Source organism: Phaethon aethereus, assembly GCF_964289735.1.
Source record: "Phaethon aethereus genome assembly, chromosome: 10".
Lineage (NCBI taxonomy): Eukaryota > Metazoa > Chordata > Aves > Phaethontiformes > Phaethontidae > Phaethon > Phaethon aethereus.
In genome coordinates, this window is record NC_138586.1 from 3,136,852 (window position 1) to 3,274,429 (window position 137,578).

Below are 137,578 nucleotides of genomic sequence, written 5' to 3' on the forward strand. Positions count from 1 at the left end.
GAATATTTAAATTCCAATGTTACTGGTATGGTTCGTATTAGGATGTCATGTATCAATGCATTCCTAAATTTTGCATGCAGCAGTCAGAAAGCAATAACTTCTTACAGAAATAGGCAGCCTGAGCGATTGTGGGGAGCTACAGAACTGGTGAGGGATACAGAGCTAGACGGGGATTTCAGGGTAGCAGTTTGAAGCTGCCTTAAATCAAGGAGCGTCTGGGGAAATACTTAGAAATCCGGGATGGTGGTTTGGTGGATCCAGCCCACGCGGCTGGAAGGTGCTCCCTGATGCCATGAGCAGATCATTAATGGGCTCCGTGGATGGCTGCGACACGGCTGCAGAGGCACGTATCCAGCTGCAGATGGGATGTAGGGTGGAACTGGGCTTCGCATCCCTCGCTCGTAACGCTGGAAGGGGTTCAGGAAAAGACGGACGGTATCTGCACCCTCCCATGCGCAGCCATCCCAAAAGTTACCAGATGTACAAGACATCCAGGTCTTCCAGAGAAGAAAATAAAGAGCCAAAGCCCTGGTGATGCAGAACAGAGTACCCAGGCCTTAACGGTGAGGGTTTAAAGGGAGGGGTTCTTCTGCACCACAGCATTCAGGGGATGTGCCCACAGGACCCAGGGGAGGTAGCAGCATCGTCCCACGCTGCCTGAGCCATTGCCTCTCATCTGTCGAGGACTGGAGCGTTCCTAAATAACACCTGTCATCTGGAATGTGATATTTTATACTTGTAAAAATACAGATTCATGCAAGTACAATGGGGTGCAGCTTGTTTTTCCTAGAGGAGGCTTAACGCAAAATTTGGTGAAGCCCTCCAGGATCGTTGGATGAAAGCTCGTTCCCACACTAGAGAAGTGCCCAGATTTGCTCTCTGAACTGGCAGCTCCCCCTAAGTCATCCCAGAAAGAATAAAGTGTTTTCAAAAAAACTGTATCTGTTCTCACTGCAGCTGCTAAGAACCTTCCCGTACAAAGAAATAAAGGACGGTCAAAATCTGGTGGGGGTTCGGACTGACATTAGTGCCCCTGTGAGAATCCTTCTGAGAACGAAACAGCGACAAATTTGCCAGGAAAATCCCTGCCAGGAGGAATTGCTCCTTTTCTGCCTCGTGTCTGTTTTACAGCAGCGTCAAACAAGCGACACCAACGCTGCTACTCAACTGCAAGCGAGGAGAGGAAAAGGCCTTGAGTTTGTACTGCAGGCAAGGCAGCGAACGAAGCTCTTCTCGGGCACGAACCCGCTGATGGGTGTAACAGAGTCTCCTAGAGAAGCTGGTAAAACCTCCAGAGGAAGCTTTGCTGTAGATTTTGCCATTCAGACCGTAGCGCACCTGTTGCTGAACAGTTGTTGAGGTTTTTAGCCGAAGCTTTAGGTTTGTAGCCATTAATACAACATCTGATGTTTCTGTAGCCCCGCTCCTGAATATGGTCACGTAAGAAGAGACAGGTGCGAGGAGCCGAAGTGTGCTTTGAGGGATGGTTTGTAGTAAGGCGAGAGTGCACGGGGCTGGCCGCGGCAAAGCTCGGGAGATTATTCGGTGTAAATGAATCCAGTCGGAGTCTTAATGAAATCTCTCCCTATATTATCTAGAAAGACTCAAGGAACAAACAAAATGAATAATCAAGAAAAAAAGCGGCAAGTCCTGGGGGAATGAGAAAAGAAAAAGGAACAAGGAAAAAAAAGGAAAAAAAAAAAAAAGTATGTTCTACCACAAAAACACACCGCTACAATTGGAAAGAAAATTCTTGAGCTGGCCCCAGTGGCCGCTCCCTGTGCTGCTGGAGATCAGATGTACGAAGCTGCAATTTTGTCTAGCAATTGGAGTGAGTTAAGGACAGGATGGATATCCGCCCACATTTTTTCAGCTCTCACTCTGTCTCCTGACTTTTGTGGGTTTCAGTTACGTTCTTAATGCTATTTCAACATCATCATCTTCCGTGCGCGTCTCTAAGTGCCACTCAAAGATCAGAAAAGGGGAATATTGCAAGGGACGCTGTCGGAAGAGATTGTCACGGGCACACCTTGAGGAAATTTCGGTTGCAAAACCAGCAAGTATTCACCCAATCTGCACCAGATGTGGGGGATGTCACCCACCCACTCAGGGAGGGAAGACGCTAATGCTGCTCCTGGGGTGCTCCTTACCAGGTCTTTGGAGACCTGGGTTCACGTGCCACATACGGAGCGTGCTTGTGGGTATACTCAAGAGAAGCTCTTGGTTTCCTTGCCTCAGACGTCCCTCGGTTTCTAAATGGGACCAGCAGCATTTTCCTGCTTCCCAGGGCTAACAGAAAACAAACTAAAAAAAAAAAAAAAGCTGGTGCTTAGGACTGTGTTTGTACCTATAGGAAGGTCGATCTACTGCTCTCCAGTTATCAGACATTTTTCACTCGGACATCCACTTGTCTCCAGCCTGGGAAAGACTCCCCCCCTTTCTGGGTATCCCGTTACTCCTTTCCCCCTGTATTACTTTTTACGCTCTCTCTAGTTGTTGTCAATCTTCCTTCACTCCCTCCTTTTCAGTCAGTGGCTGCTGTCGTTTCTGTCCTGCGGATGGGAAAAGGGAAGCACGCAGCAGTTCAGGAGCTCCCTCCACGTGTCAGAACCGGTGGGTGGCGGAGGCAGAAGACCACCCCTCATCCTGCGCCTCCTCCCTCCCCGTTCGTGCTTCTTTTCAGATGAGAAACCACAAGAACTACCAAGGAGCGAGCAGAGCCGAGCCACGGTCCCCGTTTGCCTGCCTGGCTTGGGAAGGCTGCCTTCCCTGCCCGCGCTGCCTGCTCCTGGCATTTCTGAAGGCAATATGTATCCCCAGGCCGGGGCGTGTAGCTGGCCATATTTCGGACTGGAAGATGTCTGCGCTGGTCCGTAGAGCGCGTTTTCTGTCGTTTGCTTCCCTATTTCTCTCAAGGAATTGCTGCTCCCAAGTCCGTATTTCTTCTCCTCCCGCCCCCAGCACCCGCTGGCTGCCGGGAGGGCTGGATTCCACGCACAAGCCCCAGAGCAGGCAGGGCAAAAGGAGGACAAAATGTCTGATATAAGGTAGGAAGACTAATTCTTGCACCCAGCGTAGCTGCCAGCACCTGAGCGGTGAGTCTGCGTTGAGCGACGGGGGACGGAGGTGTCCGTCGCCGTCTGGGCTCTCCTATATTTAGGCGGCGATGCAGCTACCCCCTGAGAGGTATCGCACCCACGCCTGGCCGAGCAGAAGACACGTGCCCCAAGCCGAGGGGTGGCCGGGAGCTGCGACTGCCGCTGGAGTCGGTCGGCTCAGGTGGCCGCTCGTCACGCCGTGATTTTAGACTCGAGGCTTACTTTTCAGAGGAGCTCCGGCAGGTAACCTGATCGCAGCGGCAGCCGCTCGGGGCTGGACGTTTTGGGAGCTATATTAAGAAACCTGGAGCCATGCTAAAGGTTAGAGCAACTCTGTCCTCCTGTCAATGGAGACGCCTCGTCCAGTCATTAGACGGGATGGTGAAAACCCTCTTCCTTCCTCTGCTGCTACCTCCCAGCTAATTAATTCGGCACTGGACGCGGGCAAAGATCGCCCGTGGCCTCTAGCTCGGGAACGCGTGGCGTCCGGCGTCTGACACGGCCCCGCTAACACCTTCAGGGGGTTTTCCTGCGCGGCTTGAAGGTCTCCACCACTCGTGACGTTGGCTTCGTTCAAACCGGCTAAAAACGCAGCTACTGGGGGCTGTTTGTTTTTAAGAAGTGCTTCACCAAGGGTTCTCCTGTTACAAGTCTTTCCCCCCTCAAAACAGCTGCCGGCAGCGAGGGTGCGGCGTGGCAGACCCCGCTGGTTTCCTTGCCGGAAGGAACGGACGCGCCCCGTGCGGTTTAAAGCGTCCGACGCCTTCGTTGCAGGCCGGAGCCTGCGGGCTGCTCTGGCGGGGCCGGGGGTGGCCCAGAGGCTGCTGGCCCAGAGGCTGCTGGCCCAGAGGCTGCTGGCCCGGGCGCGGGCAGGCACGAGGCGGGGGCAGGCAGCAGGGCGTACGGGGCAGGAGCAGGGTTCCGGCAGGAATGGCGGCAGCGGGTGACGGGGGAGGGACCGGCAGCTCCCGGGCGCCGAAGGCCGCGGAGGAAGATGCGTTTCTACTTGCGGGTATTTGGATTTTATCCCTCCGGCTTGTATATGCATTTGGGGGTGGCAAGTACCCCACTGGAGAGCCAGGACGAAGACGGGCCTCACAGAGGTCTCTTCTAGTGCTTTTTACTTATTTTTATTGAACCCATCACTTTAAAACATGTGGGACTGACTTACCAACTCAAACCAGCAGCCCCACAGAGGCAGAAATCGCTCTCCTCTAGGTGAAGAATACAACCCAGCATGGTAACAGCCTTCTGAAATTTCTAGTGGGCCTGGCACAAGTTTGGAAAAAAAAAAAACAACCCCCCAAAACCCAAACGAACAAAACCGAGCAAACCTTTTCTCCTTAGCACAGGGAATTCCCTCGGGCAAGTCAAATTCGCAATGCTGGGGAAAAAGCTGGAGTGGAAATTGGAAGATCGCACGCTGATCGGGCTACAGATTTAAGAACTGTGTCGTTATAAATGAGGAAAACGGGGTCCGTGGGAGGTTGGGAAAGGGTGGTTCGCGTTGGTCACCGCAGCCTGGTGCCGGTTTTATTCTCCGTGTGATTTGGACTTCTTTTCTGTTTTAGGGATTTTGGAGTTTATTAGCCTGGCGGTGGGGCTGGTGAGCATCCGTGGGGTGGACTCAGGACTCTACCTCGGCATGAATGAGAGAGGCGAGCTGTATGGGTCGGTAAGTTTAAGGTTTTGTGCCGAATACAACGCTATATGGCGTACACAGCATGACATACATCCTGGGGCCTCACCGGTGTCACGAGCTGTGTCTGTCGCAGGCCTCCAAAGCCCTCGGGGTGCCACGTACCTCCACCCTTCCCGCGATGCCGCTGGTGTTATAACATAAATGATACGTATGAAATAGCTGAAGTTGTGGTCTGAGTGTTATTGTATCATAACATTCTCTACAACTCCTTGTAGCAGTTTAGGGGGGTTGCTCATAATTTTCTAGAAGAGCCCTTTTCAGACTAAAATTTTCCATGTTTTGCCAAAACCCAACTGTAAACATCTCGTTAGCTTTTTGCTCCACACAAACTCCCCAATACCTAAGCTCTTCCTAAGAGTTAATACCTAAACCCTTCCCTAAACCCTTCCTAACACCACCTATGGCAAATCCTGCCTCATCCTGTGCTGCTGTAAGGCAGAGAAAGCAGAATTCTCCTCGTTTCTAGTCCAGGCTCAGGTTTCTGGTGGCAGCTTGTGAGTTTGGCGTTTGCTGCCTCGGTTTGGGCCACGTCTTTAGAGCCGTGGCTGGCGGGTCGCGCTGCCGCAGCCGGGACCGGCTGGGGTCCACCTCGCTGGTTTTCTGCCCAGCGTTACTGAACCTGCTCCACCCTGTAAACCACGGTGAGCCAGCCCCAAAAAGAGAGCGTGCGTTGAGGTTTTGCAGGATGAAACACCCGCACGCGGAGCAAACGCCTCTGCAAAGCTCAGCCGGAACCACGGGGAAGGGGTGCTGTGGGGAGCTTTGCCATCGTGGGTAAAGCCTCCATCAGCCTGAAGAGAGCCAAGGGCTCTTCTGCTTCTTTCTGGCTAATTAAGTGTTAAGACTTGCCGTCAAATGTCAGGTTTTAACAACCGGGCAGAGGTGCTTCCAACAGGTGAATTTAACTCAATCCCTAATTATTTAATCCACTCAATATAAAATAGTTCTTTCTAGTTAGCTAGAAGAATCTCTTCTCTTCTGAAACATTAATTGCATTCTAGAGAGCCATTTTTAAGCTTCCTTTTCTGTAGCTGCTGCACTTCATTGGTGCTTTTTCTTTAGGTGCCTCATTGCCTTTAATTCAACCCATCACCTGTGTGTGATTTTTTTTAAATGCCTCTTTCTAGATCACAGCGCTACCCTATGTGAGGATACTGATTTTTAAGGATAAATTAAAATGAAATAAAATGAACCAGTTTTTAAAATGAACCAGTTTTAAATCAAAGCAGAAGGCTCATAACTCCTTTAAGCAAATCAGATCAATCTCATAGTGTAGGAATTTAACCTCGTGTACTCCGCGCATAGAGAAGCCTTCAGAAAACCTGCGCTTAGTAAATAGTAACAATAAACCATGAGTTTCCGTCATCTTCTCCCGTTCCCATCTGAGACTGCCACAGACCCTTTCACTATTTAAGATGCAGTTACTGATGTTTGCATGAGATAATCAAATACTAGCATGCTCCGATAACTGTTCCTTTCCCACTTCGTCTCCATAACCTCTACCCTAAACAGAAGTTAAATGCGGAGAGAGCGGTTAAATTACAACTGTGCCGCAAGATAGATAAAAAGTAAAATCACCGGGATTCCATAAAACACAAAAATTCATAAAACAGGTTTCGGAGAGCGGGGCTGGAGCCTACACCCGCGCGGCAGCACCTCTCCCGTCAGCCCCGCGGCCGCGCAGCGGCTCCTGGAGTCGCAGCTTTTCCTCGTGCCTGCTGAAAAGGAGGACGCCAGCCTGCAATATTCCCTCCCGCGCTTGCAAACCCTGCAGCGCTGATTATGAATCAACAGTTTCATGATGGGTTAATTAAATTCTGTGTTCACGTTACCACACAGAAACAAAAATCGGGTAACGTTTTACAGCACTGCATCTGGAAACGGGATTGACCTGAAGACGTAATGACGGGGTTTTTCTCTCTGTTGCTGCATCTCGCACGCCAGGCAACGCGCTGACTGGACGCTGCAGGGCCACAGTCAAACCGCTGATCCACACCGTGCAGAAGTCACGAGCCAGGTCCCCAAGTAACCCTGGAGTTTTAAAATCTGGGATACGTGGGTTGGACAAGGATGGCTTTTCGAAATCGAAAGCCGCTCCACTATTCTTAATTCAAGGTCCATAAAACAGCGCCTAACAGCAGCATTAGCATCACAGCGGTATTTTAGGAGATTACAGCGCAGTGGTATTTTTAAATTTTCAGCAAGTTTATTATTTCCCTTTGTACCAATTTTGCCTGCTCCGTGTGTTGACACAGCCCGAGCCAGCCGTCCCCGCCGCGACACGCGGAGGCCCCTCGGGACAGACAGTTTTTCTGCCCATCCCTTGCGCCAACGTTTCCGTTAAGCTTCCCTCCGATTTCAGAAATGCGGCTAATACTGAGAGCGGCAAAAGTCGCCGGCAGCACCTTGCGCGCTGCCCGCACAGCGTCGGGCTCGGTGGGGACGTCCCGGGGCTTGGAAAGGAATAAATCATGCCTTGCAGAGCCCCCCCAGACCTCGCCAAACGTTTTACACCAACACAGTACCTCCAAACAGCCCAGTGAAGAGCGGGTACTCTGGGGCAAAGCGGCAGCGCACGAGTTCAGCCGGTCAGCAATTTCCGACATATTCTGAGTAGATGGCATCCTGGGGGAAAAAAAACCCAAAAGGACTGTATTTATTGACGGATCTGGGAAGAGAAACCCAGGGTTCCCAGTTCCCCAGGTCAAGGGACATGGCGTAGGCTTTCGGAGGGCTCACGGCTCGCCCCGGGGTTTATTTAATTAGCAGCAAACTGTTCAGAACAGGTTCTGAGCACAGGCGAGCTCCGGGATCGCATTACAAAACATCTACTGCAGGCAAAAGCGCTTACGCCGCGCTCCGTCCGCCATGGGCGAGACACGTTCCCTACCCGGAGAGTTCACGGTGTGGGTACGGTGTTGGTAACACTACGGCACCCTACGTTTGCCAGCCGCCTTTCAGCCGGAGGGACTCCCGCATCCCCCCATCAGTGCCCCCGCGGGACGGGACGGCGGGTCCCACGGCAGCGCTGGCACAGCCACCCGCGTCCTCACGGGGCCGGAGGCCAGCCCCGCTCCTCGCTGCGGCCGCCGAGGGGGAGACGGGAGGGAGAGGGAAGGAGCGACGGGCAGCAACGGACAAGCCGTCGCCCAACGGCCGCTGCCGCCAGCCCCTGGCGCCCAGGGTTGGAGGGAAGGGCTGGTCGTGGCCGCGGTGACACTGGCGCAGGCCGTCCCAGCGCGGGACGCGCCGGCCGTGGGCTGGCACGCGCCCACCACGTCACCTCTCGCCGCCGTAAATCTTGCCCAGGATCAGACATCCCCGGAGCGCGGCTCCCCAGCCAGAGCTCCCCGGCTCTCCGTACGGCCTCGTGTCGCAGCTGTCCGGCGCGTCAGCAGCTGGAAGGCCTGGGGAATGCTTTCATTCCCGGTGCAGCGTATGCCGCCGGGTGCCTTGAACTTTCAAAGCGCCGCCCGCTTCTCCTCCCGGGGCCACCGCTCACCCGAGAGCGTGTTTTGGGCGCGCGGGTGGTGCCCGTGGCCGGGGGCGGGCAGCCCTCCATGCGGGACGCGGCCCTGCCGGGCGACACGGCCGCGCCGGCGAGCCCAAAGCTCACAGCCCGATCGCAGAGACCTGGCTGTCGGGTCTGCAGTCCTGCTAATGGCCCCGTTTTATTTCTGGATGGGGCACCTTTGCGAAACGCACGCCCACCTTCTCCTCCTCTAACCTCGGAGACCTTCGGGTCCCGGCTTGCGCGGCTCGCGCCCGTTGCCAGCTCTCCCCAGGGGACATCCTCAGGGGAGCCAGCCGAAGGTGGCTGGGAAAATTACAGGAAAACAAAATGAAGGAAGGCGGAAAAGATTCTATTTATTTTAAATTTTTGACACAAATGTCTTTTTCTTCCCCTCCTGCCCCAACGCAGAAGAAGCTGACACGGGAGTGCGTTTTCCGAGAGCAGTTTGAAGAGAACTGGTACAACACGTACGCCTCCACTCTCTACAAGCATCCCGACTCGGAGAGGCACTACTACGTGGCTCTGAACAAGGACGGCTCCCCCCGGGAGGGGTACAGGACTAAGAGACATCAGAAATTCACTCATTTTTTACCCAGGCCTGTGGACCCTGCCAAAATACCCGCGATGTACAGAGACCTCTTCCACTACAGGTGATGTTTCCTGCCGCGGCCCCGCCGGTGTACATACTCGGGCTCCCAAGCTTTTTCCCAGAGCGCTCTGTTAATAGTCATTCCATCGTTCCGGTAAGCGTAGATGACGTAGGAAAGCACTTACATTGAATTCAGACACTGCTGTTCCTCCTTGTTTCAAGCATATATCGAACCTGGGTTATTTATGGGGGTGGGGGTAGGGGACGGGAGGGAACCCTACATATAATCTTTCGTTTTCATTCACTGTCTTTACCCGGTGGCTACGAGAGAGGCCGAATATTCAATGTTATGGTTGCTTGAAGGAACAAGCGAGCGAGCAAACCTGATCGCAAACCTAAAAATGAAGAGAAGGAAGGAAAAGAAAAGACCGCAGAACTGCTGCGGGTGCTGCTGCTAAGCTCGGGATGGTTACCTGCTCGGAAAAAGCCTTTCGAATGGTACCCTGCTTAAGCAGCCTGGGAGTTTGCTACATGGATGATGCTACATGGACTGGTCCTGATGCGTGGGTTTTTTTCCTGCTGTTGGGGTGGGAATGGGGCGAGGAACATTATTCAGATGTAAGCATGGATACTGTGCATAAGGACAAAAACTATTTATAAAATGTATATGATATTTATTTTATATATTTATTTATTTCAAAATAATTTTATTTTTAATGAGAGATGCTATGACCGGATTTTCATCAGGAAGAATAAGGTCCTACTGAAACAGGGAAAAAAAAAAAAGAAAAAAAAAAAGAGAAGAGTTTTAAGAGCTTATCGGCAATAAAATTGTCTTTATATTGTAGATTTCTTGCTAGCCCTTTTTTTTGGCGCTCTGTAACAAATTAACCCTGTATTTCCCCATCAATATGAATATTAAGACCACCGCTAAAAAGGCTTGGTACGGTAAAGGTAAATCACCTAACCCCCAAACTCTTGTACAAGGATGACATCAAATTATACCCGGAGCGGCCCTTGGAAGCGTGACCCTACTGCGACGACTGGCCGGGCGCCTAACGCACGGTAATTGCCGAGAGCCACAAATCCAGCCCTCTCCCTCACCCTGATGCAGGGAAAACAGGCGCTGGGGCCACGCCAAGCACCGGGCACAGCTCGGCTTGTGTAGCCGTCGGACGGGATTGTCCCGGACCGCGCGTCACCAGCACCGCGAGGGGAGGAACCTTGCGGGCACGGCCGGCGTCCTCGGGCTCTCCCTTGCCCCGGCAGTGCCGGCGCGGCTCTCGGCGTGAGTCGTCGGCAGCTGAGGCGCTCCGGCACGGGACGCAGCCGCTGTGGATTAATTAACCGTCCTGTCGAGAATCGAGTGGGGAAACATTGGGAGCATCTGCTGGGTGTTTGGATGGGAACCATCATTCCCGCAATAAAACCACCAGGTCTCACATGAGACTTACCTGCAGCATTATGGACAATCAGTGAAGAAAAAGGAGAAAGCAACAAAAACAATTTTAAAAAAGCCTCATTTTTAAGCCATTACCGCGGATGAAGATCACCCCCGCAGCGCTTGGATGTTCATGGCTGCGTGGCGTTTTCCTCTGTAGCTCACCCCAGCAGCCAGCACGGGCCCTTGGGGACGCTTGTGCCACACGCCTGCCCTCGCTGCCGGCTCGGGATGCCGCAAAACTGCAGGGGAAGCTTCCAGGCACGGTCCCGGTTTGGTTTTTGTCCTGTGACCAGCAGAGAGGGTTTTTAGCGCACGGTGGGAGCAGGAGCGCGTAGTTGCTACGGGCACTTCGCGGCATGGAGAGGTTGGTGTGAAACCTGGTTCTCCGGAGCATGCAAAAATACATACAAATACAGATGCAGCGGCTTTGAGTTGGGGTTTTCCTCATCACAGCTGCATTTCTCACGCGCTTGCTTCTCGGCCTCCCCTTTGCAAAGCAGTTGAGGTAAAATCTCAGCTCCTTCAGCTTCGGGCCATGAATTCCCAGGACGATTTCGCTGACCCAGGGATGAGGCACAGCAGCTCCTTCGCGAGCGGTGCCCCTCACAGAGCGGCAGCCCTGGTGCCCAGCTCTGCTCCCGGCCGTCCCTCCTGCCACCTCCCTTCCCTGTCCCAACCGCTCCCGCGCCGGGCACGGCAGGTCCGGCGGCCACCAGACAAACGGCTGCGGATCCCAACGAGGAGATTACGGGAGCTTTACCTTGAATGATCCAGACACGAAGGAATTTAATCCTGTGTTTGAAATAAGAAGTGTTTATTTACCTTCTTCCTCTGAGTCACTGCTGGAACATCTCATCGTCGGCTGCCACGTCGGGAGCACGATCGCTCCCGAAAAGCATCCTGAAGTGTACTTCTGACCTTCCCCTCAGACCTCGAGCTTCGCTCTGCCCCCCGGGATGACCCTGCCTCCCTCTAGCCAGGGCTTTCTGTCGCGCTTGAAGATAAATCTGGCCATTAAGATCCTGCTCCTCTGCTTCAGAATGAAGGTCAAAGCCCCATCTCAGCAACGCCGAGCGCGTTTTTCACCAACTCGACCAACTCGAGGGACTCCTTCACCCCGTACCTGAACTGAAGAGCTGCCTCGGCAGAGCCTCTGCTGCGAAGGGACGCGCGGGTGTGAGGGATGGCGTAAAACACCTTTTCAGGATCTGGGTTCAAAAAAATGACACCTGCCAACAACAAAATCCACAGAGAATTTACTGGAAACCCCTTTGTAAAGGTTGGTGTCATCTCCCGTGTGGGACGTGCTCTAAAGGGGGAATTCAGCATCGCTAAATCCCACCCGAACAGTTGCTGTCAGCAGGAATTTACTGGGTTTGGTTCTGGTTCAACAAAAAACTTAAAGACACGAGTCATCGGACTGACCTGGGAGCTTAATAGCAGCAGAATTAACAACCGCAGACTTTGGCCGCATTTTGCGCGGCACGGGCAGCAGCCAGCCGCGCGCAGCGGGTGTTTGAAGGTGGACGCACTCGCCTCCCCGGCGCAGTGCCGCGGCAGAGCGGGCTGTCGCCTCGTCCAGCCATTACCCCACCGGCTGCCGCTCTGCCCGGCGAAAGCCAACCGGAGACGCCGACTGCTCCTTCGGCTCGGGCGCTTCCATACGGCTGGCAGCCGGAGCCGGCAGCCGGAGCAGCGTATGGGGCCTCGGCCGAGGCGTCCGCTCCAGCGGCGGCGGCCGGGCCCCGGGGTCTCCCCTGCTCCTGGCTAGGAAAGCGTTGGAGGAAAAGACATTTGCAATGCTTCAACCTGAGAGACTTTCTCCTAACGTAGCAAAAGGAAACGTCGATGGATGTTCGGGAACTCAGCTCGCCTTGTTTCTGTGCGCTTCACACTTACGACGGCCCCCGAAAAACCTCTTCCCAAGGGAAGGCAAAGGCGGCTGGCGCAAGGGGCGGCCGCGATCCCGCGGAAACCCCGCAGAGCCCTTCGCCCCCTCCGCGCTGCCTTACACGCGCAGAGCCGTGGGGCTGAAAGCACCACAGCGAGGAGGACAAAAGGCATCGCTTTCAACCCTCCTCCTCCTACCCGAGAGGGCTGAGCACATCGCAAGCGAAACTTTATCCCGGGAACAGCTGTGCAAAGCAGGAGGGAGGAGGTTGGCAGCGAAGAGGTGGGCAGTTCCGCAGGTCTCGCTACGGAGGGGTGCGGAAGCGGAGGGAAACCCTCTGTTAGCGTGGGGCTAACGCGGTGCCAAGCACGGCACAGCACAAACTCGGCGAGAGCGCCTGTTTCCCCCGCTTTGGCGCATGATGGAGGCACGGGGACGGTCTCAGAGGGGGTGGAGGAGACAGACCTACGAGCTCTCCCGGGTGGGACAGGCGGCTCAGGGCTCCTTTCTCCATAGGGGTAGGGAGCGGAGGCCCCAGAGACTTACCTCCCCTGGAGAACGTGGTGGAGAGCCCAAAAGTGCAGAGGGAGAGTCCAGAAACTGGGCGCCGAAAGGCAGGGAAGGTGCCCTTCTCGTTGGGTGCCGCCCCACCTGGCAGCACGTCCGGAGAAACGCGTCGCCGTTGCCAGACTGCGGCTGAGATGTTCCCAAAAGGGCACCCAGGGATGGAGCATCCCTGAAGGAGTAGGGCTGAAATTCTTCTTGATGGCGAGACAAAGACATCTGCGCCCCTCGGGGTAGCGCTGGTGGTAGATGACGACCCCGGGTACCGCATCCGAAGTCACCTTGTACTCGGGGCTTTGGCTGGCACAGCAAGGATCCCGGCGGCGGGACGGTCTGCGAGGCAAGATCCGGCTCCAGCTCGGTCCAGGAAGCCTTCGAACGACAAAGGTGCTGCAAGGAAACGAAGCGAGGTTACTGAGCGCTCCCCCAGCCACGGGGCACCCAGTACGCCGAGGGCGATAGCCGCGTTACCCGACATCTCAGTGTTATTCGTTCACCGGCAGACGCAGGTAAATGACTTCTCTGCTTTCTGGAGAACAAAAGAGCACCGAGGCCTTGCCGGAAAACCGCTTGGATGGGAGACGCCACCCGCGGGGACCCGCGCTGAAAGCGACTAACGGGCAAACGCGCAACGGAGGTGCGATGTGCGGCTCCTCCGGGGGCCGTAGGCAGCCGGGGCAGCCCGCAGAGACGGGGACGCGGTCAGAGATGCGGGCACAGAGCTCCGCTCCCGGGACGGAGGCGGGACGCAGCAGGCCCCGCCGCGGGAGAGGCGCTTCCTGTGGCTGAAGCTGCGCAAACGGGGCCCCTGATCCTGCTGTTAAGGTAAAGACAAAACGCGGCTGCGGCCAGGAGGGGAGAACGAGCCGCAGAATCCAGCACCAGGGCCTGTGAGCTCTGGACAAGACCTGCAAAGCCAACTCCACCGAGGAGCCTCGGGCTCTTCCCTCCCCGTCCCAGAAAGTACTCGGCGCCGCGATGCCCGTGACCGAGCGTGGCACATCGCCGCGTTAACGGGCATCCGCAAGGATCCACGGGAACGAGAGGCGCGCTTTGTGCGGCTCCACGGCATCAATTACCGCTCCGCATCCAGCGTCTCAAACCGCTTTCGCGCGCACCCGTCACCGAACGCAACGCCAAGGTGACGTTCGAGCTCAGACCCGAGGGGGGCCGCGCGTCACCGGCGGGGGTTAAACCGCAACACCCCGCCTCCCCCCTGCCCCTCTCCGGGGCAGCGTCCCCGTTTCAGGCCTTGGCCCTTTCCCTACGCCCTCCTTCGCCCACCTCCTCCCGGGCACAGCCGGGGCAGGAGCTGCGAGCAGATGAAAAGCGGTTTTCCGCGTCGCGGCTGCATGCCCGGAGGCGGCCCAGGGTCACGCAGGGAAGGACGAACCACTCATCCCGCCTGCACGCGGCGGACCGGGAGCTCCTCCAGACCCTTGGGTGCACGCCTCCGAGACCCAAACCATGTCCGAGGCCACAGCTCTCCCCAAGACGCGCTTGGGTGGAGGGAACCGTGCTGGGACGCGTGGCCGGGGTGTATTCTGCGGCACGGAGGGCGGACGTGGGGTTATTGCGACACCCGAGGGCGTTTGGCAAGTTCAGACGCTACGTGCTTACGTGGCCGATGCTGCGACACCAGCATTTTTCCAAACACCTCCAGCTGGGAATGCTTAGGACATTTGTCTTTCCATAAGCGTTGAAAATTTATCCAACTCCAAAACTTCTTTTTGCTTGAACTGATGAATTTACTTTTAGGTACCCTGCTCAGAGTGGTCCTGCTTTTAAGGTAAAGACAAAAAAACCCCACAGGGTGAGCATTTAGCACCTGACACATCACGCGGCCTCTGCGCAGCGCTGGAGCACCTCGCAGGACGGGGGGACCCCAGCCCCGGACGCTCCCCGGCCCCGCACGGACAGCCGCCATCCAGCCTCCGCCGCAGACACGGGCCTCCCGCCACCCTCTATCAAAGCTTCCGAGCAAGTTCAAATTACAAGGATATTGAAAAACACGTCGCCCACGCTGCCCCTTACGGCACAGTTTGATTACTTTCCCACCAGACACGATTTCCACAGCATCTGCCCTTTCTCGGCTACCGGCAAGACCAGCCGTACCCCCCGAGCGGACCCAGGCGGGGCAGTAACCTCCCAAGCACCCGGAACGAGCCGAGGGGCAGATTTAAAACACCACTGGCACGCCATTTTTTCGTACAGGAAAGTTTTTGCGGGTTTTTTTTTTGCCCAACAGGGGATTTAGTAACTAAGAAAGAGAGAAGTACAATTCCGAGGTTAAAACATGCAAGTAGGTTATTCTGATTTGACCAAGTAGAACTTCACCTCACTCTCCAACAATTCATCATTGCTGGGTGATAACTCATTCTTCATTTTTAACAGACAGATTGGCTGCAGAAGCTACTATTAACTCATATAATCTCAAAACCTGGACCACAGCTATTTTCCATAAATTAAATTAACGGCTACATCCAGTAACGGGTGCAGAAAAATTAAACTCACAGCGCAGCGCAGTTCTCAAAAGACACGTTCTCAGCCGGTATCCCTGCGGAGTTAACGCCGTACTGCGAATGTAGCACAAGGCACGTTGATGTATTTTGGTCACTTTATTAAATGAGATATGAAATAGTTTAAGTTTCAACTACTAAACAGCACTTTGAATGGTGAAAACACAGATAGTATATCGTCATACTTGAATGCTTCTTCTCTTTAAAAACACATTTCCAGTCCTTATATATATTACAAAACAGCCTTATAGGAAGAGGTGACACCTTTTCTATAGTACTTAAGATATTTAATACAGAACTGAAAAGCCATCTAATAGAAACAAAGGCAAGTCTTCACAGCTGTATGATTTCAGCAGCCAAAGCTCGTTGATGGACTGAAACATTACTATACAACTGGGACAAAACATATACAATATCACAATACTAAGCAAAAACGCTTTACATCCAAAGGAATAAACAGGTTACAAAATGTGGAGAATTTAGCAGGCAAAACTGTATTACAAGCAACATTTTTATTCGTCATCTTAAGCCATTTCATCTAGTTAAAACATCTAAAACAAATATAAAAATGAGCCTTTTATTATCTTATTGATGTACGTTCTGTCTTTAAATACTTGTTAAAGCTTGATGTTATACTCAAAGCACATTGTTATGCAGCTAAAATGTCAAGTGAGAAACATGTATGCAAAGTGGTCCAAGTTTTATTTCAACGCGTATCTGTGATTTCTTCTTATGCGTTAGTCTTCTGTTATCATAGATTTGTCCAGAATGAAAAAAAATGTGCCTTTAAATGTTGCCTAAAACTTCCACATTTTAAGTCTTTGAGTTACTGTAAAACTCCATTGAACATTCCCAGGTTTGGTAGAAAGTCCTTCTCTTATTCACGACACATAGGAATATCGGGAAGAGTTGCCCAGAGTACATTTGCCTTCAAATGTTTGTCTCAGAAGTCTCACATTTTGCTGCTTCTAGTGTGAATACATCTCTTTTTGCTCTCCTCCCCCCAAATGAAATTTAATTGTAGAGCTGGCAAAGCACTAGAACATACTGAGGTTCTTCTGTGGCATCTTGTAAGAAAAGAGTCCAAGACAGCAACTTGTGAGCTGGTTTTGCAACAGATCAAAGAAACTCTGTTCAGATCATAAACCAAGTCTCAATCACAAAATGAAATACCGCGTAAGGTTTGCGTATTTAGATGCAAACCCCACTTGTCCATTCAGGGCAAGAACTCAAAACTCCTGCAAGAAACTTTCCAGAAACCAAAACAGTTTTAGTTCACGTCAGCAAGTCAGAAGAGTCCGGCAGTATCTGGAGCAAACGCCTCCATCCGCTCGTTCCTCCAGAGCTCTCTGTAGTCGATACGCCATTGCCTCAAGTGTTCCTGTCGCTTACTTTTACCCCCAGGTTATAAACTTTTTTTGGGGGGGAGGGAGGGGGGAGAATCAACCAAACTATATTCAAAGAAAAGCCCTATTTGTGTTTAATTAGATCTTCACAAGCACAAAAAGTGTGGGTAAAGAGAGTACTAATGATATATAATAAACCAGAAATTCATCTCTGGTCTACGTAAAAAAAAAAAAAAAAAAAAACAACCAAAAAAACCCCCCAAAACAACAGAACAGAACGGGGGGGGGGGAAATCAAGCTCTTTGTGTACTAAATCATGTTTTCACACAAACAAAGGGGAAGGGGGAGGAGTGCATAACCAAAACTCTTATCTAATAGAGGAAAAGTTATTACACTATTCTGGGAGCGCTGGAAGTTGCTACAGCACTTTCTTTGTATCGATTTTAAATCGGCAATGGTTCTGCCATTTTAAAGTTGTTTATGTAACAGGTTTGACCCTGGCCACCATCGCTATTTTAACCCCCAAAATACCAGGAATTTAATTTTCTTGGCCCATCTCCCATTGCCGGCAATGGGAAAAGACAGTAGCACCAGCATTAAGGAGTTAACAGAAATGTGCTTTGTATCGGACTCCGCACAGAGTAAATTAGCATGTGAAGGAAAAACATCTCCACCTCTAAGATCACCATTTGTTATTCCATCACATAAAACTGAAAATAAAAAATGGCAGAAGACTAGGGAAGAGCAATCACCTTCCCCAAGTCACTATTTAAGGCTGTATACACAGTTTCTATATAACTGCATGACTCAAACGTTTCAGAGCAGTAGTATTTAAGAATATTGCACTCAATTCTGTTTCAAAGAGTATTTTCAGTTCCTGTTTCATTCAGCACGGGTGATATAGTACGAGTCCAGACCTCAGTCAAAAGGAAACTTGACTATTTTTGTTATAATATTCCCACTAATAAAGAAACGGGTAAGCAGAAAAGTATTCCATAATTTGAGGAATCAACTCTAATCAAGAACTCAGCTGTTTACAACTCACGTATGGTATACTGAAACACAGACCTGCAGTCCTTCCTAAGCTTCTCGCATCTGGTGACGGCTTCGCAGCTACTAAAAGCAAGCATAGGAGTTTAGACAGGAAACCTGTGGAGATGCTACTGTTACGGGAGGACTTGTTTTCACTGAAAACAATTTGTTATCTCCTGTACTCAACATATGTAAGAAGATTCTAGGCAACATCACTGACAACAGGGAAAACATTATGTCCTTTTTAAACAAAGCTGAAACACTAATATGGAACATGGCATTTAAGGGGACCAACCGAACTTTTTTTCTTTTTTTTCTTTTTTCTTTTTTTTTTTTACAGTTGAGTTCTGTTAAGCCATTGATTCCTAAAAAAATAAAAAGTTCTTTCTCTGATTTTAACAATCCTTTAGGCTTTTAGTGCAAAATCACATTGATTTCCCTTGGGAAGGCCCTGGATTTTTGCCTCTCATTGGGGGTGGTGCTCGTTGTAATGGCGGTGGCTGCATACCACCAGACACTGACTGATACATTCCTCTCAGATCTATCTGTTGGTAGTTGGAAGGATTCATGATTAAATTTGGAGGCTTTGGCATCATGAGATGACTCATTGCTGCTTGCTGGTAAGACATCTGCTGCTGTTGCTGCTGGCTGTACTGCTGCTGTAGTCTTCTGTTCATGAGTATCCTCTGAACACAACTGATGAGCTGTGGAGGGAAAGCAGAGCTGGTGTGAGCGCACCGCCCCTCCCAACGCTGCGCTATCAAGTTCAGAGTTAAAATCAATTCGTCAGGGATAGCGTGGCTGGAGGAAGAAAGCACCATTGTTATCGCCATCACTAACGTGGCGGTATTCACGGGCTGATTACTGCAGAAACCATTTAGGAACACCATTTAGGGCTAAGTTCTCCTAATGACTTGCCTATTGTGTTGCATGCAGCATTCAGGCAAGTTGCTACGGCAACACGCACTCTACTGTGAAATTATTCCCAGGTATAAGTTACAGCATCGTTTGTCAGGTACCATTTATCTTCCCTTTGAAAGTCCTGCATGCGGACTGTCACTAAATGTTTGTTTGCCCAAGAGAAAACTCTCCCCTTCGACATAATCTGGGGAACTTTCAGATTTTGCAAAATAATTCTAAGCTAAAAAACCGTTACCGATACTTTCTAAGATGCGTGCTTTGTGAGTCGCCTTCTGAGCTCTGGGAATCAGATTTCTCTTTAAGCCTCATGACCTTCAAGCAAACTATTCCAACAGAAAAATCTGGCCAATATTTTTTTTTTTTTTCAAATGAACTTCTCATGGAGTCTCCTTCGATGAGGCTGAGCAACGCAAGCCAGCACGCTGCAGAAGTCGCTGTCTCCTGACGTTACGTCACAAACACCGTTACGCAATGCTAGCAAACACTCAACCCACCGAAACACACATTCTGTAAGCACGTAAAGTTTACGTACCTAAATGTATACTTCGATTTTACAAACACACACATGCAAAGTCCATACTCAACATCCCAGTTCAAACATGGACAGTTGATCAAAGAAGTATTAGATATTTTACCATCTGTTGTTTAGTAAGGACATCGTTATAGATGGCTTCTCGGCGCTTGACATCAAGCTCCTGGCTTGCCTGCCTGCTTAGTGCCAGGGCCTGTACTTGGCTCTCTGTGAGCGTTACGTTTTCTTTCCACTGAAAAGGGAAAAAAACCAAAACCTTCTTGGCACTAGTCATTTTAACAAAAGCGTAATGGTAACTGAGGTCTTGCCTTATGTTCAGAGTTGCATCAAGAATTAAAACACAGCCCAATTTCCAGTAAATGCAAAATCATACTTCGCCAGACTCGGAACTACAAGTTGTTAGTTCTTCTAACTGCTAATTAAGGTAATACACCTCTAGATTATTAGGAGCAAGGAAGAAATGTGGCAACCCAAAATAGATAGGTAAGGACAAGATAAAAGAAATACATCTTATTTGTGTATAATTATTATTCTTATTTGTAGAATATCAGCATTTTTGGAGCATGGCAAATAATTATGGATCTAAACGGCTAGTCTTCTAAGGCTCTGTGTCATCTAGATACCGTTACGGGTTACTGCAAGCTGCCCGGATAAAGGTCAATACAAACTGGAAATTATATTCATTAATAATGCAACTAATTAGCTGAATGACGGCATACAGTAGTAGTTTCTTTGCCTGGTAATGTTTAATGTTTTCCCATCGCCTGATCTAAACCTACAGTTACCCATTCCACTCACTATGGTTGAAATGATGTCTTCAAGGGGCTGAATTCTTGCTGCAGTTACACTGTTGGTTGCTTCCACAACTTTCTCTCTTCCTTGATTAATAAGGTCCTGCGAAAACACCAGAAAATTAATTATAAAGCACAGACAGAAGGAACACATTTCTTTGCTAACCTTTTGTAAGTTTTCTTGACCTTCGCCTTGTGTACCTAGACTTCAATTATTTTTCTTCTCTCACTTTGCACAAGTCAATGAGTCTAAGCTTCCACACAACTGAATTTCAGCACAGAGTAACTGAACAGCACGTGTAAATCTGCCAATCTGTACAGTGGACAGCATTTATAAAAACCTGGTTTTGTACCCAAAGGTTTTCAGATCATCACAGGACTGCTACATTTCCAGCCAGGCAAATTTTCTGTGATACTGCCTTCGATGACGTTACGGTCTCAACTCATTCTACGCGCTCAAAATATTATCTATTCTGCTAAATTATCTATTTTAGCATAATACTGGCAATATTGTGTATTATTCCTCTGGTATATTCAACGCGGGTCCCCCTGATTTGCACACTTTGCTAGAGGTTTTCAGTTCTTTAGCACAGACTCCTCACCAGACACTAGCAGGTACCACAAGACCGCTGTGCTTCAACTCCTGTGGTTTACAGCCTGGCATCGTATTAGGAAGAAATGCCCTCAGCTAAGATGGCAAACCAAGACCTGAGATAACTGAGGAACAGAGCACGCATTCCTCTCTCCCGTTCCTTCTCTGATGGAAGACAGATGGAGGTGGAAAGCTGGATGTGGTAATTAATGTCCGCAAAGAACGCAGTTAATTTTCCATAATCCAGAGATATTACACAGGTATAGCTTTACGCGCCTACAAGTTAGACTTCGACAAAGCTACAAACACCCACAAAAACCTGTTAAAATGGGAGACCATTACATAAATATCAAGATATTTAAGAATGACATTAACCAGTATTTGTGACAGAAAAATACATGCACGCTTACAGCAACACAGACCTGTTACACTACTTGGATTGCCACTCACCTCCAGCTGTTGATTACTCATTGCTGACAGAGCACCCAAATTGAAAGGAATATACGGTGTTTGGGAGTTGAAGTTCGTGGGAAGCATATTGGTCCCAGTCGGCATGTTGAAACGCATAGTCAAGCCCTTAAAAACACAAAATGCGCTGAGTAACTCCGATAATAACCCAGGAAATACCGTACGCAGATGACTACAAGCACTGTACGTTGCGCACGAAGGCTGACCTGTCTCAGTAAACCGAAGAGCCTTTCCAAACCTCAAATTAAAAGGACATTTTAATCACAGAGGAACCTAAGTTCTAGTCTTGAGTAATACGGGAGTTAACCTTAATTGTAATTATTTGGTGTACTAAGAAAAAAGTGACCAAGGCTTATTAGTATATCTTCAGTTGTTTAAGATACATTTTTTTATATTGCAAACCTACTACTTAACGTTGAGTTTGACCTGACTGTAATAAAATTTCGAAGAAGTGAAATGCGTAATTTATTAGCAGGAATGTAAAACTCATCTCCCGTACGGATTTCTCATAGGGAAATTTCAGTGCTTACGGTATTATATATTCCTATTTCTTCTCCCTCACAAAACCTTCTCCCAATACTCCGTTTCATTTGTCATTTCTTCACTCAAGATGGTCAGTGGCGATTTATACATCCACTTTTTGTACTTTCAGATTACTGATCAGATCTGAATACCAAACTTTGCCTTTCCAGGAATTTTCTGCTATTAGACTCCAGTTACACCAAGTTATCATATTCCTTTTACAGTCAAAAAATCCCAGTCCTGGAGCCAATTTACAATTTTCTTCATTCTACCACCTGCTTAAATATCAAATAAACAAGACGTAGGGAATAACAGGAAAAAAAGCAGGCTTTTAGGCCCTTTATGGCAGATGCTTCTATGTTCGTGGGATCGTGGCAAAAAATTCTGAAATCAAGTGTATACCTTTAATGGAGCTAGAAATTTCCCTCAAATGGTAAAAGAGAGGTATTACACAGGACACCGGTTGAGTTTTATTATGAAATGGAAAAAAATATGCACATGAAAGGAAAAAGTAACTTTCACATGAAAATAATGAAGAAAACATGCACAAAAGACCAGCATCAAAAGAGCAAACAAGACACGGTATCTCCATTTTTCGTATCTCAAAATTTGCTTTACATATCCATTTTTTGGCTTCTAAGAAAATTAATTTCCCCAAAACAAACTGAAAAGGTAAGCGGTACTTAAATCTGGAAAGTCTATTTTCATATATGTAAACCTAATACAGACAACTTTACCTTCTTTTCTGCTTCATATTCTGCCCACGCTGCCTTCCTTTCTTCTTCAGTGAGTTCCTCTTCCTCCTTATGGTCCAGGAGTGAATCATGTTCGTGATATCCAACTATATATTCCTTATTGATCTGAAGCAATTCTGCCAGAATTGTATCCTGTTCAAATGAAGAGACGATAAATGAGAAGTCACTCATAGCTCTACTGTATATACCCTTTCTGCCTAACTTACTGCTTTGACCCAATTTCTCAGACAGCAGCTCAGAGCACTTCACAGCGAAACAAAATTAAAAAATAATTTAAAAGTACGACTTTCCTCCGAGGGAGGGTAATGGATTAACAATCTGTTACAGAGATGACAGTCCAATCGCTTAATGAACCGCAGGAATGCACTCAGATTCCACAACAATAAAAGCAGTTTAAGAACCTAAAAAGAATGGAATGTGCTCAATGATTTTTCCTTTGCTTAGGCTGGATACCTGAGAGGACCTATCAATAATCTGCATCTATAATATATAAAAGGCACCTCTACTGGATTTAAAAGTAGTACTTTGGTCCATCAACTGTCCATCAGCATTCAACCGAAAAAGCTGCTTTCTTCAAACAGTTCAGATACTTGTCGAGATAAATAGTCTTTCATCCATCTGGACTTAGAAAGGTCAGATCACTGCTATGAACTGGATTTGATCAGCAGGTTGCAATTTAGACCTCTATATTCCACAATACCGCTAATGCTTAATTGCTTTTAAGGTTAACCGAAATATTTACAATGCCTTTTATAACAGCAAACTATGGTGAAGGCTTTGTTCACATGCATACTAACATTTTACATACATATATCTGCATTTTCATATATATAAATATATATATATATATATGGAAGCTCCAATATAGCTCAGCATTCAGTCTAACATTTCTAATACCAACATATATATATATATTTTATATATATATATAAATCCTATATATGTATATAAATCCTATTAGTGTTTTTTGAAATGCAGTTACCAGCATGTTGAGTATTTCCTAGATAAAGCAAAACCAAACTAGCTGCTAACCAAAATATTAAGTTGCTACTGCCCTGGCCTGGCCTGCAGATGCCACATTATGATAATCATTATCTCAGATAAAAAGCGATAGAAAAACAGACTGAGAAAATGAATGTGAGAAGCTGCTATTTCAAGGTAGGTAGCAATGGTTTTCCAGTCCTCATTCTCACCGAGTCGGCATTCCAGTCGCCAAAGTTTTTCAAAGATGACGCTTCTTTGTGTTAAAATAAAGGTAACGCCGCAAAGCACGAAGGAGAACATGCTCTACAAAACCCATTAAAACCTGCTCCTGCGCACCGCAGGAGTCCCCTTTTGGAGATTATCATCGAACACGGGGTTTTTGATGCTCTTGTATCACTGACGAGCTTGCCGAATTAAGAACACTCCAGAGTGTGGGGAGGTTTAGATTGGATATTAGGAAAAATTTCTTCACCGAGAGAGTGGTCAGGCATTGGAACAGGCTGCCCAGGGAGGTGGTGGAGTCGCCATCTCTGGAAGTGTTCAAAAAACGTGTGGATGTGGCGTTTCAGGACATGGTTTAGGGAACATGGTGGCGTTGGGTTAATGGTTGGACTTGATGATCTTGAAGGTCCTTTCCAACCTTAGTGATTCTGTGATTCTGTGATATACCTCAGCATTCAGCCTAAGATTCCGAATACAAAACGATTCTCTCACTGATAATGGACTTCTGGACCCCTCCCGGAACGAATTACAGCGAATACACCCAGTATCATTTTTGCGGTAGAATTCTGCGAACAGCTACAGACCCACTCCACACCATACCCTTACTCTGCTAGGCGTCTGCACAAACAGGAATATAATCTGTCCTACCCTGGCATTTTATAATCCAGATCGAACAATGATTGGGAAGAATGGCTCGTACCCACAAGCAAACAGGTTTTTGCAACACTGGGAACTGCATGCGGAGGTCCCGACCAGTGGTTTCGTCACAACAGCTACAGAAAGTTGTTTGTTTCTGTGGGTGTTTAAAACTCAATTATGTTCAGCAATTATTTAAGCTAGACTTTGTTTCATCCTCCTGCTCTCTGGTCTCCCTAAATTTGAATCAATGCTGTCATCGCCAGCTCCTCAACAAAATATTCAACGTAATATCCGCATGACTAAGGGGCAGAAGGAACAAATAATGGTATTTTTGGGGTGGTGGGAGAGGAGGCGGAGAGAGAAAAGGGACACAACAATAGGATATGACGAAAACACCTGGAGGAAGTGGGTGAAGAAGACGTTACAGAAGTAAGCTAACACCCTTACAGCGCTCTCGGCATACCGTAGCTGTACATCAGTGTGTGGAGGGTTCCTGGACATGCATATGCATTCATTTCCACGGTAACGCTATTATTGAAAACAATACTGGAATATAATCCACACTCGCTTAGCCAACACAGTCTTCAAAATGTGGTTTAAATTACATCCAACTGTGTGTTTGCTTTTCTTTGTCTAAACTTTATTTTGCATTAACTTCAATGGTGGAGCTCGAGCACTGGGATATGGAAGGTACTGCCATCTAGTCTGTGTAATTTTACAATGAAAAAAATAATAAATTCACCTTACAAACAAAAAATTATCAGAATAAGTATTCTTTTTTCATTTGTTTAGCTTGTTGATAGAACAATGACGATCGATTGGTTTATAAGCTTAAAGATTAAATCCCAGTGACAAATATAAAAATGAAGAGATACTGAAAAAAGGTTTGAATTTTAAAAAAAGGTTTGTCTTTTTAAAATCCTAATGGAAATTAAATGCTATAGAGAGGTAAGTGTATTAGAAAGGAAATCTTCCATGAAGGAATGCGAGTTATGTAGTAATTCATAAACAAGTTTTTCTCAACCAATTGAACAACTAATACCATGGTTAAAAATAAAAATACATTTAAATAAGCAGCAAATTCTTCTGATTCCGAGATCAACAGCCTTCCAAAATTCACAAAATTGTCCCCTAGTACAGAACTAGAGTAAAACACACGCCCTGACTATGTCCTGAGGTAGTATAAAATAATGATATATTATATCCAACTGAATCTGAACTATTATTTCAATCTGCTTTTCCAATCTGCATTACATGACCTCAACTGAGCCAAGTTTTCATTTCACAGAAAAATGTGACCACGGCCGTACTCCACGGCGCGCACTGATCCGGGGAAGAATAAGCAAGGACCGGAGGGCACGACAGTGCCAGCTCCAAGGGACACGCGATGCCCCCCCATTTTTTGTCCAGCTCCTACCTCATCTATACGGCTGTGAAATCGGCACCGCACCGGCCGAGGTAAGCCACAAGCACGGTACCGCTCACTGAGTCCGGCTACCAGTACTTGCGGCGAAAACACTTGTTCCTCTTAACTACGTATCAGCCAAGCCTACGCAACTACACAACCCTTCGGGAGCCGAGCGTTGAGAGCCCGTGAGAACCTACTTTAAAAAACCCCAAAACAGCGGCCCAGTTGTAAATCACACTGATTTGAAAGAGTCCAGATCCACTGTTCAATTCAATGTAAAAATAACACGCGAAATACAGTCGCAATACTTTAAACAGGTTTTTCTCACTTTACACCATCTTTTCTTTTTGAGTTGCTACTCTACAGAAATAGTACCAAAACCTGCTCATGCTTTTAGTCTGTGTTAGACAACGAGTCGCTATATTTGCATAAAGCTCATGGCCTATATACAGTAATTATTTCTATACTTAAATACAGCAAATTCGACTGAGTGATTACTCAGTCTTAAGACATCCGCTGCACCTTTTCTGGACTGAATTTCTGAAGTAGTCCTTTTCAACTCTGCAGCGATAGCAGACGAATGAAATCAAGCAGCGGAAGATAAGACTAATTTAATAATTCACGTGAACAACAATCGTAATAAAAATATTCCGTTAAAACCAAGTATTTACATTGTTCAAGACGGAGAAGCTGTTTCAGAGGGGTAAGGGCAGAGAAAGGTAGTGCAAGAGGCATTTGCCCCCGAGAACCACACCGGCTGGCACCTCAGCACTCCTCGGCAACCCGAAGGTCTTGTTCGGACTGCAAAGGGCAGAAAACTGCTGCGAAAATTAAAACTTGACATGAATCTTTGAGAAGCTTGCAGAAAAACTACCTACTGCGCATCTGCCGTGTGACTTTTTATATAAAATAGCAACATTCAACATCTTCCTCCCGCCCCAACGCTTTCTAAGAAAACTGGTCTTTGACTGAACCTTGGATTATCGCAAAAACAAAATTCTCAAGGGTGTATTTTAAAAATCAAGCAGTATTTGTTTCTTCACTCACGTAACGGCTTTAGTTCTGACTTTTAAAACAATATAGAATGAATTCTCCTAACCCATTAAGAGCAAAAGAATTAAAAAACTTTTCTTCCTTACATCAAAGGAGTTGAACAGTGTGTTAGAGCTAGGAGTTACAAGAACCCTAACGCTCAGCTCCGAATCACTCCTCCTCAACGTTCGCGATTCAAGAACTTCCCTACTGTTGGGTGCCACTGAAGTCAAGCAGTTCTCTGACTCAGCAGACATCCAGCAGAAAACCCGTTCTCTCTCCAGGTTTTTCCACATTCATGCTTAGACAGCTGGAGGAAAGATGGAAAACATTTCACCTAATTCCTATTTGTAATTCCCTCTAAAAAGCATGCTCGGGAGGGGCCAATTCTAAAATGCGTATTTTCAAACATCTTTGTACCCATGTTCCGAGGAATCTGTTCTTTCAGAGCCCAGCTGTATCTCCGCTCGACACTTTTAGTATATTTAGGTGTTTTTGCCGTGCATTTCGCACCAATGCGAAGGATTACGAAGGTAATCCCTCACCTTACTGTCTGCACAACAGTAAAATCACACAGGGTTATCACTGCTCAACAGACTATGCTTTGAAGATGTAAAACGGGCTTGAAGACAAAGAGAGACAATTATACACAGGACCCATAAAAGGCAGAGCTAAAGCCGCCTTTTAGCCTAAACACCTATTTTGCTTTGCTGGTAATTATAAAGGAACAGCTCAGTCTTTGTAAGCAAAGGGTAGACAGCTCAATGATGGAAGAGTAATACAGGTAGAGTTTTAGCGGCCTTTGTTTCCAGCCAAGAGCTGCAGAGATCAGGTTGGGTGTGCTGAACTTACCACGAACGACGCGTCGGAATATCATGCAACGTGATCCTAAAGAAAATGTTAATCTCCAAATTCTGTGTAATTAATCCATGTTACAATAAAATGTTTTCGTAAGCGTATCGGTAGTCTTTTTAACCAATTTTTTCAAAAAATGCCGTGAGTGTTTTTTTAAATTCCTTTAATTGTTAAAAAAATTTATAAAGGTAAACCATGCATCTCCTAAAATTACACTGTAATAAGGAATAGTTAACTTTCTGAATGCATAACCTTGCACAATTTAGAGAATAACATCCACTGCAATATTTCCTACAGCTGACACTTCCTTTCGATTGTTTACGTAGGATTTTAGAGAATTGGATAGACCAAAAAAAGAATAAGAAATAAAAGATAAAAGTTGAACTTACGATGTTATAAATAGGGCATGAGCCATCAATTAAACAGATCACAGGAATCAAGAAGGGAATCCTCAGTTTTGTGTGCAAAGCAAGAACCTAACTGCGGATAAAATAAAACTAAAATATCCCAAACAGCTGAGCTTCGCAGGGAAGACAAACGTAGCGAAACATAATTTTAAAATAGCGGGACCATGAAAATAGTAAATATAAGTACCAGACGAAACAGGGTTCTCCGATATACGTTCCCTGTGACTGTTTACTACCTTGGTGCTACGCACGATTCATCCAGGCAAGGCAGGTCAGCGCCAAATCAGCAGAGGAGTCACCCTAAACCTAACTATTTGCCGGGCATTTTTCTTCGGCCAAACTATCCAGGACTCGAGCACGGGAACTCGCCGCTCGGGCGTTATTTGATGGCCTTACAGGACAGGCTTCACCCCAGCCCGCAGGCTCCCTGCCCAAAGCCCAAATCACAAGCAGTACTTTACACGATAACAGCTACTGATTTTTATTAACGTTCGCACGCCGCCGGCCGCTCCACCTACCAGCCGCAACGCGCGTCGAGTTGCGTACTTCCCACCGCCCTCCACACCTGCAGCTCTCAACTCCCACCTTCTGCGGGAGCTGAGGGGACTCAGCAGCCAGCCTTACAGCCTTTGCAACCAACAAATTAAAAAAAGGGATTAGAGATTTGCGCCCAGCATGCGCTACGATGCGCATCTTTAAAGGGATGAAATTCCATTCAATACCGTTTGCTAAACCCATGAAAAAACCAGAGAACTCCAACACACAGATTTTCTCTATTTACAGCCAGGGACTTGGTAAAAACCTTGTACTCAGCTTAACTTACACGAACCTTACCTTGATGGTTGGAAGGGAATTAATATGGAACTTAATATTTAAACCTGAATGGTAAGTTTGGAGTTTATAAACTTTCTCTTTTACTTTACACTTCATTCATTAACTGATTTATTATTGTAAAAGAAGACAAGTAGCTTTCAAAATATACTTAATGCATTGGATTGATCAATGCTTTGAGTAAACATACTCAGTTGCTTAATAGGTTTTTGACCTATTTTTATTTTCTGGTGATGCATTAGCTGTGAGTTTGCGGAAGCATCAGTGTATATGGCACAAAATAACTAAGAATGTAAAAAAGATAACACACGTACTGTTAATTACAACCTAAAGGAAGATGTTTTAGAAGGTAAAAAAAAAAAGGGATTTGCCAAAATAAAAATGTACAACATAGTAAAAAGGTAGAATAAAATTTTCAGTTGTCTACAATTTACTGCTTACAGTGAGAAACTTCGTAATAAAAGGAGCTTAGATACAGTCATTAAAAGTTTGGTTTCAAAGGTTTTAAAATGCATGTGTAACAGTGACTAACACTTAGAGGGCTAACACTTCCCAAATCCTCCCGGCAGCTGCACCGACACTGTAGGTGGTCTAACAGACCGTTTCAGAGAATGGCTTAACCATTAAGAATGCCAGTGTGATGCCTGAACCGCAATTTATTATATTATAGTGGTCGACAAATAGTCTAGAATGGAAAACATGCCATTTTTCCTTGGAAATTAATAGCTTTACAAACTGGAAAACCTCCCTCCCCACACCCAGACACTGTGTAACGACCTAAACACAGTAGGAACTCAGAAATCTACCCAGTAAACTAACTACGGGCCACACATTTACGTGTTACTGTTTACTAGCTATTCACCTGGTAAGAAGCAAAGATAACTGCACAACAGCTTAACGATGAATTAAGTCTTTAACAGACCACATGCATAAATAATATAAATTAGACAAAGTACAAAACCTTAGCCAAATCTTAAATACAAAACAACCTGGGGAAAAAAGGAATTAAAATAACTGAACCAGTTATTCTTTCCCCTGAAGCTTACTCCTGCCTGACTGCAAAAGTTACAGTTTTTATTTTTAAATTCAGTTAAATTTTTCAGGTCCCACAGTATCACACAGGATAGCGAACCACTGCTATGTAGAGCAGTGACAATGGGCCACTATGACACACGCCACATCCGTTACAAATCGAGTTAGGCAGACCTCACTGAAAACAAACCCTTGGGATCCTAAAAGTTCATTTAGCATGAAGTGGGAAAAAGGTCTGACATCGCCACTTCCCGTTATCTCAGAGTACGGAATACCAGCATTCTCACCAAGCTGCGTAAACGATTCTCTACAAAAACATCACTGGTCTCTGCTAGTACTGGCAACATTAAAAATATATTTCAAAATCTTAGCTTGTCCAATTTTCCTCACTTAAACAGTAAATAAGTGCAACTTTTTCCCTGTCTCTACCGTATCTCTCTTAATGGTCCCTACAAGAAGAGTTAAACCAGGAACTAAAAATCAAAAAGGCTTGGCAAAGGAGGGCATGGATTAATTTGGTTCTTACAAAGTCTTACCTATGTAGATAAAAACCAGATCTTGAAGTGCAGTAACACCTCACAGGTTTTTTACCACAATTTGAGGTCACGCTAAGTATCGCCAGCACCCGCTTAGATGTTAATTTGAATCTTGGCTTCTGCAGCTTCCTGCAGTAAAACTTTTATTCACTCAAATTGTATGAAAAAGTATTTTTGTTTGTTCCTATTTAAAATTTTTGTCTTTTAACTGCAGATTTTTTTCTTATACTGTCAGTTACATTGAAGGGAAACTCGTTATCTAGCTTAGTATACTGTCTGTTATATTTATTATGTATTTCATTGTGTTACACCAGTAATTTTATTGTGTTATTCTCCTCCATTCGAATTGAAAAATATTGCTCTGAAGTGGAAACGCAGCACTGGTCTCGTTCCAATATCAAATACTCTATGTCCTTAAACAGGTGTAAGGTTTTTTTACGGCACGTAATTCCTAGTGCTGTGCATCAACTTACTTTTGGCAACATCGGTGTATCTCTCTTCTTTTTCTTTTCTGAATTCGGATCATCCAGCAAATCTGGCTCAAAAGTGTACAGCTCTGTAAGTTCATTCATAGTAAAATGACGTTCAACTTGCTGTTGGTCGACAACTCGGAAAGACAGCGACTGCTTTGTTACCTGACGATCATAGATCTTATCTTCCATCGTTCCCTAAAAAACGAAGACGCTCACTTTCATACAAATACTGGACCTTCTTGTCACACAGGGGAAAAAAAAAAAAGATTTCTATAAAAGAGCTAGAATAACATCGTAAAAGTGCTCTATCTTCCTCATTTCTTTGACCCGGTATCTACAAAGCTACCCGAAAACACTGTTTGCTGAGGAAAAAACAGAAAAAACCCCTCCTGGAAGCGAAGTAAACGCGAAGTAGTATGGATTGTGTACGTGACAGATGTCATCTAGCTAGTGACTGGAGTAAGAAATGTATTTTTTCAGTAGTGTTTTGAAGAGGTCTGGTTTTGCTTCAATTCCCCAAAGTAGGATATGACAAAAAATGGCGATTTCCACAGCATGTACCTTATTTTGCTGCTTTGAGCAGCCTGTAAAAAGGAAAACAGATACCATGTCACTGGGGTGGGGAGGAGAGGGGAAAGGAAGCAGTCAAGTCTAATTCATCACAGCTGTGTATGAAAAAAAATTAGGTCCTTGATGAAAAAGAGGAAAATTACTTTTTTTTTTTAAAAAAAGATGGCTATGAAAAGTATGAGAACAGCACAGCCTGTTCTGAACATCGTAATTTAAAAAGGATATCAACAGTTCAAAAGTGCACACAGAAAACTACAAAAATAGACTAAAGCCTGAAGAAAAAACCTGATGTCTGACAGTAACACATTACAAAAAGTAATCTATTTAAGTTGGCAAGTAAACAGTGACTTGATCAAGAGTTAACTGCTGTTCCTGGGAAAAGGTCTTCGGTCTACACTATAACACCTGAAGACCTAGACGATGAAGCAAGATAGTCCCTATCAGAAATAGTGGTGGTATACTTGAAAAAAAAAGTACATCAGCGACCATCAGAATCAGTACACATCTTTAATATCTGCAGGGTGTGATAAAAGTTTTCAAATGACTGGATGCTTTTTTATAAAAAATGCTTTAGGTCCCTGTTTTCATTCCAGTTGGACCATCGGGGCCCACTGACCAGGGGTCTGTAGAAGACAGCTACGCTGAGCAAGCCCATTGCCTAAGGACAACCATCCTCTACCCAGTCTATTCAATTAAGAATTTTTAGTGGTGTGCAAATTAAAAAAGTTGAGAACACTAGTCTGAGTCTGGATGTGTGAATCACTGCTAGAATTCCAGAATCTGTGTTACACAAAGCGTCAGATGAGGTGGGCTTAACAGGAACTAATTTCAGCTGTTACTTGTTTTACCAACCTTTCCTTCAAGAGCTTTTCCAGTGGCCGAATACTGCTATCAGAGTGGGGCTGGAAGATGACTGCATCAGCGGGGACCACTACAGACTTCAACGTCCACATAGTTACAGTTTACAAATCTGATTGCAGGACCAGAATATCACAAAAATATCAGACGCAAACCTACCTGCGCCAAAAACCTGTACACAAACACAGGTTTGTTCTGCCCAAAGCGGTAAACCCTGAAAATACTCTGGATGTCATATGATGGGTTCCAAGAAGCATCAAAGATGATTACTCTATTAGCAGCCACAAGATTAATTCCGAGGGAACCTGCTTTAGTGGATATAATAAACAAGCGGCCTCTGGAACAGAGAGAAGTTGCAAAATTTTAATATGTTGGAAAACTATTGTTCCCATGTTGCTGTGTTACTGTGGAGCTGTTCATACACGGAAATAACTCAAAAATGTCATTAAAATACTGTATTAAGCATAAAACAGATGCGGATTTTACAAGGACAACACTTTTAGCAAAACATACACTCCCAAAATACAGATCAGGGCCTTTTGTAGATCAACTGTTAACAAAAACTGGTGCGTAAGAAAGAATTTTTGGGTTTGCGTTTTCAAACTCTAATAGAATTAGTTATATCAAATTAAACCATAATTTTAAACAGGCATATCCCATGCTATTGAAACTGTTTCCTGGCCAGCAAACTTTCAGGATAACTCTGACACCGTCTCTTTGATGTATCTGCGCTTGTTTGAATATCATCTCACTCAGGTTCAACCTAAAACGAGCCCCGACACCTGACAGAATAAATCATTTAAGAGTATTAACACTGAATTAGTTTATTTTGTTCCATTTAACTTTTTTTTTTACATTAGCTGTACGTTATAGATGACTGACACTTAACTACTTTTTTTTTTTTTTTTTTTTTTTTTAAAGAAATCTAGGAAGGCAAAGCTCCTTGACTTCATTAAACTTGTACAAGTTTGTATCCATCTACCTATCCAACTCAGACTTGAAATTCCCAGCTTGCACGAAGAGCGGGTGGCTGGCAGACAGTTCTGGAGATAGCCAAGAGAGCTCTATGCTTCTGACTGGCCAAGTGACCACTGTCTCCTGGCCAGACCCCGCACGGCTCTCATCCTCCTAGGTCCTTAGAGCCTTTAAGTAATTGTAATAAAAAGACTGTCTCTGATCCAAATTGCTTACAATTTAAACAAGAACGAAAACAGCAAGAAAACACTGAACAAGTATTGATCAGTATGAGTGGAAGTAATCTCAGGAAACCAGAAGCCTATTGTTGCGCATTTTTTGTGCAAGTTCTGTACTGACAACATTGTGGTATTTATTTGCCTAGCCTTAAGAGGTCATTAAGCTAATACGAGCAACAAAGAAATGGGGAACAAAAGAAAGAGAAGGGGAAAAATAAAGCATATATATCAGAAGAGATCTCACCTCACATTAGTTTCATCATTAAATTCTTCAGCCCATTTCTTTCTTGACTGAGCTGTAGTTGAACCATCTAAGCGATAGTAATCGATGTTTCTGAACCATTTTCCTTCACCTATAAATATAATAGTCAAATTATTAAAATGCTGATTGCATAAGTAACCAGACTGATAATGCTGGATATACACAACTCTCTAAATAGTAAAAGAACAAATACAAAATGTAAGATACATTTATATATATTAGAAGGTAACTATTCTCTGACATTTTAAAACCATGTGAGAAGACTGTAAGTTATTCAAGATAGAGAACAGATAGATAACAATGATCACCCACAAGTCTGCAACAGCTCCTACAAACGCCAAACCCATTTTGTCTAAAATGATTCAAAAATAGAATAAATGTTGTCAACACAATTTTACCTTACAAAAAGTGTCCAGCATGTATCACTATCCATTTCTTTGTAAGATTTTTTTTATTTTTTTACAAAAAGATCAACTGATATTAAATGAAACACCTCAAAGCAGTTTTATACAGATTGCAAGATATGAATTTATAATCAAATTATGTTCCAAGGTTAAATTGAAGTATTTGAAAAGACCTGACCTTTTTGGGGGCAGTTCCTCTTATTTTTCACTATTTCTAGTTGTATATACACATTTGTAGAGATATGCCTTGGCTTGGAGACAAAGTTCATTTTAAAAAGTAACTTTAGGCATTATAATACTAAATGTACTTTTCTAATTGATCTGTGTGGTTTCATGTTACACAATTAGTGTAAGTCTCTCCCATACCAATAGCATCCGTAAGTAAATGCTTAAAAGGAGATTTCAAAAGTCAAGGTCTAATTATTTTGGAACTGAAATTCAGAAAAAAATCTCTTTGTTTTATTTCCCTGTGAGTTATTGCTACTTCTTGCCAGATGGGGAAAAACCCCCATAATTACAGCTGATGGAAGATTTTCTTCTCTCCCCAATTCACAAGTAACCTTCCATTTGCTTTGGCCATCAAGGCGTAGGTACACAAATGAACGCCACTACGCCACCAATTATAAAGAAAATAGCGTTTTTAGGAGACAGCGCTACTCAGTACAATCAATTATGAGAAAGGGATTGTTGAGTTATTTCAGGAAGATCTCTGTATGGTCACTCTTGCTATGATACATAGTCCAATTGCTTACCAGAAGAACTACCACAAATGAAAAAAACCCCCCACCTTAACACTATCGCAGACTAAAGGCACAAACTCCATAAAATAAAGAGCTTGTAACGTCTGAAGATGACAAATGTTCAGAAGCTAAGGGAGCAACAGCCAGAAACAATAAATCTATGAGAGAGATATACTGGAGATTTTCATCGAACTATGGTGTTGGTCTCACTAAGCCACATTTCTCTCAGGCAACTGTTCAACATGCTTACACTTAGAAATAAGGTATTTGAAAGGAATAGTAGATTCAGCGGAATTTTCAATCCACACGTACTGGGAACTGAAACTTCACATGAAGAGGAACTGCGTCATCGGGGGCTCTGGGAGGATCTCACAGAGTAAACAGAAGAAACATCCTACAGAGGACATCTCTGGCTACTGAGAAATTCCTCGTCACTGGAGCACAACTAGGCTAATAATTAATTCAATACTTCGCTCCCTTATGAAATCCATACAGCAATCTCCTGCAGTACATATAAAGCCTAAATTCACATTTTGCATGTTCTACACACTGTTTTAAAGTAGTCTGATTTTCTTTTGTTATCTCTCTCCCAGTAGGAATGATCGGAATTCACCACGCATCAGCATATAACATCACTTTCGTACAGAACTTAACAAAACGCCTTCTCTCCTTTCAGACGATGAACATTTAATCTGCTTCGGCTATATCAAGCACGGATGATACAGAATGAAATCCAAAGCAAGAGTCCATAATGGGATAGCAGAGACCACCTGCAGAGGAGACCAATAACCCTGCCAACTTCAGGAATAGCACAGAGCATACAATACTTACAACGAGAACAATTATTACAAATCCATTCCCTTCGGATTGAATAGAGACTTGTAAAAAAGTTATTAGCGTTGCAATTGTTCAAGGTGACACTCGCCTTTATAAATAGGAGGCTTCTCTTTGTCAGTTTTCTCCCTGTTGGCCAGCTCCAGAAAATCTTCTATCAAATCCAGAGATATTAGGGACTGGCTAAACACTAGGCTGAAAACAGAAACAGGGAAACACAAAATCCACCTCTGAAGTCATTTTAATTATTGTATTCCTTTATTTTTCTTCCCTCCTCACTCTGATACTACCTTTGAAACAAAGAGCCTTTCTAGACACGGAGAAAGACTCTGGTGGAGTACATGCACGTAGGGGAGAGCTCACTGATAAAAATGAATGTAGCATGCACGTTTGCTTCAGAAAACGGAGCTACAGCATTATGAAGACTGAATGAAGAACACTGTCAGGCTAACATAATTGTAAAGTCATTAAAAATATTCCTAGATCTGACTTACACTTTGTCTCCAAGCTCCTCTGCCATTCGAAGAATTTCAAAGAGAAGCACCATTTTCCCAGAATGTTCCAACACTTCAGCATCTGCATCAGTGACAAAATCTTTGTACCAATCTGGCGCTGGGCTACCAGGGTTGGAAGAGGATGTAGCTTTGCCTATAAAAAAAGTTAAAAAAAAAAAAAAATTAAAAGATAAAGGCATCAAATCATTCAAATGATTTTGAATTTTAAATGCTTTTAAATGTCTGAACTACAGAATTGTTTCCTCATTATTAGGCTTAACTGGTATAAAAAGAGTTAAATAGGCAAAGAAAAAATAGTGTTTGCACTATTAGCAATTACCAGACTAGCAGTTACCAACCGCACAAGTGATCAGTAAGAGTCATAAATCCCCTTTTTGTGTTGCAGGGTATTTGGACAAATAGTTTTACCATCTCCATCTTTTCCCCAAGAGTATTTATCAACAGCTTTGTTTTGAAGAAGTACACATCTTCAAAACCCCATCTGTAAATGTTACAGCCACCGAAAAGAAGCTTTCCATAAGGAAAACTGTTCTGAAATCTCAAACAAACATCTGAAGTGTCGGAAAAGGAAAGAGAGAGTGGTCTTTTGGGTTACCTAGTTCACCCATCGAGATGAACTCTCTGGAAGAAAGTTTCCAAATGTCACAATAGTACAGGTGTTTAAGACAAAACCCATAAACCATCTCCTCTTACTTCTGGTAGGCTCAGATTTAGGATCTTTTTTCCCTAAGCTAATTCAGAAGACAATATTAGCATATAGAAAAAAAAAAAAAGAAAAAACCAAACTCCTCCCCACCTTTTATATTAATTTGCAACAGAGGAAAAAGCCCAAACAAATTCCACCATCATGTTCTGCCTTTTTGCAAAGTTCTTTAAGGAAGTTTACTGTCTGCTTATCTGCTAACACACTATCACACTAACAAAATTTGTAATATACATACATGAGAACAATCCTATTTTTAACATGTTACTATCATAACTTAATTTTTTTAATTTGACTTCACTCCTTAAAAATATAGAAGTACTAGAACGAAATACAAAACTCAGTTTGTCATTGTGAAAATAACTATGCACCTAGCTAAAAAAGTCTGTTGGGATCTGACCCACTCAAAAGCATCAGATGCCGCCGGTGCCGATCTTTAACGATACTCCCATTATGTTTATTCTGACTTCACCCAGGAGTAAGCAGGTATTCAGCACGAGAATCAGAACCAGAAAGGCAGACAAGAGCCATGAATTATCTTGATTTACATCACTTTATATTTATATGATCTTCAATTTAACCTCCTTTGCATTAGAGTGATAAAAATTGATTAATTAGATTTATAAACACTAACCTTTTTCACATAAAAACTTTGATCAACTGACATATTTACTTACATAGTAGGAGAAGTGTTCCACCTCATGAAAAATTCAACACATTTACATTTCGGACTATGCCCTGCCAATCAGTCGTGACACATGCAGTAAATTTCAAGATAGAATCGATCTTGACTGAACTCACGTTTGAGCCTTCCTTCATACGAGCTTTTAAGGAATGTATGGTTCAATACCAGAACAAAGAATGAGCAAGTTAACCAAATAAGAGACTTAGATGTGCTGTGGGACAATCCTATACACACCACCTCTCTTTCTATCATCACCCCTAAACTTGGCAGAAGGGCCTCCAAGAGCTGCAATGAGATAAAAAGTCTGCCCGCAAACCTCGGCCGCTGCAGCATCCAATGTTTGGTTAGAAATTCTGTACCTGCATTAAATTGAACAAGGCTGCATGAGAGAGGTAAACATGTAGGTGATCCAGAGACAGAAACTCATCCTGCCTATAATGCAAGTAATTACTTTAATACGTTTAATCTGTATGTGTACGTATTTTTCACGCAGACACACACTCTTTCCGTTACAGGTTTACAGTACATTTGTCATTGGGATGGGGACCAAAAAAAAAAATTCTCACCTTAACTGTGCCCAAAAAATCACTTATTTAGGGAAAGTGTTAGACCAAGTATAAATGATACAGCCAGAAAACTAGCTCTAAAATACGATACAAGACAAAAGCTAGATTATTAAAGGAAAATCAAAAAATGAAATGCACAGATCTATGTAGTTCAAATAACAATCTTTAAGATCACGTATTCCTGCTGTATTGTATCTTCTTGCTCGATATCCATCTCAAATTCCAGGTGCAACCATGAATGACATGCATATGTCTTAATCTTTCCATCAATCTTTCACCAATATGTTTAGAGGTTAAAAGCAGCATAGTTCCTCTGTTAACTTTGTCTCATTTTGTACTTAGGAGTTTAAAAAATTAACCATGCAGCTTCCCTGCCACAAGAACCCTCAGTTCTAAGTTGGTGCCCCTCCTTTTCCCGGGACGAGTATATTATTAGAAATAGCAGGAGCTGTAAGCATAGCAGCAGTTCACAGAAATAAGGAAGTGGCCCATTTGCAGCAAAGCAGAATTCCTGACAGCCCTCTCAAATCACCTTTTGCGAAATGAAGCTGCCTTGTATCTGACTGACTTGTATACTGTACTCACCTTCATCTGATTTTGTAACAGACGGAGGGTTGTTCACGAGTTCTTCTGCATTTCCTTCTCCACCTCCACGAGATCTTGAATTCCAGACTTTAATGACTTCAACATCATTATCACTGCCGCTTCCGCTTGAGCTACACTCCTTCTTCACTTTTTTCCCCTTGGATTTTTTTTTCCTAGAAAGGTAACATTGTACACCCCATTATTTTTCAAAAATTCTAGTGCTACAGAACATATTCTAACAGATCTATAAAATTAAAAATAAACATTCACTTTTTTATAGAAATCACTTAAGTTCTATTAGGGAAATAAATCCAAGAAACAACAACAAATAAAAGCTCAATTACTTTGCATAATCATCAGAACTTAAGCTCATTGAAGTTTCATCGGAATCTGATGCTATGAACTCATCCAGACTGTCTTCATCAAAATAGCCCTCAAAAGAGAAAAAACAGAAATTTTATTAAGTACGATCATCCAGAAGCTTTTATTAAACCCTTAGCCATCTGCTTATTCTTCATTTAAACAATGGTAAGTTCTACAAAGGGTTGGCCTTAAATGCTTTAAGAATCACAACATACCCAGAAACAAAAATATGACAAAAACAGCAACAAAATCACCCCACAGCAACAAAGATTTCCATTAATTTGACGAAACTTTACCTAGCATTTGGCAAAGCTTATTTGGAAAGTTCTCAATAGAGAGTATTTTGATATATCTAATTTACCTTATTTTCTTTGCTAATATAGTCCAGCTGCAAACACCAAGGGTGAGTCCAGATTCTGCTCAACATCTGGAAATCCTGGAATAGTTTAGCTCCAGCTTTGCCTCTTCCACCTTCATTGCCACTACCTACACCTGACAATAAAGTTCAGGTTTTAGAACGAAACCTTGAAGTAAGTTTGCCACATACTGTTCCTCCTTTGAACAATCCATTAGTGCAGTACTGAGTGTTCTTTCCAGATGCACATCATACTGTAACGTCTCTTGTAAAAGAGGTCAAATTACTGAGTCACAGGCATTTTTTTCCTAGTTAAAGTTGTCAGAATTAGATTTTCCCCTTTTTCTTGATAATGAGAAACATGATTACATTTTTACATAAAAGCGCATTTCTCCCCAGTATAGGAAAGAATCCAAATCCTCTTAAAAGGACAGTCATGTCTATTTAGGTTTTGTAAAAGCAGCCCAAGGTAGAAAACACAAATAAAATTTCCACTTAGGTTTCAATGAATTTGGCTTACTATTTTGAGCTACCTTTATTTAATGACTTGGAATGCTGCAGTATTCTGTAACAATAAAGAATCTAAAAAAAGCCTAGCCTATTTTTTCATTGTCCAAGCACAGATTAGTGCAAAGTACCACAGTGTACAGACAGCTAAACTTCTTTTTTGTAGTCTCAACTTCTCATTAAGCAGCATATTAACTTTAGGTTCTTGAAATGTATTGTTTTCCATATTTATTCTATGCATCATTTAAGGCCTATGTACCTGCAAGAAAACAGTATTTATTGCATCATGATCATCAAACGTCTACGGCAAAACAGGCACAAAGCTTATTCAGTGCATCTGCTCAATACAAAAGACAATCTCAGGATAAATATTTTGACAAGGCAAGTTCTTGTTACGTTTTAATCACACAGCTTCGAGTATCTTCACATTTGTGCTCCCCTATGACTTTGGGAAATGGAATTGTATGGACAACAGAAATTCTTAGATTCAACCTCCCTAAACCTGAGCTAACATCACAGAGAAACTCGCTCTTAACAAGTTTCAAGTTAACAAGTCCTATAGACTTTTTAATTTTCTGTATTACAGAAGTGAAAGAAAACATGTATAATTTTCATTAAATGAAGGAAAAGCTTGGTAAAATTGCATCTAAAATGTGCATTTTAGTTTACGCCTGTTACAGTGCACAGAAAAACATTAATTTTAAAAATCTGAAGACGATAAGAGGCAATTCCCCTTCTGTATTTATCTTCAGTAGCAAGACTCCCTCTTTTATTTAATGAAAATCAGAGAGCACGAGGTCTTCTTTGGAAATACAAAAGTAATGCAAAGAATGAATGTGGGCATCAGCAACCAGCACAGAGATTTGCTCTGAAGACTTGAGCCATGGTTAGCCTCGCCAGCTTTCTCCCTTCCAAAGAGGCCGCTTGTCCTTCCTTCCTCCCGTTTCCCCTCTTCTTTCTCATCTTGTCTCTGGCACGGACTGAGCCGACCCAACTGGCAGGACACTAGCCCAAGATGAAGACAGTTTAAGGGCTGCTAAGTCAAGACACACAATCCCCTTTAACAAATGCAGACTTAGCCAGACTTAAATAACTTTGTTGAGCGCTTAAAGTCTGGGCAGATTAATTAAACTACCTGTTAGGCAGTACATTTTCTTATCGTTAATTCACATACAACCTGTTAATAAATTAATGGCACCAACACTGTAGCAAATTTGAAGGTCACTGTAATAGGCTTTTGGCCAGAGCAAACTTTTCCCTTAACACACTGGACTAGGGGCTACCTCCTCTCCTCTGCTGCCTGCTTCATTAAAAAGGGAAGTACTGAAAGCCATTGTATGTAAAGACTTCCATAAAGAGTAAAAGCAAAACAGCTGTAAACATACAGCGCTAGCTCTTACGCTCATCGACGATCTGTAAAAGATTTCCATTGCCACCTAAAAGCATGGCAGACCAACAAAGCCCGTGCCGAGAGCGTGAAATCACAAACACAGCCGCGCTTTGTACTGGAAATAGGCCAAAGATAACCTACCGTAACTGTTGGGATTAAAAAGTTCCTATGAAGAGCTACAAAGATTTAACCTAAATCATTTAGATGCATGCCTGTAAAGTAAATAGCTGATGCTTATCATTTTGAAGCTACTCGCTTTTGGAAGGCATTTAGCATGATGCAGAATTAAACGGAACACAAACAAGCTGCTTTTCAGAACACATCTAAAGAAGAGCCAACACAGAACAGACTGCAGTACAGCACATTCTTGACTATGGAATTACACCCATGACCATTAAAGTCAATTATTATAAATAATATTTTTTAAAAAGTCAGAATAGCTCCAGAAAGCAAAAGCTGCTGCTGAGGAATCTGGGTGCATGGAGCACGGCAGTACGGAAAACCTCACTTAAGAGTTCCTTGAGATTACCGTTCTGAGTCTATGTGGTACATACGTGTAAATCATTTAGAAGTGCTGGTATTCCAATACCTCGATATACTAAAATAACAAGCTGCAGTGGCTTATCTCTAATAGAAGTGGACAGCACACCAGCCCCCAGTGACATATTTTGTTTCGGTTTTTTTCCTTATACACTTTTTCAATTAAACAAATTTACATTTTTGGGGGAAGACGCCAGTCCCCAACACAGACCAGTCAAGACCCCATTGAAAGCTGATGAAAAGCATGGTCATTGTGAAAACCAGGCTTGTGGGTTTTGAGAACAAAAGAAGAGACAGTTCCACAAAAGAGCCAATATTTGACAAATAACAGCTTCAGCTAGCATAATGACAAAAGGAAACTGCAAGGCTTGGCAGCATGCTTACACCAGTACATCCCAATTTTGCATTCTCTCCCCTCGGTCTTACAGTCAGTATCTTGTTTCTTGGAAGAATAAGACATTAAATCAATTACGTTTTTGTTTAGAAAAGGAAGAAGAGAGAGACAAACCAAAACCTGAAGGTGGACTACTCTGAAGAGATGCAAATATTATTATTCCTCAAAAAAATATTTTTATGTGCAACCACATGTTCTGCTATAATTCAAGTTTCAGAACTAAGGTAAATCTTACAGGAAGCAGAAAAATACATCCATAGAGCCAATAATACATATTAAACCCCCCCCAACCTACCAACTGTGGCAAAAAGCCCCTTATTAAATGACCATCAATCTTGTTACCCGAGGGAATTGTAGGCACATACCTGTCAAATGATCCAAGTAGTATTGGTAGAGTTTGCACTGAATAGGTGTCATTCGAACTTCTAGAACATACTCGTATTTTGGTGGGAGGAACTTTGTTAATGCCGTGTAATCTTTCCTCTGTAATTTTACAAACACTACTTCAGTCACATAAACATGAAAATGACTACTGAGAGCTTAAGAACTTCTGACACCTTAAACGACAAAGCACCATGCATAAACTGCAATGATTCAGATGCTTTCCAACCACAAAGAGAAAAAAATAGCCCACTAAATACAATCTAATTACAGGCACTGTCTGCAGAAGCCCATCTTATCTAGTAAATGCGGTTGTGTAGTCAAAAGTATATGACCTGTTAACCCCACGTCCCAGTTCCAAGTCTTTGCAAAAAGTTGACTGCGACTTCAGTAGCTGCTCTCGTAACTACTTGCCCGGGGTTTTTAAAAATATCTTTTTTTGTGAAAGCATGGGTAAGTCAAGCTAATCTAAATCTCACTCTAAATCAAGCTGATAATCAATGTTTGCATCACAGACGAACTCACTCGTGCTCAGGTTAACCGTTTTCTGTTTTAAGAGTACATAGTTTCTGAATACTTGCTTGGGGCAATCCAAAATTTACTTATTTTCATTTTTTCTCCTCTTACGCTCTACTACTTCTCTCCACCCACCCCTACTCATCCAAACGGCGAACGGTGTATCGATCCCGACCGAGACTGTCACAGGTTTAGGAGTTAAGTGAGCTTCACCAGAGCTAACCTGCCCGCGCTGCGCTGCAGAAGCTCCTCGGCTGCAGGATAACCTCAGCCAGCTCCCTGCAACAGAGGAGCCCGCGGGCAGCTCCCACCCGGTACCGGCGATTACGCCGCCTGCGTGGCCTTGCCGTGATCTAGAGGTGCAGCAAGAAGCTCGCGTGAGAACATCCTTTACGAACAGAGCTGGTTTCTTCTAAGGAAATACACAGTAGCTCGAATGACCCCACGGGACAGCTGCTCTCTACGGACAGGATCCGCTGTGCGCAGCGCGCCGGGAGAGAATCCAGCTGGGCTCCGTCCGATGCTGCACAAACACGGGAGGCCCAGCATCTGAAGGCATGTAAGATTTACTTGCTATTCACGTTCCTCCTTTCGGTTTGTGTTCCCGTGCTGCTGCACAGATGTGTAGAATGATGTACGCTATCCTCTCACTACTCTTTGTATTTCCAAGCTCACAATTTTAAGATAGGAGGTACTCTACCAGCCTTACACACTGTCGTAAACCTTTTTATTTCTTTACGTGGAGAAAGAAATATCTGCTTGTGGGATTATCCCACGGGGACCATTTCACCCAGCTCATGCCCACTTGGACTATCTGATCAACCACCGACAACCGCGCAGCCAGGGAGAGGCCGTTAGCGCCCGCAGAGCGTCACACCTTCGGTCAGGCTGCCGCCGCAGTAACGTCATGCCGACAGCACACGAGGTGCAATTCCACAGCAGGTTAACTGAAGAGCAAGGAAGCCAGCCCACATGCTGGAAATCTAGGCAGTTTTGTTTTGTTTTTTCATCTAAGGTCTTTAAGGTGAAAAGTTTTGCACCCTTTTGGACCCGATTCCCGTTCCTCTTCCCCATTGTTCTGATTCTCACAAATCAGAAAAAACAGCAATTCAGAACCAAGCGACAAACTATGGAGCACCAGCTTTCTGTGCAGTTTTTAAGGCAGTATTTACATGTGTATTCTTTAAATGTGTATATGGCATTAAAAGAGGATATTTCAAAGCAACTGATGTCCTACTCTACCATTTGATTTTTTAGTCTCCTAGCGGCAAAACAGCTGTATTCTTTAATATGCGTATAGTTCCTGCTTAAGATACAAAAATTTCATAGCTTTTATCCAAATGTCAGTGTAAGTTTTTCTAGTCACAATAAATAATGCAGAGGTCTAGTAATTAGTGAAAATATTTAAGTCAAAAGTAATAGCTGGATTCAACGGAGCTCTCACATTGTAAGTTTACAGTGTTTGAGTGCTTTTTTCAGAACAAGATGAAATAGCTCCTCCCCTCCCTGCAGCTAATTCAAGTAATTAGTTTTAGCAAAACTGTTCTTACCTGAACACATCCAGCTAACATCTCATAGAGAATATGTGCACGCTTCTTCATTACTCTGACATCTACCAGAGTAGAGTCTGCACACTGACCATTCTGAATTGGATTTATAAATCGATTTCGGAATTCCTTAATTGAACCGAGCAAATTCTCCTTAATAAAGTTAACCATGCAGTGATCTAGGACACAAAGATCAGGCTCGAGTTGTTCAATATGGAAAGTACAGTACTGGGATTAATTCTAACAGAAATAAAGGTGTCATATCTAAAACTAAGAACTTTCTGTTAAGCTCAAAAACCCAAACAACCCCAACATTTTCCCAGAAGGGCATCTTAAATTGGCACGCACTGTAGGCACAGAGGTAACTTCTAAACTTCATGTCAGATTTTAAACTATCTCATCGTGTTTGTTACGCAAAGTTTGAAAGCTGCTGTACACCGAAGCAATTGTATAACAAAATCATATTTGCAAAGATTTTAAAATAGATTCAAAAGCGTATTAATGAATAGGAAAAAGGATTACAGCATATTAACAAACAGGAGCAAACGTTACAAGCTAGTTTAGAATGAAATTCCCAAGACAGTAACATAAATCCCTGTTTAGTAAGTTCACTAAGAACAGTGCTCTGCAATGGTTTCAACCAATTTAAATTGATGCTGCTGCAAGACCTGGTCCACCCATTTCCCCTCTCAACATTCTCTCCCTTCCCCTTTTGACATGCTGAGACTCATCTGATCCTTTGGTTAGCCGGATCAAGGAACTAAACTGTCAGAAAGCTATTCACTTCTGCAGCGTTCATTTTTGGATACTCCTCATACAGGCTCCCTGAGGGATCAGGTGTACGTAAGGCCATGCCAAGGGAAAGGATGGAGGACCGGCCAGATTCCCAACAGCTGCATTTTAATTTGGCTTAAACCGTCGTGGAGCCACACCTTGAGACAATGATTTAAAATGCAAAACGCAAAACCAGATTGTTGGGGCTTTTTTAGATAGAGAAACCTAACCAACAGGTTCACCGTATCAAATTACTTTCTTCTAATCAAACTAAATCTATCTATATATTGCTGAAAGGCAAAAGAATATTCAAGGAAATAAACATTTCTTAAACCAGAGAACTACTTACATTCTATAAGATTATTTTGCAGTGGTGTTCCTGTAAGAATGATTCTTCTCCTAGATCGAATAGAATTCATTGCCTTAGAAACAGCAGATGCCTCGTTTTTTAGTATGTGTCCTTCATCACAAACAACAAAGTCGGGGCCTAGAAAGCAAGAACATTAGACATCTTCCATCTTTTATAACCACAAAGAAACTGGTAGCCTAAAGAACCCAAAATTTGTTCTACTAATGGTATTAAGGTTTGTTTGGTTTGGGTTTTTTTTTTTTTTTAAACTTCTGCATGTATGTTTTCTGGTGGGTTTTTTTTTAGCACCGTTAAGGTTCTCACTAGCGTTCACAGTAGCCATTCTGCTAAACTACAGGCTGTTGCTTGTAAAGTCTTCATGGGAAGGATTAAATACAGCTTTGCAATATATTCCTATAAAAATTATCCGTCCATGCAGCTCGTGTGTGCATGGCTACAATTCCATTCACCCTGTCAAAACTTCTTAAACTGTTCCTTAAGTCCAGCTTAGGCTGCCATCTACTGGTGCCTGACCAATTCTGAAGAAAACCAAAAATCAGGTAATCAGTAATTTTTCATTAAGGCAACAGGTCAGTATCAACAGCGGTAAACAGTGCAATCAAAAGTCTTCGATAAGAAACAATCAAATCTGATCTGAGTTTCAGACAAGTGAATTGCCACCTTGTAGCTGAATGTCAGCAGACAGACGTCCTCAGCTTTCTTCCAAAAGATAAACCAAAGGATTCTAGACTGCTTTTTTTAGGTGAGTTGCACGAGCAATGTCAAGAGCGCAACCACAATACATTTCCACAGTAGGCAAAGCAACTCTAGTATAACTAAGGGTTACAATTTGGGGTTTAAGATAAATATCACCAAACTTGGCAGAACAGACCTACACACCCTAATGGTTTTCAGATTTGGGGCAATTTCTGGAAGCTCTTTACTTGAAAGGAGAACTAAAAGATATTCTAGGATCCAACTAGTAACTTAGAATGAATGTTTCACCAGATCTAAACCTGACCTCAATTCCAGTACTATCAACCACGAAGTCAGCTAAAGTCATGTTTATGCACCTTTGAAAAATGCTACCCAAAGCCATCAGCTGGGTTCATCTATTCAGCTCTAAAAAGGCTGATACTTGAGATGGCAAGGAGTATTTATCAACAAGGACAATCTAATCTTTCGTAATTTACTACGAGTTGTCCTCAGACTAACTTTCAACTGCCTTGTAAAGAAGCAAATTAACTCTAGGACAGTGATCAACAACAGAGAATCAATTACACCTTTGACCACTTGCATGATTTAATGCCAGTCATCTTAATTGTGCCATTTGAAGTGTCAAAAAATGATTTGAATCTTACATGCTATCAGAAAAGGAATCCAAGCAGAAAAAAAATTGTCTTTTTAACAAAGGCTGGAAAACACCTATGAAAATCCACATACGAATTCTAAACACACTTAGACTTGTCTAAGCCTACTTATTTCTGAATTTTCACACCTGCCACGGAAACATTTCCCCATATTATTTCATGACTTCTGTACCTTCCCTAGTTTTGACAGCATGCAAATCACTGAGTGACTACACACAAAGCCTTCCTTCAATTTTAGGCAAACGTCTCAGTAGTGACAGATCCTTTCCCTAGTCCTCATTCCTGTATTTTATGAAGAATAAGAATCTTGCAACCAAGCTGTTCATGCAGTGTACAGGACTGCTGAGACGGTTGGGAGCCGTTTTCTAGAACTAAGGCATTTGAAACATCTCCCCACCAGATGTGACAGCTTGCATATTGATACATCATTCTCAGAAATAGATTTGGTCTAGTACGTTATGTTTACAATCAGAATCAAACTATATTAGAGAAGGATAATGAAGTCTTAATGACAGATTGAAATCAAAATCGGGCAAAACTCCCAGAAATCAGTTTCAGTAAAGACTGTGATTCATGAACATGAAGTGGTTAGTTAAAAAACAAACAAACAAAAACCCTCCTCAAAAACTGGTTTTTAGAGTAAATGAATGATAGCAAAAATATGAAAAAACGTATCTCAGTCAAATCATTTGTGGTTTGTTTGGCAGGCGTGTAGCATTGATATCTTGAACTAACATCTTGGCTACAGTTCAGTGGCAGGGATTTTCATAAATTTGTGGGTTTCTTCCTTGTTCTTAAGCATGCATGCGATGCATTACGGACAGAACATTTCTCAAAATATTATAAAGGAATGTAAAACTGAAAGGGCCCTTAAGGGATCATTTAGTCCATTTTGTTCATCTGATATTATAATTCTGAGAAAGGGACACATCCTCCCTAACAGAAGTAGGAAACTCCATGACCTCTCTCTTTTGCTAAAACACTGTGCAACAATACCTAACTTAAATGATCTCTGCTGCAAATCAGAATAAATTCTGCATTTTCCTTTCTCCAACCGATGTAAAAAAGCCAACTAGTAACAGTCCTTTCAGTACCCAGCTCTTACATGGTGGAAAATTTGTCAGTTTAGTTGTCTTTTTTCTAGACTAAAAAGCCTTACTCCTTCAGTCATTCCTCAAAGATCATAGTCTTCATCCTCTTATCCTTCTTGCTGTAGTTTTATGTGTATCAGTATAGTAACACGTACAACATACTCACTGATAGATACGTAGATATACACACAGTTCTTTTCCTCTGATGTCTACAAGAACTTCCATCTGCTTCATACAACTGCCAATCAAAGAACTCTTTCCAAATTAAACAGTAATGGAATTTTTACTAGTAGTAACAAGTAAAGTTACCACAAAGTTACTGAAACGCTGCAAGCAAAGCGCAACAGCTATCAATAAACCCAACAGCATTTCATCAGTTGCACAAAGCATTATGGGAAACCATTTGGTGCTCTGCATGCATATACAATCTTGCTATTATTTCACATAGCAGAGCTAGTTAATTAATGAAATCACTTCTCACACTACTTCTCCACCCATAAACTTTGGCTCAACCCTCCATCTCTGGTCCCCTCTTCTGTAGGATACAGCACAGTACAAGCTTCTACTATAGAGTACGTCTACCCTAGCAATATTCATTTTAACCAGACACGTATCATTAAGTTATCACTCCAATACCAAATTTGCAACTTTTTAAATTAAAAATGCTCCCAGAGGCAAAGGTTTTCCTATTTACAGTCACAGCAGTGAGCCAGCACATAGCTTCCTAACTCTTTTACTAGCAGCCTGCTATATTGTCAATGTTGTGATTCACAAAGATAGCAAGAAACAAATAATGGTCGTTGCAAGACACTTCTCGTCGATTTAGGCAACCCAAATGTCGCCAAAAACTAATGGATAACAACGGATGAACACTTATGTCTTTTTGTAATTAGTTAAAATAGAGAAAGATTTGAAGCAACATAAAAATAATTGTGGAGATACTTCAAGGTTAGTTTTCCTAACAGTCTGATTCCATCCTACCAACCAACCAGTCCCGAAGAAAATAAAAGAGGGTTCCACGTTCATATGAAATTATTCAAAACCTACAAGGTTCAATGTGCTGCAGTTTCTGAACTCGATTAAATCTACACGAGTCAATAACCTAACCACAAACACTGCTCTACCAGGTTGTCCTAAGCTGTCTAAAGAGGTTTGAAAGCAGAACTGAACCCCACCTATAAGCAGGACGTAAAAACCAAGAGATTCACAAGAGTTGGGACAGGGAGGTTACACAAGTCACAGTGTCTCCTCCATAAAATTGCATGCCCAACATGCCACCTCACTCCACAGTCCAATATTTCGGAAGTTAAATACAAAATAAATACATAAATAAAAATCCATGAAGGAAGGGACAATACTACTATAAAGACACATGGTAACAACCCGTGTTTAGCCTCCCTTACGCTTTCCACAAGGAAAAAAAAAACCCACATAAAAATCAATCACTGTAAGAGTGTATAAAATTTTGTTTCATCATAGCACCAGAACATGACCAGTGAATATAAAGCTAGTGTTCTGTCGGGCTACTGTCCCGTCACCACTACTTCAGGACAGCAGTTCACACCTTTTTCTTCTCTAGCTGTGACCTTCCTGGCAACATTCTCAACAAATGCAACTATCTTGAGCAAATCAGATACAGAATAAGACTGACAGCCCAAGGTTCCACCCTCGACTTTTTTTTTTTTTTTTGCTTATTTTTAGTAACTGCAGCATTAATAGAAGGTGTCAGAAAATGCACTGGCAAGAACTGCATTTTCTTCATTGCTTAAATAATGCCTGTGGATTCAACGTGAACAAAAAAATAGTTTATCAGCTACTGTACTGGAGCATCCCTGACTTCACAGCAGTTATGTGCTCTAGTGAGTCAAGCTGGCAGAAAATTAATTAATATTTTAGCTGCTCAAACAGGCTTTCTGCAGAGCTGGAGATGCCAATTCTAACTGGCTAATGCAAATAATCTCACAGTTATTTTTCCCATTATAAGGATCTCTCTGTCTTTTGGAACAGAATTCACAGCCCTACTATTACTTGAAACTTCACAAAATCACACCAAGTACAATTTTAAACCAGACCAATGCTGTTTTTCATGAATCAGAAAAGGGGGAAAAAAAAAGAAAGAAAGAAAAATCAACACCACTGTCAAGAAACCTGAAGTCCAGCCAGATAATTAAAACTCAAGAAAACCTACCTCCAGAATCAAAGAAACCACGTACCCCACCTACCATTTCAACATTCTCAATTTGAAGAGAAATACCAAAGTTATGGCAAAGGTACCTTTTAAAAAGTTTTTAAAATACACGGCATGCTGCATAACCGTAAAGTTGTTTTCAGATATCAGTTGCCAGTTGAGAATTTGTAGGAAAATGTTGCTATTTCGGTGAAACTTGCTCATCCTAAAATTTTTCGTTCTTTTTGATGACCACCTGATAGATTGGTTTTATCAACTCGGAATACCTTCAAGTGCTTACATACCTGCTTATGTAAATTTGCCTACCTCAGCTGATGACACACATTTCTTAGACTTAAAAAATGAATTAAGTGCTTTATCTGTAATCAATTCATTAGCACTTAATTACCACCTGTTCGTTCACACTTCTAAGGTACATTCTCAACTATTTTTCATGTGTAGCTGCTCCTTTAACAGTAGATTTTATCAAGGATCAAGCAGCTTGTGGTTGTAACAAGTTAGCAGATTAAAATAACCTTGGGGTCCCAACAGAGACACTTCAAATTACCTTGCAAAGAAAGCAATGCTAGCAAAAAAGATACCTATTAGGAAAAGTTTCCAGTACATATTCCGTGGTCATTTCTGTATTCGATCTAACAGAGAAGACTGTTACAGAAGTCTATTTACAACAGTGGATGGGGGAGTTTCTGAACAACGGTTTCCATAACTCAGTAAAGGCCAACAAAGAAAGTGTGGTAAGACTCACTACAGTTATTGTTTAAAATTATTTGCCCAACACATTTACATTTAGCAAGACTACTTAGCTCATATATGTAAATGAAAAAGTACAATATATAATCCATACTAGTATTAATTTTCACTTACCTGGGTCAACTAAAGCTTTATTAAATATTTCTTTAAGTTTTCTACTCTTCACATTCCTGCCTTGTGCAAGATTACGATACATCTCATAGCCTATTATCATCACACCTCCTTCATCTTGCCAACGCTGGAGCATATAGCTTCTCTCTTGAGGGCGTTTCACAGTTGCTAGTTCACAGACCTTTCAAAGGGGGAAAAATATGCTTGAATTTCTTTTAAATTACTGAAGTACCAGCATAGCTTTTAAATACCCAAGGCATATTAATGCAAGTAGATTTTTCACATACTTAAAGTGCATTCCTTAGCCTATATTTTCAGTGGTGGAGCTTCCCAATTATGTAAACCGTTCAGTTATTTAATTTTTAAGAACTCTCTTTAGCCTTGTACCTCTAGTTTTTCGTCATCTTCTAAACCTTCTTGCCATTTTTCAAACTCATTCAACCAGTTCAGGGCAGTGTTCAATGGACACACTACCAGAGCTGTCCGAAAATCCAGCTTGTCACACAGCAAGACTGTGTGAAGAAAACTTACTACCTGCAAAAGGAAAACACAGACAAAATGCCAAATAAAACACTGAGTATTAAACACTAGGAAAGGAACACACAAGTATATATTCACCTATAAAACTTACCAACAACAGTCTTGTTCAAACATTCTTTTTTTGTTTGTTAAACAACTCATTGCTTATGTATTTTGAAGTCACACACTTACTACTCTGTGCTACATGGCTGCATACAGCTCTCACATGCTGAGGGACACACAGTTTGGAATCGTGCCAGATAGCTGAACGATTTCATAAACAAGGAACCCTCCCTTTACATTTCACCAATCATTTTCATAAACTAAAAATTTCTATTAGGTCATTTTTAAGCTTTCTCCCAATACTCACCCCAAACATTAAGTAAGTTCACCTCTTTGGACTTCATAAATGTATCAAGTTTCTTGAAAGTGAACTTCAGTCTTAAATCAATGTTTTCCACATTTTTTCAACATATTGGCAAATTCTCTCAGAAGAGCTCTGGAGCAGGTTATTGAAATGCTTTCCAAGTATCCACCCTGTAGCCACACTGACTATATGCTGCAGACGATAACACCTCTGTGAGGCTTTGGAAAAAAACTTAAAATCTTTTGATGTCACTGTTTCTGCTGGGCTGCCTGTTTTTGAGCAGTAGCAAATAAATACAGGACTAGAGGTGACCTGTAAAAACCTAGGAGCAAGAGAGTCAGCGACCCCAGGGCAGCTCCAGCTCTCACCCCAGACTATTAGTGGTGAAGACTGCACTCGAAGTCACGTGACTGTACAACATCCGGAAAGTTCTTTCCGGATCAAATGTTGGTATCTGGCAACTCTGATTTAATACGCCGTTCAAAGTAATTTCAAACTGCATGACTAGGCTTGGAACACCAGGCAACAAACTGCTTTTGGATGCTGCAGTACAAAAAGAATTACTAGTGGTTTTGCGATCGAGACAAAAGCATCTCATGTTCAGATGCAAAAACTACCCATGAAGACTAATCACAGAAGTCCTGTGTCCTGGACAGCCAGCAAGCCCATACTTGCCTTATTTCCCTAATCCTTTACTGACATTCCTCTCTGTAGTTTGCAAAATCTGCTAAAACTTATCACTGATTTAGGTCTTTTAAGAGCTAAACAACAAAATGGTGTTACAGAGTACAGTAGAAGGACTGGAGAATGACCACATAGGAAAAAAACAACTACCTAAGCTACAAACACTAGCCATAAAAACACTTGATACGTATTTGTAATTGTGGCTTTCTTTGATTATCAAGAAGTTACAGCCAAAATGAATGTCAGGAACACATCTAGATCACATAGAAAAATACCTTCTGCTGTGAAATATTTCATCAAACTAAAGTATACAGTGTATAAAGTCCAAGTGCACAAAGTCACCTAGACCGGACTGCTATATTAAAGCACAACAGTTCTACAATACATTGCAAATCTCCAGTAAAAGGTGTACGTAACTCCTGAAGAACCGTAACACCTAAGCTATAACAAAGCATATAAAAATATACTCTCCAAAGGTGATATTGGATGTATGAAAGTCCTCTTCTATGGGATAGTAGATTGTCAAAATATAGTGTTTGTCACTCCAACTTCTATAAACAAAGGAAAGCTATATACACTGCACCTGCAGTTCCTAAAAACATGCTGTCCACATGCTGTCCACCACAACCAAGACTGCAGCTTCTTTTACCTAAACAGTACATATAGTGAATGGCCGCAGTCCCTCTGATCATCTACAGCTCTGTGTTACTCAAAAAAACAACCTGCAAGCCCACAAAAATACATAAAATCAGAAAAACACAAAAACCAAGCTTCCCTTGATCCCTTTGAGCCTGTTCTTTGCAGGGGATCTAAAGAATCTGAAGGTGTTACGCCAGCCTAAGAACTCCATGACTGTATCCTGCAATTCACAGGTCAAGAAAGAAGATTCTCGGGATCAGAAAGTCGTAAATAAAGTTTGTCTGAATTAGGTCAGAGGAGAGCAGGATTGGGTGTTTCTCATGTAACTTCACTTTGAAGAATCCTGGGTAGCAATGACTTCAAGGGAAGACACAAGAATAAGGAAGCCATCTGACCCAGTAAGGCCTAGCTGATGCTAGCAAAGAGTAACAGATACCTCCCGCTAGATTGTCTCTGAAAAATCTTCACTTGGAGCATGTTTCTCTAAAAATCGTAACGAAAGACTTCAAGCCAAGGCAGGTCTGCTATCTAGCAGTATCCGGGTGTGCTGGCTATGCCAAACACCGACGAGCAAGGCAGATGTGAGCACTAGAGAGCAAAAACTACTGCGACACCTCATTCCGAACATAGAGGTGCCAAAGACTCACTGCTTGTCAAGAGGATCTTACAGCACTTTGCTAAGTGACTAACAAGGTCGCAAAGCCTTGTTGTCACTTGCAGACTATGAATCTAGCCACGGCACAAAAACGTTGAGACATCTTTCATACAGCTTGGAATTCCAGTAGGTTGATATACTGACCTCTCTACGAATGAACAGATCTTGAGCCTTCAGGTCAGGTGATAGGGCTTCCCAATCCAATGGGGAAGCTTCTACCACAACTGACCAAGATGGAAGAGGATGGTGAAATGGCATTTCCTCACAGACGCTTTGAGGATCCCATCCTCACTGTAGGAAGAAAATAACCTCTTTGAGAACCATCATCACCACGCTAAGGAGACTGTACTCCAGGGAGTAAGTGCATCCATATTCGGAGCATGTGAGGAAAGAATTTAGGATGAAGTGTTGCGCAAGTGCTGGCTGCTAACCTGATCTAGTCTTGCCAGTAACAAACTCACCAGAGCACTAGGCAGATCCCCTGTCAAGTGACTTTATAGCTAAGAACCCTTCCTGGCACAGAAAGGCCCTGACTGATCCCGAGTTGAAATCAGTTCTAGTCAAATCCGATGTCTGCAAAAGCTGCAAGTTAGATTTCTAATGCTTCCGCTCGAGCCAGAGATCACAGAGGCTCACAGTAATTCATTTCACTAGCCAGCTGTCCTGATAAAGATAGGGGAATATCTCCCTCCTCCCGAAATGAGGAAACGTAGCATCAATGAAGGCCAACGACAGGGAGACCAAAGTGGTCCTGCTTTTCTGAGAGCCCTTCCAAGCACAGATAAGGTTGTTACCCTCCTTTCTTCTTCAGAGTCCTCAAAAATTTCCCTTTCGCTTTCCCAGGATCAGAGGGAAAGGTTCTTCTGTCAAATGACTTCTGCTAGAGGAATTCTTGGGAACAGACCGGGCAGCAGAACAGCAAGACGGGCAACTCACCCCAGTTCTTTGCTCATAGTATTTGTGGTGATGCCACATCTGGCTAAATGCAAAACCAAAATTTATGAAGACAGATAGAGGCTTGGAAACAAGCAAACACAGGAGTTCAACACTCCTGACTACCTTGAAAAGGTACTAGCATTAAGTACCGAGATGCAGGGAATTCAAGAAAACTGTTTTTGATCTTTTACCTCTTTTGAAGGGCAAGGGCATAAGCTTCTCCCGAGGCCTGCAGTGATTACAAGAGGCCCAAGAAAAAGAGCTATGAGCATTGTTTGTACAGCAACAGCTTGGGTGACAAGTTTCAGAAGCAACATTTTAAGATGGAGGGCTGAGCTTCAGATTTTAAAGACTAATAGAATGGTAAATTGTTCACTGTGCAGTCTTTAACATGGCAGAAGAGCCACTCGTATCAGACCAAGAAATACAGAAATCTTTTTTTGAGAAATGCTACAGTATTCTGTTTTAAAGGTTTTTACAAAGCAGTCTTCAGCAGCGTAAAAGAGAAAGAACATGCGCCGAAGTGACAATGAAGGCTTGAACCTGCAGATCTCAGGAAGCAAAGAATTGTAAAGCCAAAGAAAAGAAACAGAGAAGTGAAAAAGGGGTTGAAAGTATGCCTTATAGACAACCGCCAAAGCAATGGAAGTTTCTGGTCTTAACTGTTTGTGATGCACAATGACCCAAAAATACACATATGCATATGGACAACTATTGAAATAGAAAACAAATGCTCCTTATCCCTCAACCCAGAAAAGTCTTAATTGTAGCAAAACATTGTTTATATTAAAACATAAAGCATCTGACTGTAGACACTAAAAGTCTGGCATTAAAAAACAAACAAAACCCTGATAAACCTCTATTTTATCAGTGCAACTGATAAACTGAAAAACCAGTGAGGAAAATAAACAGTTTAAGGAGCAACACATGAATGAGGAGGACAGTAAAAAAACACAACCTGCCTAAGATTATTAAACTGTCCTAGAAACATAGGCTCCTGAAGCCTGTCTCCTACTAGCTGGATTTTCTTGTTCTGAGTTGCAAGGCTGCTACGCATCACTTACAATTAAATATGACATTTTCACATTAATATCAATGATTACCTAATTTAGATATTTTAAAAGCAGAGAAAACGCAAGCGTGTATCAGAAATTTCACAGCTGCATACTATGAAACACAACTTCTTTCTCAAGACCTCTTTACATAACGTTTTCCTCCAGCAACACCCATCAAGTCATTGCCTAGAAAGCAGTAAGTTTTACTATATTCTGAAAGTCATTAGAATTGGCTTTTGCTGGATCAGCTTTTGAGAGCAAGCTACAGACCAGAAAACAAGACAACTTTTGTTTCTTACCTGTAACGTCTTCCCCAGACCCATACAGTGAGCAAGAATACACCCAGAACCGGGAGACGTCTTCGTTTTTTTTACAGATTCACAACAGCAATCCCACATGAACTGAACACCTGAAGAAAATTATTGACAATTACTGGCCAGCAGGAGCAGGGCAGGGATCGTGCGCCTGTACTCGGCACTGGTGAGGCCACACCTCAAATCCTGTGTTCGGTTCTGGGCCCCTCACTACAAGGAGGACATTGAGGTGCTGGAGCGTGTCCAGAGAAGGGCAACGAAGCTGGTGAGGGTTCTGGAGCACAAGTTTTCTGAGGAGCTGAGGGAACTGGGGTTGTTCAGTCTAGAGAAGAGGAGGCTGAGGGGAGACCTTATCGCTCTCTATAACTACCTGAAAGGGGGTTGTGGTGAGGTGGGGGTTGGTCTCTTCTCCCAAGTAACCAGCAATAGGACGAGAGGAAATGGCCTCAAGTGGAACCAGGAGAGGTTTAGATTGGATATTAGGAAAAATTTCTTTATTGAGAGAGTGGTCAAGCATTGGAACAGGCTGCCCAGGGAGGTGGTGGAGTCACCATCACCGGAGGTGTTCAAAAAACGTGTGGATGTGGCGCTTCAGGACATGGTTTAGTGGGCTTGGTGGTGTTGGGTTGACAGTTGGACTTGATGATCTTAAAGGCCTTTTCCAATCATAATGATTCTGTGACAAAATTTTAGTTAAACATTCATTTTATTAAACTTCACCTGAAAAGAGATAGCTGTGATCACTGTAAGATCATGGTAATTCTTAGAAAAGCAGTGCTCAGGATAATTATTGATTCATTTCTGTCCAATGGGTTGTATGCGGGATGATCTTTGTCTTGAACTTAATTATATTCACAGTTTTCACTGAAGATGTGGCAAACAGGCTATAAAAGATTACTGTGCAGGTGACTGCAATCTTGAGGACAGGGAGAAAAAAGGAGACAGAACGAAAAGTGGCAAGGACTTCATGAAAAGCCTAAAATGATCTTGGTAAATTAGCAAAATTATCTGAAACCAACTAGAAGAGATTCTGCCACAACAGATCAGATGTGAAGCTCTATGAAGAGGAAAACAATCACGTAAGAACTGTGACAGCTGAAAAAGGAAAGGAAATATGTGCTGCATAACAAAATGCATTAAAAACATGAGGGTCTGGCTAGGTGATTTTTTTTGCTCTTTGTTCTTTACTGGGGAGTTGTGTTCTACCATGCTATACTCGGCACAGGTAAGGCTTCAGCTTGATTGCTGTGTCTCGTTCAGGGCACCTCCCTTTAAGAGCTGAAGCAAGTCCAGAAGTTTCTTACTCAAATGGAAAGGTTGTAGATTGTGAACTTTGAGGAAAATTTAAAATAACAGAATGAGCTGTGGAGAAAATTATGATGGGTTATTCTCCTTTTCTCTTTCTTCACTAGAAACAGAATATGGAAAGAAGATGGCTTGATTTGCAGGTATCAGGTACCTGCGCTTGTCAGGTATCAAAAAAAAAATTTCTGTGGAGAAAGCCAGGAAAATACGGCAAGATTTTTAAATCTTCACTGAAAACTGTAAAAAGTGAATATACTAATTTCTCAATAAAATGGGTAAACACATATTTGATTCTGCCTCAGTATGCAGAATTAGATGATACTGAGGACCCTTCCAACTTTACATTTCTAAGGTTCTTTGCTTGTAAAACAGAACAATGTATTGCTAATCTCATTTACTTTTGGTTCAGATGTTCCAAAAATAAAGCATTAAACCCGACAGCCTGGCATTTGCCTGCCAAGGAGTTTTTCTAATTCAGGTTGCATAAGGTGCTGTGCCAGTAGAGCAGGGGCAAGGGGAACTAAAAAAAAAATCGTAACTCTCTTTCCTTACCATCTACTTGGTGTGGTTTCAGTCTGGTAACTATATTCCTGTGAACCTGCACTAATGGTTCTTTGGTTTCTTCATCTTCATCTAAAACCAGCTTAGTTGTAATGGGACATTTCAGAGGTGAAGCATCTTCTATCTCGATCACCTATAAGCAGGAACAGGGCATGACAGGAATACTTCACACGTGAATCATACCAAGCATTTGACGGACACTAGTTTTAGCAAAATTGGAAATCATCATTTATTTAGTAAAGAGAAACCTTATATTCTTTACTGCGTGAGAGTGCTTTTCCCCATGGAAAGCAAAGCAGTAGGCAAGTGAAACAGCTTTCTGAAGACCTCAGTAGTCTTAAATAAAGCTTACAAGTGCTAACTTGCAGGAAACTACAAATAAAACTTGTGGCTCACAAGGCTACATATAAGTACTTTTAAAATTACTTATCAAATTAAATTGAGGTAGAATTATGTCATCTTAAAAATCATGAACAAGTCAACTTCCTAGCATTTTGCAAAGAAAACAGAAGATACCTCTCTCAGTTTTTCTCTCTCCCGTTCTCTTTCTGCTATACGTTTTCTTCTTTCTTCTTCTTCTTTAAGTGCATTTTGTGTTTCTGTTCTCAGCTTATCGTCTTTAATAATTTTCCTTATTTTTTTCCTGCCTTTTCCAGGAGATTTTGAATCATCATTGTCCTCATCCTCAGAATTACTCTATCACAAATTAAATAAATTAAGTATTAGCAAGAAAATTATAGCACAGACCATCAAATCCTTCATGTTTAGACAAGCTCCCAAACATTTTTATATACAGAGGTGGAGTTTAGCTCATAAGAAAAGGGTACTTTTTCCAAAAACAACTTAGCCAGCATGACAAAAGAAGTGCCACCTTAACTATAATGTATTCTGAGATATCAAAGATAAGCCCAGCTGTGCTTCTGTTCTAGTGGTGCTAGATCAGATCAGCTATCACCTATCACATAGGAAACAAAACTCTAATACTAGGAAAGCCTTAATTGTGTCATCATCTACATTCAGTTTAAAAATGCCATTTACTTACAAGATATCATGAGTTTTTATCAAGGTCTACACAGGAAATGGTTTTAGTTAAACACAATTTTTTTTTCCATAATGGTGCCGTTTTACACCTTCTAGTACTGAATTAGCATTGAGTAAAGTTGTAATTTTTTACTGTACTTTGTACAGAGCTGTTTGAGCTACCCAAGTCCCACAGCACTTGGCAGAAGAGACAGGAGCTCCTTTTCCCATTTATTAATTCAAAATGCAATATAACAACCTTGTTGTTGTTTTCACTTGAAGAATCCTCTTGAACCTTTATACGCCTTCGTTTCTTTTTCTGTTTGTAACTGCGCTGGTTTTCTTCCGCCTCAGCTTTCTTGGCAGATCTATTTAAAAAAAAAAAAAAAAAGGCAGTATTACTGATTAACAATAATAATTCATTGCCTCACTGGAAAACAATGATAAAAAAAGTACACGAACTACATTGCTAATTAACAAAATAGATACTCCTTCTATGCAATCAGGGGTTTGCTTCCAAATTCCTTCCTCCCCCTCAACTCACTGGACACACTTAGCTACAGTCTATTCCAGACAACACCTGAAGAATCTTAGAATCGTTCAGTGTTAGTTTTCTACAGCAATCCACCACTCCTCAATTAACATTGACATATTTGGCATTAAAATGCTCATTTTTTGTTAATCTTGTTTTGTACTGCCTCATCAAATTGCTGTGTACAACGTACTGTGGTACAAATTCAAAATTCTCACGTTTGACATTAAGTTAATTAGCAGATACCAAATTACAGACAAGTGTCATCAAAGGTTTTAAGGACTGATCCAAAGCCATTAACTTTTACCATCTCACTGTCTAAATTGCACTATCAAAACTGAAAACCAAACACAGGATAAGCATAGTTAAGTTTTATTTATACCTTGTCCTTGGACGTTGGTCATCGTCAGACTCACTGACTTCTTCACTAACTGCAGATTCATGAAACTCAGAGTCATTTGAATCATCACTGCTCACTTTAAAAATAGAAGTATGATTTCATGTTGAATATTATTGTAAAGCTTGCAACATTACATATCTACTAGTTATGCAACAAACTGCTAAAGATCAACAAGCACCGTAAAAGTTCATTTCAGACAGTACGGGATCCATTAAACGTACTAGTAAGAAACAACGGGAATGTAAGGGGTACAGAGTAGAAAAGTTTAACATGTAAGTACTGGCTGAGTCCTGATAGATGGCATATTATGCCAGTAAGACTTGAGGTCTTTATGCATGAATACATCTAAGTACAGTTTACAAGCAAATGACAGAAAGCATTATCTTAGCAAGCATCACATTTCAAAGACAGTGGGTGAGGAGGAGAGAACGCAATGGGGAACAGTGCAGACCTTCGGAAAACAAAAGATCATTTTTAGTTAAACAGAAGCTTTTGTTCCAAATGTTTCAGATGTAATTTTATAAGCATACTTCACAATTCATGCAAACAATCCTTATTTACTAACAACATCTGCAATGATATCACTGTTTTTGTGGCTTGAAGTTTCTTCAGGTAATGCAAGTTTAGAACTGACTCAAAAGACAATTAAAAATACAGCTAAACTAGCAGCATGAGGTAATACTTCCGTAACTACTTTTAGGAGCTATCACTGGCATTTACAGGTAATTAAGACCAGCATGCAACTTAGGACCTTTATAATTTCAAGTTTGACCTTGAAAACAGTGGAAAGCTTAACTGTTTTATGAATAACATGCCTTAAAACAAGGATTGTTTTACATATGTGGTAAAATGTAATATTAATAACAGAGGCCTAAAAAACGGCGAGCTGAAATACAGTATATTGTTCTACCTGAGAGTAGTGAACTTAAAAGATTTACACTAAACAATCCTGAGACCCAGCCTGGCTGCATCTTATTTGCCCACTGCCACTATAATTTACAATTACTTTTCCTCAAAGAAATGTTGGTAGAATTAGAATTCCGTAAGGGAGGAAAAGCATGTCTCTACGTTCAGATCAAAATGAGAGTTTTCATGAAGGAAAACTATAAACAAGTCGCCCTGCATCTTTCAGCCCGCGGAACACTGCAAAGGATGGCCAGCGTTGGTGCAACACTGAGAACACAAACGTCCTGTGCACCCTTACTTCCGCTGGCCGTGAAAGACTATCAACACCCACCACGTGGCAGTAAACATTTATCTTTACCGTCGCTCCTCTGCTCTGCTCAAAAAGAATAAATGCAAGGGGCTGACAGAGTCTTTGTTCTTGCATGCACCCATGACAATGAAAAATCAGAGCCAATCATCATTTCACAGTGCCATCTGCTGTTCAGCTAAAGCTTGCAATGGCTAAATCCTAGGATGGAGAAATTCCTGATGCACAAGGGCCTACTAACAGTCCAAGATAAAGGGAGAAATTACATCACGGACAAGATTGATTTTCAGCTAATAGACGTACTGGGCTTGCATCTGTTATTTAAGATTAATATTCTAAGACTCAACAAGATTAGTCCAATTCAGATGATACAATAAGTGAAAGAGAACTGCATTTGCATTAGACATTTTAAATTCTAGATTTTATACACAAGGAAGTTTATACAGAGCTCTTAAAATGAACAGTGTCAGATCTCCATTCTGACATGCTCTGGTCTTATTTTATAGAAGAAAGTACTTTCTGTGACAAAAAATGTTTGGATTATGTACCTTTCCTTCTATTTCTGCGCTTTCCTTCTTTTTTGTCTTTTGGTTTCACCTTTTTTTCTTCACCAGATTCTCCATCGCTCACTGTCAGCTTGTGCCTCAGCAGTCTGTGTCTGTATCTAGGCTTCTTTGATTCTTCTTCCTCTGAATCCGATTCAGAATTATCTTCCTTTTCATTCTCTTCTGTCAGAGACAAGAGTCAGTACAACATGCACACTGGTCATTCTTTTCTTACTTCAATTTGGCAAGAATTAAAATCTGAATTGATTTAGGCTATATTCTGTGCTTTTCCAGGAAATTTTGGACAACAACATGCTGTTGTTCCCTCAAATTTTAAGTACTTTATGCTGCCTGAATGCTTGGAAAGTGTGTTCCAATGACTGTATATATTAGTCAAATCTCTCCCATATATTTGCACATCTTACTATTCTGTATAGATTATTCCTCACAAATCCCTACGACTTCTGAATTGGTTACAAAAATCAGACTATTAACAAAAAAATACACTTACGGGAGAGTAAGAGAGATGACTATCCTCATGACCACGTACACTGGCCTCTATCTGGCAACTACCTATCAACATCAATGACCTTTTTTTCTTGAAAACAGAGGAAACTTTAGTAATTATAATTTTCCCAAGTGACCTTTTAAATTATGACAGGCACTACAGCACCACTTTTTCCCAGATGCTTTTTGGTGCTCACCATCATCTCCCGTGTTCTCATTTTGCTTTCCAGTTTTCTTTTTTCCTTCATCCGATTCATCATCTGAAGATGCATCCTCATCAGAGGAAAGATTGGCTTTGATTTCTTCTAAAAGCATTTTCTTGGCAATTCTTTGAAGTAAAACAGAAAAAACTATTTATTCTATTGTTCAAGTAAATCTATGAACGATAAGTGTAATCCTATACCATTCAGAACTTCAAAAAAAGGGTTGAAAGCTAAACAGAAGAGAGACACATGATGAAAAGTCAATTAAGACAGGCTATGTCAGCAAAAATCTCATGTTAAATGTAACATGTTAACTTGCTTTTAGAAAGCAAATCTGTATAATGCTTCTCAAAAAAGAAGTTTCATGCTTTACAGCAAGACTGGAGATTGCTATAAAATGTACAAACTTCAACATCTCATTTTATTCATGGTTTATCTGGACGGACTCCTGTCAGTTGTGGGAAAGGCACCCATACGAATTCTAACTGTAACAAAAACGTGAAGATGCTGCAGACCAAATCCTAACACTCAAATCATTCCCCCCCCCAAATGGTTCTCATGCTTCTAGATTTAAATCCATGAGATTCATTTCCTGAGGCACTGAATCGACTTGACTCATGTATATGTAAACATTAATAGTTTTAAAAACTGTGTATCACTGAACGCATCTTTTAAAGAAGGCGAAAAAGGTTATTGCAATATGCATTAACTCACGGGTTAAAAAAATTAAAAATTTATTACCCTACCTCTACATAGCTTGTCTTCAACTGTGACACCATTCTAATTGCCTGGGCTCACCCTACTGCAAAAGAGATGCTGTAGTAATTAAAGCAACTCGTGATGTCTCAAGAAGAACTGGTATTAAGTGCCTCGGGAAAAAAATCCACACCGGATCCCTCATGTAACTACAAGCACTTGCCTTATAGCAACTATAGCAAAAAAGTGTATATACACATACACACAAAAAAGTTTTATCAAATATTACAGGACCCGAGCTTCAAAGAAAAATTACCATCTTATTTCCTGTTCCACAAACTGTGCTCACAATTTCATTTCAGCACAAGAATGTTTTCAGCTAACATACAAGAAGTTACTATGGAAAAATGATTTATTTACATGCTCTTACAACATGAAAAAAAAACCTTATAGGAATCTATCCAAGGCAAAATATAAAATGATATGTTAAAAGCACAGGAAAATTGTGGACCTATCCGAGAACTCATACTTCCAGGGGGAAAAAAAAAAATCCTGGAACAATGAAACCAGGTCTGCCTCATATAAATATCAGAAATATTATAGTTTTCATTCCATGGTCATCAATTTTAAATGATTTTTTTTTTTCTAGGTGAAACCTAGTCTGTCTTGCTTTTCAGGAGAATTAATGTATACTGTATGTACATAGTTTAGGATGGGAAAGCTTTTATACCAGTCAAAACAATAGTTTAAAAACCATGAAACTGAACCATAATTCAGGCTTCACCTGGAAATGGCAAAGGAACAGTGATCTCTTAAGTACAGCTTCTTATACCTTAGAAAATTGTTACTTTTATGTAGCATCATAAAATAGGTTTTAAAGAGTCTGTATTTCATTTTTCAGCATGTAACTTGTGCCTAAAACAAAGGAACTCTTCAAAGGGAATTTTCCCACGGTATCTTTCCTAACACTTCATACAGTATTTTCTATTTCTTGAGTGGTAGTATATTTTCCACAATGTATATTCTCCTATTATTAAAAGATGGAAGTAAAATGGTTTAATAAACATTTAAGATTGCTCAGTCAGTCACATCAGCATCCGAAACACTCCCCGCTCTTTTCAGAAATGGCTTGTGAAGAAATAGCTGATTAAAACTTTAAAATGCAGTACTCTTGGTAAGCTTTAATTCCATATATATCAACAAATCACAGTGTGAACCCAATGAAAACTTACTAAAGTCCATAGATAAGTAACACCCTCTTCCAAATGTTTTTTGCATTAGGTCCTTCCAGAGGACTTGGAAAAGGAACTTAGGTGAGGTTTTTTTTGGTTGGTAGGTTGTTGTTTGGTTTGTGGGTTTTTTTTTTTTAAAACCCACCACATCATGTATAATAGCAAGAGGAATAAACAGCTCCTTCCGTAAGAAATTAAGACTGTATTTCTTCCATCTCTTAATGATCAAAACCTTTTCTTCAGAATTAAAGTGCTTGTCACAGGCTGGCGTCTCTTTAAAAGCTTTTAATGTAAATTATTAACCTTTAATTGTACTCCAGGAAACGCAAACAGCAGCAGTTTGGCTACTTTTCTTGTTTAAAAAAATAGCAATATCATCACCAAAGTTTTACTTTGGAAGAGAAAAAAAAAAAGTAGAAAAACAGCAGCAAAATTTTAAAATTCAGTCTGAAAGCACTGCCTAGTAATACTGCCTTTGACTTATTTTGGGCTGTCCTAAATTGCATTAGCAAAGGTAACACAACTTGTATGTGGATAACAATACTTACCTTTCATACAAGTCACCTTTAAAATTTTATTTATATATTTTTAAACAAAGATTGACTGTGGTTCTTAATAAGAGATGACATACATTTTTATTTGTTCTTTTATGAAGTATTTTTTTAAGGGGGAAGGGGGAGAGAAAGGCAAATGTACCATTCACCTAAAAATACCGTGCACAAAATCTACTATCCATAAACAGAAGATGCTCTTATTTTACTACTAATCACCACCATAACCACCAACCAGATTGGGTAAGCTTATTAGTTTCTAATTAATTCTTTATAATAATATTGATTGATAAATTATTGCTTTTATACTCTGCGATAGAAAATTAGAGATTTTTTTAGCTGGGACAAAGATTCAACCGCTTTGAATCAAACGGCGATGGAACTGTTTCTTTAGTGAAAAAAGCTACATTCTCTTCAGTGTGTTCTACTGGTATGATGTTAGGCTAAAAATGTAAGACATTGTTGAGACATTCAGAATTTAAAAGATTCCTATTCTTAATGTAACTACGTATCTGATAGGAATTAAAAGCGTAAACAATATCCGAACCTAACAGATTAAGCCTTGTAAATGCATCTGACAAATGACTGATGTAACAAATGGCTTATATGAACTAGAATAAATGGAGTACTGGACTCTTGAAACCGGTTTTAAATTAAATGTGGCCCAGGATAATGTATCATCTTTCTATTTTAAGATATGAATCCATTTAAAGTGACCAGGTTTCTAAGCTAAGAAGCTTCCTATGCCAGCTTTAACATTTCAATATTTGCATTAGCATCAAACTGCAAGTACCAAGAAAAACAAGCTATGATAGTGTGAACACTCCCTCGCTCACATTCTTCCAGAGAAACCCATGAAATTCAAAAGATACCGTAATATTTACTTGGGTCAAGGACATAAAAGATATTCTTGGCCAACCCAATGTAACAGTTGAACACTATAAACAAGTTTAATTACGAAGCACAAAGAGCTGTATGACCTCCAGCACAGGACTTCAGGTAGTTAAAAAAAAAAAAAAGATACAATATCTCTGCATTTCATTCATTTCTGCCACTGATCTGCTGTGACCTTGAGCAGTTGCCCTGCTCCATCTTATCTAAACTGATTCTGAGATTTATATAAAGGACACTTTCCCAACACGTATTTATACAGTGCCTTACAGAATGGGATTGTAATCTCAACCAGGACATATATAAATAACTCTAGAGTAACATTATATAATTTTATATATATCAGGATTTAAATACATTTCACCTTTGTAAGAATGACACCAACAATATATATTTATAAATAATGAATTGGTTACTATGTATTTTTTAACTTACACTAGAAGAAAACATTTTTCTTTTAAAGAGAGAGGCAAACTGGAAGTTACCCAGGGGTTGCTTAGTCACAGTATGGGACTGCTTTAAATTATCCTTCAGACATTGCAGCAAAAATGGAATAGTAGGTGCAGCCTCTCATGATGTGGAGTTAAGTCCACGTGGTGATTTGCACCATTCCTGTTCATGAATTTTAGAGTGCAAATACGATGGACTCCTCTATAGACTGTCAAAAATCTTGGTGAGACAATGTTACCACTGTAAAAATAATTTTTCTTCTTAAAAAGTTGTACTTTTAAATATTAGTTAACTATCATGACGTATTATAAGCAATTAGATTATATCAACTCACACGTAGTGTTCATAAATACCTACTAATTATATGTAGAAATAAGGTTGCCCAAAACGAGCCTTTGGGCAGGGGAGAATATTTTTGTGTGGCTAATAAAAGCCACCGTTCTTTCAGCTACAGCACTACTGAATTAAATGGGCCTTTGATATATTACTACAAAAATTTAGAACCATTTAAAATATATTTTGAGAGATGAGTATTTGGATGAAATGTCATATTAAAAAAAAAAAAGTGAAAACTGCCAAACACCTTTTTCTAAATACTGTACTGTCTTTGTTGAAACAGTCCGATTTTCAAGCTGTCAGAGTTGTATTAAATTAAATGCTTGGACAAGAAAAACGTTTTACAAAAATTTATTGCAACCATCAAATACTTAAAGGCATTCTGCATTAAATACACTATTAACTTCTTAATAAACAAAACTACTGCAAACATATTAAACAGTACCATTTAAGAGATCAGAAGGACCAATAATAGATAATTACACAACATAAGATGAAAGCATACAGCACTGTATGTCATATTATGACCCACTTGGATATTGCATTTTGGCAAAGATGATTTCAAGACTATTAATATTCATGTCATGCACATCCAAAGGTATGCAAATAACAGAACATCTAAACTAGAGACTTGCAAACATGAGAGTTCCCACACTATAAATACCCAATAGGTACTACGTACCCTCTTTGGCCTGGAAGAAAATAGGCAACTTATCTGAATAGTAGGTAAACTATTTAAACACTTTTGTGTTGAGCAAACAGAAGAACAAGCTTTTAACTTCTTGAAATTTGTTCCATCTTTTTACATTTTATATATCTGATTTTGGTGCTAAGTACAATGCGTGATGAATGTAAAATTAGACTGCAGTTACCAGTTAACATGTCTTAAGGTTGACAAAACTGTTTATTGACAAAATAGCTCCCCGTCTCATAAATATATATTCAAAATATTCCCTAAATAAAAACGTCAACAAAGATTCAGCTTAAAAACAAAGTACAGAAACTGATTTTTAAACCCCAAATTCATATTACTGATTTGTTTATTATCAATTGGGTTAACTCATTTCCCAATATAGCTCTTAAAACTAATAATTAAGATCTGTCAGTAACATTTGTATGGTAAACGTTGAACTTTGACAAAAGTGTACCGGCTTAGTTATCAACCAGAAACACTTGAGAAACAAACAAAAAAGAAAAAAGGAGAGAAAAAAAAAAATTAAAACAGGACTGAAATTAAAGCATCATTTTAAAAAATCTTGTATTACCAATGTTTCAATATTCTGCTTATGACCCTGTGCTGTCAAGTCCCTAAAAAGCATCTTTCTTTAGAAGTTGAATTATTTGATTAAATTTGATGACTGAAAACAAGCAAGAACTACATCAGCAGCAACATTTTGATGCCAAACTGAGGTCTGTAAAGGATATAAAACAGTGTTTTCAAAATTTACTTCAGCCACAGATCAAAACATACAACTCTGTGAAACAAAGATACCATATTCTAAACTAGTAAGGCTCAGAAGCAGAAAAAGACTCCATCAGCAACTGTGCAAAGCTATGAAGCTGGTCCCACACATGCTATATGACCAAAAAAAAAAAAAAAAAATCAGTTTCTGAAATACTGTATAAAAAATTGTTGTTGAACAACTCTTTAGTCTAACTACAGTAAAATAAAAAAATGAAACTGCGGCTCGTAATTGAGCAATACTTCATGTTGTGCATTCACTCATTAGGAAATGAAGCTTTTACATTTTCTAGCCAGGCTAATTTTGATAACTACAACGGTACTGGTAAAATATGACGTCTTAACTAACTACATCTTACATAGATTCATTTTTATTGAACTTGAAACTGAAGCAATACATATAAGCCACAATTTTGAAAAATATCTATTCAAAGACTTAAAAGGTATATGTACAATTAGTCTCTTCGATACCAGTTGAGCCTATGCACAGTGCTTGTAGAATCAGGGCCTTAACTACCACATTAGTCAATTCAGGTATTCTTTAGTGGATCAAAACTCAGTTTAATTAACAGCTGAAAATATCTAATACTGTCTTCTCCACATTTGTGTTTTCTCTTTATTGAGAAAAGGTGTTTCAATTAAAAAAGCAAATTATGTAACAGTAATAACCAAATTCAATCTGAAAATATCTTATCACTGCATATTGCACAGATGCAAATTTTTACCTTCTATTCATATAACTAGCTGAAATTCACATTTATCAGAAGTAGGTTTTTACCTGCCTGAATGAAATACTTGTCACAAACCTCACACTTTCAATGGGAACATAAAATGGACAGCGCTGCAGTGCATTTATAACACACCCTATGCAAGGTGTGTTAGCTAACACTTCTAAATACTTTCTTTGCATTTCTGGATTTTGGCCTCTGTTTTCTGGCCCCTTGTTCAAACTTGCGGGAAGCCCGTGAGCGAGTCTTTACAAGGCAGGCAGTCGTGGTTTTTACAACCTGCTTGCTCTTCCGTTGCGCCGGTTTGCGCCCACGCCTAGGGTGTGTTATAATCTTTTTTAAGTCCTTACGGGTGGTATCATACCTATTCTCAGGATCGTCATCATCATCATCTTCCTCCTCCTCCATTGGAACAGCCCTTGATTTAGTCTCTCCCTCATCTCCTGGAGGAGGAAGGGGAAACAAAAAAAAACCAGAAGACATAAACACTTAATACGTGTAAAATCAGCAATAAACAACACAGCACATGAACTGATTTCTCCACCAAGAATCCCCATAAAATAGCTTAGTAATACCACCACTTTTTTACTAGCAAGCAAAAAAAGCCAGTTACCTATTGACATATAAAAATAAATATTTTTAATAATAATCAACCTTGCCCATTTCTGCTTTCAGAGTATCGAAACCAATGCATGTACATTTGTTGTGTATGTGTGAAGACTTACGCTTTGAAAACTACACGTGCTATCCTTACTGCAAGTATCAAAACTCAGCTGCACTCCAGGGATACTGTCTCATACAGAAAGCACACCAAAACCAACAGCATGGGACACGTAATAGGGAAAGAGTAGCACAATATACCTGCCTTTAAGCTCCTCTGCACTCTTTTGGCTGAGCTGGAGGAATTCAGATTATTTCTAACATGCTGCCAGGCCCCTTCCTTTTCTCTCCTTCTTCTGACTCACATATAAGTAAGTCAAATCCACTAGTTAGTAAAACTGAGCTTAGGAAAAGAGACCTCAAAATCCTAATGAACCTAGATCCCCTCATTCGTAAGTCCTACTGTTCATTTTCTGCCTGTGGGGAGTGGACTAAAACTACGCTGCGAGAAACTTGCTCCAAGTTGTTTTAATGTACACTTGTCCTGGAATTACCACTAGCCAGATGTCTAACAGGACCGTATAAGAGGTGATCACAGAAAGTCCCTCACTTTTGGGCTTAGATAAGTAGAAGTATCCTGTTGGTTAAACCAGATTCTAAGTCTTATCCAACAATCAACCTACATAGCTTGTTCAGACACAGAAAAGACTCCTTTATTTATTCTCCTATTAAGCCAAAAGCAAACTGAAGAGAAAGGGCAAGTTTGCCTCCTCTTAATATAACAAAGGCAGATTCTCATAGAATCATACAATAACTAAGGTTGGAAGCGACCTCTGGACATAATCTACTCCAACTCCATCCTCAAAGCAGAGCTACCTCCGAAGCGAGGTCAGTTTTCTCAGGGCCTTGGCCAGTCCAGGTTTGAATATTTCCAAGGACAGGGATTCCACAATTTGACAGGGCAACCAGTTTCAGGCTTTGACCATTCTCGATGTAAAGAATTTCTTCTTAGTATCTAATCAAGAATCTTCCTTGCAAAAACATGCATCCACAGCCTTTCATCCTTTCGTCATGCATCCAGCTCAGCCGCCTCTGTAACTACCCATTAGATGACTAGAAGACAGCAATTAAGACTCCCCATTTTTAGCATTCTCTCTCCAGGCTAAACAAACCCACTTCTCTCAGTCTAACTCTTACTGTCAATCATGCCACATCACCATCTCATTTTTCCAATTTGTACACTGTTATGCGTCTCTCCCATCCAGTAATTATCCAATCTTTCCACTTGCGACTGGCAAATAAAGCAATCACTCTCACTGCCTCAGACACCTTCTGATATATTACAACCAACTTTTTCCACCTGGGCCATTTCAATACCAAGTCTATGAACATACACTGTACAGGACCAATTTTATTTTTAGAGTATTTTTCTTTGATGGTCCAGGGATGCCAAGAACTGTTGCATATGGGTTACTGTCACCGAGTACCATCAATTGTCTGTCTACAGGGAGGGTTTTAACAGCCATGGCAGCTACCACACACGAGACACTAGTTCATTACTATGCAAACCATTCGTTATCTGCAATCTCTGCCAGCAGTGGTATCACTGGGGAAAACCTTGTTTTGGCATCCATCAAGGAAAAGCCCTAGAAGTCCCTGTATTACACATGCAGAGACGCAACTAAACTTACTTCATCAGAGGACCTTGAAAAACAAACATTGCAGGACTGAAAAATATGCAGAGTAAGAAACTTATTTTCCAACTGTTACTCTACAATGATGCAAAACACCATTAATCAAACTCTGCTTTCTTACAGGGCTCTAAATCCAAAGCAGCATAGCACCTGTGAAAAGCTACCTTTGCATCTGCAAAGATTAACAACCCTCCAGAAACTCAACTGCAGGAAAACTTAGGGAAGAAGTGGGTCAGCATCAAGCTGATAGAAAAAAGGAGGAACACTATGCTTAATTTAAAATCTGGGTGTGTTCTTTGAGGAATGGTTTTGGGGCATTTGTGCTTATTGTTTGTTTGTTTTAAAGAACCTACAAACAACAACCATCTCATTTTGCATTTAGTGTCAGCCTACAAAGGCTTTTTAGGAAAGCCAACTTGCAACTATGTCCCTTCTGCTATCTTCATAAACATATTGCTGTTTTATTCATTTTTTGTTGAATTGCAGCTTCGCAAAGCACTGTAACTGTTGGCTCAGGTACAGTAAAGTCATGTACAGAAAGTTCTATGAAGCATCATTAGAAGCAAACAAATAGGTAACAATTTACCTGTCACTAGTTAGAACAAAATAGATTTCATTTTTTCCAGTTGAAAATGCATTTATTAAAAACATCTGTACTGTCCATGTGATGTGAAAACTACCCTTCCTTTTTAAGTTCTTTAAAACCAAGTGTTCAAGTTCAGCAGTTCTCAATTTCCTTCTATTTTCCTAAAGATCTAAGACACTGATGAAGTAGTTCTACTTTGGCGAGAAAAAGGATTATTACTATTAAACCTGCTATGAAAACAGTTAAGTGATGACAGATTTCTCTTAACTGGCACCAGCTACTCTAAGGCTACATGGGTCTCTTGAGGCACAAAGATCATCTACTTGATTTTTAAAATGTATACTACAATGATTCTGAAGACTTGTGGTATCTCTTGTGCATAACCATGAGCTGACAAATTTGAATTCACTAGATACCTACTGCTCAAAGCCAGTTTCTGCTAAATAGCACCTGGGCAGCCAAAGAGAGGAACAGGCTTTTGAAAGTTGTGCTTGCAAGGAAACACCTGCTGGAATTACAGACTAGAGCTTCTCAAGCCACTCCATTTACAGTGACATCCTTTTTCTCCCCCAAGTGACAAGCTGCACAAATTGAAATGGGTGCTTCCAAATCAGCATCAGAAAACCTAAACTGGCTGCAAACTTTTAAATGTGTAATTACCTACTTCAAATATTTTCAATTCTAGATTATTAAATGTTACCCAAATCTTATTAATATACTACGAGAAGAAATTTGTAATATGTGTAGATGAGTATCTTTTGCACACCTGATGACTGACAAAATCCTGTACCAGCAGACAGCATTAAGTTTTCAGTCACTGGCATAATTTTCTGCTCATCGCTGCTTCCATCACCTGTTGAATGATGTTCATCACTTTCTTCCTTATCAGATGAGGAAGAAGAAGTGACAACCACCTTCTTTTTTGACACTTTCTTTTTTAAGTTACTTTTTTTACTTTCTTTCATTGACCCCCTTTTAATCTTTTTCTTACTGTCTTCATAAGACTCCTCATCAGAAGAGGACAGGGAGTCGTTTTGTTCTTTCTTGGTAATTTTCTTTTTGTGACTTATTTTTTTCTTTTCTTTAGTTTCAGTTTGGTTTTTACTCCGCACAGCATCTTCAGAAGAACTCTCCTCTTTCAGGGCAGATTTCTCAGCATCAGAGGATAAATCAATCTGCACTCTTTTAGATACTCTCTCTCTCAAATTCCTCCTTTTCTTTTCTTTAAACACTGGTTCATTTTTAGTTTTGTCATTTTCAGAAGAATTGCAACTTCCTTTCTCTAGAGATGACTTTTCAACATCAGAAGAAGAATCATCTTGTTCTTTCTTGTAACTTTTCTTTTTCAATTTTTCAGATTTCTTCACTTTGCTTTCTGATCCTTTTTTATTCTTGAATCTGTCTTTTGAAGAATCAAAATCATGCTCTTTCTTTACAGATTTCTCAGTACCCTCTGAAGAAGAACCTTCCTGTGCCTTTTTCTTTTTCAAATCCTTGCTCTTCTTAACATCAGTTAGCTTTACACCTTTAGGACTACTCTCCTCTTTCTCCAGTAAAGACTTCTCAACATCAGAAGACTCATCATGCTTTCCCTTTACAGTTTTTTCTTTCAAGTCTCTGTTCATCCTTTCCTTGGCAGCTGATCCCTTACCAGTTTTTTTATCTTTAGAAGAATGATTAATCTCCTTCTCCGGGGAAGACTTTTCAGCATCATCATCTTCAGAAGATTTCTCTCTCTGTTTCTTCAAATTTACCTTTCTCTTACTACTTACTTTTTTCCTCTGCTCTTCTTCAGAGGAATCATAACTATCTTCTTTTCGTGAGTATTTTTTCTTGGCTTTTTTTGCAGACTCAATTTTACTCAGTATTTTTATTTCTTTTTCTAACTCAGAATCATAGTTTGAAGAATCTGAATAGTTTTGTCGTTTCTTTTTAGCAGTAGCAGAATTTTTTGCTGATTTGCCTCTTTTAGCATCTAAATCTGAACCAGAACTGGAACTTTTTCTTTTTCGTTTTCCGTTTTCATCCTTTACTGGTTGATTCTTTAGAAAATTTAAAGTGTTCTGATCATTTGTTGGTGCTTCACTATTGCTATCAATATCTGAAGAACTGTGACTCATCATAGCTACTTCTTTAAGAACAGCTGGCATCTCATCAGAATCCGAGCTATGGTCTAATACATATGGCTTTTTTGATTTAGAAAGTTTATTAGGGCTAGGACCATCAACAGTACTGTCAGACGAATTTCTTTTATCATTTTTCCTCCTTGGTTGTTCTGATGAGTTTCTCTTACGTTTTTCATTAGACGTGTCATTGCTATCTTCTTCTGAATTTGATGTTAAAGGACTGATGTCTGTTTGGCGCCTCAGAGGCGTGGTCTTCACACGCGGTGATCTCCTGAGATCAGATTCCTCTACAAGTGAGACAGTTTCGTTTTCTACGGAAGGTTCACTGCCAGCATTATGATTCTGTTTTACAGAATCAGAGTTTTCTGCTCTAGGTATTACATCAACATCCTTACTTCCCTTTTCTAGATTGCTGTCTTGATCTTCAGCTTTAACTGTAGACTCTGAAAGGGAAACAGGAGTCAATTTTACAATCAATTCTTTTGTTCCTTTAGCTGATAATTTTAACTTAGTACCACCTTTGCTATCTTTCACAGGAGTGTTCAGTTTTGTATTTGAATTTAGAGTCTCATTATCTGTTCCTGTATTTCCATTGTCTTGCTCATCTGATGTAATCTGAATCTCCATAGCAGATTCTAGAGTCTCAAAAATATCTTCAGGAACAGATGAGGGAATGGATACTATATCCATGTCTAAAGCCTCTGTACTATTAGGTTCATACTGAGGTTCGTCATTTCTGCCGGACCTTTTATCTTCACCAGAAGTACGCTTGTTATCCGTTTGTTCCATTGTTGGAACACTTTGGTCCATGGGCTCACCGTCAGGCTGTTCAGATACAACTTTCTTCTGTGTCTTTACAGTGTCATCCTCTTTTAATGCCACATGTTCCTTTCCTTCATCTTTGTTCACCTCATTTTTTTCTGATCTAACATCAGGCTTTTTCTCTTTGGTATTTTTGTCTTTCATTTTAACATTCAAAGCTTGTATCTCCAGGTTCAGACCTTCTTCTAGTGCCAGATGAGCTTTTTTCATGTCACTCAACACAGATTTAAAAGCTTTTAGCTGACAAAGTTGCACAGTTGGGCTTATTTCTACATTTTCTGCAGCATTTTTCAAAAAGCTTACAAAGCTGGAATTCAGATTTGCTGTAGTTTCAACCAGCTTTTTTGTTTTCTTAAGCAAGTCTTTTGGCACCATTAGTGCTTTATAAGAATATGTTAGTGAACCTGAATATGAATCGTCTAATTTTTTTTCTTCCCCATTACAATTTGAATTATTTCTCTTTGGAGAAAACTTGACTGTATGGTCATATATTTTACTTTTTTCACTTTCAACTTTGATCTTTTTTTTGTTTTGTTGCAGTAACTGTTCTAAATTTTCAAAGACACTGTCACATGCAGTGACCAAGTCCAGCAAAGGCTCTGGATGGCAAATATAGCAGTGCCACTGGTTATTTTCATCCAGTATAGTCGATAGCTCCTTTCGACCCAGGTTGCGCAAAATGCACTTTTTACAGAAGGCGTTATGGCAAAAGTCACAGCAAATCAAATTTCCACCTTCAGCACACCACCTGAAATGAGACAAAAGAAATATAAGAGCCTTATCTCTATATCAACAAGGTGACAAATTCGAGAAGTTTACATATTTGTCACTATTTGATAAAGAATTTGCATTTTAAAAATTCAGGTGATAAACAAGTATTAATTAATTGAAAACATTACTAAAAGCATGACCGAAAAGCACTCAATTGAGAATTGCAAAGTCAGAAAATTACAGTATTAGATTAACAGTTCACAAAGCTGAAATGGTCAGTAATATCCAAACACAATTTCAGCATCAATTTTAAATAAGAGAAAAAGTTAATTGAAATTTTCTTTTCTATGTTTCTTCTGAGAATTAAAAAAGAATAATAATAATAATGCTTTCTTTTATTTTACAGCAAAATTAATTAGCTTAAGTCTTTCTAGCCTTAACTAATATTACAACTGCAGCTGCATATGAAAATAAAATATATGGGTTTTGATCTATGTCTAGATTGCATAGTGTTTGATGAAGACCTGAAAAGCATCTGAAAAGTAAGCTCATAGGCATCACAGACTTCACAATTTGACTGGATTACACATTTAGATATTTGACATAAGGACAGAGACATACTTCAATATTTCAAAAGTGGGAGATGCATCTGGAAAAGTAAGTTTCTGTGGCTTGCAAGGTTTAGAATGCCAGATTCTTCCCTACCTTTCAAGTATTTGTAAGGTGATGTCTTACAAGTCTTTGCTATTGGATGTCCTTACAAAATATTTTTATGTTAATTACTAAAATAACAATCAAATATTTACAAAATCCCTGGGGTTGAGCATTTCTTGGTGAGAAACAATTGTTAATTAACCGCTTATGTACTGGTTTTTACCTGTCAGTAATTTCATTATTGCAAGAAAAAAAACCAAACCAATCCAGAAGAACTGTAGGTGTTACTTCAGTTTTTGTACACTTACCTACACTGTTCATCCATTCCATCTGAATCACGGCTAATGTCATCGCTCATGTAGTACTTGTAGCAAGTCTGTAAAGAAAGAGACAGGACAAGGAATTTTTTTATTAAATCTCAACTGGACTTCAGTAATTCATACATTTTCAGCGTGTATTAGAAGCAAGCCATTAAAAGCGGCAGCTGCAAGGTCTTCAGCATTCTAACCCTTTTATATTTGCGGTTATCTAAAAAACATCTTCCATACACACAATAGGTCCTAAACCATGACTTCTTATTTAGATGGCTCAAGGTTTATTTAAAAATTAAATAGGCTTTTGTTTGATGGCTGCATATTTGCATATTTTAGAACATCAGCTGAATGTTTCTCTTCAAATCTGTAGGATTTTTTAATGTATTTCCTACGTAAATCAACACCGTATCTTCCCCGATGCAAATTTTCAGCTGTACGCTCCTTATGTTAGCAATCGATCCCATATGGCTTTAAATAAAAAGGTCTTCGGTATTTGTCCTGATGTTAACATCCAAGACTTCAATTCTCTGATGCAAACTAAGCACTTTTATTGAAAAATTGGTAATAGTAAGAAAGAAATACACACAACTCAGCTTGTAGTAGCAGTAGCTTCAGTTGCTGAATTCTTTAAACCAAATTTTGAAGGTGTGGGGTTTTTTTTCCAGTTGCTAGTAAAGAAAGTTCTCCCAGACTTGAAGCCCTATTTTGAATAGGGATTAATACAAGCTCTTGGCTAAATTCTGTCCTTTTACCCAGTGAATTCAGAATCCAGAAGAGGCTTCAGCTCCTGAATTTAAAATGATGACGCCACTTTATCTGGAGCAGATAAACTGTTTAACTAAACTAAACCTGTTAACTAAACTAAATCAACAATAACAAAAAGAAACAAACAGTAAAAGATGATGTTTAGACACTTGACACAACATTTATAGTCAAAGGAAAACAGCTTCTAAGTCTGGGACTGTATACCTAAGCAAGAGAAAAAGAAGAAAAGAACTAGACACAGGAAAATGTCAGACATGGGGTATGCAGATCAGGGACTTTCATTCCTCTCTCACATTAATGTGAGGCCATGTTCAGTTAAGTAAAGATACAGAAAATTTACGGGAAACAACATGTGATGTAATTATCTAGCAGAGCTCACAGTCAAGAGCTGCTATTGAACCCAACACCCTAAACAAGTTTCAAAAATGAACCAGATAACTTGCATGCATCGCAAGAACATGTACAGCTGCATGTTAAGGATTTTCACGGCTCGGAGCAAGAGTTAGGATTCCAGCGAAGATTGAAAACAGTCGCCTTGTAAGCCAATTTTTCTAAAGCACATTTCATAAAAGAAACAAGCCAGAATGAATGGAAGAAATGAGCCAGAATATTAGACTAGATGGACATGTCTGAGATAGTACGTCAGCTGAATATGTAACATTAATTGGGAATTGGGGGAGAAGCAGAAGGAAGAGAAGGGGAATGCTAAATGTGCATCGTAACACAGATCTGTATCTCTCTCTGTTTAGAGATACCTTTATAAATACAGAATCTCTACAACTGTAGAGATATGCAAGAGAGATATCTATATATATGTCTTTGAAAATTAAAAGACGTCTCCAAAACGGGAGGTAGGGATGTTTCCTTCCTCCGCTGTTCCCCACCTCTTCCCATTGCAGGCAACTTAGGGCCTAACTGAAGCCACCATGAAACCATGTAGCTGAAGACCCAGGTGCTGGTTTTGGGCTATGGACTAGACCATCATTACAGAGGCTGCACAAATTAAAACAGGCCAGGAGCTGTACACAAGCAAAACCGAGATGGCTTAAAAGCTACTTTTCCGCTTCTTATTTTGACGTTGTTTTACATACAATGCTGTACCAGGAGACCCAGAATTGCATCTGCTCTTATAATACATTATCAGTAGGCAGAAATTTCAGATAGATCATTTAACATTAAAAAAATTAACTAAAATTATGGCCTTGAAAACTGTGAAAATAAATTACAATGAAACCACAATGACTTTAACTAGGGTGTGAGAAATCAGGAATATAAATTTGTAAGCTGTATTTGCCTTTTTGTTTTCTGCTTTTATTTTCCTTAATTGTAACAGTTAATGACTGAAAAGTTTATTGGCTAATAAACAAGAACTACTCCCACAATAATCCCACCCAAATCAACTAATATGACATTTCAAACAAAAACAAACAGTACAAACTGTAGAACTGTTTACCACATACCTTACAAATAAGAACTTTCAGTGTAGGATGTCTATAGATTGAATCCTTTTGAAAATGGTTCACCTGTTGCCCACAAGCTGTACAGCTTACAATTCCATGTAGTCCTTCCTCTATAGAGAGGATTATAAACCACACATTAATTGTTTTCATTTTTTTTTTTTTAAAGAAATCTGTATATACCTATTTCATTGTCTTACAGTATTTTGGCCTGTTAGGTTTTTCATATGCCTTTATTACTTTACCACCCAGCATTACAGAAATCTTTCTGTAACCGCTCGCCATCTAAAGACTGAAAGAATTTTCCTGTAACTTCTATACTCCACTTGGGGCCAAGATACAATTTTTTTGCTTTGAGAGATTTAATTTGGATTAACTGGTCACTTCATGAGAACACACCGAAATAAGAGTCATCACTAAACTCTTTCAAAGCAGCCCTGATATTCTGTACAACCTTCTTCATTTAATCTGTGAATTAGAATGGTATTTTATGAACATGTTTGTATTATTTCTTTCACATACAGTTTTAGTTTCTCAAAGAAAAATATGGGAGACCATTACAGAAGATGCATGAAATATTTTATAATCGTGCCCAAAAAATCTTTTTTTCACTTTTTGTTCTTCTTGATGGTGGGTTTTCGTTATTTGTTTGGGTTTTTTTGAAACTACAATTTTGCTATAATACATATGTTCTCACCATCTTGCTGATTGCTCCCACAGTTTGTGTACCACACTGCTGCTGTATCTCCATTTGGTCAAGAAAGTGTTTCTTTAATGTCAATCCCCCAATTCACGTTGAAAGGCGGTCAACTTGGGGTTGGGAGGCTCGCTATTAGCTGGCTGTTAAACTGACTAACAAATATTATGAGACCGTTGTTTTTAACAGCAATTATGCTTTCAAGAAAAAGGAAAATAATTTGTGAAAGCTCATGCATTCAGTTCATACACTTTCAAAAACCTAATTTAGGGTCAAGTAAATAGAGGTTCGATATGGGATCACTTAACTGTGACCTGTCCTTTGCTGTCATGTTCAGTAAATAGTATAAGGAAATTAACTCACATGGTTAACAATTATTATAGCCTGAGTACAGACTATATATTTTTAAAATTATTTTTTATTTTAAATAATCACTACCACAGAATTAGAACCAAGTACCAACACCACAATGTTAAGGAACTGAATGAACATTTTCAAGACACAATACAAGCTACTAGCAATTTGCTACTGAAGCACAATCTCAATAGCTTACAGGCCAGTAAGAAAAACTAATACAGCCTTACAATTCAGTAAAAATAGCAGGTCTGAAATTTTGAATACAAGATTAATTGTTTTCACCTTCAATGCATGCATGATTGCACGTACTGCACAGCTCATTGACTTGCAAAGCACTTATGACCTCAAAAACAGTTCAAACACCTGCTGGTAAACCTCGAATAAACGCATCCATCCTATCATGCTACTTGGAAAAGAATACCACATTCTATTGTACCAAGCAGCACAGAAGCCTACCCAGGCTTTGTCAAACATCACAGGCCTTAAATGGGTATAAGAATCGCAGAGGGTAACGGCCAACCGAAGGAGAACAAGCTATTCACTGTCAAGTCCCAAGCCACTTCCCCCTTCTCTACAACTTTAAGGGGAAGCACTACTGCCTCCTTCCTAAAATCTGCAAGTTGGCACCAGAAATAAAAAGGGTAATTTATGAGGCAAACCTTTGTAAAGCATGTTACTACTACAAATGATGATAATCCAAAGAAATGAAGCAACTACTAATTCATTAATACCGAAAAAACACTTACTTAAAAAACATTCCTAACTACGAGTTTATTAGGAAAAATACAACCATAACCATTCTGCAGACACAAAACATAAAGACTGACACAATGCCTCTCACAGTCTTGGATAAGAGCATTTGGATGCTAGAAAGGCAAGAGTTCTATTGCTACCACTATTTCTAATATAAACAGGACATATAACTCCTAATGAAAATGCAAAGATGCACTCTGCAAACAACAAGATAGACTTTTTTTATTTTGTTACTATTTACTTTCACTGTCCATAGAATTCAGGATCTCAAGTAGTTGGAACTACACACTTTACCTGCTCAACCAGTAATGCTTAACTTTATATGTGCACAGGCTAGACACCTCAATCTAGTAGCAAGAGAAAGGTAAGTAGCATTTCATGTAAACTACACTTGCTGTAAGCAAGTGTAGAATAAATGGATCTGCACTACCTCTTCCACGCATGACACAAAATAAAACTGTTTTGATACATTCCTAATCCAGCTGCTCTTGAGGTAGACTGCAGTCATGTCCCTGACCTGGCTACCTTTCCTGGTCTGAAAACGGGAACAATGCAGGAGAAGGCACTACCTATTCCATTTCCCTGAAAGTTGACAGGAGCTTAACACATGTACTGGAGAGCTTTAAAATGAAGCCAAAATCATCAGTAGTGCCACAGATATAGCTGAGTGTGCCCTGGATAAAGGTATGACTTAAAGAAACTCTTGATGCCCCTTCCAGAACTATTCTCTTATGTCAGGCACCAGTATATGAGTAACCAGTCCAGACACACAAGGGAAGGCCTGCAAATTCTCCAGGGATGGGGAAAAAAAAAAAAAAAAAGGCTGGAAGGGCAGGTCACATGAATTGTCATGGGGATGTAGACACAGACCACTGAGTTCAAGCAGAAAAGTCCTATCTTGTTAACACTATACCACTGTAGATTTCTGTTGGACGTCCTGTAAAATTGTTATAAACACAAATGGAAAAAACATTCCTATAGGCTGAATAGGACATCTTGCATGAATAGAATGGAACTGACTTTCAAAGATTAATAATTTAGAGAAAACGTCAATGCTCAAAATGTGATTAAAATCATGCATGAGCCGATATGTATGCACAAGCACATTTCCCGTTTTAATAAATGTTTTAAATTGTATTTACCTCCACGCTTTTTGGGAGCTTCAGGTTTCATTTTAACAGTATTTCTGCTTCTAAATTCAGGCCCTTTAAAATCATCTTTGTCTTCATTCAGCACTGGCTCAGGCTGTACAACCACTGTACCTAGAATAATTTTATTTAGAAATTGGAAACCATTACACATCCAAATGAAGTGCAAAAGTCCTGTTTAAATAAAATGTGGTGGTGTGCTCCCCCCACCCCCTGCACCAGCAATAACCACTAGTGGGGGTCATGATGATTACATCCAGCTTAAGTTGGACTTCGGGGAGATGCACGGCAACACCATGACCAAGGGCTGTCTGGAGCAGTGACTCAGACATCTTGCTGGTACACAAATATGCAAGTTTAAGTCAATCATCTTACTCCACAAATAGGGGACAGCCCAGAGCCCCTTGAGCTCTCCTGAAACAACAGCGGGCTGCACGCCAGGATCTCCCCTTGAGTAGGGATGCCTCTCAAGGTTACTCCTCGAGCTTGAGAGATCCCTTGCTGCAACAAGATCCTCAGTAAGCGACTAACAGCATGCTAAACTTTCAAATCTTAGCTAAGAGATAGAAAGGATTGATTGCGCATATCTAATCCTTTAAACATAAACCGCTGACCAAGTCTGGGACCTGGACTGGATCCAGCTGCACCTAGACTCCCCTCCGAGAAGGAGTTTAGAAAGCAAGGGGGTCCTTTCTGAACCTCATGACCCAATGGGAGTCATGTCTCCCTGACAGTTTTCTCTGACCCTGTCCTGTACGCAGTAGATAATCCAGCGTACTTTGCCATCGAACCTTCTTAAACCACCGCTGCATTCACTATCAGACTTTGTTAAATTGCTGGTTTTTATCAGTAAACATACTGTTGCTTCTGTCTGGTGAGTGAAGTGCATCACTATCTGCAACAAATTGGCATAGTCAGCAGGATGGCAAGTAGCATCACCGATTATTTACGGAGGCACAGAGTGAATCCTAGTCCCAGCTTCTCAGGACCATAGGCTCCTGACAATCGGTGTAACTGGGAAGACCTTGGAAGAGCACCTAATTATGGAGGAATGTGTTAGCCTTAGGCATTCGCAGAGCCCTGTCAGAAACTGAGGCAACAGTGAAAGCGAGAAGCATGTATCAACTCCTCTAGCGCCAGTCCCTAGAAAAAGAGACAACCCCTTCCTCCCCCTTAGGGAAGAATTACAGGGCATGATGCCAAAAAACAAGTAGTGTCCAGAAGGCAACTGGGCCTGCCTGTCTGGAAAGTGGAGGCTTACCAGTGGATAAATATGATGGCCCATACATTTTAATTCCAGTTAGTCCTCATGGACAATTGCTGAAGTTTTAAATAGATATGGGAGCACAAATTTCAATACTAACACAACAAGATGCTGAGAACCTGGGCGTACCATCTGGACAGCGAAGAGTTAAGATTACCAGTGTGAACAGTGTTGTGTGTCAAACTGCCAAAGTCAAATTATGGCTCCTGGGTGAGAAACACATGTGGTATGCTCGCTTTGCAATTAAAGAACATCATGAAAATACTTCAGGTTTCGATGTTGTAAACGGGCAAACCTGGTGCCTGCCAAATGGCAGTGTGGTTCTTCGGCTCAAACATCAATTCCAATCCTGGTAGAAATAGGGAAGCTAGAGTGCGTGTACTTCGCGCAGCCCCTGCACTCCCCGATTCAAGAATTACTAACATACCACAATATCAGATTTCTGCAGAGGCACAAAAATAGAATTTCTGAAGTCATAGCTGATTTGGAGAAATGACAAATTATCTCCATAACCCACTCCCTGTATAACTCACCAGTCTGGCCAGTTCAGAAACTGGACAGGAATTGGCATTTAACAATTGATTATTAGCGCCTAAATGCTAATACAGCCCCACTGACGGCTGCTGTACCGAACATGGCAAATCTCACAGCTACTTTGCAAGCAGCTGCGCACCCGTGGATGGCCACGCTAGATGTAGAAGGTATGTTCTTTATGGTTCCCTTGAAGGAGGAGGATAAAGAAAAGTTTGCTTTCACTCAGGAGGGAATACAATATACCTTTAACAGACTCCCACAGGGGTATAAACATTCACCACAAATGCTCATGCCGCACTTGCTGAACTTCTACAGACAGTCTCACTCCCTCAAGATGTGAAACCATAGCAATAGATAGATGATATTTGGATTGGAAGAACCTCCTGTGAGATGGTGGGGGAAGCGGCAGTGGCAGTATGGCAAGCACTAAATAAAGCAGAAACTGAGATTCCACCCAGAAAATGTCAGGGACCAAGTAAAGCTTTTAGGTACTTGGTGGATAGTGGGCCGTGCAGTGATTCCTCCAGCTACCTTAAGAAAAACTGAAGAGCTGCAAATGCCCCAATCAAGGACATAGTAACAACAATTAATGGGAACTTTAGGATATTGGAGGAAGTGTGTAACTTGATTTTCTATCTTTTCCCATCCATTACACTCACTCTTACAGAAAGGCAAACCCTGGGAGTGGAAATTAGAGCATAAAGAGGCAGTCAAAACTGAACTGAAGAATTAAAAACCTATCAGTCACTGTGACCAGTACACCCCTGCGACCCTATTATAGGCAAATGGGGTTTCGCTGAACACGCTACTTAGTGTAACCTGTTCCAAATTGGCCCCGATGGGCCAAAAAGACCTTTATTGTTTAGCTCAACCGCATTTGAAGAAACAGAACGACGATACTCTGCATAGGAAAAGGGACCTTCCTCCTTAGTCCGAGCAGTTAAACAAGTTGTGAAAATACATCAGGAACAACCTGTGAAAACTAGAGGACCATTTAATGTAATAGATGGAACCCTAAAGGGGACTGCTCCCCCAGAAGGAGTTGCACAAAACCCCACTATGAGAAAACAGTATGCCTACCTAACAGGAGTTGCAGAAAACATGCAATTAACTGGAAGACAACACTAAGGTTTCCAAATTGCAGATGCCCATAAACACAGATCCTTTAGCATTACAACTGCCTTTTAAACCTTCACCCATTCGGGATCCACTGCCCCTCACCGAAGGTACGCCAACAGAAAACGTGTGGTTTACGGATGCTTCAGCAAAAAAGGTAAATAGCAATATAAGGCCATTGTATTACGTATTAGCACTGGCAAACAAGTAATAGAGGAAGGTGAAGGCAGTGCACAAGCAGAGGAAATAAAAGCAGTTGTTTTGGCACCACAGAATGGAGAAAAAAGGATATATGTAGACTCTTATGCTATGTGGGCTGGTGCCACACAGTGGCTCTGTCAATGGGAAACCCTGAATTGGGAAGTAAATAGATCCCCAGTTTGGAAAAACAAAGATTGGCAATTATTATTAGATATAGCCAGAAACACACCTTTCAAGATAGCATCGGTAAAGGCTCATGCTAAGAATAACCAACCAGCACAAAGTGGAATCAAAACGTAGATTAAATAACTGAAATTAGGAACATCACCTTCACTCCCGAGTGGTATCAATGGGGAGAACAGTTACATCAAAACCTAGGTCTCACAGGTGACAAAGCATTTTACTTTGCTGCACAGAGTAAAGGCTGGCCTATAAACAGAAAAACGTGTGAAACTATTCTTACAGAACGTCCCCAGTGTAGACTGAAATTACAAACAGATCATCCTGCTAAAACACCATCTCTACGTATCAATGAAGGGAAAACTTCTCTGGTCTACACAGCAATATGATTATATCAGACAGTTCAAATCCTCTACAGGATATCAATACATCCTCACAGGGATGGAAGTAGTCTCCAGCTTGTTTCTGGTGACTAAGTGCTCTGGCAGAGGGCTATCATTTTCATTCTAAAATCTACCTACTCCTGATGTTATCCGGAGTGATAATGGCTCACACTGTTCATGTAAGGAAGTGTGAGATTAGGCAAAACAAGAGGGAATTAAATAGGTATTCCACATCCCATACTATCATCAATAGAATGGGATGGTAGAAAGAGCTAATGCCTTATTGAAAAGGAATCTCAAACCACATGAGGTTCAATGGGATATGAGACTTCCCAAAGCACTCCAATCAAATAATTGTTATGGGCCTACTGGAAGCCCTGTCAACCAAGGGGCATTTTTTGTAAAAATTGAGCTTAGCGCTCCATCTACTAGGAAAAGAGAATACACCACGACACTACAGCCAGAACAGCCTACGATGGTCAATCTACCATCCATAGGTACTGTGCCTCTGACTTTAACTAAACCTCATGGCCCACTTGCCTGGAAAGGTACTGATAGTAGTGGTACAAAACACAAAGTAAGTGCACAATGGATTTTTCCTTCTTTTTAATGGGGTAACCTGTTTGGACTCTCCCGACCAGAACGAGTCTCTATTTTCTCTTACAGCACCCTGCAGGATGCCAATCAGAAATGCTGTGTTCATGTTACTGTTCCAAACCCTAACAACGCTGCTTCTCCTAATCTGTGGTCAAAGAACTCTAGAGTGGCCATGGTCTCAAGCTCATGTTAAGTACACCAGGAGTACGGGAATACACTCTAGTAAGGGAGATATAAAACTTTCCACCATTGTCATGCATGGAACTGAAATATACTTAGAAAACAAATGGAGTTGGGATAAAGATGAAGCTGATGATAAAGTTCTCTGACTTCGGGGAACAGCAGGGAAAGAAATTAAAATAGAATGCTAGATGATCAGTGGGTCTACCCATGAGAAGACATCTCAGATTTCTGTGTACAACATTACATCAAGCCCAATAGCAAAAGATACAAAACTCTGTGCCTGTGAAAGGCTGGACTGTTGGTAGAATTTACCTTAGTACAACCTGTTTTTGCAGTCTGCCTCCGGGCTCACCGTAGCGGGTGACTATCATTTGTATTTAAAATAGACATTACTGAGCTTAGTACAACATCTGCTCCGACTGTAAAGGATAAGACAACTCTATTCCCACAAATTTCTGAAATTGGACCATAGGTGATCAAAAATACAGGCCAACGAGTGTTATTTAATCCATCGTGGTCTCTTAAAAGAGCAGAACTACTGACGCAAATTAGTATCTCTACAATCAAACCAACCTGTTCACCGTTCCTAAATACGTCCTATGCAGGATGGTTAGCATGGTTACGTGGGCAAACCCTCATCTCTCCAAGACAACCAAGGAGAGATGTGACTGGTATCATAGGGACAGGATTTGAGTCTTAAATATTATAGATGCCCAAGTACTCATAAATAAACTGAGCACAACAAGTGATTTAAACAAATGAGAACACCCACTGCCATCTTCTCGATTAGCATTGAGACCTAACCCATGGCTCTTATTTGATATATTGCCTCAGTGGGAAAGAATTAACAAAAGGGACCACCAACTGATTGTGGATGCACTTGGTGCAGCCCAAAATAACGTTTCACTAGTTCTTAGTTGTAGTCAAGCTCAACTGTGGATGCAATCTACGGCAGTGGCAATTATAAGAGAAGGTGAAGAAGGCACCTTACCCATCAAAATTTGAAAGGTAATTTGAGATAATGCAACTAAATTTGAAAAAGAATTCCAATCCTGGTGGTATTTAGTCAATTTGATTTATGACCCCATCAACAATAAGGCCACAGCTTTTGTCTTAACCAAACACCATGCTTCGGTATACACCACATACCCAACCATTGCGTTAGGATCAAATCTCAATGGAGCTATGCCTTATCCATTAGAATATAAGAGTATGGGTGCAACGAAATGGAAACAAATGGCAAACTGTTGATGTTAATGCATGTACTGTACAGGAACAACAAGTATTTATTTGTGACAGTAACACTATCAAAGCCCAAGACATTTGTCCTAACACTAAACAAAGTGTTTGTCATTTTGAAATGCATCCCAATGAAACCTGTGAATCTGTACTTGTACATATTGGAAAAGGATGTGTTCGCATGAGAACCCTTTGTGATTACATATTTGTAGATAACATTACTGTAGATATGAGCAATCACTCAAATATTTGTGTTTGTAACTTTTCTAAAGTTACGGGATGCGACTTTAATTATTCAGCTCCCGTTACATCTGTTGTTACAATCTAATGATTACTCCCATTGGAATGAATCTTACAGTGGTGAAGAAACTACTACAACATCATGACCCCTGTCAACTGCTAGAACACATCCAAAACAATGGACACAAAACTTTAATCACTGTTCTTCATGATACAGAGAGATACACCGTGAATTGTAAAGAGTGAAGAAGGATGAAGAACACCACTGGTGGGAAACTCTTCTTGGATGGTCACCAATAGCAACAGGAGTGTTTAATCATATGCTTCACCCAGTTGTGATTTTACTAGTTCTTAGTATGTCTATTGCTTGTAATTTTATTGTATATAAAGGTTTGGTACATGATAAAACAAATAACCCAACTTCAACCACCCAAAACACATGAATTAACAAATAACAAATATCAGCACTTCGCTATCTACTTACCATGGATCTGTAACTGCACCAACTATCAACATCATATTTAAGGTACAGAGGCAAGAGGTGACCATACCACCACACTGTGAGGGTAAAATAAATTGACTGTAGTCATGAGAGCTTAAGTTGGACTTCGGGGAGATGCACGGCAACACCATGACCAAGGGCTGTCTGGAGCAGTGACTCAGACATCTTGCTGGTACACAAATATGCAAGTTTAAGTCAATCATCTTACTCCACAAATAGGGGACAGCCCAGAGCCCCTTGAGCTCTCCTGAAACAACAGCGGGCTGCACGCCAGGATCTCCCCTTGAGTAGGGATGCCTCTCAAGGTTACTCCTCGAGCTTGAGAGATCCCTTGCTGCAACAAGATCCTCAGTAAGCGACTAACAGCATGCTAAACTTTCAAATCTTAGCTAAGAGATAGAAAGGATTGATTGCGCGTATCTAATCCTTTAGATATAAACCGCTGACCAAGTCTGGGACTCGGACTGGATCCAGCTGCACCTAGACTCCCCTCCGAGAAGGAGTTTAGAAAGCAAGGGGGTCCTTTCTGAACCTCATGACTCAATGGGAGTCATGTCTCCCTGACAGTTTTCTCTGACCCTGTCCTGTATGCGTACTTTGCCATTGAATCTTGTTAAACCACCGCTGCATTCACTATCAGACTTTGTTAAATTGCTGTTCTAGATCAATAAACACACTGTTGCTTCTCTCTTGCAAGTAAAGTGCTTTACTATCTGAGATAATAAAAGCCAATATAGTACCTTAAAAAAAACAAAACAAAAACAAAAGTGCCATATGTTGACTAAAACTCCAAAAAGTCTTGAATGCACAGATGTTCACAGGGAAAAAAACAACATAAACCCAACGAAAACCTCAATAAAACCCAAACCATAACAAAAATAACCACCACACACTTCAAACTACATCTTGTTTTGCAGTTGTAGGACAAAAGCCAAAGACTGACTGGGCTATGAGGAGCAAATCCTGCTCTCTCTGCCCTGATGTGGTACATGCAGAACAGGACTGTCGTACTGCGGGGCGTGTGTAGTACAGGACTTTGCAGTGCAATGCTACAAATAAAGGACTTTGGTTAGGTCACTTAAATCTATCAAAAGCCTTATAATAACTACTCTCTTCCCCCCTTTCTATCTAGTTTCCCTCATCTCAATTTATTTCAGCATGAAATAAATGAAAAAGCAATAGAGTAAAACCTGTTCTGTCTATAACTAAATTCAGAAATCTACCTTCTTATTTAAATAGAGAAGAGCACTAATCAAAATTATGCGAATAAAAAAAATCCTTCCCATGTAACAGCTCAATTTTAATACTTCTTATTGTGAGGACACTGGAAATAAGCTAACACTCGGAAAAAATAATTTTAAAGTGACTCCTTCAAATACTGCTACTCAGGCAGGAAACAGTAACAGTTCCTCCAATTTCTCCTGTAACCTTCACAGGTAAGAAATAGAAGAGATTAATCAAACTCACACTATAGTGAAGAAAAGTGGGATGTAGGTTTATAGTATTAATTGTTTCAAAAGGGTGCTTAAAAATAGACCCAGTAATGACATTTACTCCCCAGATTTAGTTTTGCTTTTGTTGATACAATTTTTAATAACCTCAAAGACAGAACAGTAAAATAAATAAGACTTGCAAGCGACAGAGTTTGAGACTTCTACAAAAGAACAGAAATAAAGTATTTCCCTTGTTTCATGTTGGTTTTATACAGGTATCAGTAGACATTTGAAATTAAGCCACCAGCACATCCTGGTGTATCCACAGACTAAAGTATTCCGGGTTCAAAACTAAAGTGCTTGGTTTCCTCTTTTAAATGTGCGTGCACAGGGTGCATGTGTGTGTTTGTGCATGAGCGTGTATGTTTATATATAAAGGCAATAGCACCTAAGACAGGCATTTTACTAATACATGTGCATTCTAGTTAATTATTTATGTTGCGTCATAATCGTGGCCAATTTGCTGAATGCAGAAACAAAGACAGACATGAACTACCTTTAGGCAAGCTTTTCATATCAACATCATTTTCTGAGTTTTCATTTGAAATATCTTCATTTACAGTTTCATCCAAGGTTTGTTCATCATCTGATCCAACATATTTTGTTACAATTGTAGGTTTCCTGCATAGACAGAAAAAAAACTCCATACCATGACCATTACATACTGCAATACAGGTGAGACTGGCGCTTTGCAAGCAAAACACCATACTAATTGGGGAAACTTATGTTCTTTTTGAATTCATTTAAGACATTATAAGGTGGGATGCTCCGAGTTATTGCAATAAAGAAGCTGTAGACTTATTTTGTTGTTAGGAACAGGAATTCTCTCCTCCTACATGAAATAAAATGATATACTAATAAAGTTTTTCTTGTTTCACAGGCTTGATATATTTTTTTAATCACATCAAGGCTCGATGTGGTTTTAAGAAGGTATGCAGGAAAGTCACACTTTTAGGAAAAAAGCCTGAATGAAACAAAAGTGAATGTCTGCTCAGAAATTTTATACATCATTCCAAGTTTAACAGGCAGCGCAAAGAGAACACACAGATATTAGCAAATGACAAAAAGCTGCTTGTACGAAAAGATGCTTCCAAGGAAATAAAAGAAATGCAGAAAGAAGTGAAAAGGATGACTGTTGAATGAAAAGACCAGTTGCCAGAATTTCACACAAACATAATTTAGAACTGAATCCATTAAAATGAATGAATTTACTATGGCAAGGCAAGGAGAGGCAAAAAAAAGAAAAAGAAAAAAAAGAACGTGAAGCATGATTTTCAGTAGTCTGAAGCAATACATTAGCTACTGCAGGATACTGTTTTCATCAGTATCAGGCACAGTATGATAAATGTAGGCGTGAAAATACCTTTAGTGATAGACAGGAAGCAAAAAAACAAGACTATAAAAATTATATAAATGAAGAAGAGTTCAGCAGGACATTGGATTCAGAAGATGAGAGAGAAATTAAAGCCAAATATAAAACCACACTTGCAAATACGGAATCAAGACAAACTGAAAAGGGAGAATGAAGAACATTATTTAATTCCAGCAGACATGATAAAATAAATGAGCTTGGATAAAAAGGAGAGTGAAAAGAGATATGCAACACTTTTAAAGAGCAGTAAGAAGGCAGCTATTGAAATCGTGCATTTAGAAGAGCTCACCTATCTATATAGTATACTAGGATTTTAAAAAAATCGTGAAGGACATAACTTGAATGAGCATCAGCTGAGAGCAAAAGATGAGAAGGAGTTTTACTAGAATAAGTCTGCTGTTACTTAGGTCACAAAAAATTTGTCTCCAGTAGGTTCAAACTGGTTGGTAAACAGTTAACTCCATACTTCTTTAAATCAAAGAGCAAAAAAGGATTAAGCAGCGAGACAGCAAATGGCAGTTTCTGGACAGGACAACTTAACAGCACATTTTGATCCAACAGTCTCCCAACAGTAAGGTACATAAAGCCTTTTTTCTGTATGACCCAATTTACATTCTTTGAAGAATCCTGTATGTAGAAATAGAAGGAACAACTGTATAGACACATTTGTCCTGAAGATACAGGATAACCTTTTTGTCTTTGTTAATAAAAATCAAGCTTTATGATCTTAACCTTTGACCCTGAAAGAGGGTTTGAATTTTAAGTGCACTATAAGGCATTTTTTTTACCAGCATTCTGTTAACCTAATGGATTTGTACTGGTGTATACTAAAAGTATCTGGTATAGTGCATCGACTTTTCTATAGTTTCACATGTCAAAAAATAATTTATTTATTTTCCAAACCAACCTTTTTGAACGTGATGATCCTAAGGATTTGTTTCTTTCTGAAGAACTACTGCCCTAAAACCAAGAAAAAATGTAAAAAAATCAACACATTTGTGACCAAGTGACCTGTCAACAAAAACAGTTTCTTATATTAACTAGAACACATCTCAGAAAGAAAAACAACAAACTTTTACCAGGAAAAAAAAAGAAAAAACAAAAAACAAAAGGGCGGGAAAAGCATTAACAAAAGATGACACAATTTCAATAGTCATGCCAGTTCAATTAAACTAAATCTATGGAGTTTCAGATCAGTAGTAACACTCCAAGGCATCATTATTCCTTTAAAAACAGATTTAAAAATAGTGTCACCAAACTCTAAGCTACATCACTAATGCTCACTAACCTCCCTATGCATGTATGTTAAAAGAAATTAAGAGGGGGCACTGTTAGAAGTTGAGGCATTTGGAGAGAAACACTGCACATACTCTCAAGTACTGAGTCTTCACAAAATAGAGAATTGCAAGGAGAAAATTTCCTCAACTTGCACTACCTCCTGACAGGTGTCTCAGCTTTCTGGAGAAGGGACTGAGAATGGCTCATGATCGCTCGTAGGTCCTAATCATGATCCTGATTAGGGTCCTAAAAAAACCCCTGCGTGTTTTCCCCTTTTTACAATTCGCCAGGATTCCTCACAGCACTTAGTGCTTATGCAGGTTCATGCATGCTTTTCACACTATGTGAAGAAACCATCATCTTTTTGGACATACAGACACGGAGGGCTCTTGAAGGCTAGCACTAGGGAGTTACCACTAGCACGCACCCAAGAACTGCCAGCAGAATGCAGACACTTGTTATCTGGCTCATGCTCCAGCAAGAGCTGGCTGTCTTTACATGAAAACTGATTCAGAGGTTTGTGCACGCATATCGTAACTATGTTTGGGCACTATCAAATAACTACCTGAATTTACCGCAGTAAAGGCAAACTAAGGCAGGACACTGGCACTTGCGCTTTCTCTACATCTTAACATGTTGTCAACCAGAATGTTTCCAGCAGGAGAGTAGATATTAGTAAGACATATCACATGAAAAATGTCTTTGATGTCTGTAACATACCATATAAAAGAAATGTGCTCTTGTTTCATAAAGATCCTGTATCTCCATCTTTTTTCCTTTTTTAAAAAAGGCAGCATATTTGCCTTAAAGGACAACTAAGTACCTACCATTATCTAAGTAACAGGGTGTAAGTGTAAATATGAGGTAGAGACCAATTCGTTTAAAGCAAAAATAAGAGCCTGTTTACACATAAGCCAAAGAACAGAATAAGCATAAAAATATTAACCACTTTTCTTTAAAAAGAAAAACTCATTTTGCAATGTACTCAACCTGAATCAGTTAACCACTCTTTGCATTTCTTAACAAAAATGCAACTGCATACCTCAGGTAAGTAAAACCTAACTCTCTAAACTGTTAGAGACATTTTTCCCAGGAATTACTGTGCATCAGAAAGACAGTGAAGTTGTCCAAGTACATGACTGTATTTCAATAATTTAGAAATAAAGAAGGGGTGGGAGGCAGAGAAATAGGATTGCTTGCATATGCCTAAATCAAAGTGAGTATCATTAAAAATTTAAAATTTAATTTTAAATTTATTTCAAAATATTTTACAGCTATTGTTTCTATTCAGCAGATATGATGACATTTACTGCATGGTTCTGACAATATTATTTAAGTATTCCTTGTAAAGGAAAAAAGTGAACTCAGCATTTTCTATACCAGCCATTCTGCACTAGTCATGCAACTAAAATTCAAAAGCATTTTTATTCCTACCTCTTCTCTATTGTTCTCCATTGAAGCTGGACTGCTTTTAGGTTCTCTACTTTTACCTATGGAAAGAAATTAAAGGAACCCATTGAAATGCAAGAAAAATTAAAAGTTCTTCACATTGTACATCATCGCATTGCTTATGTTTTACCAGCGTGAACAAAGATGACTGTGACTTTCAGAGACAAACTGTTGCACAGCAAAACACAGTCCACTGTATGGCATAAATTTTACAGAAATCACTTAGAAATTACTTTCAGTTAAGTCACTGATAGGCTGAAATAGCCTTCCCATTGGTGAAGAAATACTGAAAAAATGGAAGTGCAACTGTATATGCAGGAATAATATAGTTAATACATTTTTTTAATCTGTAAGAAGTTAAAGCATTGTCTCTTACAGATCTTGACATTAAAAACACAGTAATAAATCTGGGATTTATATTCTCTCAGTGTTTCTCCTGCTGGCACCCATGCAATGTAGAGGAAGGAGACATCCAATTCAAATGCAGACAGGATAAAGAAACATTATTAGAGCTGTAAAATCAAGTACTCAAAAATTAAGAAAAGCCAGAATGAAAGTTACCAGTGCAATTCCACTTTACTTATCATTCCTAGCACGTAAGCATTATGGTACAGTTCAGCTCCACAGCAATGCACAAGATGAAGTGGTCAGTGAGCAACTGCTTCATATTTTAATTGACCTGTGTGTGTGGCATGGACATGTTCCAAGTCTCTTGAGCCACACTTAACCATCTTCATCATGATCTCCCTTCTCCCCACACTCTACCCAGTAGTTCACATATCCTCCAAATGCTGGAACAAAATGAGATCCATTACTGTATAAACCTGATTTGGCCCCAAGCATGTCTATCACTTGTACACTGAATGAGCATCCGGTGGATTAAAAAAAAAACCAAAAAAAAACCCAAGCACAGTTGCCAAAGACACTATCATTATGCACAGAAAGTTGGGAGTTGGAAGTAAATTTGCACAGTTAATTCTGGTGTTTCCTAATACTTAAGTGTTTAATTCTTGACTTTTCACCTTTAATATGTTCTTTCTAAAGAAATAATCTGAGATCTCAAAAACAACACTGAAACATGTCTGCTATTAATTAGTAAATGTACCCATATTTCAAAGTAAATCTGTATTTTAAGGCAAGGAAACAAATTCTACTTTGTAACTACATCGGATAAATGGAAAAGATTTTTTTCACAGTATGCTCCTCGAGCAAAATTTCACTTTGAGATGCATCCACATCACAGTTTAGTTTATTATTCTGCTGAAGCATCACATGAATAATTTCTTTTTCCTATGTTAACAGTTCAGTTTGATGCTGACACAAGGAGGTTGGCACCACATGGCAGCAGACTCTCTCTCAAAAAAAACTTTAAATGATAACAACTGCACACCAGAAAACCCATGTAATTTTATTACTTAGGACAACAGGAGTTTGAAAATAAACTCCATAATACAGCCAACACACTCTCATTCTCCTATACTCTATCACTTCAGCACAACTTTTAGCTCATTAAACAGCAGAGATTGAAAGGTTCTGCGCCTTTATCCAGTCCTAGTTAAACCAGGAAACAGATTTAACCTCGTTAAGTTTGGAAATAGATTTTACTCAGTACTGTTATGAAATAATTTCACTTTTTATGACTGTAATCAAAGTGTTTAAAATTCATTACCCATTTCTAACTGGTGAGTAAAAATTTCTAATACCAAATCTGACCTAGTGCAGGACTCAAGGTTTTTCAGAAGTATTATTTTGTTTTAAAATGTTTCCAGATTACACGTAGGAATCTTTTTCAAGTAATTATGAAAGCATAATCTCCAGAATGTCTTCCACAACTACGAGGACCACAAAAGCCTTACTTCAGCAGAAAAAACAAGATATTGCCCTTACACATCCAGGAAAACTGAACAAGGAACGCCTAGCACAGCAATACATGCATGTTTGCTGTCTCAGGTTTCATAGAAGGTAAATTACCAGTAGGATTAACTTTTTTTCACATTTAGAAAAGATTCAGGACTTAAAGAAATATTGTATCAAAGGCCTATTGTATATTTATTAAGATATCACCACTTAAATCACATTAGGACTTTGCATAGTTGCCCCAGTGAAGTGTGATGTAATGAAATAACACCACAAAGTTATTTGACTGTAGAATCACACATACATTGACAATAAAAACATAAAATGCCTTTTTACCTATGGTTTTGTTTTTAGATGATGCTGGAGGAGAGTTTGCGTCCTCAGATTCTTCCGATGAGTGAGCCAAGAAGTCATGAAGTTTCTGCACCAATGTATTCAACTTGCTTTCACTGTTAAAATACAAGTAAAACTTGAAGTTACCTATATATCTCACTCTAATTTAGCAACTTGAAAGAAATTATGTTTAATCTCAATACAAGCCTACAAAAGAAACTCAGTTATTGCTTAAACATTTGTTTCTGCAAAAGGATATAAAAGTAAATAAAAAACATACAATTTTGTTAAACCCTAAGTAAAAGAACAGGTGCAGCCTTATTGACAAAAAAGCGCTAAGGACTCTGTTAACAGCAATAATAAAAAGCCTATTATAAATAGATTTTACTGTTTTAAATTATTTACAAAACTCAAGAAAGTCTGAGCAGTAATGCTGCTACGACATGAAGATAGTGAAAAATTAATTAAAGATTCTACTTTGTCAGAAGCTGAACAGGTAAAAATAATAAAATGTTTGTTTTATTACAAAAAACTTAACCTTCGGGGATATAAACCACTAAAATTTATAGCAGAATTTCACCTAGAACCCTAGAAACAAACAGGTCCATTGAGTACAACAGATCTACATGCTTCTGCAAAGCTTGTATTAAATCAGCTAAGTACATATACACTGTGTATCCTGTATTAATTTCGTCAAAAAACAACCACACAAGAGCAGATCATTTCCTGATCTGTTTGTACGCGTATTCATAATTAACTTATAAAAAAATATTACCCTGGGAATTTCCACTAGGCAGTTTTAGGCACCAGGAACTGTTAGTCTTGTATATATACTCATTACAGTGAGAAGGCAACACCTTTATCCTACGCTGCTGTTAAAAAGCGGCACCACTTCATCATCTACATGTTATTCCCTCTCATTTTACATTATTTCAGATTTTCTTCTCCCAAAGCTTCTACACTTTCCCGAGACACGTGCCTGTTTCCAGCTGCAAGCACACTGACCAAGGCCAAGGGCAGGCTCAGACCCCCCTATACCAGAAGTCACCGCTCTTGGCTGTTTGTGGTCACGTCCCTCCTGGATGCGATCAGTCCTCCAAAATCCACCAGCTGGTATGTCTGACTCATCGTACCTTATCTGCTATTAGATACAGGGTTTCTAACTGCTGAACTACCCTACCCCCTTCAATAGGTTAACCCAGTTAAGGATACAGGCTTCCACCTTTTCACTTTTTATGTCCCCAGTACTTTCAATATAGTCTTCTGATAGCAAGAAGTAGTAACATTTTCTGTCCCTGTTTTACAGGTGGTAGGAACTTTTGAGTACTTATCAGAAGCTCAATCCACTCACCCTTACCATGTCTACTATTTCTCTGAACGCATCAATTTATTAACTTCTGACTTTCAGTTTAACTGTCACTGCTAAAAAACCCTGCCTGTTTTATGAGGACATGCAGGTGAGCGCTCTTGCGAGCAATAACAGAGTATCCTCACATTTATGCAAATGGATATTTAAATCATGAAAATAACCACATATAAAACAGCATAAAACATCCATTAAAAAAAATAAAGACTGTAATTTCTTTAAATCTTCTGAAGTACTCAAAACAGCACTTCGTAATGGAAAGATTTTCTGCATGAGTAAAGGACACGTTTCTTTTGAGACTACATACATACCATCAATCACCTGAGCAACTTTGAAAAAGAGTGTAACAAAGCCTGGTTTACTCTCAAGTGTATCTTAAAGTTTTTTTCTCGGTCTATCTAAAAGTCTTTCCCTTTAATTACTGGACTCATGCCGGTCCTTAAACCTGGGCTTCCCTTTCTGTCATGGATGGAGGGCATACTTGGAAAACATTACAGAAGATGATCATGGTACACTCCAGTTTTAACAGATCGCATGCTCTACTTTAGGAAGGAGATTTAATGACAATCTATTCACATTACGTTTAAAAAGTTGTTCACAATTATTTGATAGTAAAAGTACAGAAAGAGATTTTTATATCCATTCCAGATGGTCTGAAGAACTAATGCACATTTAGAAAGGCAGCAAAAAAGTACATTTTTGGTAGTAAAGACAAAACCAAAAAACCCACAAGTGGAATTCTGTTCGTTTTGTTTATAAATAACTTGTTTTGGTAACGGCATTTTAAAAAAGAAAATGGAAACTATAGATGAGTTATAATATTATTGTTCTCAATACAAAACAAATTCTGAATAGTATGCATGTGTTTTTCTGACTAACACTTGGAACATTATCTACTACCATTTATTAACTCTATCCTAACTAGCCTAATATTATCGTTTTCAGAGCAAAATGTTCATGCTGACAAACAACAATAACAAAATCTACAAACTACTATTAAGGCTTCTCAATTTGCTTTTCCTCTTGATTATTCAGCATTTTGTATCATAAGCCTATATTAAGGAATACCAGGTCAAATATAAGTAAAGGTGTTACACTTACTATACTTCATCACAAAGAAATTTTAATTTAGGGCAATGCTTTACCTGTTTTTTTACAAAAGCTGCTTTATGTCACGCATTTATAGTTGAGAATGTAGTATCTATAATCTTTTCTAAAGCTTCTATTGCAAAATCCTTATTCTTTGTCATATATTAATAGACTCATCCACTAGTAAATTGATCACAACCTATAAAATGTGTATTTTTTTTTGAAAAAACATAGAAGCCTAAAAATTCAGAGCCATCTCAGAAGCACTAAGTGAAGCAAGCAGTCTCCCTCTACCATATAGCAACAGGCTTGCATGTTCTAAGCAAATGGCTTCACCATCAGTCCAGAGCTATTTCAACATTGTTTAGCCTAATTAAAAGAGGAATGAAAGGAAAGGTGTCCTACTATTATTGGTTTGGCCATGAACCTGATTTGTGACCTTGGGAAACTATCCTAGAAGAATACCATTTCCTACCTAAATTCAGAGCAAGTGCTGTAATCTTAAACAGTAAATGTCTGGCCCTTACTAGGACAAAAAAAAAGGTACATATTAGGCAAGCCACACATTAGGCTAAATGATTCTACAAATCAACAGAATACAGAAGAGATTGATGCACCACGACAGGCGAGGTGGTGTCCTAATCTAGACACAACATACTTAATTCAATCTGGCTGCTGACTGCTGTCCCCTTGTATGTGCTTACCTCCATCGGGTTCACGTGGCAACGGTTTGGTAGCGGGATGGCCGCAGGGGCGGCTTCTGGGAGAAGCTGCCAGAAGCTTCTGCCATGGTCAAGAGAGCCAGTGCCAGCCGGCTCCGAGACGGACCCGCCACTGGCCAAGGCCGAACCCATCAGCGACAGTGGCCGCGCCTCTGGGACAGAGTGAAGAAGTGGAAAAAGTTGCTGTGCAACAACAGCAGCCGGAGAGAGGAGCGAGAAGATGAGAGGAGCAGCCCCGCAGCCCCCAGCTCGGGGCAGGAGGGCTCCAGGTGCCGGAGTAGAGGGTCCCCGGCAGCCCCCGGGGAGGCCGGCTGTGCCCCTGCGGCCATGGAGCTCCACGGGGGAGCAGATCTCCACCTGCACCCGGGGAGGGCCCCACGCCGGAGCAGGAGGATGCCTGAAGGAGGCCGTGACCCTGTGCGCAGCCCATGCTGGGGCCGGCTCCTGGCAGGGCCTGTGGCCCCGTGGGGAGAGAGAGGAGCCCCGGCTGGAGCAGGTTTGCTGGCAGGACCTGGGACCCCGCGGGGGCCAGGCTGGAGCAGCCTGTTCCTGAAGGACGGCACCCTGTGGCAGGGACTCAGGCTGGAGCAGTTCGTGGAGAACTGCAGCCCGTGGGGAGGACTCACATTGGAGGGAGGACTGTCTGCCATGGGAGGGACCCCAGGTTGGAGCAGGGCAGAGAGTGAGGAGTCCTCCCCCGAGGAGGAAGGAGCGGCAGAGACAATGAGTGATGAACTGACCACAACACCCGTTCCCCGTCCCCCTGCGCCGCTCAGCGGCGGGCGGGAGAGAATTGGGGAGTAAGTTTGAGCCCCAGAAGAAGGCTGGGGGGAGGTGTTTTAAGATTTGATTTTGTTGCTCATTACCCTACCCTGATTTGATTGGCATTAAATACATTTCCCTGAGTCAAGTCTGTTTGCCCGTGACGGTAATTGCCGAGTGATCTCTCCCTGTCCTTATCTGGACCCGTGAGCCTTTTGTTATATTTTCTCTCCCCATTCAGCTGGGGAGGGGAGTGACAGAGCAGCTTGGTGGGCACCGGCATCCAGCCAGGGTCAACCCACCACATTACTTCGTCACCTGTGTTAGCTAATGATCATGCTTCTGCAAAGCGAGTCAAATCACCTTGGACAAATATAATTTTAAGGAACAGTGTTCATTTGTATCCAACTTGCCACACATTCATGTGATCATTCTCTCTGACAGCATGTGAGGTGCTGAAAACTCCCAGCCGGAGCAGGGGAAAGAGCAGGACTGCCCATTTCAGCAGCAAACCTGGGCCGCATTGGATTGTACTGTGAAACTGCACTGGAAAAACCTTGTTATTGCGCTCAGTTTCTGTCTACTTTCTTCAGACACTTTAACAATGTAGGTGGGGAATGTCCCAGTTACTGTCAACATCTGGAAGAATAGTTTTAAAACTGTCTGTTCTTTAAACAAATTAATTTCTCACTCTTCCACAGGATCCTACCAACTTTTAGTCTAAGCCCCTCATCTGAATTTCAAGTGGCTCCTGAAAGTCAGCGAAACAGGAGTGCTTTCCAGTTTTCATCTATCTCCATGTTGACAAATATGCTTTTGCAAAATTTCTCCTATCTTAAGTACTCTCATACCTTAAGTTCAACACTTTTTTTTTTTCACTTTTGAAGTTGAAATGAAATATTGCAGAACAACAAGTATTAAGCAGACAAAATTAAACAATCCTCAGGAAAAAAAAAGTAAAAGAAAAATTAAACCAGATGTGCTTTTAAACTGCCAGTCTATAGACTACCATCCTCTGCTTCAGATTGTATCCCTATGTGAATGACAGAAATCCAACAACCCACAGCAGAAGTCTGAATATTTTAATTAAAACAGTGGGAAGAAGAAGGGAAAGAAAAAGACTATGTCTACATCAGCACACAAGGTTCAGTGCTGATGACCCAATATCCATGCTACGTAATTTCAGTAATTCAAACTAGGTGTAGCCTGGTTCTGCAGACTGAACAAGCACTAGCAGTTGGGAGCACAGAATGCTGAAGCTCACCTTCCAGCTTAGTTCCACCCAGAAATAATCCAGTTTGTGCACTCCAAGCCCCCCCCCCGCATTAACAACAAAACTGAATAAGCAAGGACAACCTGGAGACTTTTTTCAGAAATGCACTTAATTCAGATGCTAATATGGATGTAGCCAAAGTTCTGAAGATCAGAATGTATTTTTCCAAAGCATGTCTATGTCTAATGTGTTACAGACATGATCATCTTTTAAAATTGTTTTAAAGCTGAAATTGATGCAATTCAAACAATTAATTTCTAAACTGGTACTAGGCATCCTTCCCACCCGCCCCCAAGTACGCAATTTCCTTTCACACTACCTAAACCTTGATATAATCAGGCCAGTATTCTGTCACCTGCAAATCTTCATAGAAGTTTTTCCTCATGAGAAGTGTTAGACACCTCAAATCAAAGATTTCGGTTACAAGGGCAGAGCCTACATAGTCATTTCATATGAAACGTGTCAATAGTGTGGCTGAACACAGGAGTGAAATAGCTTAAGACTGTTGGAAAGAGTGAAAGATGACAAAACCTACAATAGAATTTGTTTATTTCCTTGTTCTTAATCAAAAAAGGAGCGAACACACCCACAAAATCCTAAGAAGCCTACCTCTCTCAGAAAAAACACAGAACCAGAAAATAAAATCAACCTACACTGTATCAGTTGAAAAGAGTATGGTTTTATAGAGGTGGGGAAACAGATCACTTCTATCCTAGCTGTTGTTTTTTACCTCAGCGATGATTTTCCAAGGGTAAAGCAACATGATATTGTATAGCCTAAATCAGATTAATATTTTGTAACTTATTTATACTGATACATCAGTTACACCAAAACAAGCGAGGCTTTACAATCAGGATTCATATAATCTGTTCAAGTTGGCATGAACCAGCTCTACTGCCAAAGGATGCAAAGCCTCATACCCCAATGCACACACCTGATGCCACCCACACTCTCGGTTCATTCCTTTCTCCTCCACTTCAGTACAAGTATTTGTTTTGACCTATGCACAGAAGCTGATCCATATTAAAAGTATCCTGAATCTAGAGAATTTCCCTAATCCAGCTCGCCGCTCATTGGTATGAATGTTTCTGCACACAGCATTAATGACAGTCTGAGCTGGGAGGAAGAGACTGTAACTTCAGTGGCAGCAATACGCTACGTGTGCTTGAGCTATCACGCAGCAGAAAAATCAAAATTGGTCAGGTGGACAGCAAGAATGACAGAATCATTTAGGTTGGAAGGGACCTCTGGAGATCGCTCAGTCCAACCCCCCAGCACAAGCAGAGACAGCTACAGGAGGTGACCCAGAAATATGTCCAGTCAGGTTCTGAGTCCTTCCACAGACGGAGGCTCCACAACCTCTTTGGGTGACCTGTTCCATTGTTTAACCACTCTCACAGTAAAAAAGTTCTCTTGTGTTTAGATGGAATTGTACCACGGTAAACTTATTAAATCAGATACAGACAGAAAATACCTGAATACCGAAGCTCTGGCTGAAAAGCGATGCAGGCATCTAACACTTCATCAAACTCTGAGATTCTATGCTTAAGACCTCGTTAACACAGATTCAATCTTCTACTTTGTTTAGAACTGAATTTAAATCCACAGGGGCTTAATGAAGTGATACCTAGCACAGTTGAAGACACTCGATGATATGGATGAAGTAACTTTGGAGCCCAAACACAGCATAACAGGTTCAGACAAGTAAACAGAATTATTATCCTCCAGACACACAAGGGGAATGAGAAAGCAGTGGTTCAATGTCACCAAGAGATCCTTTATTCTGTTCAAGGAAGATTACACAATTTCTTTTTATTGAGATGGTATCCAAACAACCATATGAGGATTTGGCAGAGAGTTACCATGCTTCAACAAAAAGTGAAAAATTCTTTGTCTTAGCTTTTTTTTTTTTTTTAATTTAAGCTCCCATTAAAAAACAAATCTCCTCTTTCAGTTGGCTTGAATGCCATACAGAAGTCTGTAACTTCAATGGCAAAATAACCTGCAAGCTGAAAAAGGCTGAAGTCAACCACTTGAAAAATCTAAATACAGTGTTTTTACCTTTATGAGACAAAAATCATGGTAAACTGAGTACCTTACTATATTAATTCAGGAAAGAAAGCTCAAACTAGCATATACAACATACAAAATAAAGTAGTGTTTAAAAAGCTTAAATATGCTTTGTTTAAAGTGAAAGAAGGGCTCCATCACGCCCCTTTCACTCTAAAACTGCCTTCTCTTTTGCTTCATAAACTTCATTCCTGGAGTTTATCATGGATCCTCAACGAGCCATCATCCCTTGAGGTTTCACAGATACTCCCAATCAGGTTTGCTACAGGTTTTAAAGGTTGTAGTCCATCTGAAGCATATTCTTTTATTTTACAAGATGAAAGTCACTGCAGTTTGCCCCACTGTCAGTCCTGAATTTATTGCCTCATCTTTTTTGGTTTTGCTTTACACGATAGATCTATTTGCCCAACAAGGCTTCTACAGTTGAACTTACAGTTGGACCTACTAAGACAGAAATTTCTACAACTGTGCAGCTTTCAGACTCGCAAATAAACTGCCTAAATAGCACCAAAGTTGATACAGGTCAACAACCTGTTCTTGATTTTTTTTTCAAGGTTTCACTCCTTTTCTAAAGGAAAAAAAAAAAAAAATCAACGTCAATCAATCCATCATCTATCTTGATCGACAACAGACTGGTGGCTAGTTATTCTAACAAATTATGAATGCTTTATACTCTTCCTTTAGTAAATCAGGGCACTTTACTTACCATCTTTTAAAGTCAATATAAAAGCTTCCATTATATTTGCCACTGAATTTCTACAATTTCTTCTTTCCCCTCCTGACTCACCACTGGAACAACCTGCAACTAACCTATCTGTGAACTGATTCATGTTTCCAAATCACCTGCAGGCACAAGCTGAGCTCCAGTGATATGTGATTTCACGACGTTCAGCAGTATCCTTAGGCTCTCCTGTTTATAAAAGACACATCTAGTGATCCAATCTAAAAACGTACTTTGTCACAGACTGCAGACATTTGTTTCTATGGTGAACAGAGCACATTTTAGTATTATTTTGCATAGTTTCTTCCATACCTTTTCATGGAGGTATATCCATGTAAAAAGCACTAACTTTTCCTCCCTTCAAGCAGCGGGTGCAAGTGCTCATCTATAACAGAACCAGGAATTTCAAGTTTCCACAATGTTAAGGCCATACTAGTACAGAGTTTGTGTTATATACCACCTTGTCACAACAAATTATTTTGTAGAAAATGGAAGATAAAGATATCTTTTAATTTGTTTATTATTTTAATTAATTTATCAATTAAGTCCTACAGAGGCCCCAACACAATGTTTACAAAAACCTAGCAGAGAGAGTATTGTACTAGAACAGAAAAAGTGAAATCACTGCAGAAAGTTCCTCTCTTAAGAGAATTTCATTTAAGTAGTGCAAAGACATTAGCTCTGGGGCACATGTGGCACAGAAGATGACAGCCAGTCTAAAGTCTTGCTCTTCTTGGGGGAAGAGTCAAAGAATCTGCTTATGGCCGTTCCAGATGACTGTGTGAAAGACAGCTAGCTTACACCCTACCTTCAGAGAACATGGAAGATTGCTATTGACTTATTTCCACTTCAATTATTGTGGCATTAAATAACATCCCTCAAACAACCCTGTATCACTTGGAATAAAGAAGTTCAAGTGACTCAAAAATGCCAAAAATTTAACAAAAATGTTAAGACCAAGTTACCAAAATATCATACTAAAAGTTGAAAAGTCTGAATCGTAATAAAAATTAAGTTTATTTTGTCAACTTAAAAAATACCCAGTATCACTACATTGACTACCAGATGGTTCAAGTGAGTAAGATTCAGAACTTTTCTTTTTCTAGTGTTGTGTTTATTTTGTATACTGTATGAGCTGATTGGTAGGAACAGGTTAGGCTACTATGACAAAGATTCCTCCACTTAAAAAATAAAATCAAGTTTTTGGGCAGAAGTCGTAGAGAAATCTTTATAAACACTTACAGAGGCAGCATTTTTTTTTAAAGTTTCTTAGTAAGTTACTCCAGTTTTCAACATGTTTTTCAGCATTCCAAACTTCTCATCCTGGACATGGGAGACTCCTAGGTTCTTAATATTAAATAAAAGTATTCCTAACAACAAAAGCTTAAAACTTCATAGCCAGCAGACTAGTATTGATGGACTACTTTCTGTTTAAACACTCTAAGTCTACCTTCTGGGAAAAGACTTTCCATCAAAGTTCTACTGTTTGCGTATCTTCCAAAGAATTCTAACAACAACCTCCCAGCTTTCTTTCTGCACACGTCTTACATGAGCAAAACTGCAGATAGCAGAAGATGAAATGAATGTGTAGGGTGACTGTGCGAGCTGACAGAAATGCAGGCAGCTGACAGGCCAACAGGACTTGTGGGAAACAGGAGCAAAGAAAGTTTGTGTGTGTGTTTCTTTTCCCTCTCATTTTCTCCAACTGCAATTTTAAGTAGAACTTGAATTAACAGAAAGTAAGAAAAAGCCCATGCAATGTCTTCATCATCTTATAACCCTGAAACCACGGTACCCTATAATGTCGTGTCTAGCTCCTTGCACGGAACTGTTCTTGTAAAATAAAAACAAACTGTTCAAGAGGAGCTCTATGTGGGATGAGAATTATAAAAAACATTTAGGCTGAACGAGAACATGAACAGAAGAAGAGTTTGGAGTGCCAAAAATAAAAAAAAATTACATCCATCTACTTAAAAGTAGTTTGTCAGAAGGCCTGATTATGATGTGGGACAGATCCCACCCAAAGACTACATACAATCTCAAATCTGCTTTGTAGATACCTTTTGGTCTTCCTAGATTACAAAAAATCTTAAATAATCCAATTTACCTTTCTGTCTGCAGGTAATCTGAAAAACTGCAAGCAACATGTATCAGCTTCTGTGTCCTCTTCCACCCAAGCACCAACTAAAGCAGCCTCTTAGTGAAACAGCGCTAATTGTTTCACTAATGACAACACAAGAACACGCAAAGGGTTAAGTACAAAACCTTCATAATGTAGACCAGGAACAAGTGGTTGAAAAAAGATAAAGCAGAATATGGGAAAACAGGGAACAAAATACAATAGTCATAGTAAAATAAAAAGCAATGTGGTCCAAATGGAAGAGCAGTTTTTAGAATATGTAATACTGATTACAACCATAAAACAGTCAATAAATATTAGTAAGCCATATCTTTTTGCTATATAAAAATCTAACTCTACCCTTGATTTTCACGAACTGGGGAAGAAAAAGGAGAAAGTCCCTTAATTAGTATTTCAGTCTACACACAAAATAATCGATCCAACACAAAAGTGGTTTAAGCTGTCAAAGTACTTTAAAAACACAGAGGGGAGAAAGTGGGATTGAGGAAGAAAAAGGGTGAGAGATGGACAATCCCTGTCTTACAAAACAAGGAAGAAAACATACACAGGAAGAAAACACAGAAGAAACTGCTAACTGTTGGGAAGTCATGCAGCGAATAATGTACATTTGCAATACTCATGACTTAGAGCCAGCATGTGATCAACATCAATAATGATGATAATCTTTTAAAAATCTCTTTTTCTTAGTGAGCAGTGGATTACATGTGCATTACTTCCTCTGAAACATTAAGGCTTTAAAAATCAAGCAATACACAGGAAGAAGAAAACTACCATCCCTTTAACTTTCATCTGAAACTACACAGTAGCTATGAACTACTTAAAATAAGTCTAAAACTGGGTGGTAAAGGTACCCAAATATGACCATAGAAAAAACTTTGTATTCTGTGGTTCAGTATTTAAGAAAGGGAAGCGTCATGCTGTCTTAACACCGTTTGATTTTGAAGATACGTGCAACACTCGCGAGGGTCAAGTGACAACACTTTATTGTTTACAGAGTGCCATAGGCATTCGGAGTATTTGTGGGAGATGGACTGTGTTCATCAGACCCCTAGAGACGTCAATAAACCGAAAGCATACGAAGCCAACTACTAATAAATAGTTTAACATGGCGTCTTTCTGAACACTGACTTTACTTGGGTTTTTGTCAGCTTGCTTACTTTACGCAGCGAACCAGGAGTCGTCCGTAATGATTAACGCGGGAGGAGACAGCTCAAGGCTCGGGGGAGATGTCTAAGCCAGCATGTGAACAGACCCCTCGGGAGGCTCGGCGGGGTAGGAAAGACTTTACTACAGCACAAACACGTGGGGCGGGGGCGGACGGACGGAGGGCACATCCCCGCGGCACCCAGCGGCGAGGGCACGGCGGCCGACGGCGGGGCGCGATGGCGGCCCCGCCCCTCCAGGCCTTCCCGCCGCTTCCCGCCGGGACGGGACGGCCCTTCCCAATCCAGCCCTACGCGCCCCTCGGGCCCGACCCCGCCGTGCCCGGGGGAAGAGGGACGTGCGTGCCGCCGCTGTGGCAAGCGCCGGGCCGCGACGACACGAGCGCCCCGCCGCCTCCCCGTGCACCACCCACCCGGCCTGCCGCCGCCATCCCACCGCCCCCTGCCCGACCTCCGCCGCCAGCGCCCGCCGCCCCGGGCCCGTCCCTGCCCCACCCCCGCCGCGGGCCGGGCCGGGCGGTGCAGCCGCGGAGGCCGCCCGCCAGCAGCGGCCGCCGCTGCTCCCGCCGCCCGGCAGGAGCGGGCTGCGGGCCGTACCTCACGGGCTCTGCGGTCATGTTTCCGCCGCCGCTGCTCGGTGCGGCCGGCCGGGCCGGAACCGGGCTCAGGCGCTGAAAGGAGACAAAGCCGTTATTGCCACCACCGCCAGCTCCGCCGCCATCTTATCGGAGGGAGGCTGAGGGAGACCTGCCTCCTGCCGCCTTCCTCCTTCGCCGACTCCCATTGGCTCCTTGCCGCCCACAGCTATTTTCTAATTGGGCGGCTCCGACGGGGCCTGTTGCTAGGGTCATTTACGTCACCGCCCCAACCTTCTCCGCTGTGATTGGCTGGAGGGCGGGTTACATCACTGGCAGAGGCCTGACGTCACGCACCCGGTCCCGTGACATCATTTCAAAACAAAGTGTATTGACGACTTTGCCCAGCAGGGGGCTCCGGCCTACCGCAGTCCCGATGGCCGCGGCCATTGTGGCGGAAACCAAGAGCCAACAGCGAGGGTCGGGTCTGACCAGCCACCCACTTCACCCTTAAGAGGGCTGCGGCTTTGGGCGATTCTGCAACCGGGATTCAACGGCATCAAGTTAATCATGGCATTGAAATACATCAGCTATACGAAGAGTAACACTACGATACCAGCCAAACTAATGAATGACCCTAATCCTCTGTGGGGTTCAGCCATCAAACTCAGACCAGGACATGAGTGCAGAAGCAAGCTTTGGAGGAGACTGTTTCCCTAAGTACTGAATAAAAAGACAGCACAATACAAATACACTGAGAATTATCGAGGCTGAACTTGTTGAACAGCACCCAAGTTACACTGCTAGCTAGGGCTTCACAAGCTCAGCTTTGCTACAACTTTTTTTTTTTAAAAAAAACAGAAAATTCTTTCAGTAAGAAAATACATCGTTGGCATCTTCACGTAAGTATGCCAAGATAATTCTCCCTGCTTATACAAGCAGCTTCTACATTCCTGTCAGATGTTAAAATATGTATGAAAAGAAGAGGATTGGAATACATCTCTATTTAGAGGGAAAGGAGTTACATGCTTTCGTGAGAAGGCTACCGAACTCCACTGGCTGGCATTTTCATGTAAACTTCCATTTCCCCACATGACCAAAACAGAACGGACCACCAAAACCACATCCAGTACTGCACAGAATTTGACACAGGTGACACAAGTATTATTCACTTACTATGAAGAAAACCGTTTTGAAAATTAACATATTTTTCTGGAGGAACTAAAAAAAAAAATATACCACATCACCTGGTTTCGTAATGCAATGTGCAAAGTATGAGAAAAAAAATCGTAAGAGCAAGCATTGTCACCTTAAATATAACTACTCCTTAATATCTATTTCATTCTAAAAGGCAATGATAATAGAATAAATAGTGGTTTTGCACTTCAGCACATACAAACTTACACATCCCAGGAAAATTCTACAAACTGGTCTGAACAGAATTTGCTTTAGAATTTAACGTTTCACCCAAGAACTGTATCCTGTATTTCCTGAGTTTTAGTAAAACCAAACAGCAGATTGAATAATAGTTTTGTTAACAAATGCTAGCTCATGGTCAATGCTACGGTTTTAAAAGACCAAAGCATCACCTGCCTCCTAGCTAAATTCTAGATGGAAAAAATAAATTTGTGTTAACTGACTGCTACAAACTGCATTAAAAAATTGAAAAAAGCCCTTCTATTTTTCTTTCACCAGACAGATGAATTAAACCAGAAGCATTACCTATCCTTAGCTCTGCATTATTATTCCAATTGTGTGATTAAAATAAGAACACAAAACATTTATTTTCTTCAAGGGATTTAGTCTGCTTTATGGACTAATATCCTACAGATTTAGAATAACTACATAGATATATTTATTACTTTTACTCTACAATATTTTTTCCTTTTACTATTTTCTCCAATTCACAAGTTTAGATACGAGTTGCACATGAAAAAGAAATCCTGTTGTGAGAAAAGGTCAAGATAAAGGAAGAATGGAAATGTTCCCATCTCCCAATTACTCCAGAAGACAAAACCTGATACTATCATGAGGTTGTCAAAAAACAGACTGTAGAAGCACACTGAAATCTGTGTATAGACAGATGGTGCATGCATCTGTAAAGAAATATTCTGCACATCTAACATACCTACAGTTAAGTTTCCCCAGCATACAGGGCCCCTTTCCCCAGCGCTCTACTAATACACACTGCTGGCTGCTCCAATATATCTGGAAGAATGGGGATTCAGAGTTTAGTTTGCAGGACAAACCAAGGGCCACTGTAGAGTCTCATTACTCTGACATCATATTTTTTATAATGATAGTAATTAGTTTTCTTAAGTAGATATTACCCTACTTTTAAGAAAAATGGCTGAAAGACATGTATAGTTATCAATTGACAAGAGAATATTTTAATAACTTTAGGTGATCCTGACCTAGAAATACAGACTACATACACATCGTTTTCAGATTACTACCTGTGATAGAAGTAGCACAGTTAATGCAGAACAATAAAACACCATGCTTATGTTAATTTTATAGGAATGGTCAAGATCTGAGGTTTTAAATGGAATAGATTACGTGCAATGAAGCTCATTCTCTATTCGTCAGAGGAAAAGCATGATAAAAAACTGAAAAGAGATGAGTGCTAACTCAAAAGCCTGGGTTTGTTCTTTGCTTTGCTGTTATTCTATTCCCTTTAAGAAAGTTCAAAGTGATGGTGTGGCATCAGTTGAGTAGTGGTTTGTATTTGATAATTAAACCTTTTCACCATGAGAAAGCAGTAAACATCAAGGTCCAATACAGGAACCAAGTGCCAGTACTTTCCCAAATCCTTTGTAAGAATTAATTTCTCATAGCAGATGAAAGCACTTATTTTAACTTCTTAAAAAAATCTGATTTCAGCATAAGTGATTTTCTGTTATAGAGTGGATAATTTTTAAAACACACAATCAGAAACTATTGCTAATAAACCATAAATGAACGCTATAGACCATTATTTTCTCCCGACAAAGTTTGGCTACAAGATGCCATGATCTAGCATAATCTGATGTCATGGGCAGCATATCCAAACAAGCGTAAGCGATCCAGGCATCTGATTTTCTTTCGATGTTCCAAATGTTTAGAAAGTTAAGCAACTGACTTTCTTCAGTACTTCTAAAACTTGTACTTTGATTTGTCGGGAACATAGGTTAGGAATAGAAAACTCCAAAACACTGTTATGCTTACTTCTACACTTTTTTAACAGGGCTCCAAATAAGCCTTGCTGTACATTTAGTTAGATGTCTAATAGTTGTGACCATAAAAGCATCTACATTTTTCTCCTAAAGCCTCTAGGCAGCCATGATCTCACCATATTACCCAGACACTGATGGCTATCCCATTGCCTGCCAAAAGGTTTAACTTGTTCTTACCCTCCTGTCTGAATGAGTATCTTAATCACATGATTGCATAGGTATACTCAGCCACATGGACATCGCCAGCCATGGGATTAATTAAGGTTATTTGCATGAGCAGCAAGCCATACACTGAAGATACAGAACTGAGCACATTCTCCATCTTGCTGGAGGACTAAGCAGTTCTGCCCCTGAAGAGTGTGTGTTTATGAAGCATCTCTGTTAAAGCCTTAACTGCAGGAATGACTGCTAGACACCACCATTAAGAAGCACGTTCTGTGCTGAACACTAGAATGGTTTGAAAACAGGAGCTTCCATACGTTGTAGATAACACAAACCATCACCTAGATGAATCCAATTAGATTTACTATCTTGCCTAGGGCTTAGCTCAGAGAACTCGCTAAATTATTTTTAGTTATTATTCCAAAATATTTTTTAAATATACCACAGCCCCTTATCAAAAGCAGAAAAAGTAGCAATCCTTGAGGCCAGCCACATTAACAAAACCACACAGTTCATTTTCAGCTACAGCATATACCATTTCCTCCTTTTATTGTAAGTGTTCTCTAAAGCTGAGTTTTTATGGTACTTCTGAGCAGTTTAATGTCTCACTTTCTAAAGGAGATGGTCTCATCAAACTCCCAGCTTTAGCATACCAGTTCTCAAATGCACTGCCTCTTCCACCTTTGTTCTGCTGGTCCAGAACTGTATTATACTAACTAGTTAGTGAGATGCACGTGCCGATGGTCCCAAAGAATCACTTTGGGTACCAATTATAGCCAGCCATTACCTCTCAACTGCTGCACAAGTCAAATCTTTCCAGAACTGCACCCTCTCTAAATCTGCTACAGGTCCTTGCAAGCACTCAATCTTCTTTTGCTCCACTATCATACTTGTTCCCCTCCTCCATGCACTTCAGTTTCAGCCTAGAGAGCAGAAAAACTGTTGGGAAAAGTAAGCGTTATTTTAATTTCATATGTCAGCACATGAAAAGAAGAAAATCCAAATCTCTCAACATCTATACCACCTTACGTGGAAAGCCAAGGTGTCTCCACCATCCACCAGCATGATGCGCAACTGTTTAAAGTTAGTTCATATATGATTAAATGCTTTTTAGAGGAATAAAGCATGCGCCACATCAGAAAAGTTAGAAACAAGTCTGAAAGTTTAAGAAAAAACATTACTTTTTTAGAATGAGATGGTAAGCCACTTTCACCTGCACTGCTAATCACTGAAGTACAACCAACCTAAAAGTTTATTGGAAGCATTGTACGAACGGGGCAGGAAAATAAGCAACAGTTACAGCAGTCCAGAGTTGTTCCAGGCAAATCTATAGTGCTAACTAGATTCCACCTCCAGAAACGCTATTAGTGGATCTGTCTAGGACTCCAGGAAGCCAAGATTTTCACCTCAGAACAGCTGTCGAAGACAAGTAAGAACCATGCAATATTTATCCTTATTAGTTGGCTACACAAAAAGATCTCCAGTACTGACATTTTGGGCTGCAATTTCCCACATAAACACATATATGTTACTAATCCAGTCTACTCAGCCAGACTCAGGTTATTCACTTATACAGACATTTTTAATAACACATTGAAGCAATAGTGGAAGAAAAGAGCTTTGGTTGGTTGGTTTTATGTTAAAGTTCAAAAGACACAGGAGCATAGATTAGACTAAAAAGTTTTATTGAAACTTGTCCAAAATCCAGTCAGGCACACAATTTATCCATTCCACTAAGGCTTGTCATTCTGCATCGCATAGAAAAATGCATCTCAACAAGTTGAAACATCAAACAACTAAATTAGTGAAGTTAAGGCACTTGAGATGTGTGTTAACTTAGCAAAATTGCATAAGAATAACATTCTACTTTGAATGATATAATCCTTTCTGAGATTCAATCTAAAGCGTCCAAATTCTGTCACTCCTTGAGACAGGGGAGAGGCAGAAGTAGGAGACAAAAGCCTCATCGTATTTTCCTCTGACTAGTAACCTCCAAGGCCACCACAGCCTACGGAAGGAAGTATTACTGAATCAGGCTGCAAAGATTTCCTGTAGTACAGGTGCTGAACTACACAATAGTTTGGGCTGAGGTACGAGGTCTTCCACTCAAGAATTCTTAAGGCAAAGTATCTTGGTGAGATTAGAGAACAAAAGGAGAGCACAAAAAGCACATGCATTCAATTGTAAGGCTAACAAATCTTTCCTGGGGTAACAATATTTATGCTGAGATCAGATACCTCTGCCCACTCCCACAGCCTTCCCAAGGATAAAAACTTGGAGAAAATAAATGGAGAATGCAAGAACTTACATAGTCACCAAAAATCTGATACCAGTCGGTTTGTCAGGGCTCCAAGCAGTAACTTGAAAGCCACTTAGCAACCTGTAATTCATGCTACAGAGAGCTAGTTCCCTTTGTAGTTCTGGGTTGTATTTTTGAGGGTGTGAGTATCAGTCAGTATAAGAGTATTTTTTTCGGCTCTGAGCCCATGTAACAACTTAAATGTTGCAATTTCAGCATTTGGCAAATAAAGTTTGTAATGAATGGTTCAATTAATAACTTGGTTCTACCTGTTGAAAATTCTCCCTTCGTCTGTGAAACCACCTCTTGCATCAAACAGCAGTTAAGTACTCTTCTCAAAAATGAGATACAGCTCTAAGATACACACATTCCACACTGGAATTTGGAGTATGTTCCACAGGTTGCACACAGACTGAGGGAAAAGATTTCCAGGTACATGAAAGGCATGACAGAGAAGCTAATGTCACCTGCTATGCACAAACAGGAAATAAAGTGATAAATATTTGAGGGGAAGAAAAATCATATGGAAAACAGATTATCCAATTGAATTTAAAGTACTGTTACTAGTTAGTCTATGGAAATGTAGTTCTAAACATTAAGTTCTGAATTTCACTAGAAGTAGAGTTGTTTAAGAAGATGTAAAGCTTATGAAAAAGAGATTGCATCTTAATACTCTGTGTCCTTCAGAGCAAATTGCTTGTTATATTTAAGGCACTACATGTTGTCTTTGGTTCAGTGTTCAACTATCTCGTTCAGTGTAAAGAGAGGTAGCACGAACCATACATATTTCTCTCTTCCACTCCATTACATGCAGTTTCAGAGTCGCCACCTTTCTGATGTTACAGATTCTGGGATCCTTTAACTCATTAGGAAACTGCAGGAACAAAATAACAAACATTCATATTAATTTCGTAAGAAACAAAAATGTGCAACATTCCACTTGGCTTTCATATATGCCAAGAAAATCAGAATGAGAAACTGGGCCTGATGCAACTATGACATAAGCAGCTGTGGAGAAGTCCCTTAGAAGCCAATCTTCTAGTAACTCAAAAGCCAAGACAACCACATCTTATCTACAAGAAAGTTAGCAGAAGTACATAAGACCATAGCATAGACCAGAATAAAAGCTGACCAGTTATTAAACAGGGAATAAGTTCAGCTCTCTTTGGGTCTTGAGAAAAATCTTCATGAAATAACAAGTTTTATTATTCATATATTTTTAAATAAGAACTGACTTCTCATAGAAAGGTGGTAATATTTGCCTATGAGATTAGCCTTCCAGACAAATTAAACTCTTTGAAGAAGCTGAGATGATTAGAAGCTGGTCCCTCAATGTGTATTCGTTCCTTCAAAATGCATAAAACCTAGTAAAAACCACACAAGATTACATATATATGATTGGTATAGGTAAGTCTATTAATAGTGTTAGACATTTTACAGAAGCAATACCAAAAATGTATGCAGCTTTAAAGCAGACATCCTCCTTGTTCTCACAAACAAGGATTATTAATCAAGATGTATAAATATGGAGGAAAAGTAGGACACCCTCCCCAAACTTACTTTCAGTATAAATTGGCTGAGATATCACTATGAAAATAGAAATATTTCAGAACATGTAACGGCCTGAAAAGGAGAGTACCACAATCTTTCCTTTAGCTAGACTGAAAAATCGTGATATCCCCCAAATACCGTTATTTCTGGTGATTATATCGGCCAGTATTGACACTCTTTGAGAAGCAAGTGGAGCATTTTTAAAAAAGTATTTCCCACAAATTACATTTCAGAAAATAGGCCATTTGCTTATTTCTCTATTCCTCGTTTATATTGGTATTACCAGACAAGGAAATATCAGTCAGCAGGACCAGATTCACTCCTAAGCATACAGTCCAGATTAAAAAAGAAAAAACAAACCCAAACATCTACTCTCAACCTTTAAGTCCTCATTAGTGTTTACCTACTTCCTTCAAAAAAAGTCGATGGTGGTGTAGCTGTATTGCAATGCACAGGAAAACAATGACTGAAGCAGCAGAAGAAACGTACCTGTATGGGTAGCCATGGTATTTTGATCTGAAGACAGACAGCAACCAGCTGAAGAACACCACCACCAAGCCAATACCAGCAATACACATAACTGCAAGAGATGCAGAATAAGATTCTCTTAATGTGACAGCAGGCCCTGAAAACACCACAGTGACTGGGTTTTTCAAAAGCAGCCTGTAATATTTACAGATTTGGTCAGATGAGACCTGCATTAGAATCATGGAGAAGAACTGAATTAATACCAATTTTCTTCCAAATTCCTACTGTAAATCAATTTTATACCAATACTTTAAGAGAAAGTAAGTCCCTTCTTCTGTCCCTTACTAGCAAAATGCTGCAAAGCATCTTTGTACCTCCCCATCTTCCAAAGGTGCTTCGAGTTTACCTTGCAGTTTGCTAAGCAATTCCAAATACTGCCGAAAAAACCAATGATTCACTTCTACTTAGGAGTGGGAAATGTACAAAAATCCACAGTGCAAAAGCATTTCTATTATATAGCATATCGCAAATCTTTAGTCAATATGCCTTCTCTTAAGAGAGAAAAGTATTAGTACTTACTTTTTCTTTTTCCCACATCCATGTCAGACGTAGCAGCTTCATGGAGGAGTACCATTCCTAAAGTAACACCACCATCTATGAACACTGTTTAAGGCTAAATCAACAAAATACAATAGACTCAATATAATACAGTCATGCCTACTCTCGTAAATTTAGCTCCCAAACCATACCTGGGGCATTAAAACTCAGTGGAAAAATTAAAGACTTCCCAGTCAAACAAGCAACTACAGGGAGAAAAAAGCAACTGAAAGGCATTCATAAAGTCAGCTTGTAATGCTTGACTTTTTAAGTTTAAAATATGAATTGGAAGGTAGAGGTCTTGACACACAATTAAAAACATGCATTTATTATCTCAGCTTGTAATGAAATAGCATTCCATCCCAGAGAGCTCAGTCCCCTCCTACTACTGTTCTACTCCACTGGAAAAATCCCAAAAGGAGTTCAACTCCTGCATTTTACTCAGCTAACAGAATGAATAAAATGCATGCAATATTTAATTTAACAGGGTACCTTTCAAGTAGCAATATTTCAGTCTTTTCTAATTCTTCAATTAAAAAAAACATAAAGCTTGTAAAATTAAGGAAGCACAGAGAACTTAAAAGGCCAGACATTTGCAAAGAATGAATGCCGGCAAAGCAAAATAGTGGATCCAGTGGAACAAAAGACAGAATTCCCAAAGATTTTATTCCATTTCACTATAGAAGTTCAGTCCCAATTCTCCTCCTGAAATGAGAAATACCTATCATTGACTGCAACGGGACCATTAAGACACCTTTCCATTTCAGATGTGGTCTACCTTCAGCACAAGAAAAAAGTTACTTCAACCTACAGGAACCTTGCCAACTTCTACCATTTTAAATGTCTCCAGCAACTGGTAGATTGGGTCCGTAATGTGATGGATAGCAGTAACACAAATAAACATCAACAAAAAGTTTCTAGGTTGAATTTGACTGAGTGCATTAAAAGTACAGTAATAATTAGAAAAAGATCAGAAGTCCCCCTCCAAATGGATGTTTTAAGTCTAAAAAAAATCTTTGATAATGAATACACAGAGAGAGTAAGGTTCTTTTAACACTAGCATATTTCAACATCAATTGCTTACTTTATATTATTTTATTACAAAAAACCCAATGCATCACTTGCTGAATTTGAATAGATAAAACAAGAGAAAAGGGAGAAATTAGCAGAAGTCACTCTGTTGAAGAATACTACTGTTACAACAGAAGAGAGTTGTTAATCATTGTCAAGCAGTGACGAGGAGAGGTACTTTGCCTGAAGTTTTGAAATTATGTGCCTATGGTACATCCACTATCCTGTGTATTATAAAATGTAAACAATTTGGGACAGAAGTTGCAAGAAAAAAGATAATATTAACTAAAATTAAAAAATCCTGAATAAAAGAATGCACAGGCTGACACAGGTGACAAGACAAGGAAGAAAAGCTTGAGTCAGAGATGACTCAAGTTACAGATGATGGATCAAAAACATACCTGTGGGAACAGAAGATAAGAACACTGAATTTTGGAGCATTCTTATGACTGCAAAGAAACATTTTTATACAAATGAGAAAGGCAAAAGCTTTCAACCTGCAAGTTTCCACTTGCCTTTCCTGATGGCATAATACTGGCGTGGAAATTCTTGAATCGTTAGCATGAACGAGCGGTAAGATTAAAAGTAAAGAAGGTAAACAAAGAAATAAAAGAAAAAAGATCAGTAATGGAGGAAGGGATTCAGCTAAGTGAGACTGAAAAGATGAGACACCACAGAGGAACAAGGACTATCCTGAAGAATCTTATGACTCCACACAGATCCACATCTTTAACAGTGTATTCATTTCAGACATTAAGCAAGGAAGAAGGTGCTGAGAAAGCAGAAAACATTTTTCTATTGGACTTAGAGATCACTGGCATAGGAAAGGCATAGCTGTCAACAGAGAAAGGCTCTACAAGCTTCTGCATCAGTGTTAGCTGACAGTTATGAGCCTTGACAAAGCACTCTCATAGAAAAGGCAGCAACATCAGCTAACAGAAAAATCGTCACCAACCACATGCTTCCCAGTAGGAAGGATACTGAACAGAAGAACAATGTGTGTTTCTGCCACAAATTGGGCTTGGCTGCTTCCATGGATATAGTTCTGTAAGAGAAAAAGAGTAATTGAATTTAGAAAAGCCTGGAGTCATCTTTGACATGATTAACAACAGCTATAGAGCTTGGAACGGGGTTTTGCACTGTTTCTTTCAGGAGAGAGAAGCTGGAGCACAAGCAGTTTTCTCTGTTGACCATTGATTTGTGTCAGCATCAAATATCCTCCTTCTATTATCATGCGCAATCAGCCCAAAGTACCACTCAAATTATAGTAAGTACAAGTGCAGCTACAACCTCCGCAGCCCAGGTCCCCTGTTCAGCAGGGCAAAATACCTTAATTATGCCCTCCTGCACCCACTGTGATCCAAGTCTGATCCAGTCCCTGACTTAGATTCTTAGGTTAGGTACATGGCTTCCCACCCTAGGGACAGCATCTTCAATCTGCATGTGAACCCTACTCACACCTGGCCCCAGAACCAAGCATTTGAAAGCTCCTTCAGGGCACACCAGGAAAAAGAACATCACTGCTACTATCATTGAAGCTTTGTTCTTCAGCCTCAAAAAGGCTTAGGAATGATGTAAACAAAAGAAATTGAAGGAAGGGTTCTGGGGAGGTGGGTGTTGGTCTCTTCTCCCAAGTAACTAACAATAGAACGAGAGGAAACGGCCTCAAGTTGCACCAGGGGAGGTTTAGACTAGATATTATGAAAAATTTCTTTACTAGGAGAGTGATCAAACAGTGGAATAGGCTGTCCAGGGAGGTGGTGGAGTCACTATCACTGGAAGTATTCAAAAAACGTGGAGATGTGGCACTTCAGGATATGGTTTAGTAGGCATGGTGGTGTTGGGTTGATGGTGGGACTTGACAATCTTCAAGGTCTTTTCTAATCTTAATGATTCTGTGATTCTGTGAAGCACTTTCAAGGAAACATTTAAAATATGAGAACTTCCACTTAGTAAGTTGTAAGTTTTATTTACATTAATAGTTTACTAACCAACTGGGTTAACAAAAAGTCTGAAATTTATGAAATAATACCATTTTTTAATCCCTTATGGGAAGCTCTACATCACTATGGTTGTAATGCTATACCTAAGCACAAGAAAAAAAAAAGTTCAATAAGCAGATCCAATTTTTATGGAAGAATACAGAGGGCCTGACCCACCTAACCTGGCATGAAAGGACATTTCACCAAATTAATTCCCTTCCAAGTAAAATACATGAGAAAAGCCAATATGCGAAGTGTAAGCACCTTGAGAGATGTAATGTTCTCAGTATACTGTAACTACTTTTACAGTGTACCTCATTCTACATTACGTATAGAGCAGCGTATTTCAAGTCATGTTAAAAACTATTTTTTTCCCCAAGAATGAGATTTCATAAGTGTAAGGTCACTACACCTTAATTTACCTCAAGAATCTTGAAGAAAGGTGTTTTTATATGGGAGTCATTAGATGGGGCTATGAGCTAAAAAGACCAGGTTAAACATGAAATTGCCAGGCTCAGCAATAGGACTGTTTAACATATAAGGCCAAACATAAACACCTTTATGTTGCTGTTAGCAATTTAGAACTATCATGTCTGTTCATCACTAGAGATACAATATATGTACAAGACAGAGGAAAGCAAATGTCACTGGTAAATAAACGCTGAAAAGAGAACATGAAAATGAATAAGAATGCCTAAAAAACACACAGGAGGTCAGAGAAATAGAAGAAATGAGGTAATTTAAAATAATCTACCCTCAGAACCCAAGCAAAAAAGCATCATCGTTATGCTTTTTTTTACTTCTACATTTTGGAGAGATAGGGAACAACAGAGCGATGGAAGAAATTCTTACTTTAGGTTCTGAAGCAAGGGGAAACCCTCATCCAAATAAGTTGTTAGCAAATAGTTTTGGTTACTCAGTATGCTATCCTCTGTACCCTAAAACATTATTTTAGTATCTTCTTAGCATTCTGTGATTACTAGAATAATCAAAGTTTCCGCATACAAAAAGACCTTGAACTCTCTGGGTATTAACACAATAAAAATAAACTCCAAGGTAACACTTTCGAACAGTATGTCCCGTTTCCAGCAGAGTACCATCCGTATGGCTTCTGTCTAATGCTTTATTGCATGGAAAGCACTTTAAGCAGTTTCTAACAAGAAACTGAACATCCTGCTAGATAGTAAATTAGTATTTCTCATCTGATTAAGAACTGCATTTCTTCTTCTAGCCCTTAGAAGCTTATTACTGAGCACAGAAAACAATGCACCTAAAAAACCCCTAAGCAATGTTTGTCCTTACTCTTAGAGCATCACAGAACTAACACCACCATTCATTTAATGAACCATTGATCAAAAGACCGTAGGAATGACTTTCCTATCAAAATGGTATTCTAGGTAAGGGTCGATGTTATTACACAGCGATTACACAACAGAGCACTTAGTTTTGGATTAATATTATGTCATTTCTTAGTAGTAAAGTATGAGTTTGCAAACAGAGTTGTTCTTCTATTTGAGTCAAGAAAAGGATAAAGCTCATTGGAAGAAAATCTAAATCTTGACTGGAGCTCTAACCCTCCTATTTCAAACAAAACAAGCCCCCTTTTTTACGGGCATATTTTAAGAGAAGACAGATCCTCTCTGAACTAGTCAGCAGCTCTCTAATTTGCCTTGCTCATTGCAGGAGAGGTTAGCCTCACTGATTTAGTAAACAAAGAAAGAAGCCAAGAATAGAATTTGCATTCTGACTTGCCACTTTTAGTATCAGCCTTATTCTGTAGAAATACAACAGAAATGCAGAAAAGAAAACAAAGCAAAGTCTTACCACTTGTCCTGTATGGGGATTCTTATGAGCATAGGGTGGGCCTCTGATGTGGTTCCACATCTGGCCTGATGTCATTGCTAACACAAAACACTGAAAAGGAAAGAAGCAGCACCATTTAATAAGGATTTTTTTTTTAAAAAAAAAACTCAATTTCTTTTCATCCCATACCAAAACATACTGGTTTGGAATAGAGTCTTAAGCTAGGCATTGTCCTACCTATCATTTGTATAAAAGGCATCTAATCAAGCATTAACAGACCTGAAAAGACCGAGATCAAATAATCAGACTACCAAGAACTAAAACTAAATGCACCTCATTTTCCTCTACCAGGTTTAAGCATCTTTAACTACAAAAGCTTTAAGAGACTTGAATTGCTACAAAACTCCTGACAATAGGCAGACGAGAGTTATACTTACCAAAGCAGCAAAGGCCCAGCCGGTTTTGTTATACAGAAAATCCAGATTGCTTCCACGCAAATATACGAGGCCTCCAATGACAGCCAGCAGCAGCCCTAACATCAATGGTCCAGCATAGTTCGGTGGCCTTATCACACGAATCTAAACAGAGGGTATTTAAATAATTTTCCCTCAATGGCATTATACATTATATTTGCACTCCTGCTAGCAAAACCCACAATATAGCAGAGTGGGGAAAAAAACGTCAATGCAACACAAAAATTTTCTGTGTAATAAATTTGACTAGGGAAGTAAGTAATGCTTCTTCCCCCATTACTGTAACTTCAGCTTTACACACCTTTACCCTACCTGAGAATTTAAAGACTGCTTTTCTTCCATAGGAACAGAAGAAAAAGAAGGAAGGAGACGAGTTTTACCATCTTACCAAATACAGAATCACATAAAACATTAGAATACAGAATTTAAGGAAACTTAAAGATGTAGTCATGTCCCCAAACTAGATTTTGTAGACAAGAACTATTTAGAGTATCTGAGAGTAAATAGTCAGCCACAGACCACAACTGACATAGTTCATAGCTGGAATTGCATAATAAAGCAGTGCTGCAGAGGTGGTGATGGGGAAAGTCTGTCTGTACTTACATTGACATCAGTTCTGTCGGCCACCCAACGAGCAAGCTGTTCAGCTGCAAAGCCACGCACCTGAAGCTCGTACGTGTCACCCCTTTTAGGCTTCCCTTTAGCAGGAAAATTAATGAAGGTTGGAGCAGAATTCATGTTTAGCTGTATTTAGAAAATTGATAGAAGATACATCACTATGAAAGGTCCATTTAGTAACACAATTCTATTCCATTTGTATCTTGCAACATCATCACTAAATCATCCAGGAAAAGTAACTATTCAATAAATAGATTTCATTGACAATGACTTAAAAAAAATACATACTAAAGACAGCACACAGTAGCTGGCATTTCTTTATTTCATAAAAGTAATCAATATACTCCTGCAGTTTCCCTTTTGTGTTCAGTGCTGTTTTCTCCCTCTAGTATTGAGAAACAAAAATTTTTTAGCTCTGCCACTAGTTGTTCTGGATCTCTTGGAAAAAAAATTGTTACCTCTGCATAGGCTTTTTTTGTTTTTATTTAAACACAACTGAGCAAGCTTTCTCAAGTGATTGACATTTCTTTATTAGTACTCAGACCTATAGCTACCAATTCAAAAGATTCAGATCAGTTAGGAGGAGATTATAATAGGTAAATAAAAGCAGTTGTTTACAAAATGCAGTTCTATCTTTTCCTAATACTGTTTTTCCCATAGCATTTCAGGTTTTTTGTATACGTTTCTTCTCTAAATACTACTTTTGGGACAGAAATCTGCAAAATAGAAACACATATAATAATCTATAATGGCCATAGCTTGAAGAATGAATTTTTGATGTAACACTATGGGAAAATTTTCCCAGAATAATAAAAGATATCCCTCTCCACTTCTCCGGCCAAAGCCTTCCATTTAATAAAATATCATTGCCTAAATTGTGTATCTTTTAAATAGAGATTAATATCCCTTAAAAAAAAAAGTGTTAAGATTTGCAAAACTATAATGAACTAGTAATGTGATCTACAATTGCAAGCATATATAGCACGTTCTCATACATTTTAAAAAGATGGTTACATTACGTTAATAGAGGAGCAAAATGACTGGGCACTTGAAAAGAAATAAGTTAACCAATACTGAAAGCCTAATCTATCATTCTCTAGTAATCTAAAAATTGTACTAGCTGTTCCTAACGACATTGATGCTTTCTATCTTGCCTCTCTGTGTATCATAGAGGAATTCCATTAAAAATTACATTGAAGTTATTATAAGAGACACTCCGCATGCCTATTCCAGATTTGTCAGTTCTGTTAATATTACTGCCAACTACTGCCCTCCACTCTTCTCATTTCTTCTGATAGTGGCAGCTTTTAACTTTTCAATTATTTCTTTCATCATTGTGACACATTATTTTGTACACTTTCTTACATTCTTGCTCTCAGTCTCCAAAACCTCAGTTAAAACTAATGTTAGAAGAGAAAAAGAATGACATTACCATCTGAAAAACATCTGAGCCTTCATCAAAATCTACCATAGCAAAAAAAATCTTATTGGTAAATGCACTGGAATATCGCCAGGAGTTTGCCAGAATCTGGTATTCCTCATCAGCTTGCCTGTAAAACACACCAAGTGTGATGCTGTATCGTATGTTTGTCCAGTACACAAGTCACAAAACAGCCAAACTATAGCCAGCCACCCCATTAATGAGTGCATCCCACACACCCCTACATGAATTGTCTAGTAAAGAAGAAGTTTAAGGCCAGACACTCATCTAACAATCAAGTGAAGCACTTGGCACTGCTGGTTTTTTAAATGCAAGGGCAAATTTTATTGAGTCCATGAACACAAGCAGTGGTAATTTCTAACTGAAGTTTGAAACAGAACCCAGCAGCTCATGATTTGCTAGTCCTCAGAGCACCAAAACGAGTATAGGTGTGCCCTCTTTTCCATGTCAGAGGATGGGAAACCAATTAATTTCAGCTAACTAGGTATAAAAATCATCTTTACAGACTTCTGCCACCTCCAGTTTAACATCTGAAAGCCATAATATGGTTAAGGATCCAGCACACTATAATTGGAAATAAATAAGTGACAATCAACATATTAATTAACAGCAACTTTTAGACTGCATGGCCATCACTAATGCTACAAACTTTTCTTCAGCAGCTCATACGAGGAAAGTTGAGTTTTCACCCTATCTTTCTCTAGAAGCATATCAGTGCAAATATTGTCTCTGCAAAGCAGTAATTATTTTAGGAGGCAGATTAATTAAACGCTAGGTTGTTTTCTCACATGCATATCACACATATGTTCCCACACAATTTCAAAGATAATCCTACTGTAATGTGCCCTAGCATATTCCTCCCACAGACATGAAAGTTTTATCCTATTCTTAAATTTAATTTCCTACAAAGCATATGATGACTTTCAAATTTTAATTTAGGACTAAAGTAAGCCCATACTTGCACACAACACACTGTCTGTGAGGCTGAAGAGCAGTGAACATCACAATCACCGAGTAATTTCTGGGCGGTGCCTTCACGAGGCGTCGAAATTTGTCTCCATTCATTCGAATAACAGATCTTTTACTAGCCCACTCCATTAACTGGTTCACTTTTTCTGATAACACCATCTGAAAATAAAGTCAGAGAAACACTTGGTTTTTTCCCTCCTAGTCTCATACTAGAATCTTGCAGGTTTTGAGACCTGATGTATTTCCTAAGAACACCAACCACATGATGTGATACTTGAGATTCTTGAAGGCATTCACAGATCCTTTTGACAGTCATGTTAACATTATCCGTTCACTTTAACCACTTAGCATTATACACGCTTAAAGCGCTTCATATTACACACGCTCATAAAGACTGGCAGCTCACTAGTACTTTCTCAAGTTATAGCTGTAAAATTTGTTTCAGTTGTACAGACTGGCCCCAAATCAGTCCTTCAGTATTTATGTGATACTAAGCATCATGCTCTGTTTCAGAAGATTTCAAGATGTGGTGCAAGTGGAATCAACGCTAGAGATGGAAGCACTATGAAAGCGAGCGCAACATCTGATTTTCAGTATTGCTGGAAAAAACTTGATTCAGTACATATTTGGAGACCTCGGGAATGCTCAACACTAAGTTCTTCTTTAAAAATGAGATTCTATAACAACCAATTCTATAACATTATACAAAGAAGTATTAAATAAGTCGACAAATCCCCAAATGTTACATTTATCATAAACTTAATTCTCCTTATTAACACCCTTCTTCAGATAAATACTTCAGGGTAAATAATCAACTATTCTTTGACTTACAATCGACACAAGTATATACAGAGGGATTTTTTCAAAACCTAGGAGCCAAGTGTGTGGAAACAAGTGACAACTTTATGATTACAACCAAAGTCCACACACACACCCCCTCCAAACCCCAGGCAGCAGGAAGACGACACCCTTACAGTGCTTTCCACAAGAACCTGGAATTAAACACACCCGAAAGCAAACGAAAAGTCAGAGTTGTACGGGCCTAACAAGACAGCTGCTCCGCTCGGCCCCCAGGGGTGCCCGCGGGCTTCCCCTTAGGGCCCGGCCGGTGCCGCCGAGGACGGTCGAGTCTCCGGCCGGGGAGGCCTGCGGGTGACCCAGGGTGGGGCCAAGTCGCCCAGTGCGCGGCCTGCCGAGCCCCGCCCCGCCCCGCCCTCAACCCCCCTGGTACTCGGCGCTGTACGGCCTCAGCGCAGGCCGGCGCCCTCGGGAACCCGGCCCGGCCCCGGGCAGAGCGGCGGCCGCGGGCAGCCTGGCGGGGCTCCGGCAGCACCTCACCTCCTTCCGCTTCTGCCCCGCGGCGCGCGGCCCGCCCCAGGCCAGCAGCAACAGCAGCGCCAGGACCGGCAACGCCGCCATGACCGCCCCGCTCTGCCGCCTCGCGCCCATTGGCGGGCACCGACCCGCCGGCAGCGCAGCCCCGCCCATGCACTTCCTATTGGCGGTGGCGCCGGCCCGCGCCGCGCCGCCGGCCTGCGATTCGTTGAACGTCCCTCCAGCAAGGGCTGCCGCTAGCCCATAGGAGCGAGGCAAGCTGGAGCCGTTCGATTGGTGGAGCTGTGAGGGAGGGGCGGGCCGGGCCATGCCGCGCTGAGGCGGGCTGGGACCACTGAGAAATGGCGGCAGGTTGGCGGGATGTACTCGCTGCCCGCCTTCGGGCGGGTGCTGCAGCAGCCCCGCACCTTGAGGGTACACCCGGGCTCTCCTCAGTGCCTGCGGCTCTTCAAACATTGCAAACTGCTGCACAGCCGCGGTGTAGTCGGGGCTCCGGGGGGGCGGCACCGCGGCGGGGGGCCAGGCGTCACGTCGGTAAGCCCCAAGAAATCAAAAAAGGAACCTAGAATAAAGCTCCAAGGAACTTAATCGATAGGCCGTCAAAGGTGTAGGCTTGCTTAATTTCACACATGCACGTATATTGCTGGGTCGTGTGTTAGAAAGATTGTTGTAAACGCACTGGGGGAATCCTCAGCCGGTGTGTAGCACGTTATGGGCTCTCAAGCGTAGTCGCCACAGAAAAACGGGGTTTTACTCGTGCTTCGTTTTTTATTTCTCTATTCGAGGACGTGTACACTACGGAAAGTATTTCTGTCACCGCGGGCTTTGCTTCAATTTTTATTTGCACTAAAAACTCTGGCTTTAGCTTTTCGGGCTTTTTATGAATTTAAATTCACACGGAGGGGGTGGGGGAAAAAGTGGTGTCAGAAGTGGGATTCGAACCCACGCCTCCATACGGAGACCAGAATACCCAACCCGCCACGGGAAGGCGCGGAACGCCTTGAGTCTGGCGCCTTAGACCACTCGGCCATCCTGACACTGCAGCTACAGCTGCTGCCGGGAAGGTCTTGCCGCTTTCCCGACGGCCGCGTCTGCCTCCCGGTGCCCCCCAGCCTTCCGCGAAGAACGCTCCCGAGGCTGTAAACGGGAGAGAAGCCCCGCTGCCTCTCTCCCGGCTGCGGAGCTTCCCCCGCTCCCGCTCAGCCTTTTCCTCCACCACTGCGCGCTGCGTTACCCACAGGGCTCCGCTCAGCGGCGCGGCGCATCTGCCACTTCCGGCGCCACCATTTTGTTTTTCACCGCTCGCCAAGGGTACCAGCGTCCCGCCGGCGGTAGGGCCGTACAGCGCTTGTCAGCATGTTCCCGGTGGCTAGGGCTGCTCTGAACCTCACCGGTAAGCAAAGGAGGAGGCTCTGCGGAGTGTAGAAGTGCTGGGGGTGTGTCTTGGGAGTAGGCGGTTTCGTCAGGGGTCTCCCCCCGCTTTCTTGCCTTCCCTGTGAGGACTGTCCCTGAGCTCCCTTCGCCCCCGGGGGCGTGTGGTGAGGGCACCCGAGGGGCTGCGGGCGGCCCTCTCGTCGTCCTTCGTCTGCTGCTTTTTTTTTTCTTTATTTCTTTTACCTCCTAGTTTTTACTTGAGCTGACCTTGGGTTCCCTTCCCCGGTGCTTTTCCTCCTTCACAGTAACTAAATGCACATCCAGGTCTTGTAACCTGAGGTGGCAAAGTGTACTTAATGACCAGCCCTTAAACTCAAGAGTAAAGTTACCTCGTCAGTGATAGACTCCCCAGTGCTTAACCTGGTCCTGGTTCATGATGTGCTTAGCCCGAGGTGCGTGCACCTAAAATAAACGTGCTTAGCAATGTTTCTCTCAGTAGGATATTCAAGCTTAAAAAAAAACAAAACAACTTGTGCAGCCTCACAGAGCATGCTAGGGATGTAGTAGCATTACACAGTAATGTAATGTATGGTAGCAGCAGGATATTGCCATCATCTTCTCTAGTTGTGTTTGGGTAAATGTAAACCAATGACCCAAAACAAAAAGATTATGTTTTGTAACATCTATCTTTATGCACAGATCACTGCCTCAGCAAATGCTTTGTAGGCAACTGCTAAACAATCTGTGTTTTGAAGCTGATGTCTCATCCTTACTTAGTGTACCTATTATAGTGTACGTTTATAATGTACATCATACAGTCTGTCATCTGAAGATACCCTCCTGTATTTTGTTCTCTATTATTTACCTCGTGCAAAGGCCCACGGTTATTTCCACTTCCTTCGTCACCTCCCTCCCCTCCCTTGAAAAATCTTGAAGGAACGAGAAGGGTGTTACTCCTTATCTTCAACCCCTTAATTTGATTGTGAGCTTCATCCTGAAAATGGTTGTGTTAGATACACATAATGTCAATATTGATACTTACATGTAGAAACCTGAAACTTTTAAGTACTAAACAAAATATTTTATTACAGAAATAGTAATACTTAAAAATGTGCTTGAAATTCCACACTGAGGGCCCAAAGAAAACATACTAATGAAAGAGGTAACTTACAGGGTTTTCTTGCTGGCATTAGGCTTCAGGAAAAACTTTCTAGAGAGAAATTGGGAGAGTTGACACAAAATGCAAGGCTTTTGTTTATCCTGTGTTTTGGAATCATTCCAAAGCTCTAAGTCCAAAAGAGTAATTTTTTTTCAGCTTTTCTTAAAGTCTTCTCGTGCTTATGCTTGCCTCTGTTGGTGGGAGATGAAGATTGTGAATGGTTTGAATGTATATTCTAGTTGACTTCTGTACTTCTATTTAACATTCATTAGCCCGTGGCATTCAGCATACTACAGTAAGACAAGCTCATCGCAAATATGAGCCTGACTTCCATGATAAATATGGAAACCTGGTACTCCTTGGCGGAGCTGCAGTTTTTACTGCTGTCTGGGGATACGTAAGTCATCCATTTTTTCACCACTCTTGTGACTGTAGCTGTAAACTTGCAAACTATTAAAGTTTCGCAAGGGCTTACTTGTTTGAAATAGCTTGGGTGGTCAGAATTTAGGATCTTTTCATACAAGTGAATAGTAATGTGATAGAGATGAAAGTTGTTAGTTTGTATTTTGAGTTGTTACACAAATTTTTATGTCAGTCTATTGCTTGATTTTAAAATGTTGTAGAAACACAAATGTTCTCTATTTTAGTTGGGATTTTTAAGCTATACAGGTAGAGGGTTTAGCAGAAAAATTCATAGATGAAAACAACAGTATGGTGATGAGGTTTTACATTCCAGATTCTTTGTTCTAAAGCTAGATAGAAGATGGGAAGTATTTAAATATTATTCAATAGAAATATATTCCACCTGCTTTAGTAAAAGATGAATGTCATGTTCTAATACCAGAAATCTAAACTGAAAACAATAGAAATAGCTCTCATTCAGAAAGTTTCTTTGATTTCACAGTTGTTAATCTTGATTTTTATCCTCCTACAGGTGTTTACACAAGCTGGAATTCAGTGGGGCTTGTCACCTGTTGGCAGAATCACTCCAAAAGAATGGAGGGAGTAACAGCTTTTGCTTATAATGAACTGGTCTAAACTTTCACTGAAAACAAAAAAATAAATGATTGTGTAATGGCATTTGTTCCTCAATTACCACTTGTATAGTGGCATTCCTCATCTAATAAACATACCTAGAAACCCGTCTGGCTCTTCTGGGTTTCATGTATGCTCCGTGTCTGCTGAGTACAAGAAATAGTGTAAAAACTCAAAATAATTAAATCATGTTTTAGGTAGTCCCAGTTATTCCTGTAAAGGACAGTCATGGATAATGGACAAAGCCAGAGCACTGCAGTTGTCCGTTTAGCGAGATGTGTATGCTTAAACAAACCTCACGTGCATTCCCACTGCAGAGTTCACTTCACCTCTGACTTCTGCTCTGCATCTAATGACCAAGTTTCAATTTTCTGTTGAGATCCCATTTTTTTCCACAAGTGTTTTTATGTCTTGAATCGCTCTGCAAATAAGCCGTTTCCCTCTGAGGCCCTTGAGAGTTGTGAAGAACTTAAGTTTTCGAGTCAAGAGATGCCCAGCAGAAGCAGGCAATGCCCCGGCACTGCTATCCACCAGAGAAACGTGGCTTTTCTGATGAGTTCTGGCGCCATCAAAACTTGTTAGGAAATAGATTAGGGGTGAGTGCAGACTCTGTAAACCTCCGAGTCGGTTTGAATCCCGGAGAAAGGCAAATAACCTGCTTTTTGATACAGCAGAGATGTACGAAATGGCTGCCTTTACTCCCCTCCGAGATTTTAATTACCTTGTCCCGGGGCTAAGTGAAAGCGCTCGTTTGACCTGCGGCTCGGTGCAGGGTCTAGGCCCGGACCTCTTCGGACGCGGGTTGGCTCTGCTACGCTTTGAGCGGCGGCGACTGAAGCGCCGGGTTACCGCTTCCCGCCTGCTGTAGCGTAACGCGGTGGTGGGCGGGGGTCCTCAGCGGCGGGGCGGGGCGGTGCCGCAGGACACGTGATGGCGGGAAGAGGTACCGCCCGCCCCGGTCATGTCACGTGAGCGGGCGGGAGGAGACAGGCGCCCTCTGGTCACGTGAACGCGCGCGCCCGGCGGCGCGGTTGCGCGGGGCAAAGTGCCAGGCGCGACCCCGGGCCGGCGAGCGGCCGTCGGCGCCGCCCGGAGCCACCGGTGAGTGCGGCCCTGGGCGCCGGTCAGCCTCGGTACGGCCTGTTTTTGGAGTCCCCCTCCCCTCGAGGCGGCGGGGGGGGGCTCCCTTCTTCCCCCTCGATCGCGGGGCAGGCGGAGCCGATACGCAGTTCCCTCGGGGCTGCCCTGCCCGGTGCCGCCGCCGTTGTCACAGCGTCCCGGGCTGGCGGGAGGAGCGGGGGGCCGGCCCGCCGGTGGCTGCGGGGAGGGGGCTTGCCCGGCGCTCCCCGGCGGCGAGCTGCGCTACGTGTCCCCGCCGCGGCGGGGGAGGGGAGGTCCCGCCGCGCCCCGGCCCGAGGCGTGGCGCGGGAGCGGGCCGGCCCGCCCTAAGAGAGCGGCTCGGGCTCGGCCGTGGCTCTCCCCGCGCCTCGGGGTCTGCCGCTTCGCGGAGGCGCGGTGCGGCGTGCCCCCCGCTCCGAGGCGAGCCGCGGCGAGTGCCCCATCCCGGGGGAGTCCGCGCGGGCTCCGGGGGCGCGAGCGGCGAGTGGGCGCGGCGGTGACTCGGCGTTTCGGAAACGGACCGACCTAACGAGGGCTCTGGATCCGAGACGGCATTTCCTGCCTAGCCGCTTCTCTCTGCGCGTTTTCTCCCCAGTGCCAGGTAGCCCCTGACCCGAGGAGGTCACACCCAGTCTCCTGTGGTTCCTCTGGGGTGCGGCCGGTGCCGGCGGGCTGAGCAGGACCGACCGGGGAACGGAACGGAGGTGTCACGGGCTGGGCTTGCCAGTGGGCACCCGCGGTGGAGATCTCCTCGCTTCGTGGTGTCCAGTAAGTGTGCACGCAGCGATGGGCTTGTCAGGGCCCCCTCCTACCCTGGGCGGTCTCCGGAGAACACCGTGCAGTGAGTTGGAGTGCACAAGTCCCTGAGCCTCTTTCCCCAAAGTCATTTTATTTTATTTTTTTTTCCAAATCTCAGCTTGTAACTTGTACCTCTGAAACGTCTTGCTTCGCGTTTTGCCTTGTGATGCCAGTGCTCTGTGGACAAGAATGTTTTTCCATTGTTTTCTTTAAAAACATAGTGTAAGTATTCTGGAAATGGGCAAATAGTTGGTTACGATGCTTTGGGGTAAATCTCATGAAAACGAGCAAGCGCAAACCCAGCGTAACTACTGCCTCTCTGTATCCCCGTTCTGGAAACTGCATATAATTATTCTTAGTGTAAAGTTCCTTAAAATCTTTTATGCAGTCACCAAAGATTGCATTTCTGTACTTAAATACTTGCCTATTTGCATGCACAAATAAAATTCAACCAAGAAATAATTTTTTTCTCTTTGGTAATGTGGAAGTTAGCTGTGTGTATTACAGTGCTCTGTGTGAGCACAAACACAACTTGATTAGAAATTAGTAACAACTGTAGTATATTTTGTGGTAGAGAAAAGACCTGAAACTTTTTGCTTTCCCAGGTGGCAAACAGGGAAAGTCAAAGCTAGCATTACATGTTCTTTACTGGTTTATTCTCTTTACTTTCACTTGTATAATGCATTCCATGTCGTTCTGCCTTGTGTTTTGAGTCTAAGCTCAGGAATGAGGAGCCCCAGTTGCTGACATAAGCATAGCATGCTCACATAACAAGCGTGTATAATTTATATTCTGTTCCTAATACTTGCTGTGATTCTTCAGAGGAACGTTCATTTTCTCCAAAAATCTGACTTGTAGAGGTGGTGGAAGGACACGAACAAGTAAAAGGATTTGCTAGGAATTTGTCTCAAATATTAAAAAACTCTTGTTAGAAGTGAAGCAGAATGTTTTCAATGTCTACTTTTTTTTTCCGTCCAGCTTGTATAGAAATCAAGTCCCTCAGAGCAATTTCCAGAGTCTGCTGACCAAGCAAGTCTTGTTAAAATCTTGAGCAACATGAATTGCAACCTATTTAGTGCATCACGTAGCTGTCTGTGGCAGATGTTTATTATAGATGTGCAGTTTCTCCCTCGATTAAGCCTCATATATGTAGTCATACTTTCAAATGTAACTGTTTGACAGTGAGCGTAATGAAACCCCATTCTTTTGCATTGGACCAGATTTCCTGTAACCTATTCTCCAGAACTTCCGTAAGCCCAAGGATGAGATGATGCAGCTTTGTCCTTTCATGCTGTCCTTTGCTCTTTTTCATACACCTTTGCAAACTTTTAGGGACAGGTACCTTTTTCCATTTAATGTAGTTAGTAATTTGTCGCTCTGCTGCCATCAATAAAGCAAGCTATAAAGTAGGACTCTGCTGTTTAGAAATGTCATGAAGTCCAAAGGCTGTGATTAAATCCAACAGATTCTGTTTCTGGCATTTGTGTGAATTTTTTTTTTTTTTTTTTTTTTTTGGTTGGGTTTTTTTTTGCCTAGCTTTGTCATCTTTTACTTCCAACAGCTATAAATTCAAGATAATATATATGGAAAACTTTGGTGAAAACTGAAGTTGTACACTTAGCCAGAAACACTGCGTGCTTCTCAGTTATGTATCCTTCCTGATCCCAGAACAGGCACAAAGTGTGTTTGTGGTGCACAGCTTGGTTACACTGAGGTGCCTGGCTTAGCTTGGACACTAGAAGCACTAAAGTGTTTTTTGTGGGGTAAGGTGAGAGTCTGGCTTTTTTACCAGTGTTGTAACTTCCTCTTTGCACTGCTCTTTTTTTTTTTTTTGATAGTTTGACGTTGTGAATGACTCGATGAAGTCAAAGCTACCTTGCTTCAGATATTTTACTTACAAAGACTGCTGTTAGCACATTAAAAAAAATGTTTAGAGACATGAGTCTGAGTTTCTCGGTCACCTTGTGCTTGATCACTGTTTAATTTTCCTTTCCATAGGGAGAAATTGCTGTTGGAAGTAGAAAATTATTTCTTTCTGTTGCTTCATTCACTTAATAGAAACACTAGTTGACTTTCTTCAAGGAAATGAAATGCTTGGATTTTAACTTGCACGTAGGCAACCCAACCATTAAGCCTAAAATTGTACCTGGAAAAAAAACATACAAGGATTTATGTCTATTGCCAAATACCATTTTGGTTTTAATTATGCTTTGTCTGCCTCCTGTTCTGTCACGGAGCGTTGCTCCTCCACGCATAGCCTACGGTGTTGGGCTCTGCGCTATTGCAGAGCCAAATTATTTCTAGGGCTCTGCTGTTTCATTGATGGTGTTAATATACAAACGTGGAAGCACGGCTGCCTTGTGTACTGCGAAACACAGAAAGAGAATAGAAAAGGGGAGTTTCTAAAGGTATTAAGCAGTAAATAGTATAGTAGAGAATACAAAAAGCTCTTGGAATGTTTGTTCAAAGTGAAGGCTCTTTGTAAGATGAAGCTGCTTTAGGTGATATTCCAAAACAGCAGTAGTTGAATTGAAGCCTTTTGGTTTCTTGTGTTCTCAATACATAGCTGTTAGATAAGGGGGCAGGGAGAGCTGCTGTTTGTTTGCATCGTCAAATCCTAAAATTCTTTACTAATTGATGGAGGTGTTTTATAGCTGGAGCAATGCATTGGTTAAGAATAAAACCATTATTCTTCTCTAAAATGAAGTCTGATCCATGACTTAGCATCTCATTTAAAGGAATACGTCCATGACAACTCTGAATTACAAGTTAGTTATTACCAGTCATTTGCCTTGCAGTCAGTGGTAATAATTGAGATCTTCAATGTCAGCTCATAAAATATAAGTTGTCACCTGGAAAGCTTTTTAGATATTACAGAAGTTGGAGATTTGTTGATTGTTTCAGCTTCATCCTGCCAGATCCATAATTGTTCCTTGGACAGCGAGGTTCTCTTTTGAGCTAATGCATATATATATATATATACACACACACAGGTGTATATACGCATTACTGTATATAAAAATTAAAAACTGGAGGGAGAAAACTGAACTATGTAGTGACTGATGGCAAGAGTGAGGAAACTGGATATTCCAAGTTCAAGCCATTGCTGTAGTCTACACAGCCTGCTACACAGCCTAGTGCAGGTCTTTTGACTTCTGCATCCATTTTCATGTCAACTTGGTAAAATATTAACACATAGAAGGAGAACTAGGATTAAACTGGCAATATTTGTACACCTCCTATGTGCATTTAGTCATAATTTATTGGTGTAACAAATATTTTCAGGCTGCTTAGTCATGAATTTGTCTTCATTTAATGTCGTCAGAAGGAGGAAATTGTGACAAAAATACTTCTTTTAAGTTTCAGCCCAAGTATTTCTACCAGGAAGCACTCATAAAGGAGGCAGAGCATGAGAAATTAAATAGAATATAACAAGGTAGAATACTGTCTCAGATGTAAGCATGTATTAGCTTTTAAATTTAACTTGTTGTCCTGGGCATTTTGTAACGAGAGAGGAGAAAGGATGTGTGTATACTTCCATTTGCTATGTATTAACCCTAGACTTTCTTCTGAGAACAAGATCTCTTTAAAGCACCAGGAGCCCTGGAAATCCAGGCAACTTGGTCTTCAGAAATCTCAGTGAGGCTCTACAGAAAACTGAGATTGTGAATGTGCTGTTTCTCAATTCAGTGTCAATAATACAACGTAACTGATGCGAAGAGATAGTATTGCTTACGAACAGCTCGTTTTCTACCTTTAGATTTGGACACCTCTCACTTCTTGGAGAACAGCCTGGTTTTAAAAATGGTATTACTGTTAGCAACTTGAAACAAAGCAAATGAAAACCTTTGTTTGTCATCATCCCCACCAACAGAGAGCTGATAACAATGCGTATATGATACAGACCCAGTAGCGTTTCTTAATTAAAAGTCGGAGAACAAAAAGAAGAGACAGTTTTATCCAACAGATAAATTCTGTGATGGATGTTCTGGATTTGGTCCTAGTACTCTGGGGCCATGAGGGGTTAAAAAAAAAATCTTTTTCTCTTATGCTATGCTTTCTGCATGTTTGCATTACATTCTCTTCCAGGAAAGGAAGGTTGGTCCTAGGAGAGCAGTCTAAAAAAACTCAACAGCCCAAGAAAAAAAAGCCATCTTCATGGGGCAGTGGAATGATTGGCTGCTTTTGATTTGTTATTTAAATCCATGCACAAATAGCAGATGATGTGTCTTATTTCAAAGGAAAGATTGTGTCTCTATGAAGCATACGTTTGGAACATAAACAGGACATTCTGTTGACATCCTGGGATTCTAGCGTGCGTTACAGGTGGTCCTGAATTACAGCAGAGCATCGTCTTCCACTTCTGTAAACATCATTCATCATACTTGAAGTCACTTTACAAACTCTCTTGTTAATTAGGCCACTAAGGCAAAACAGCTCTAATAATTTCCATTTCTCTTTCCATATGCTACCTTTCAAGTAGGAAAACATGAGGCCATGTAAAATATGTTGGAAGTGATTATATGTGAAATGAACAGCAGGACAAGGAAACAAACTGAGAAAATGGAGGAAATACTTTGTCCATAGCAAACTATAATAACAGATGTTTAAAAAAAAAAGTATAGTGTTATTTTTACATATATAAGTAGTTAGTTTTTTTAATGCATTGGTGGGCATTCGGTAGCAGTGCTTTAATAGTACCAGTTCAGCGTATTACATGCGTGGCTGCTGTTAGTTGGACATACGACTGACAGAAAAGACTTCACCGCTGTATCCTAATTTCTTGTAATAATGGATGTTATTGTTCTGTGGCTTGAGTCTCTTAAACCAAAGAACTGGCGAGACAGACTGGGGCTCAGCGGACTTTCTCAGACCGGCGTACAGCCGTACCCCAACTCTCATCACAGGCAACATCTAGCCAACCTCTGGCTACTTCAGATAGCAGCTCACAGCCAAAGTATTGCCTCACTTCATATTTCCGTTCAAAATACGGTAGTAGTGGAGTTCTCAGGGCAGCTCAAGTTGAAATGCTTTTAAATTTACTTCTATCCAAACCTTACTAGAGGACAGATTGACTCCGTGATAGGCTGTTGTGTCGCCTTTTAGGTAGTTGTACGTGTCCGGTTGTGCTCACAAAACACACTGTACTTTTTGAAATGTTATCTGTGCTTCAGCCTTCTGGGAATATTTATTGCTGGCTGTGGAGTTACAATTGTGTCTTTGTTTGCTCCGCGTGGACTGAGCATTCCTTACGGAAGAGCTGAAGTAATCAGCAAGAACCATATTTCGATGTGATGACACGAAAGCGTGTGTTTTCTTGGGTAGCTTTGTAGCGTTGTTAAAAATATCTGATACCTCTGAGCACGCAGGTGAGCCTGAGAAAGGACCTACCAAATGAGGTTTGCTTAAAATACACGCGTCTGCCAATTCATAATTCTCATGTGTCGGGTGACAGTTCTGTATTTCTGTAACGTGCGAATATCTACGTACAAATAATTGTGTGTCTGTTTCTGGTAACGCGGATCTTGTAAGAACAGCCGAGAAGCGAGGTCGGTAGTAACGCTTCAGATAGAGTTACAGAATCGTGAAGGTTGGAGAAGACGTTTAAGGTCGTCAGGTCCAACCATATTTTGGTTGTCTTATTTCTGTTCTGTTCTCAGCAGTGATGAGTTATTGTTACTGTTTTCTGCTGACGACAGCACAGTATGAAGCCTTCTCTAGTAATAATGACTTACTGTCGCCATTTCATCTCCTGAGGCAGCAGCGCCCGGTCGGTACAGCCGGTGCGAGTGTTAGTACCGTTTTCTTGGGCAGCCTTAGCAATAACCGACGCTCTCGTTGCCCGACACCCCGCTTCGTGGGAGCGCTTTCCTCTGTCTCCCGGCCCCGGGACCACGTCGTGCTGCAGCGCGTCCGGCGTGCACCCGCGTCCAGGCGCAGGAGGCGAGCGGGACGCAGCTTTTGCTTCTGATCCCGCAGCCACCCACGGTCTCCAGTTGCGCTTGCAGCCCCGAGGCTTCCTCGCTTCATCCGTGAGCGGGACGGAAGGATGAGGCGTTAGCGCTTCGCCGCACGCTCAGGGTAATGCTCCACGCCTTTCGGGGCGCCGCGTGCTGATCAGGTTTAAATAGCTGTAGGAGAGCTGCTCAGGCTCTCCGCACGCGCCGGCGAAAAAGGTTCCTACGGCGTTGCATGCAGGTGTCCAAATTCCTTATGGCTACGATGGTTCCTTTGTGCCTTGACGAACGTTCCTGTCCGTTAGCCGTGCTTATCGTTGGAGTC

General features: G+C 41.0%; 4 protein-coding genes across 4 annotated transcripts in view; 2 read left to right on the plus strand and 2 right to left on the minus strand.

The window, feature by feature from the left end:
- Positions 1-8,968, plus strand: part of FGF16 (fibroblast growth factor 16) — a gene marked incomplete at its 3' end in the record, with an annotated part of 12,091 nt that extends 3,123 nt beyond the window's left edge. The window contains exons 2-3 of the mRNA XM_082004056.1: positions 4,670-4,773; positions 8,723-8,968. Coding sequence (XP_081860182.1) covers positions 4,670-4,773; positions 8,723-8,968 — 350 coding nt within the window. The remainder of the gene's footprint in view (positions 1-4,669; positions 4,774-8,722) is intronic.
- An 8,507-nt stretch (positions 8,969-17,475) lies between these two features.
- Positions 17,476-97,074, minus strand: ATRX (ATRX chromatin remodeler; the record flags this gene model as incomplete). Its single annotated transcript, XM_082004168.1, has 35 exons — positions 17,476-18,403; positions 19,256-19,384; positions 19,951-20,046; positions 20,986-21,111; positions 22,263-22,412; positions 30,700-30,894; positions 32,287-32,464; positions 33,565-33,673; positions 35,652-35,755; positions 36,055-36,208; positions 38,615-38,787; positions 38,959-39,047; positions 39,339-39,469; positions 42,529-42,646; positions 44,611-44,786; positions 45,731-45,868; positions 51,244-51,421; positions 51,628-51,774; positions 56,395-56,504; positions 58,267-58,408; positions 58,792-58,971; positions 59,555-59,663; positions 60,210-60,303; positions 61,989-62,168; positions 62,690-62,820; positions 69,406-69,484; positions 72,688-75,617; positions 76,543-76,610; positions 78,774-78,883; positions 81,720-81,839; positions 90,154-90,278; positions 91,937-91,989; positions 93,742-93,797; positions 95,950-96,062; positions 96,995-97,074. 35 exons carry the CDS (start codon positions 97,072-97,074, stop codon positions 18,125-18,127), a joined length of 7,350 nt encoding a protein of 2,449 aa, XP_081860294.1. The 3' UTR covers positions 17,476-18,124.
- Positions 97,075-115,098: 18,024 nt separating this feature from the next.
- MAGT1 (magnesium transporter 1) lies at positions 115,099-125,925 on the minus strand (the record flags this gene model as incomplete). The annotated part of the gene is made up of 9 exons (XM_082004284.1): positions 115,099-115,634; positions 116,102-116,176; positions 118,172-118,235; positions 120,997-121,086; positions 121,413-121,553; positions 122,052-122,192; positions 123,499-123,616; positions 124,466-124,635; positions 125,815-125,925. The coding sequence occupies 9 exons, from the start codon at positions 125,923-125,925 to the stop codon at positions 115,447-115,449; spliced, it is 1,098 nt and encodes a 365-aa protein (XP_081860410.1). The 3' UTR covers positions 115,099-115,446.
- A 1,195-nt stretch (positions 125,926-127,120) lies between these two features.
- COX7B (cytochrome c oxidase subunit 7B) lies at positions 127,121-129,487 on the plus strand. The gene is made up of 3 exons (XM_082004308.1): positions 127,121-127,204; positions 128,617-128,741; positions 129,279-129,487. Exons 1-3 carry the CDS (start codon positions 127,168-127,170, stop codon positions 129,351-129,353), a joined length of 237 nt encoding a protein of 78 aa, XP_081860434.1. The 5' UTR covers positions 127,121-127,167; the 3' UTR covers positions 129,354-129,487.
- The last annotated feature ends 8,091 nt before the right edge of the window (positions 129,488-137,578 follow it).

Coding starts and splice junctions, on each gene's coding strand:
- COX7B (XM_082004308.1), top strand. CDS start 127,168: ATGTTCCCGGTGGCTAGGGCTGCTCTGAACCTCACCG. Junction 127,205..128,616: donor GGCTGCTCTGAACCTCACCG/GTAAGCAAAGGA, acceptor AACATTCATTAG/CCCGTGGCATTCAGCATACT. Junction 128,742..129,278: donor TTACTGCTGTCTGGGGATAC/GTAAGTCATCCA, acceptor ATCCTCCTACAG/GTGTTTACACAAGCTGGAAT.